This window comes from Grampus griseus (assembly GCF_964374135.1).
Source record: "Grampus griseus genome assembly, chromosome: X".
In the NCBI taxonomy this organism is placed as follows: domain Eukaryota; kingdom Metazoa; phylum Chordata; class Mammalia; order Artiodactyla; family Delphinidae; genus Grampus; species Grampus griseus.
Genome location: NC_138999.1, coordinates 116,539,183 through 116,683,361, shown reverse-complemented (window position 1 = coordinate 116,683,361; position 144,179 = coordinate 116,539,183). Strand labels below are relative to the sequence as shown.

General features: G+C 40.8%; 1 protein-coding gene and 1 pseudogene across 2 annotated transcripts; one reads left to right on the top strand and one right to left on the bottom strand.

The window, feature by feature from the left end:
- Positions 1 to 26,969: 26,969 nt before the first annotated feature.
- On the top strand, positions 26,970 to 28,481 carry GPR101 (G protein-coupled receptor 101; the record flags this gene model as incomplete). The annotated part of the gene is made up of 1 exon (XM_082680987.1): positions 26,970 to 28,481. One exon carries the CDS (start codon positions 26,970 to 26,972, stop codon positions 28,479 to 28,481), a length of 1,512 nt encoding a protein of 503 aa, XP_082537113.1.
- A 9,259-nt stretch (positions 28,482 to 37,740) lies between these two features.
- On the bottom strand, positions 37,741 to 139,543 carry LOC309817634 (transmembrane 9 superfamily member 2-like; annotated as a pseudogene). The gene is made up of 19 exons: positions 139,355 to 139,543; positions 133,995 to 134,062; positions 132,426 to 132,527; positions 129,278 to 129,348; positions 127,730 to 127,737; positions 124,654 to 124,783; positions 110,525 to 110,652; positions 105,771 to 105,882; positions 93,191 to 93,270; positions 89,668 to 89,776; positions 88,580 to 88,711; positions 87,486 to 87,605; positions 87,224 to 87,281; positions 70,099 to 70,213; positions 69,727 to 69,771; positions 68,299 to 68,447; positions 65,673 to 65,784; positions 62,743 to 62,914; positions 37,741 to 37,876 (listed from the first exon to the last, which is right to left on the bottom strand). The product of its transcript is annotated as a transmembrane 9 superfamily member 2-like (transcript).
- Positions 139,544 to 144,179: the final 4,636 nt, after the last annotated feature.

The window sequence follows — 144,179 nt, the reverse complement described above, 5'->3', positions numbered from 1 at the left end:
AAAGAAGGCAGGTGGAAGGAAGGGGGAAAGAAAGAGAGAAAGGAGGGAGGGAGGAAAGAGAAGGGAAGGGAGGAAGGAAGGAAGAAAAGTGCACACACACACACTGATATGTATATATCTGAGGAGAGGGCTGTGGAATAGGTTCTGCGCTAGAAGTGAAAGTTGAGTCAGACGCTAGCATGTCCCGTCTGGCCCCCACTCCTGTTGCCCACAGAACATAACAGAATGTGTTACCTTTCTGGAACTGCCCCTCCTGGATGTGGCTCTAGCAGTTGAGTCTGAGACCCAGAGCATGGCCTGTCAAACAAGAATGAACAAAAGTGATGGGATGGACCCCAGCCTAGCATTGGATGGCAAAGGTTAAAGAACAAGTCAAACTCTTCTCAAGGGCCCACAAACGTAAGAGTGAACCTAAAGAAAGCCAAGGAATCCCCAGCAACCTACAGTGGTCATTAATTCAGCTTGTCCGGCACCTTTTCCCTGGTAACCTACTCTCAAAGTTTTCTCCCAGAAGTCCTTGACCATAAAGATGATACGAGAGGTCTAAGAAGAAAGAAAGAGAGAGAGAGAGAGAGTGAGAAAAGAGAGAGAAAGAGAGAGGGAGGGAGGGAGGGAGGGAGGGAGGAAGGAAGGAAGGAAGGAAGGAAGGAAGGGAGGGAGGGAGGGAGGGAGGGAGGGAAAGAGATAAAGAAAGAAGGAGGGAGGGAGGAAAAAGAAAACTTCTCTGCCTTCTTGTGGTGGGGCAAGTAAGTGATGGTGAGTGGTCTGTTAGCAGCAGGTCACTCCTGGCGCCTCTGAAGTGGTTGATTATAAACATTTCCTTGGCTATTACCCCATGAACGTACCTACAACCACCCACAGAAACGGCATGTTGCCTTCGGCAGGGAAAGTGCTACATTTGAGCAAAGAAAGCTATTCAGCCCCCAAGCCCCATTGGCTTGTCCCACTTGAATACACCACAGGCAAAGTAGGACTCTCCTCCTGCCACAGTTACACTTCAGCTGCCACTCCAGCTCTTTGGCTGGGTCAATGCCAGCGGTAAATTCATGATGCCAAACAGATGCCCAAGACTGACACGATGAATTCCAACTAACTGACCCCTTTTTCCTCTGCCTGTGAGCCCCAAAGGAGCATTTCTCTGATGGTACCCCAGTCTAGCCAAAGCCGTTTCACAAGCTCCACCTCTTAGACAGTTACTGCTCACCATGGTGGGTGTGTAGAGCCAGCACTCAACCCAGCTCAGTCTTCAGAAAGGACATTCTGCTTCAAAATGGACCAAACCCAAGTACATTAAGGACGAATCTGCACGCACTGAAGTGCTCTTTGCCCAACTCCTAATCTCCACTCTCTGGATCCCAGCTTCCCCCTCACATGTCCCCACAGCTCCATTGGCACAGATGAGCAAGCTCTCGCAAAGGAAATCATGTCTCCATCAAGAAAAAAATATCAGGGTGAGAGAGGTTTTCCCTAAGAATGTTCCCTCCTATACCATTTACTTTTCCTTAGGCTGCTGCTTTTTTAGGTCACTGGCTCTCTGAGTCTACTCATTTCATCCATTAGCTCTTCACCCTCATTCAAACCACTGCCTTGCATTGGAACATAACTTCGCTCTCAATTGAGCTTTTAGCTTACTCTCCACTCGTCTGCTTTTTCATGGATTCTGGCTGGTATAATAGGAAGCAATGGATTCTCTTCCCCATTTGCCAGCCACAGAAGCACTTCCCAGTGATTCCACATCCACCAGCAAGCCCCCCATCACAGAAAGCTCCTTGACCTGAGATGCCATGAGAATCTGCCCATTGGCCTTCATTCCTTCTCCTTTTACTGCTAGCAGGGCTTAGCACAACCTCTCAGCTATAGAATTACTATCCAAGGGAAAATGACTCCTTCCAGACACAGTCAAGGCTCTGGATCAATTCTGGTGGTTTGTTGATCACCCACACTGGTCCTAGTCCATGAACTCAGAGCATAACCAAGCCGCAAGGGAGGGCGCTGAGCTCAGTGCTGGCCGGGAGCCACCTTCTAGGGCAGGAGCTAGTAACCAAGGATCCCTGGACTCCAGACTGCATGGACTGCCTTCATAGGTCACGAACCCCCTACAACTGGGTTCCAATTGGTGTGTGTGTGTGTGTGTGTGTGTCCGTGTACATGCATTTTTTGGTGGACAGGGTCCCTAGCTTTCATTAGTTTCTTTCATTAGTTTCAGGGGTCCCTTATTCAGAAACGAAAAAGTTCAGCATCACTGTACTCAAAGAAACACTATGCTTGGTCAACAGTAATCCCCACCCCACCCCTTTAATCGAAAAGATTAAAGAGCCAGAGTACAGGGCTAGGTGTGATGAAACAGAGAATGGAAGTTTGGGACCCTTTTCTCCAGAGCCACATAGCCCAGTCCCAGCCACCAATTCTGATCTAAATCCTGATTCCAGGGTTCAGATACCGGAAGGATCCAGCCATCTTGCCCAAGGCTCACTCGATCTGAATCTAACTCTTTACTCATGGACAGGGGTGCGTGTTGAAAACATAGTAATGGAAATTGAATCATTGGGACCACATTTATACACCCCTGTCCTTCCTATGGGCCAGTCCTCTCATTAAAAGGATGAAACAGCCCAGAGAAGGGAAATGGCCTTCCTACTATCATACAGGAAAACTGTGACTGACACAGGCTAGAAGCCAGGTTCTCTGACACCCCATATTGCCACATAGCACCTATCAGTTTCATCCGTCCTCTCCCTTCACCCTAGGCCACTATGGAAGATGGAGGCCTATCATTAGTAAGAGATACTGATCAGGTCATTTTGAGTAAGGCTTCTAAAATGTTGATCCCGGAATAATCAGGGCCAGCATCCCAGTGGAAGAGGGAAAGCCAAAGAAATCCACCACAGGCTGACTTACTTCATTCTGACCAAATGTGAGCATTCGTTAGGAAAGAATGTGAAAGAGTTAAGCACGGCAATAACCACAAGAGGCATGTAGATAGTTTAGAAAACATCTTATTGAAAATCTAGGGCAATGTGCACCAAGAATCCAAAATATCAGAGACGTTGAAAGAACTATCTTTGGGCAACTAAGGAGCAAAGTAAGAGAGAGCTGAGCAGCATGATTAAATCTCCTTCTTCAAATGGAAAGGTGGCTCAAGCAAAGGGAACCAAGACGCTCCCCAAAAGTGGTGGAGCAGAGGCAAAGTAAAACTCTGGGGGACCAGAGGAACTGAAGAGGAACCACGCAAGATACCTGAAAGCCAAAGTTAAGAGCCTCTTGAGGTCTAATCTAAGAAGAATGCCAGCAAGAAAATCAGTGGGGACAACTGACAGTTGGGATAACAGCCATGCTTGGGAGGCCAAGAAGTGAACAAACACCAAGCAGGGTACCACTGGGATGTCTGCTCCCCAGCTCCCACTTGGAAGTGTCCAAGTCATGAGACCACATAGTAGCAAATGCTGTGGATGTCCAAGGCCTGCAGAATGGCCTAAACGTGCACCCTTCACTAGGACTCAGGGGCAGAGTGTCTCCATGAAACTAGGCCAGAAGGTGCAGTCTGTCCTCACCAATGGCCCCCACAACAAGGCTGCCACGTTGCCAGTACGAGTTCCATTGATAATGGTCCTAAAGAGATCCCGGGTCATGGGCTGGCAACACATAATTTTTTAACAAAGGATGAGCTCAATGACCATTTGGAAAACCGTTTACGCAAGATGAATGCATGCCTGGCCGATCTATCAGAAACGTTTAAGCACTAAAATCATGCACGGATAAAAAAAGAGAATGTGAAAACAGAAGATTTTGACATAGTTCCAAACCACCACGGGAGTCAGGGTACCGTCATATCATGGATAAGCGATGGGCACAGGGACAAGAAACAGAGATAAACCTGATTTTCTCTGAGAAGAGAAGTCTAGACACCATGGCCTCCCCCAAAAAACTGATGGAGAGATCTATCTTAACTGACATAGGCGAAAGTTATGTGGAAGAAAGTCAGGCAAAGGGGAGAGGCTTTGCTTCCCACAGCGCAGCCACAGTGCCAGCCTCCGAGCGCCTGTAGCTCCACGTTCACGCGGGGGCTGGTAGGATCGGAACCCCATGCTAGACAGAAAACACGAGCCTCTAACGCTGAGAGGAGTTTATGTGGCTGTGCAGGAGTGCCGGCGCGGGCGACTCTTCCTGCGGCAGTGTGGGTTTGAGGAGGCGCCTCGCGGGGGTGAGGCGTTTAGGTGCGTGGCCTCCCCACTCTTGTTGGGTAACCCAGACCTTGGAGCCAGATTTGCTGGGTTTGTACCCCAGCCCCAATATTTATGTGCTCTATGGCTTTGGGCAACGCAAGTAGCATGAATCTCCTCAGCACAGAGACAAAGCTTCGGTGAACTCATTGCAGAGCGGTGGGGGAAGCCGGATTCCATGACGACAGAAGCAGGGTTTGTGGCAAGAATCACGGCTTGCAGGCCGCCCCAGGCGGTCTCGTCTTCCTGCAGCTTGTAGACCCTCAGGCTTAGGCGCTGTTTCAAGCACACAGCCTTGAGAGAGTAAGGTGTTCTTGAGACCATCTGTACCGAATCCGGGACTGAACCCAGTGAAGACCTCTATATAAACGCTTAAGATTCTGGCAGCACATGTGGAGACCTACTCTTTTAGCCACCGGCTGCTGGAGACAGTCTCATAGACAAAATGCTCCCAAGTCATCCTGTTCTAGCTGAACAGCTACTGCAGACCCTCATAATCTGACTTCAGAATGGAGACCGCCACATTCACTGCCATGCGGCTGACAGAGTCTTGGTGCTCCGGCCGGGTGTCAGGGCTGTGCCTCTGAGGTGGGAGAGCCAACTTCAGGACACTGGACCACCAGACACCTCCCGGCTCCACGTAATATCAATCAGCAAGAGCTCTCCCAGAGATCCCCGCCTCAATGCTAAGACCCAGCTTCACTCAACAACCAGCAAGCTCCAGTGCTGGACGCCCCATGCCAAACAACTAGCAAGACAGGAACACAACCCCACCCATTAGCAGAGAGGCTGCCTAAAATCATAGTAAGTTCACAGACACCCCAAAACACACCACTGGACTCAGTTCTGCACACCAGAAAGACAAGATCCAGCCTCAGCCACCAGAACGCAGGCACCAGTCCCCTCCACCAGGAAGCTTACACAACCCACTGAAACCAACCTTACCCATTGATGGCAGACACCAAAAACAATGGGAACTACGAACCTGCAGCCTGAAAAAAAGGAGACCCCAAACACAGTAAGATAAGCAAAATGAGAAGACAGAAAAACACACAGGAGATGAAGGAGCAAGATAAAAACCCACCAGACCTAATAAATGAAGAAGAAATAGGCAGCCTACCTGAAAAAGAATTCAGAATAATGATAGTAAAGATGATCCCAAATCTTGGAAATAGAATGGAGAAAATACAAGAAACGTTTAACAGGGAGCTAGAAGAACTAAACAGCAAACAACCAATGATGAACAACACAATAAGTGAAATTAAAAATTCTCTAAAAGGTATCAGTAGCAGAATAACTGAGGCAGAAGAACGGATAAGCGACCTGGAAGATAAACTGGTGGAAATAACTACTGCAGAGCCTAATAAAAAAAAAGAATGAAAAATATGAGGACAGCCTGAGAGACCTCCAGGACAATATTAAACGCACCAACATTCGAATTATAGGGGTCCCAGAAGAGGAAGACAGAAAGAAAGGGCCTAACAGAATATTTGAGGAGATTATAGTTGAAAACCTCCCTAATATGGGAAAGGAAAGAGTTAATCAAGTGCAAGAAGTGCAGAGAGTCCCATACAGGATAAATCCAAGGAGAAACACGCCAAGACACATATTAATCAAACTATCAAAAATTAAATACAAATAAAAAATATTAAAAGCAGCAAGGGAAAAGCAACAGATAACATAAAACGGAATCCCCATAAGGTTAACAGCTGATCTTTCAGCAGAAACTCTGCAAGCCAGAAGGGAGTGGCAGAACATATTTAAAGTGATGAAAGGGAAAAACCTACAACCACTATTGTTCTACACAGCAAGGATCTCATTCAGATTCGACAGAGAAACTAAAACCTTTACAGACAAGCAAAAGCTAAGAGAATTCAGCACCACCAATCCAGCTGTACAACAAATGCTAAAGGAACTTCTCTAGGCAGGAAACACAAGAGAAGGAAAAGACCTACAACAACAAACCCAAAACAATTAAGAAAATGGTAATAGGAATGTACATATCGATAACTACCTTAAATGTAAATGGATTAAATGCTCCCACCAAAAGACATAGACTGGTTGAATGGATACAAAACAAAACCCATATATATGCTGTCTACAAGAGACCGACTTCAGACCTAGGGACACATACAGACTGAAAGTGAGGGGATGGAAAAAGATATTCCATGCAAATGGAAATCAAAAGAAAGCTGGAGTAGCAATTCTCATATCAGACAAAATAGACTTTAAAATAAAGAATATTACAAGAGACAAAGAAGGGCACTACATAATGATCAAGGGATCGATCCAAGAAGAAGATATAACAATTGTAAATATTTATGCACCGAGCATAGGAACACCACAGTAAATAAGGAAAATGCTAACAGCCATAAAAAGGGAAATCGACAGTAACGCATAGTAGGGGACTTTAACACCCCACTTACACCAATGGACAGATCATCCAAAATGAAAATAAATAAGGAAACACAAACTTTAAATGATACATTAAATAAAATGGACTTAATTGATATTTACAAGACATTCCATCCAAAAACAACAGACTACACTTTCTTCTCAAATGCACATGGAACATTCTCCAGGATAAATCATATCTTGGGTCACAAATCAAGCCTCAGCAAATTTAGGAAAAAAGAAATCGTATCAAGTATCTTTTCCGACTCCAACGCTATGAGACTACATATCAATTACAGGAAAAAAACTGTAAAAAAATACAAACACATGGAGGCTAAACAATACGCTACTAAATAACCAAGACATCACTGAAGAAATCAAAGAGGAAATCAAAAACTACCTAGAAGCAAATGACAATGAAAACACGACGACCCAAATCCTATGGGATGCAGCAAAAGCAGTTCTGAGAGGGAAGTTTATAGCAATACAATCCTACCTCAAGAAACAAGAAACATCTCAAATAGACAACCTAATCTTACATCTAAAGCAATTAGAGAAAGAAGAACAAAAAAAATCCCCAAAGTTAGCAGAAGGAAAGAAATAATAAAGATCAGATCAAATAAATGAAAAAAGAAATGAAGGAAACGATAGCAAAGATCAATAAAACTAAAAGCTGTCTCTTTAAGAAGATAAACAAAATTGATAAACCATTAGCCAGACTCATCAAGAAAAGAAGGGAGAAGACTCAGATCAGTAGAATTAGAAATGAAAAAGGAGAACAACTGACACTGCAGAAATACAAAGGATCGTGAGCGATTACTACAAGCAACTATATGCCAATACAATGAACAACCTGGAAGAAATGGACAAATTCTTAGAAAAGCACAACCTTCTGAGACTAAACCAGGAAGAAATAGAAAATATAAACAGACCATCACAAGCACTGAAATTGAAACTGTGATTAAAAGTCTTCCAACAAACAAAAGCCCAGGACCAGATGGATTCACAGGCGAATTCCATCAAATATTTAGAGAAGAGCTAATACCTATCTTTCTCAAACTCTTCCAAAATACAGCAGAGGAAGGAACACTCCCAATCTCTTTCCACAAGGCCACCATCACCCTGATAGCAAAACCAAAGATGTATAGCTTTGCTTTTACCATTTCTCCTAGGGTTCTGACTGTCCGTGTTTTTGTAGGTTTCTTTTTTTGGTTTTATGTTTTAGTACAGTTTTCAGTGCTTGTTATCATTGATGGATTTGTTTTTGGGTTTGGTTGTTCTCTTCTTTCTTTCTTTCTTTTTTTAAATTACTTTAAAAATTTTTAATAATTATTTTCTTTTTATCTTAATAACTATTTTATTTTATTATTTTATCTTATTTTATTTTATCTTTCTTTCTTTCTTTTTTTCTCCCTTTTTATTCTGGTCCGTGTGAATGGCAGGATATTCATGCTCCAGCCAGGCATCAGGGCTGTGCCTCTGAGGTGGGAGAGCCAACTTCAGGACTCTGCTCCACAAGAGACCTCCCAGCTCCACGACATATCAAATGGCGAAAATCTTCCAGAGATCTCCAACTCAATGCCAAGACCCAGCTCCACTCAATGACCAGCAAGCTACAGTGCTAGACACCCTATGCCAAACAACTAGCAAGACAGGAACAGAACCCCACCCATTAGCTGAAAGGCTGCCTAAAATCATAATAAGGTCACAGACACACCAAAACACACCACCAGACGTCGACCTGCCCACCAGAAAGACAAGATCCAGCCTCATCCACCAGAACACAGGCACCAGTCCCCTCCACCAGGAGTCCTACACAACCCACTGAACCAACCTTAGTCACTGGGGGAAGACACCAAAAACAACAGGAACTACGAACCTGCAGCCTGCGGAAAGGAGATCACAAACACAAGAAGTTAAGCAAAATGAGAAGACAAAGAAACACACGGCAGATGAAGGAGCAAGGTAAAAACCCACCAGACCTAACAAGTGAAGAGGAAATGGGCAGTCTACCTAAAAAATAATTCAGAATAATGATAGTAAAGATGATCCAAAATCTTGGAAATAGAATGGAGAAAATACAAGAAACGTTTAACAAGGACCTAGAAGAACCAAAGAGCAAACAAACAATCATGAACAACACAATAAATGAAATTAAAAATTTTCTAGAAGGGATCAATAGCAGAATAACTGAGGCAGAAGAACGGATATGTGACCTGGAAGATAAAATAGTGGAAATAACTACTGCAGGGCAGAATAAAGGAAAAAGAATGAAAAGAATTGAGGACAGTCTCAGAGACCTCTGGGACAATATTAAACGCACCAACATTCGAATTAAAGGGGTCCCAGAAGAAGAAGAGAAAAAGAAAGAGACTGAGAAAATATTTGAAGAGATTATAGTTGAAAACTTCCCTAATATGGGTAAGGAAATAGTCGAGGAAGCACAGAGGGAGGAACACTCCAAACTCATTCTACGAGACCACCATCACCTTGATAACAATACCAGACAAAGATGACACAAAAAAAGAAAACTACAGACCAATATCACTGATGAACATGGATGCAAAAATCCTCAACAAAATACTAGCAAACAGAATCCAGCAGCACATTAAAAGGATCATACACCATGATCAAGAGGGGTTTGTCCCAGGAATGCAAGCATTCTTCAATATACGCAAATCAATCAATGTGATAGACCATATTAACAAACTGAAGGAGGAAAACCATACGATCATCTCAATAGATGCAGAGAAAGCTTTCGAGAAAATTCAACACCCATTTATGATAAAAACCCTCCAGACAGTAGGCATAGAGGGAACTTACCTCAACATAATAAAGGCCATATATGACAAACCCACAGCCAACATCGTCCTCAGTAGTGAAAAACTGAAACCATTTCCACTAAGATCAGGAACAAGACAAAGCTGCCCACTCTCACCACTGTTATTCAACATAGTTTTAGAAGTTTTAGCCACAGCAATCAGAGAAGAAAAAGAAATAAAAGGAATCCAAATTGGAAAAGAAGAATTAAAGTTGTCACTGTTTGCACATGACATCATACTATACATAGAGAATCCTAAATATGCTACGAGAAAAGTACTAGAGCTTTTTTTTTCTTAAATTCCATATATATGTGTTAATCAGTGAATCTGGTAAAGTAGCAGGATACAAAATTAATGCACAGAAATCTATTCCATTCCTATACACTAATGATGAAAAATCTGAAGGAGAAATTAAGGAAACACTCCCATTTAGCACTGCAACAAAAAGAATAAAATACCTAGGAATAAACCTACCTAGGAAGACAAAAGACCTGTATATAGAAAATTATAACACACTGATGAAAGAAATTAAAGATGATACAAATAGATGGAGAGATATACCATGTACTTGGATTGGAAGAATCAATATTGCGAAAATGACTCTACTACACAAAGCAATCTACAGATTCAGTGCAATCCTTATCAAACTACCACTGGCATTTTTCACAGAACTAGAACAAAAATTTCCACAATTTGTATGGAAACACAAAAGACCCCGAATAGCCATAGCATCCTTGAGAAGGAAAAACGGAGCTGGAGGAATCAGGCTCCCTGACTTCAGACTATGCCACAAAGCTACAGTAATCAAGACAGTATGGTACTGGCACAAAATCAGAAATAGAGATCAATGGAACAGGATAGAAAGCCCAGATATAAACCCACGCACATATGGTCACCTTATCTTTGATAAAGGAGGCAAGAATATATAATGGAGAAAAGACAGCCTCTTCAATAAGTGGTGCTGGGAAAACTGTACAGCTACATGTAAAAGAATGAAATTGGAACACTCCCTAACACCATACACAAAAATAAACTCAAAATGGATTAAACACCTAAATGTAAGGCCAGACACTCTCAAACTCTTAGAGGAAAACATAGGCAGAACACTCTATGACATGAATCACAGCAAGATCCTTTTTGACCCACCTCCTAGAGAAATGGAAATCAAAACAAAAATAAACAAATGGGACCTAATGAAACTTCAAAGCTTTTGCACAGCAAAGGAAACCAGAAAGAAGACGAAAAGACAACCCTCAGAATGGGAGAAAATATTTGCAAATGAAGCAACTGACAAAGGATTAATCTCCAAAATACACTAGGAGCTCATGCAGGTCAATATACAGTGGAGAAAAGACAGCCTCTTCAATAAGTGGTGCTGGGAAAACTGGACAGCTACATGTAAAAGAATGACATTAGAACACTCCCTAACGCCATACACAAAAATAAACTCAAAATGGATTAAAGACCTAAATGTAAGGCCAGACACCATCAAACTCTTAGAGGAAAACATAGGCAGAACACCCTGTGACATAAATCACAGCAAGATCCTTTTTGACCCAACTCCTAGAGAAATGGAAATGAAAACAAAAATAAACAAATGGGACCTAATGAAACTTCAAAGCTTTTGCACAGCAAAGGAAACCATAAACAAGACGAAAAAATAACCCTCAGAATGGGAGAAAATATTTCCCAATAAAGCCACTGACAAAGGATTAATCTCCAAAATTTACAAGCAACTCATGCAGCTCAATATCAAAAAAACAAACAACCCAATCCAAAAACGGGGAGAAGGGCTAAACAGACATTTCTCCAAAGAAGATATACAGATTGCCAAAAAACATATGAGAGAATGCTCAACATCATTAATCATTAAAGAAATGCAAATCAAAACTACAATACGATCATCTCACACTGGTCACAATGGCCATCATCAAAAAATCTATAAACAGTAAATGCTGGAGAGGGTGTGGAGAAAAGGGAAACCTCATACACTGTTGGTGGGAATGTAAATTGATACAGCCACTATGGAGAACAGTATGGAGGTTCCTTAGAAAACTAAAAATAGAACTACCATATGACCCAGAAATCCCACTACTGGGCATATACCCTGAGAAAACCATAATTCAAGAAGAGTCAGGTACCACAATGTTCACTGCAGCTCTTTTTACAATACCCAGGACATGGAAGCAACCTAAGTGTCCATCGACAGATGAATGGATAAAGAAGATGTGGCACATACATACAACAGAATATTACTCAGCCATAAAAAGAAACGAAATTGAGTTATTTGTAGTGAGGTGGATGGACCTAGAGTCTGTCATATAGAGTGAAGTAAGTCAGAAAGAGAAAAACAAATACTGTATGCTAACACATATATATGGAATCTAAAAAAAAAAAAAAAAGGTCATGAGGAATCTAGGGGCAAGACGGGAATAAAGATGCAGACCTACTGGAGAATGGACTTGAGGACATGGGGAGGGGGAAGGGTAAGCTGGGACAAAGTGAGAGAGTGGTAGTGTACATAAGGACATATAAACACTACTAAATGTAAAATAGATAGCTAGTGGGAAGCAGTTGCATAGCACAGGGAGATAAGCTCGGTGCTTCGTGACAAGCTAGAAGGGTGGGATAGGCAGGCTGGGAGGGAGGGAGATGCAAGGGGGAAGAGATACGGGGATATGTGTACATGTAAAACTGATTCACTTTGTTATAAAACAGAAACTAGCACACCATTGTAAAGCAATTTTACTCCAAAAAAAACGTTAAAAAAAAAAAAAAAGGATCATGCACCATGATCAGGTGGGGTTTATCCCAGGAATGCAAGGATTCCTCAATATATGCAAATCAATCAATGTGATAAACCTTATTAACAAACTGAAGGATAAAAACCATATGATCATCTCAATAGATGCAGAAAAAGCTTTCGACAAAATTCAACACCCATTTATGATAAAAACCCTCCAGACAGTAGGCATAGAGGGAACTTACCTCAATATAATAAAGGCCATATATGACAAACCCACAGCCAACATCGTTCTCAATGGTAAAAAACTGAAATCATTTCCTCTAAGATCAGGAACAAGACAAGGTTTCCCACTCTCACCACTATTATACAACATAGTTTTGGAAGTTTTAGCCACAGCAATCAGAGAAGAAAAAGAAATGAAAGGAATCCAAGTCGGAAAAGAAGAAGTAAAAATGTCACTGTTTGCAGATGACATGATACTATACATAGAGCATCCTAAAGATGCTACCGGAAAACTACTGAAGCTCATCAATGAATCTGGTAAAGTAGCAGGATACAAAATTAATGCACAGAAATCTCTTGCATTCCTATACACTAATGATGAAAAATCTGAAGGAGAAATTAAGGAAACACGCCCATTTACCACTGCAACAAAAAGAATAAAATACCTAGGAATAAACCTACCTAAGGAGGCAAAAGACCTGTACTCAGAAAACTATAAGACACTGATGAAAGAAATCAAAGATGACACAAACAGATGGAGAGGTACACCATATTCTTGGATTGGAAGAATCAACATTGTGAAAATGACTCTACTACCCAAAGCAATCTACAGGTTCAATACAATCCCTATCTAACTACCAATGGCATTTTTCACAGAACTAGAACAAAAAATTTCACAATTTGTATGGAAACACAAAAGACCCCGAATAGCCAAAGCAGTCTTGAGAAAGAAGAACGGAGCTGGAGGAATCAGGCTCCCTGACTCCAGACTATACTACAAAGCTACAGTAATCAAAACAGTATGGTACTGGCAGAAAATCACAAATAGAGATCAATGGAACAGGATAGAAAGCCCAGAGATAAACCCACGCACATATGGTCACCTTATCTTTGATAAAGGAGGCAAGAATATACAATGGAGAAAAGACAGCCTCTTCAATAAGTGGTGCTGTGAAACTGGACAGCTACATGTAAAAGAATGAAATTAGAACACTCCCTAACACCATACACAAAAATAAACTCAAAATGGATTAAAGACCGAAACGTAAGGCCAGACACTCTCAAACTCTTAGAGGAAAACATAGGCAGAACACTCTATGACATGAATCACAGCAAGATCCTTTCTGACCCACCTCCTAGAGAAATGGAAATCAAAACAAAAATAAACAAATGGGACCTAATGAAACTTCAAAGCTTTTGCACAGCAAAGGAAACCAGAAAGAAGACGAAAAGACAACCCTCAGAATGGGAGAAAATATTTGCAAATGAAGCAACTGACAAAGGATTAATCTCCAAAATACACTAGGAGCTCATGCAGGTCAATATTGAAAAAACAAACAACCCAATCCAAAAATGGGCAGAAGACCTAAATAGACATTTCTCCAAAGAAGATATACACGTTGCCAATAAACACATGGAAGGATGCTCAACATCATTAATCATTAGAGAAATGCAAATCAAAGCTACAATGAGCTATCACCTCACACCAGTCAGCACGGCCATCATCAAGAACTCTACAAACAATAAATGCTGGAGAGGGTGTGCAGAAAAGGGAACCCTCTTTCCCTGTTGGTAGGAATGTACACTGAAACAGCAACTATGGAGAACAGTATGGATGTTCCTTAAAGAACTAAATATAGAACTGCCAGCGATCCCACTACTGGGCATATACCCTAAGAAAACCATAATTCAAAAAGAGTCATGTACCACAATGTTCCTTACAGCTCTATTTACAATAGCCATGACATGGAAGCAACCTAAGTGTCCATCGACAGATGAACGGATAAAGAAGATGTGGCACATATATACAATGGAATATTACTCAGCCATAAAAAGAAATGAAATGGAGTTATTTGTAGTGAGGTGGATGGACCTAGAGTCTGTCATACAGAGTAACCTAAGTGTTCATTGACACTTTAATGGATAAAGAAGATGTGGCACATATATACAATGGAATATTACTGAGCCATATAAAGAAATGAAATTGAAGTATTTGTAGTGAGGTGGATGGACCTAGAGACTGTCATACAGAGTGAAGTAAGTCAGAAAGAGAAAAACAATTACCGTATGCTAACACGTATATATGGAATCTAAAAAAAAAAAAAGTTCTGAAGAACCTAGGGGCAGGACAGGAATAAAGACATAGACTAGAGAATGGACTTGAGGACACCGGGAGGGGGAAGGGTAAGCTGGGACGAAGTGAGAGAGTGGCATGGACATATATATACTACCAAGTGTCAAATAGATAGCTAGTGGGAAGCAGCCGCATAGCACAGGGAGATCAGCTCGGTGCTTTGTGACCACCTAGAGCGGTGGGATAGGGAAGGTGGGAGGGAGACGCAAGAAGGAGGGCATATGGGGATACATGTATACACATAGCTGATTCACTTTGTTATACAGCAGCAAATAACACAACAATGTAAAGCAATTATACTCCAATAAAGATGTTAAAAAAAATAGAAAGTCAGGCTAGTAAAAACTTCACGTTTCCAGGCAACACCCAGCCCTTCTGGGTAGTAATATGTTAAGCTCTTTAGATTAAACTGCAGAAGATGCTGAGAGGCTGGGTGAGTGGGCTGAAAAGAAGCAGGTGAGCGTTGGTGTAGGCAAGTGCAACATAATGCTCCGAGAAAAAGAATCCCATTAACCACTCAAAATAACACACCGAGCAATCAAGCCTCCTTTGTACAAATCCTTGGGACATCTGCATCCAACATGAAAGGGCTAACTCTACTATTAGACAAATGGAGTGACATAGAGGTCATCCAGCTAGAGATGAGGATATGGAGGCCAAGGTACAGAGCTGGGACTAGAACCCAGGCCAGAGGACTTCACCAGGAGCACAGCCACTGATCAAGAGTATTAGCACTGATGTATCAGTGGACAGATCAAGGGTCTTGGAAACAGTGTGGTGTAATGGAGGGAGTACAGGTTTTCGAGCCAGACACATTCACACTTCCCTCCATTTCTAGCTGTGTACAAATTAAGCAAGTTGCTTAATCTTTTTGAGTCTCGGTTACCTCAACTGTAAGATAGGAATCATGACACATACTTTCCAAGGTTGTTATGAGTAGTAGAGATATTTTAAAAGTGCTCTACAAAAGAATATGAATAGACATTTCCCCAAGGAAGATATACAAATGGCAATACACACATGAAAAGATGCTTGACATCACTAGTGTTTATGGAAATGCAAATCAAGACCACAATGAGATTCCACTTCACATCCACCAGGATGGCTATAATTTAAAAAAAGCGGGGGGTGGGGGGGAATAACAAGTGTTGGTGAGGATGTGCAGAAACTGGAATCCCAATACACTACAGGTGGGCGTGTAAAATGGTGCAGCTGTTGTGGAAAACAATTTGGCAGATCCTCAATAAATTAAACAGAATCACCATATGACCTAGCAATTACACTCCTAGGCGTATGCCCAAAAGAATTGGAAACAGATGTTCAAACAGAAACTTGGACATGAATGTTCATAGCAGCGCTATTCACAAAAGCCAAAAGGTAGAAACAGCTCAACTGTCCATCAGCTGATGAAGATATAAGCAAAAGGTGGTATATCCATACAATGAAATATTATTCAGTCATAAAAAGGGATGAAGTACTGACACACATCACAACGTGGATCAGCCTTGAAAACACTATGCTAAGTGAAAGAAGCCAGTCACAAAAGCCAACATATTATATGATTCCATTTATATGAAATGTCCAAAACAGGTAAATCTAATAAATTAGAGACAAAAAATAGATTAGTGATTGCTTAAGGCTAAGGAGTGGGGAATGCGGGATAAGGGGCTGTTAGCTAAAGGGCTTCTTTTTGAGGTGATGAAAATATTCCAAAATTGAGTGTGGTGATGCCTGCACATATGTGTGAATATACTCCAATCAGTTGAGTTGTACACTAGGTGGGTGTGTGGCATGTGGATTATACCTCAATAAAGCTATATAGGTAAAAATAATGTGTTCTACAGACAGTGATGTGTCAGTAAAGGTTTAACATCTGGCTCTCAGAGAAAAATGTCCTAATTTGCAGTGTTTGATGATTTCCGTGGTAAAAGTACTCCCTTGGGCAATTTCAGGTGACCAATATGATGTCAGTCAACGTGGAGTTGTGCAGAGATGTGTGGCATTACAGTATAATAAAGTATTTGCGATATACACATACAATGGACTTAAGATAATCTCAAGATAACAGATAATAGCCAAGGTGATGAAACAATTAGGAAGTGATGTGTTTTGAGTATTTATTACCTTTTTTAATGTAATTCATTTAACTGTATGTTTATGTAATTTAATTTTTAACCATCACTTGCAAAATTCCTGAAAACGGAACAAACCAGTACACCAGCTCTCACAAACCAGTACAGACTGTCTCTAGACTGTCTCTACTACACTGTACCACAGAACACTCTTTTTAAAGAATTTCACATGAGCAACTTCTAGAAAAATGCCACCCTTTGCATTCCTCTGAGCAACAGCTCTAAAATTTATATGGTCATTACTGTTTGGCTTGAAGACGTTGATTTCTCCCCCTCTAATGCTGATATCTGAGCATGGCAGAAATATTTTCCTAAACGTAGAAACATAATCCTATTTTCTGTCAACTCCATTTTAAGGCATTTTGGCCCCATGTCTACAGCCAAAAAGCAACACTAACAGTTCGAGGAAGGCACCTGAGCACACTTGAGGAACTGTCTTTCTCTGGTCAACCCACAGGCTCCGCAGCTCCCTTCTGATTCTTAACTTCCATCAAGCTCATTGCTTTGAATCAAACTTCCAAGTCTTAATTCAATGAAAAACAAAATACAAATTCGCTGTTGAAAACTCCACAGCCCCTAATATTTAATGCAGAGCCATGGGAGGTTTGAAGTGTTTGGTACTTTGAATATTCAATACTAATCAGTGATACATTGGTTCTAGCCACCCAAGCCCTCCACTCAAGGAATACGCGTTGTAGAACGCGGTAGGCCGTTCCAATGCTCCTGGCACCTGACACTGCACCAAAGTTATGCTGTGAAACTCTAGAGCCTTTGGGCAAGTTGACTCAAGAAGAGTTAAGTGTGGTTCCAAAGATGAGAGGGTTTAAGGCTTTCTTGCCCTGAGGGTGACAGTAAGCAAAGCAGCTACAGAGAGTGGGCTCTGAAGTTATCCATATGCTATTGGGGTGACTTGGAGCAAATTATTTAGCTTCTCTAAGCCACAGTGTTCTCATCTATAAAATAAGGAATATTAACAACAGCCACCTCACAGGATTGTTGGAGAATTAGATGAGATAAGGCATATAAAGTTCCTCACATGTCAGTGTTACATTTTAAAGAATTGCTTAGGATAGGGAAGCGAAACAGTGTAGCAGCTAAGCACCCAGGCTGTAAATTCAGAGTCAGTCCTAAATTCAAATTCTAGCCCTGCCTGTTCCAGAGTGACTCTGAGTAAGCCACAGCTCCTTTCCAAACCTTTGGTTCCCCATCTATAAAGTGAGGCAAATGATCGCAGTGCTCATTAAATGATCTGGGAGAGTTCAAGTGCAAGGTATACTGTTAAATCCTCAGTAAATGAGAGCTGCTAGCCTGCCATGAAGGGATGGACACAATTCTGTAAGCATTTGGGAAGAGTTCACATTGTGTTCCCATCACAGAGGGAAGGTGGGGCAAGAACACTGATTACTAAAACACAACGGTACACTGATGAGAGCCAAGACGGGGTGCTGGGAAGCCTGATGGTTCCCTTAGAGAAAGGTGAGTGTTCTAATGCTGGAGGTGGGATCATGGACACACAAACCATTCGCTTTGGGGTTTTTTTCCCTCAGGGACTTATTTTTACATACAGCTTTATTTAGGTATAATACATGTAGATTAAACTGCACGTATCTGAAGAGTACAAGTTGGTGAGTTTTGACATAGGCATACACCACAAACCATCACCACCATCAAGATAATGAACATTTGTGTCATCTCCAAAAGATTCTTCATACCCCGTCCCTCTCTTCCCCCGCTCCAAGGCAACCACTGATCTGCTTTATGTCACTTTAGTTTGCATTTCTGGAATTTTCTGTAACAGAAATCATACAGTATGTACTCTTTTTTGTGTGGTTTCTTTCACAGCATAATTATTGTGAGATTCATCATGTTGTCATCTATATCAACAATTTGTTCTCTTTTGGGCTAAGTATTGGGTTGGCCAAAAGGTTTGTTCGGGTTTTTCCGTAAGATGTGGAAAAATCCAAATGAACTTTTTTGCCAACCCAATCGTATTCCGAGGTGTGAATATACCATTCACCTGTTGATAGACACTGGAGTTGTTTCCAGTTTTTATCTATTACAAATAAGCGTGCTGTAAACATTCATGTACATCTTTGCATGGACAAAGGCTTTCATTTCTTTTAGGAGTGGAAAAGCTAGGTTATATGGTCAGTGTATATTTAATATTTTCTTAACCAGCCAAACTCTTTTTCAATGTGGCTGTCCTATTTTACATTCCAAAAGCAGTGTATGAAAGTTATAGTTTTTCCAAATATCCTCATCAACTATATGGCAAGGATTTATGGAGAAACAGGGAGTATTATGATGTGCCTTCGTATGGTTTTCATGTTTCTTGTGCTTGAGTTTTGTTGAGGTTCTTGGATCTGTGGGCTTATAGTTTTTATTACATTTGGAAAAGTTTCAGCCTTTATCTCTTCAAATCATATTTCTGTCTCCCTAACTTCTTCTGGGACTCCACTTACACATATATTAGGCCACTTGAAATTGTCCCACAGCTCACTGTTTCTCTGCTTACTTTGTTTTCTATCTTTTTTTCTCTGTGTTTCATTTTGGACAGTTTCTATTTCTATGTCTTCAAGTTCACTAAACTTTTCTACTGCAGTGTCTAACATGCTAATAATGTTATCCATTGTATTTCTATCTCAGAAATTATATTGTTTATCTCTAGAACTAAGATTTAAATCTATTTTCTATCTTCTATGTCTCCCCTTGACATGCCTATTGCTTTCCTCTACCTTCTTAAATATATGAAATATATTTTTAAGCCATTTTACTGTCTGTCGTCCAATTCCGCCATCCATGTCTATTTCTTTAATTTCCATTTGTGTGGAATACCTTCTTCCATCCCCATCCATGTCTATTTCTATTAAAGGACTTTTCTTCTCAGTATGGGTCATATTTTCCTATTTTGCACACATTGTAATGTTTTATTGGAATTCAGACTTTGGAAATTTTACCTTGTTGTGTGCTAGAGATTTTTGTACTCCGTTAAATATTTCTGAGCCTTGGTTTGAGTTACAGTAAAGATACTTGGAAACAGCTCAACCCTTTCAAAGCTTGCTTTTAAGCTTTGCTATGTGGGACCAGAACAAACTTTACACTAAGGTTAACTTGGCTCCACTGCTGAGGCAATCCTCTCTGAGTACTCAGTCTGATGCCCTGTACATTATGAAGTTTCTTCTCTCTGGCTATTGAGAAACTGAACTATTCCCAGCCCTGTATGAGCTCTAGAAATCACTCCACCTACCCCTTTTGAGTCATTTTTTCCCCAGCCTTGGGTAGTTTCCTCACATGTAGTCAAAGATTTGAGGGGTACCTTTTACAGTTCTCAAGAGCTCTCTCTCTCTGGGAGGCTCCTCTCTGGTACATTACCTTGCAAATTCTTGCCACTCTTACTTACCTCCCTGAATTCTGACCTCTGTCTCCTCAGTTTAGGCAGATGCCTAGGTTCAGCCTGGGTTCCCAGCTGGTAAACTTTCTCTAGGTAGTAAACTGGGGCAATTGTAGGGCTCACCTCATTTGTTTCCCTTTTCTTGAAGACCACTGTCTTGCATTCCTGTTTTCCAGTGTGTGACAACCATCATTCCATATATTCTGCCCACTTTTTTAGTTGTTTAAGGTGGAAGGATAAATCCAGTCCCTGTTACTCTTTCACAGCCAGAAGCAGAGGTCCAGCTTTCAGTTTTTAAATAGTTGAGTTGGATTAGTTTGGGGATTTTTAATAACACCCAGATATAAAATAGATGGAATCAGTCAAAAACTGACAGGATCCTTCGAAATTACCTAACACCTACCCCACCAGATTTGGTGGATTAACAGAACTGAGATCAGACAGAGGAGCAGATCTTCCCAAAGTCATACACCTAATTCTAGCCACAGAATTAGGACTAGAAATCAGGTCTCCTGCTCTTTATTTTTATTCCATTCAGTTATTTTCTGCTGATTTTCTCTTCCAAACCATTTTATTTGGATAGTTATAGCTTTGAAATCTAGACCTTCTGTCCTGCCCAAGCCCACAAAGTGGGCAATATTAGCTCACACCCAAATGGTACTTAACTTCAAGTGAATTTTGCAAACGCAATCCCTAGGGTTAGACTAAAGTGAATACCAGAGCAGCTCATAACACTGAAAAACTTAAAATACCCCCGTGGGTAGGCACTCCAGAACAAAACCATATATTTTTCCACACTGACTTATTATGAACTCACTATGCAGGAAGGAGTGTGACTTAGAATTTAGATTGGCTACTTTAGTCATTTCACCACCTATGGGAACCATGTATCTTACAAAAAGAAGCCATTATCACTGCAACTGCATTTGTCTTCCCACAATTTTAGCAATTCATCTGGATTCAAAATTTTTGTCTGGGCTGGGTCTCTGGGAGCCTTTCTTTCTGTCTTGCCTCTTGACCCTTCCAAGAAGCAGCCTAGGAAATGCCCCTGCGTTGGAGTCAGAACAAGTTTTACCTCTCAGCTCCAATACTTACTTGCTGTGTGACCTTGGGTAAAGTTACTTAACCCCTCTGTAAGGACAGGGAGGGTACTGGCATACATTGATTCTAAAGCACATTTCTTTTCACATTTTAGCATCTTTAAAATCAAGATGCATATTGCCAGCAGCGGTGTGAAGGTTAAATTTGCAGCTTTTTATTCTTAATGGTATATGATGTCTTGGATTCTAAAAATACTGTATTAATCTCTAACTTGTAGAGTCTCCTCAAGGATTAAATAGGATAAAGCAAGTAGAGGGCTTGGCATGCGGCAGGTGCTCAAGGACTCTTGCACTCCCATTGTTACTGGAACCGATACCTGGCTGGGTCCTGGGCCTCTGACTTCCCTCACCTGGCAGTTGGTACATGCATCGGGGCAGTCTGATGAGGTGAACAAGTCTGGGAAAACCAGGCTGGCACGTTGCTGGCTGGTGTTGCAGCTTGTGATTGTCATCAGGCCCTAGAGCCTTTCTAGTAGCTTCCTGCCCTCCAGCCCTGCCCCATTAATACCATTTGCCTGATCTTACCTCTGCTGCTACAGAACTATGAAGGTAGGGAAATGGACTAGGTGGCTTCTTGAGCCATCATCCCAAACTCTCCCTGTCTCATCCCAAAGAACCTCCCCAGAATCTAACAAAGCTTGTCAGTTGAAGGGCTCTCCCAAGGCCATCAGAATCAGAGCCTGCGGGGCCTGAAGCCAAATCCACATTCCCCAAGGGCCCCCACATACCTCCACTTGGGATGCTGATACTTGCATGCCTTTGAAATTCAAGGACACCAACTCTACTCCTGCCTGGAGGGAAAAAAAGAGGAAACAGACACCTGAGGATTAACAACCCTCAAACAACTCCCTGTACAGAAAAGTGGCTTATATTTCTTCCCCAGGGCTCCCTAGCCTTTCGTACTGTCTCCGGCAGGCAGGCTGGCTTTGGTTGCGGAGGCCTCATCGCATTCAGACTCCTCTGCTCCCCATCATGTCCCGTGGCACTCAGGGGTGCAGCTGCAGATTCCATGAGGCCACCTCTCTGAGGCACCCACCTTTAACATGTACCTAGAGGTTTTCTTCCTGTGCCCTGCTGGATCCCAGCAGTCCAGGGAACTCTTGGGACCACAGTGAAAAAGGAGGAAAGAGCAGGATGGACTGGACTGGCCTTTGTCTCTGGCCGTTTCTCGCACCTTGACAGCCTCCCAAGTGATTCTAAAATATGGAGTCTGAGTGAACTGTCACTTGACAGTGCGTGCCACCCAGGATTCTGCGCCATGGCCAGTGTGAAGCTGGGAATTAATAACTGTGAGCGATTATCATGGAAACTGTCTCCAAGAAAAACGACTAGGTTTATACCATTCAAACTTGGGAAGATAAAATCAGGCTTAGCCAAAAAGACAAAAAAAAAAAAAAAAAGACAAGTGATCTACAGCAAATTGTAGGACTTGAAATCCTAAGAGCATCTGGGGCCTGATTCTACACCTGCCTTGTTCCCTGTCCAAAGGCATGGGGTGCAGGGGGGAGGGGGCGGATCTCCATCAGGCCCATCAACCAACTCAGAATCTTGTGTCATCCTAGACCCTCCCCAACACCTCCTTGCCCTTATCGCTCCCCATTGTCAATTTGGCCTCTCTATGGGTCTCTGCTCGGCCCCCTCCTTGTGACCTGTCCAGACTGTCTTTCTCTCCTGCCACAGCCTCCTTCCTGCTCTTTCTACATTCAACAGCTCGCCCCCCAATCCAGCCCTGCTTCTAGACCCTGGAAGAACAGAAATCTTACCACATTGCCCTGCACAAAAACCACCAATGAAAAATGAAAATCGTTTTTAAAATCATATCTAATCTTATCATACACTAGATGATAACTTTAACATATTGGTTTAAGTGTCTTCATTTTCTGAATTCATGTATAAAAAATATATAGGCCTTTTTAAACAAAAGTATTTAGGGGACTTCCCTGGCGGTCAAGTGGTTAAGACTCCATGCTTCCACTGCAGGGGACACGGGTTCGATCCCTGGTCAGGGAACTAAGATCCCGCAAGCCAGGCAGCACGGCCAAAAAAAGAAAAAGTATATAATTTTATACCCTGATTTTTTTCACTTATTAAACCTCCTTCAAAAAAAATTAAAAAAATCAATGAACAATAATTGCAAAATATTTATCGTTGTTAAGATTGGATGGTGAGAACAACGAGGGGGGGGTTATTTTATTATTCTCATATTTGTGCATGTTGGAAACTGTGCATAATAAAACAAACCCTCAAAGGCCCTCCAGGGATCTCAGGATGAAGTCCAAAGTCCCCAGACCGACATTCAAGGCCCATGAGGAGCTGCCCCTACCCCATTTTTCCATCTCACCTGCTGGCACTCACCATGCTGCAGCCTCTCTTGGCACCCAGCTCTCCCCTGCAGCCCTCTTTGCCCGTGCATCTCCTTCTAGAAGAACAGTTCTCCCCTTCTGTCATGCCTAGAAAAGGTTTCATTATCCCTTGGAAACCAGATGCAAACGACTCCTCATCTGGGCCACCTTCCTGGACACGACCCTCCCTTCTGGGGGCCAGGTGAGCTTACATTGTGGTGTTTGTCCGCCTGGTAAAGAGCAAACCCTTGATGTGTACGTGTTTGGGAGAGTCCAGAAAGTCTTGGTTAATAGAGCAGGTGCAACATTTACTTGAACTTAGGCAAGTAGGGTAATCTCTCTTGGCTTCTGCTTCTGTCTCTGTAAAATGAGGATAATAGCAGTACTTATCTCACAAGGCTGGAGGAAGGGTTCGGCGGTATTCTCTGTGGAAACGGTTTACCACAGTACCTGGCAGAGAGAGAGAGAGAGAGAGAGAGACTGACTGACAGACAGACTTCAATCAAATAATAAAGTGGATAATTAAGCAGCTTGTCTTAGAGGAAATGCTCCCAAGGCCTAGAGGAAAGGAACTGCCGTTTAGCTCTCGCTGGGAGCTAGAGAAAATTGTGGCAAATCGGTGATATCAAAGTCACTTCCTCTCTCGGGCCCAGGGGCGGTTCATACTTGAGGGGGGTGGGTGTGTGTGGGGGTCTTCCAAGGTCAAGGCCCCAGGGCCCGGCCCAGTTTTCTGCTTCTCTTCAGAAGAACTGTGCAGGTCTGGGGCCCGGCCCTGGCCCGAAATCCGGGGGCTACAAAGGCATGGCATTTGCAGGAAAATCAGCCCCGTTGACGATCCCCAGTCTCTGAGGTCTCCAGTGAGCTCGGACCGCCCGGGGCGTTGATGCGGGGTGAGAATAGCTAAGCGGGCCCTGCGCAGTGCCGCCCGCCCCTCCGGGCGCCCGCGGCCTCGTGCGTCAGCTGCGCGGGCGGGGGCCGGGGGGAGGGGGGCGCCGCAAGGTGAGGGCCCCGCGCTGCCTTAAGACGCCGCGCGCCCCCGCCGCCGCTCAGAGCTCGCAGCGCGCCGCGCCGGCCGGACGGGCGGGCACTGGCGCCCCGCTCTCGCTGCTCCAGCCGCCCGGTGCCAGCTCGCGGCCGCCGGCGCCTCGAGAGGCCGCCCGGTCGAGCGCGCCGAGTCCCGAGGGACAGGCACGCAGCTCCCGCGGCGCGACGCCTTCGGCAGCAACAGGTAAGCGGCCCGGCTCCGCTCCCCGCGCCGCGGCCCCTGCGCCCCGCCCGGCCCCGCGCTCCGGCGCCCGGGACGCCCTGTCCGCCGCCACCCGACGGCGCCTGCGCTGCCCCGCACGGAGGCCCCCGGCGCAGCTCCTTCTCGCCTCCCCTCGGCCGGCCCCTCGCCCTCGCGTTTTCCCTCGCACTTTCCCTCGCGCCCACTCCCCCCCCATCTTCTCGATGTTTCCTCGTTCTTTCTCACATTTTCTGCTTCCCATCCTCTCTTTTCTTATCCTCTCTTTGATGATTTTTCTGTCTCCGTCTCTCCCTGTCTCTCATTCTCTTTCTGTCTCTCTGTCTCATTGGCTCATTCATTGACTCTAGGTCTCTTTTCTCTGGCATTTTCTCTGTTTCTCTGTGTGGCTGTCATTCTGTCTCTTATCTCTTTCTGTCTCTCTGTGTCTCCCGTTTTTTTCTCTCATTCTCTTTCTCTCTCTGCCTCTCAATCTCTTGCGCTCTCTCTCCCCACAACCCCTGCCTCCTCCCCCGCTCTCCCCGAGCTCACCCGTCCCTACACCCGCCGCCGCCGATGCCGGGTGGGCTTGGGAATGCAGGGAGGATCCCGAATGGCGCGGGGGGGGGGGGCGGTCGCAGTAGGCATCCTCCCTGCCTCCAGCCGCGGCTGCGCTGCTGAGAAACTGGGAGGTTTATCCGCCACAGCCCGCGGTGGCCAAGGTGGCAGCTGGTTTCCATGGTAAAATAAAGTCGACAGAGAGATAGAGATCAGAGACAGTGATCCAGCCAGAGAAAAACCGAGGTGAGGGATCGTCGGAGAAAAATGGAGAGAGACAGAGATGCACACACACTCAAACACACAAGGGAAGTGTTTAGCGAGAGCCCCCGGGAGAGAGTGAGAGACAGAGAAACCGACTCCCTTTAAGTGCACGCGCTGGAGAGAGTCTGAGCAACGCAGAGACAGAGATAATCAGGAGAGACAAGGAGTAGATTTTCAGAGACCCACTTAGAGACACAGACCGCGATAAAGAGAGAACTTAACGCATGGGGAGACAGAAGCCGCAGGGGGGAGACAGGGAAAGACACAGAGGGGAGAGGATCTGAGAAAGACAGAGCAAGAGCAACCAGAGACGGGAGACACGGAGAGAGAGAATCCGAGGGAGACATGGTAACAGGAGAGTTGGAGAGACATGGAGACGGTCAGAGACACATTCAGCGAGTGATATTGAACAGGTGCACTGGGGACCCACAGAGATTGTCAGGGAAATAGACTGTGAGAGAGAAATGGAGAGACGAGACAGCAACAGGGGAAGACGCAGAAGCGCACGCACTAGCGAGCGACAGAGACAGTGAGAGGCAGGGATACAGAGACGAGAGCGCATCAGAAAGAGACGGAGGGAGAGACAGGGGCAAGACTGGGAGAAAGACGACGAGAGACAGAGACACGCACACACAGCTAAAGAGAAAGTGCGCTGGCGAAAGAGACTCAGAGAGAAACTGAGACGGAGAAGCCGACCGAGAGTGGGAGGGCGAGACGGGATCAACAGAAAGGAAGGTGAGAGGAGAACGACAGACTGGCAGAGACAGACAGGCAGTGCGCACGTGCTAGCGAGGAATTGAGAAATAGGGACAGGCCACAGAGTGAGAGACAGGGGTGAGAGAGTCAGAGAAAACCGGTGAGATACACACACACACACACACACACACACACACAACACACGAGGTACAGGAAAAGTGCGCTAGTGAGAGACACTGGAGAGAAAGAGACAAATCGACACATGTAAACAGGCAGGGACGGAGCGCGCGCGCATGTGCTAGCAGGAGAGCTAGCGGAGAGATCTGCGGAGAGACCTCCAGAGAGACCCAAACTTCGAGACCCCCAGATAGTGTGGGAGACGCGTAGAGAACGCGCGCGCGCGCGCCAGCGGAACACAGGGGTGGGGGTCGGGGGGACTCGGAGACCCCCAGAGGGAGAGGCAGAGAGACCCAGAGTAAGAGAAGGATTCATAGAAACTGCCCGAACGCGGACTGGAGCCGCGCGAGGGCCCCGGGGCCGGGGTCCTGCAGCGCCGCTGCCCGGCGCGGAAGCGCCCCTCTTCCTCCCCGGCAGGGGGACTAACCCAGCCCCGTGTGTTTCTTTCGTCCCCAGCCTAGGCGGTGAGTGTGGTCCGTGCGCCCCTTCGCCGCCCGCCGGTGCCCGCTCCGCGCCTGCACCTGCCTCCCGCCCGCCCCCGCCGCCGCCATGGCGTCCACCTGCACCAACAGCACGCGCGAAAACAACAGCAGCCACACGTGCGTGCCCCTCTCCAAAATGCCCATCAGCCTGGCGCACGGCATCATCCGCTCGAGCGTCCTGCTCATCTTCCTCACCGCCTCCTTCGTGGGCAACATAGTGCTGGCGCTTGTGCTGCAGCGCAAGCCGCAGCTGCTGCAGGTGACCAACCGCTTCATCTTTAACCTCCTCGTCACTGACCTGCTGCAGATTTCACTCGTGGCCCCCTGGGTGGTGGCCACCTCCGTGCCCTTTTTCTGGCCCCTCAACAGCCACTTCTGTACCGCCCTGGTTAGCCTCACTCACCTGTTCGCCTTTGCCAGCGTCAACACCATCGTCGTGGTGTCGGTGGATCGCTACCTGTCCATCATCCACCCTCTCTCCTACCCGGCCAAGATGACCCCGCGCCGGGGTTACATGCTCCTCTACGGCACCTGGATCGTGGCCATCCTGCAGAGCACACCCCCACTCTATGGCTGGGGCCAGGCTGCCTTTGATGAGCGCAATGCCCTCTGCTCCATGATCTGGGGGGCCAGCCCCAGCTACACCATTCTCAGCGTCGTGTCCTTCGTCATCATCCCGCTGATCGTCATGATTGCCTGCTACTCTGTGGTGTTCGGTGCAGCCCGCCGGCAGCACGCTCTGCTCTACAACGTCAAGAGCCACAGCTTGGAGGTGCGAGCCAAGGACCACGTGGAGAATGAGGACGAAGAGGGAGACAAAAAGGTTGAGTTCCAGGGTGAGAGCGAGTTCCACTGCCAGGATGAAGGTGAGGTCAAGGCCAAGGAGGGCAGTGTGGAAGCCAAGGATGGCAGCAGGAAGGCCAAAGAAGGGAGCGTGGAGACCGGTGAGGGGAGCGTGGAGGCCAAGGGCAGCGAGGAGGTCAGAGAAAGCAGCTTGGTGGCCGGCGAAGGCAGCACCAAAATTCAGAGCAGCAAGAAGGCAGACAAGGGCCGCCTAGAGGTCACCCAGTGCAACATTGACTTGGGTGAAGATGACATGGAGTTTGGTGAGGATGACATCCATTTCAGCGAGGATGACATTGAGGCGGTGAACATCACAGAGAGTCTCCCAGTCAGTCATCGAAACAGCACCAGCGACCCCCCTCTGCCCAGGTGCTACCAGTGCAAAGCTGCTAAAGTGATCTTCCTCATCATCTTCTCCTACGTGCTGTCCCTGGGGCCCTACTGCTTTCTCGCGGTTCTGGCCGTGTGGGTGGATGTCCAAACCAAGGTACCCCAGTGGGTGATCACCATAATTATCTGGCTTTTCTTCCTGCAGTGCTGCATCCACCCCTACATCTATGGCTACATGCACAAGACCATCAAGAAGGAGATCCAGGATATGCTGAAGAAGTTCTTCTGCAAGGAGAAGCCCCCCAAAGAAGACAGCCACCCAGACCTGCCCGGAACCGAAGCCGGCACCGAGGGTGGAACTGAAGGCAAGATCATCCCTTCTCATGATTCTGCCACTTCGCCTTGAAGTTGGTTCTAAGGTAAACCTGGAACTGTCCACAGAACACACGAGCAGCTTTCTCTTAAATGGACCGTCCACAATCGCATTAATGCCAACCCATACCATTCCAGGCAAAGGTTCTGCACACACCCTCTCGCAGCAAGGTAGATAAATATATGGAAGAGGTAGGAACTGGGGTCTTCCCTTAAAAATGTGCCCCTGAAAGAATGGACTTGAGGATTCTGACTGAAATTCCCCCCCCAAAAAAGTTATTAGGCTCTAAATTTCTTAAAGCAACAAGGGCTATCCATTTTGGACCCGTGCCTGGTATTCTGTCTGTCTCCCCAGAGCTACCATGTGTCAACTTTTGCTCTGGGGGAAAAGGAAGATGATACTGGTGAACTTAAGGACTTCTGAGTTCATGGGCAAGGGCTACAGCCCATGTTCAAGGGAAAGAAAAGCAATGGAACAAGTCATTCATGGAGCCCAGGAAGCATGACCTGACTGACTGATCAACATATGAGACAAATTCTAGACTGAAGGGCCCCCAGAATCTGGTGCAAAGGCTACTACGGAATCTAAGGGCACTGTGTAGTTAAAAACCAAGAAGGTTTCTAGATCCTCTAAAGGGATCCTGAAAAGTGGAAGAGGATAATAGGGCATGTTTGAAATGGAAAGCTAAGTCCAAGGGAGAAGATAGAGAAATCACACACATCCGTGGGGTTAAACAGTTGACTTTTTTCTATAAAATCCTGGGTTTGTGCATGGATGGGCTGAGACCAAAATTGTCTCATGCGAGTGGAAAATTGTCATGTGACACTATTTTCTGTCTCCTATTTGAATAATAGTGGGACAGAAATCATGCCACCAGTTTCCAATTTTCCCTTTTGTGATCAAATTGAGATGCTCATAAGAATCCTCCAGATCTCCTCTGCCAGTCGCTTGTGTGTTTGCTTTTCCAAATAGGCCTTTTTGGTCTATTTGGAAACAGTATTTCCGGGGAAAGCAGTATTTCCAGGAAAAAAAAAAAAAAGAAATTCAACTAGGCGTGGCCAGAGTCCTACAAAACTCACGCTGCCAATCAAGAGTGATGTGCCCACTAGAAATCTCTTTTTTGTGTCCATGAGATCATAGACAAGACATATGATCTCCTCATGGGGTGAAAGTAAGGCAGGATAAACGTTTTCCTTCCTCCAGGCACACCCATGCATCTTTTCCACCTGTGGCTCTCTCTAAAGCCTTTAAGCTCTCCGCAGATGTGGGAGAGAAGTATAGTCAGAAATGACAGAATGCTTTCTCAATACCTGGCAAGCATCTGACCTATTCCAGACAATCGTAAATCAGAGCGTTCAGGTCAGACTTATCCTAATTATTGCTGTTGAAATATATCACTTTGGGAAAATCTTTACAATATCTAAATTATCCCTAGGGTCAATACAGAGGAAGAGTTTTCAAATCCCGAAATCACTTTGGGTGGGAATATACTTGTTTATTTCTGAGGGCACAGACCATATCGATATCGCCAAATGACACGGAACCAAAAAATGGTCAAAACGGTATTTTTGATCCACCTGAAGATCAAATTAAAGCAACTCTATGGTCAGTCATGTGTTCGAGCAGAAATCCAATGTTAATATGGGTGGAGGGAGAGGAAGGAGTATTTGATTGAAAAAAACGGTTAATCCGGTGGTTGTATACAAAGATGGCCATATTCAGAGTTTAGTCTCATTCTTCTGGGATGACCATGTCTGTATTAGAACTCAAATTTCGTTCATTTAAAAGCCAAGCTCACTTATATTTTATCTCTTCCTCCTGACAGATTCCAACATGAGCATCTCAAGGGGGAGAGGTAAACAGCAGTGTATTGGGGCTGTGAATAAGTCTGCATGGGAATTTGGCATTGCCATGTTCAGAAGTTAGGAAAGGAGCAGGGTAGACCCAAATAACATTGAGCTGACCCATCAGTTCGCTATATCCACGAAAATCCTATTGATTTCAACCCCGTTAATTTGGAACTTGTGGTTCAGACAAGACATGGGGGCTGAAGGTTACCTTTGCAAATCATTTATTTTTCTACCAAAGCATATAAAGTGAATTAATAGTCATAAATTTATGATACCAGTTTATTGCCAAACTCTTGTATCGACCTGTCCTCAAAGGATATCTGGGTGAAGAAATGGCCCGTGTGACCAGTCCTTCTATGCGGGGAGGGGTATTGCCTTGAAGATCTTTCATGGTCAAAGGAGTTCGAGGTTGCTGTAGCCTGTCCTCTGAGTAGAAATGCTTACCTGGGTAGGAAACAGGATTTCAGACGTAAGTGTCTCCAAATATTTTGTTGAAACTGAACTTCTTGTTTTATTTTTAAAGCTCAGCCCCTTCAAAGTGTATCAGAAAATTGTTTGCCAAAATCCCAAATCAAAGTGGAAGCAGAACCTGTCCGAGTGTGGTAAGTTCGTGTAATGGCACACACGACGTCCTCCAGGGCACCAAGGCTCACCGATTTCCTTTTGCAAGTTCCTCTTTGCCCTATTTTAGTCATCGTTCATTCTCATAGCAAATTGGCTTTTTCAAAGGTGAAAACCTTTTGAAAATAGGGAACTGGAAAAGAGGACCTTTGAATTCAGAGCATTCCGCTTTGCTGACATGTCCTTCTTAATGAACAATAGGGCCTCTAGTTAGCTTGGAGATAGCAACTGCCTCAGGTTTTATGCTGTTTTGAATACAACACTATCAACTTAATGAGGTTTTACTGCACATACTGTTTTGTCATTTGGAAATCTGAAAGCACACACGAAAGTCATCATTAGCCTCACAGATCCTCATGTGCAATAGCTTTCCCTAAATGTTTTTTTTTTTTCCCCTAAATGTTTTTAAAGGAGGTATTCTTTTGCCAAGGCCACTTCATATGCGCAGTAAAAATCCCATTAAAGTCCAGGAGCCAGACGAACCAGACTTTGAAATGATGTGGTTTCCAATTTAATGATTTCCTTAGTTAAGAATAATAGAGCCTCCAGTTTGCCAGGGAGTCGCAGGTGCTTTGACTCACACACCAATTTCAGCGAGCTTGGGGAGGCAGTAATAAGGAGCAAGCCCCTGGCTTCTGTGACTGTGAGGGCCCATCTTCTTACGGCACCACAAATACCAGCTGCCCGGAAGTCCTCTACACTTCCGCCCCACCCCCCACCCCACCCCCCGCCTACCTCCCACCATCATGCCCACTGCCTTCACCTGCCTCACTCCCCCTGCCCCCGCTGTGCTGGCCCTTCAGGAACATCCCATGCTTGAAGCTCTGTGTGCTCACTCACCCCTGTTCATCCCTGCCCACCCAGAGCTGACAGGTTCACAGGGACCCAGGGGCCCGTGGCAGCAGGGAAGGACCGAAGTGAGCAATAGGATTAAAGGTATTTTTCTGTCTCCTCCCCAACTCCAATCCAATTTAGAGATGAGGGGATACCTACTTCAAATTCAACAGGTAAGGAAAAGTGCCATTTTATAATAGGAGGAGGTAGGCACCTCATACCAAAAAACACACACTACAACACATCTTTGGGAGCACATTCAACCCTGTAGATACTGTCCAATTATTTCAGCAAAAAAAAGAAAAACACTAAAAAAATGTACCTATAAAATTGTAAGTTGCCTGATATTGCCTTATTTTCTATGTAATTAACCAATTAAGCTAGGTAAAGTTACTTCAAAAGATTTTTTTCATACTACCTGAAGAGTAATATACAAGATTAAACTGGCTTTCTTTCTTAGACTTTGCCAAAATGCTCTTTAAAATGTCTGAAATACACCATTTGGAAGAGAAAAATTATGCCATCATCTGGTAATTTGAATGCTCCAAGATAAAACCCACAGAGGTTGTTGGGATAAAAACAGAGAGTACCAATTTCAACTAGTGGACTGTATTTTTTTCTCATAACTGCCTTCCCCCATATTTTGAGGAAAAAAATCAAAAGAAGTGTTTTCCCCTCATAATGTCTTTTTTATCGTATTCCTCTTTAAGACAAACCCTCGGGCTGTCAGGAGAGGCTTCTCTAAGCAAAATGTCTTTTCCCCCTAGAGCAGACAAAAGATTAAAGGAACAGTTGGCCGTGAGCCAGTTACCAAGATGATAAGAGAAAATCTGGTCCATCATGGCTTTTAACCCTCTCAGTCCTTATCTGTGTCTCTCTCATTTTCTGTGGGCCAGACAGGTGCTCCTGGCCCCCTCAAAGCCCCTCCAAGCTTAGGCATGAGGAGACAGAAGCAGTGAACCACAAAGAACAGATCATAGCCTAAAAGTCAAAAAGAAGAGAGGCTCTTGTCATAAGTTCTTTCCAGTTACTTACAGTCTCTTCCTCTACGGCAAAGGCCCAGCTTGCTTACAGCAGTCCTCTGCTAAAAGCAGCAAGACTGGCTGAAGGAAGAACTAGGGGGCTAAAATCCATAGCTAAAGTTCACTGCCCTTTGGTAAGTAGAATAAGAATCCTCAAGGTAAATGAAGGTCACCAATGGGTGTCAAATGTTCCCATCACTGCCTCTCAAAGCTTGCGTATCTCAAAGTATACACACCAAGGGGAAAACACAGTAACTTGTACACTCACAAGAGGTTTGCTATGGCCAAGGATTCGTTACTGGATATCTCTTGTTCTAAAATACAGGCAAAAACAAGATTGGTTTTAGTTTGGTGCTTCAAAGTTGAGTGGATTCCCCCCTCCCTTCATCTGTGCTACAACTTTAATGTTAAAAATTCGGTATTTTTGTCTGTTTCAGTGGTGTATTCCTTTCTGTAGTAATTCTTCTAAATGTAAGCTATTACTGTATATAAAATATGTGTTCTTGGAGATAAGGTGCTAGATATTAGATTTATGTGTCCGTAGATAGTGTCACCCTCAAAATTGGGTAGTACGTACATGTAAAGTTAGTTAATAAAATGCATGCAGAATTCTATTTGTGACCCACACCTTGGTCAGTTTCTGAAGTAGAACATAGTATATTTGTGTGTAAAGTTTTCTTTTTAAAGTGTATACTGCAGGATGTATAAGAGGCTCCAAGGTGGGGTGGCAGGAAGTGGTGCCTTTCATTCCTTAAATCCCTGGTATAATATACGACAGGTGAGAACTTATTCTGGTACAGTTGGTCATTACTGTGACTTAATCGTCTTGGCCAAAGTCCTCGCTGGCAGTTCTCCACAACATGCTTGGCACTGGTACGCCTGTTTTCCATTCATTGTATAGAATGCAGAATCAAAAAAGACAATCCTTTCATCCTTAAAGAGCAAAGGCCCCAGGACAGGCTATTGGAGTCCTGTTAGCAGGATGGAAAGAATGATGTAGTCTCAAGATCCAACCAGTGCCCGACTGTGAACTGGCAGGGTTTGCATCGAGCAGATCTATATTGCCACCATCCCTGCCCTCCCAGAGCAGTACCAAAAACCAGAAAAAGGCTGCTCTGTTTAGTTTTTTTTTTTTCTTTGATCGGTTGCCTGAGAGATAAGAGAGCATAGATGGGTAAATACATAAAGAAGTAGTGGGACTCCTCCGGGGGTCACAGCTAAGATGTTTGAGAATTACAATCGTATAGCAATGGCATTTGCATCAGACAAGAAAAGAGAACTATGAGATGAGTTTATTATATTTTAAGAATAAAAATATTAAAGCTGAAAGCTATATATATTGAATAATTTCTAAAACTGCCTTTAATACCAAATTTTATGTGCTGTTTTTGAGACTGAAAGCAGGAGGAAAATGCATTCAGTCAATAAACAGTTTTCTTTAGTATTTTAAATTTTGAATTTGAATTTTTCCTTTTCCTTATCAAAAAGTATTTGTAATTTAAAAGTGCCTTTTCAAAGGATTGCCAAACGACAATCCTGGGGCCAAGTTCCCACTGGCACAACTTACCTTCAGGTGCACAAAAGGGGTGGACTTAATCCTCCTCCCCCCAGCAAGAAGAGAAACCCCTTCACACCCCAGTCAAATTCACACATCATTACTGTTACACGGGTCAGTAGTCTCAGAGACTCTGCCCAAGGACAAGGTTTCATATATTGGTTGGCTTTAATTGGATCCTTTCTAAAATGGTTACAGTACATGTTCTTGCTGGACAGGAATAACGGACTCCTGCTTGGGGAATACAGAGAGATTGATGTTTGTGGTTTAACTAAATATTATTAAGTAATGTTTGTGTTTCTTAAATAGGTGCTGTTAATCTGTCCTTGGTATATTCTTCTTAAATATGCTGAATAAAGTCTAATTTTAATGCGTGTATCTGGTTATTATGCCAAGCTCCATGGAAAACACATAAGAGAGGGAGACACATAACTAGTTCTCTATCCCTTCTCTTTTGCTGGAACAGAGGAAACGGGGGAAACTAATTGTAGTACGCAGCAGAATGAAACAGGCGGGCTCCAATGCTTCACATCGCACTATTCCAATACAAGGAATATGCAGTGGGAGGGGGGAGTCATCTTGAGGGGCTTGCTGGAAGAGGGGCATCTGCTGCGTCCTCTGTGAATAAAAAGGATTCCAAAGTGAGGGTGGTCAGGCTTGGAAAACAAACTTATGGTTACCAAAGGGGAAAGGTGGGAGGAGGGATAAATTAGGAGTTTGGGATTAATACACACTACTATGTATAAAATAGATAACTAATGGGAACCTACGGTAGAGCACAGGGGACTCTACTCAATATTCTGTAATAACCTATACGGGAAAAGAATCTGAAAAAGAATGGATACATGTATATGTATAACTGATTCACTTTGCTGTACTCCTGAAACTAACACAACATTGTTAATCAACTATGCTCTCATACAAAATAACATTTAAAAAAAAACAACAAAGTGGGGATGGGTGGGCAGAGTGGAAAAATGGGGCCAGGCGGTTTGCGGGGCTCCCAAATGCCAGCCTTAGTCTCAAGGCCATGAGGTTTGGGGGGTTGGGCTGAACAGGCTTTATTTTAGGAAGCAGTACTGCCCAACACCTGGCTCACCCCCACCGGGCTCCTGGCCCTTCCGTCTTGCTACTCATGACCAGGACACCTCCCTCGGCACAATTCAGCCACACCAACACCGTTGTCACCCACCCCCCCACACACACATACACTCTGAGTCCCGACTCACCAGGGTTTACACAACAAGAGGCAGGAGCATGTTCTCTCAAGCCCCAGTTTAAGAAACTGGCGCAGCCTCTAACACCAACCATGACATATGAAAACACCGGGCACAGATGAGATAAGCAAATATGCCTAAAGCTTAAGAGCCCACTAGTTTCTCTCAAGTCGATGTGCTTGACCTACTAGTAGCCCTTCTTCCCATAATCTCATCAGCAGTGGTACAAGGAGCTGCGCCCTCCTGCTTCCACACTCGCTCGCAGGCTCAGGGAGCTATTCATCCCTGTTTCAATCAAAGGAAAGTGCTCTTCTCCAATTTTCACTCCAAAATCTAAATACTGACTTACGCGCTGTTATTTCGAGATGTTCAAAGATGGCTGCCATGAGACCCGCCCGTGGTCGCCTTTAACCTTGGTTTATGAACAACGTCCAGGCGATGACCTTCTCGTGCTGCAGAAATACATTTACCATCTAGAAAACTACTACCACCAGTGCAAGCAAGTGAGCTCGTGAGCTCCAATCAAACTATCGGGCAGCAAACCTGGTGGGAGCAGAGTCCCCCGAAGCTGGAACACTGCTTAGTGCACAGTATTTAGAGAAGGGGCCAGGTTCCAAGGTATCTGTCGCCTCAGAGAAGTTCCTCCTCTCAGGCAGGGTTTAGGGCTCGGCCTTCGATTCCGAGACTGAATGCAAGAGGGTTGAGAGGGGGCTTCCCTGGTGGCACAGTGGTTGAGAATCCGCCTGCCAATGCAGGGGACACGGGTTCGAGCCCCGGTCCAGGAAGATCCCACATGCCGCGGAGCAACTAGGCCCGTGAGCCACAACTACTGAGCCTGCGCGTCTGGAGCCTGTGCTCCGCAACGGGAGAGGCCGCGACAGTGAGAGGCCCGCGTACCGCGATGAAGAGTGGCCCCCGCTCGCCACAACTAGAGAAAGCCCTTGCACAGAAACGAAGACCCAACACAGCAAAAATAAATAAATAAATGAATAAACTCCTACCCCCAACATCTTCTTTTAAAGAACCAAGGGCTGATCCCTAGAGCAGATCAACATTTAAAAAAAAAAAAGAGGGTTGAGAGGATCTGAAAATGCCACTGTCAAGAGACACCTTTGACTTTCTGTAGCCCCTCCCTCCCCCCCCACCCCTTCCAGTCTGCTCCAGGCCCCATCACAACCCTGCTCCTTCCAATGCAGAGGAAGGCCTACTACTGGTTACTGAACTAGTTTCTTCTTCCCTGAGGCAACTAGTCAGCTCTTACTCCGTCTCCCACTCTCTCAGAATGCAGCCCCCTGACCCTGTCCCTCCTCATTCCGGACTCCCCTTCAAGGGCAACACCACCTCTTTGCTCCCTGCACCCACCAACACGCATTCCTCAGCTTGACGGCGGCTTTGAGAACGTTCATGAATTGAAGGGTATGTGTAGATAGTTTTCAAACGTTTACCTCAATAAGACCAATATTTATCAATAAAATTTATCACAGAACAATGTATGATTTTCATGACTGCTCCCCCCAAACTGCAAGCTCAAAGAATGCTTGCAATACAAATTCCCATAATTTGGGAAGTTGTAACTCCACATTATTGTTGAGTAGAAGCAAAGAAATCCAAGAAAATTGACTCCAAAGATTTTGTATCTACACACAACTAAGTCACACTTGCACATTCTCAGCCTCCAAAGGCAGCAAACAAAAAAAGACAACCAACAACCAGAAATGTGCTGATTTAATTGAGGAATAAGACAGCAGTATCTGGTATTCCATAAATTCTATATGCTAAACCAATGCATATTTTTAAGTGGTCACCCAGATACAAAGGTGTAAAATAGTTTGTACAATCAACTTAAATTGGAAAATTTCACATTTTACCTAAGAGTTATTTGACAGTAGTTCTGATGCTCTAAGCAGATAAAGAAGAAAAAAAGGAAAACACTTTTCATCCAAAAATCCAGTCTACTCAACTTTAATTTTTTAAGGAAATGTGCTTCCTTTGTTCTAATTGCTTTAAATCAAACCCTTTTATGGTATTGTTTCAGGAAAATATTACTTAGAATGAACCTACCTTCCAACCTGTTTTTTTTTGTCCATACAATCGTATTTTGTGTCATACAAACTGAGGCCGGACAATGAGGTTTTTAAATTGATAGATATTAAAAACATGCAATTGGAAGCATACATATATATCTCTATAGATGTTCATATAGCTACAGATATATATTCAAAAGCAAGGGTGATGTGCCTGGAAGCCTCTGGGGACATTCTTTAATCCACTTTCACCACACTGTAGATTTTAGTAATAAAACAGAAGCAGGAAAAAAATCCAAGTGTCCCTGAAACAAAATGAAAAATATCTTTGTTAACCAGACATTATAGAACATCAAATTAGCTTTCTCAAAAACGCAAAGCGGGGCTTCCCTGGTGGCGCAGTAGTTGAGAGTCCGTCTGCTGATGCAGGGGACACGGGTTCATGCCCCGGTCTGGGAAGATCCCACGTGCCGCGGAGCGGCTGGGCCTGTGAGCCGTGGCCGCTGAGCCTGCGCGTCCGGAGCCTGTGCTCCGCAACGGGAGAGGCCACAACAGTGAGAGGTCCGCATACCGCAAAAAAAAAAAAAAAAAAAAAAAAAAAAAACCGCAAACATGTCCATTTTGAAGTGGGGCACTCATTCTCTAAATCTCAAGACTCGAACTTTATCAAATAAAAATCACCAGGCTCTCTTGCTGAGCAAAGAGGATGAGCAGCGGGGCTGGAGGCAGTCACCTGGAAAAGGGTGAGAAGCCATTTGACTGAACACTGCAGGTCTCTAACCAAAGCAAAGTAATAAAAATGAGTAACTTAAGTTCTCTATTTCAAAAAGGATCAAAAGAGTGCAAGGCTACTTTCTTTCTTTTTCCTTTTTTTTTTAAATAAATTTATTTACTAATTTTGGCTGCGTTGGGTCTTTGCTGCGCACAGGCTTCCTCTAGTTGCAGCGAGCGGGGGCTACTCTTCGTTGCGGTGCGCGGGCTTCTCATTGCGGTGGCTTCTCTTGTTGTGGAGCACGGGCTCTAGGCGCGCAGGATTCAGCACTTGTGGTTCACTGGCTTCAGCAGTTGTGGCTCGCAAGCTCTAGAGCACAGGCTCAGTAGTTGTGGCACACGGGCTTAGTTGGTCCGCGGCATGTGTGATCTTCCCGGACCACGGATTGAACCCGTGTCTCCAGCATTGGCAGGCGGATTCTTAACCACTGCGCCACCAGGGAAGCCCCCAAGGCTACTTTCTAACACAATAAACTTTGTATAACTTGCTTCAATTTTAGAAAATGTAAATAACCATTATCTACGTAGCAAAAGCAGGAATAATCTATTTACTTACATACTCAGAGAATATATTAGTTTTCTAAATCAAAGTTTTGCATAATTAAGCTTGAGAAATGGCCCATCTCTGGGGACTTACCTTAAAGAAATGATCCCATAGAAGAAAAAAAATTACATGCAAAAGGTGTTCATAATACTGATTTATAACATTGAAAAGTCAAAATGCCCCCAAACAGATGACTACCTAAACGATGAACCAAGAAGAAATAAGATAGGCATCAAAAATGACAAATATAAAGACACATAAAGCAGCATGGGGCAATATTTATAATATGGTGTCAGGTGAAAAAAGCCAGACCTCAAAGAACTCCCAGGCATCACACCTATGAGAACACTGCATAAGCCTAAACCTGTCGACTACAGCAGAGCATGAACAAAAGAAGATACCTTTATATCTTAGGGTGACATGATTATGGACAAATTTTTCTTTAACATAGAATTCCATTGATGTTCATACTATAAAAATAAATCTTCAGATGACATTAAGGTCTAATGACTTAATTGAAGAAAACTCTAATAAGATTTCCAAATCCCATAGTCTAAATGGGGCACCCTAAGACAATTCAGTCATCCAAGAAAACATCTTAATAACAAGATCACAGAAAGCTTTAGGCAGGGTTTGTTACCTTTTTCTATGCCGATTGCTAAATTTATCAATAGAATAACTTTCCATCCTATATACCATCATGCCACTTCCCTCCCATCCTACAAAGCTCCTTGTCAGGAGTCAGTATGGTACAGTGATAAGACCACGGGCTCTGGAGGGACACAAATCTCCTCTGTTGGTTACTTGTTGATCTTGGGCAAGTGACAGTCTTGCCAAGCCTCAGTTTTCTCAGCTGAAAAATGGGGACAATAATACCTATTCCTACTTTTGGCTTCCTTTTTTGAATCCAACAACTTCAAAGGTTCAGGTGCATAGCTAACATATGTCTCTGAATCTAAAACACTCCTGATTTCAATTTGCTGCATATTATTCCCATAAATCATTAAAATGTCTACGAATTCTCAACTTTTTGATGCTCTATTTAAAGTACCAAACTGTCTCCTACCCGAAAAACAAAAATCCATCAACCCTCACATTGTTCTGATAGTTGGCTGAGCTAAAGAATCTGGAGTTAGGCAGACACTTAGCTGTATGATGTAGAGCAAGATACCTATCTCCTCTGTGCCTCATAAGTGAAAAGGAATCATGTCCCTGCCCAGCTAACAGGCTTGACCTGACAAAAAAAGGGTAAAATACATTAGAGGCACCCAAGAAATGATAGCTGTCACTGATGTTCTGATCTGGGGCTTGAAAAATATGTTCACATGGGATTTATTTGACTAGTGTGGAAGTCCTCAACATCACCTGTAGCTTGGAATCACCGGGGGAGATTTAACAAATACTATTGCCTGGGTCAACCCCCCCAGCTATGCTGATTTAATTGATCTGGGATGCAGCCTGAGTGTCAAGAGTTTTTAAATCTCCCCAGGTCCTAACATGCAACCATGGTTCAGAACCTCTGGGCTAGCCTGTCTTCCTCCCTTAAGTATGAAGAGAGGTGTGGAAATTTCTCTCCTAAGGGCCACTGTACCACACAAGTTAAAAGCAACATAAAGGATTTGGAGAAATTAAAATATTTTTTTCTACAGCTCAATTGCTTGTACTACAACTTGAGGGTAGAAAAAAGGAGATGGGACAAAATGGGAGAAAATTATCACTTTGGTGTCTTTGCCTACTTTTCCCTCAGGACAGAGAAAGTACTAAACCAATACTAGAAGTGTCCTCGTTTCTTTCTAAACCTCATAACCTTTTTTCATTAGGTGGGGTGATACATAACAAAAAGACAATCCAACCACATGATCTTGAATGAGGCAGTCCAAGACAAGCAGAGAAACCCATTTTCCCCCTGTCCTTTCTCTAATTGCAATTCTATAATGAAAAAACTTCACAGTCTGATCTAGAACTGGCATCCAATACACATTTCCTCCAGGGCTTTCCCAAAGTAGTCATGTGCACTTGAAAAAGAAGAAACTAGCTAAATAAAACATTTTGAAAGTCTATCACATTCTATGCAATGTGATACAAACAAACCTTTAAAGAGCTTTCCACAGTCCCTTTGGGGACTAAATTCCAATATACATTAATTTGAGAACTGGCAGCTGTGAATAAGACACACGCAGAAAAGATTTTCCTAAAGCTGGAATTAAAGCCATTGCACAGAGGAATAAAGAGAAAGTGTGTTTGGAGGAAAGGGTCTTGGGGACCTTGATTCTCCTCAGCCACATTTGATCCAGTATTCAGTAAGCACTTTCTCTGGGCCCAGCACTTGCCAGGTAATGTAAAGGATAGAAAAGGGGGCTCTGGTGGGGAACAATGTCAGTGGCCGCACAACATATCACTATTTATACAGAGGTCGCAGTCCGAGACTTGGAAAGGACCCCTAACCCCTTGTCTTTCTCGCTTCCATATCTTATCAGTCACCAAGACCTGCCAATTCGAACGTGGAATTTTTTTTGAAGTGAAAATATTTTATTTACATGCTTATTTAAATACTTCTTTTCCTCAACTAAATACTTACTGTGATAACAGAATACAATTGCTTTCCCCCTCTCAGTTGGTAACCTGTGAAATTTTTTGTTTTGGTGTTTACATACATAGGAAAACATCTTTATAACAAGTTTTAGAACTAAAGAGGAGACTGAGATTCAGTAACACTGCCACACCCATTAAAAGTGCCAGCGAATGGATGAAAATATTACCAGAATTCATATTAAACCACATTTTTTCACGTGCACGTTATTGTTAGGATTGGAAGAAAGTGGTGTTATTTACTGCAGAAACTCTTAATAGATACAATTTAATATAATGTATAAACATATGTTATACTCATTCTTGCATAATTGTATAATTTGTTATGAAAATAAAAATCAGAGATGGTAAATGTAGTTTTCACTGATTCCTTGATTGTTTATGTTTACTTTCCGAGCTCGATGCTCTATCATTTATAAATTAATGTTTTCTGTGATCTTTTCTCTAAAAATTTTATTATCACTTCCAGAACATAATTGGCATTGATTTTTTTTTTATGGGAATCTTCTGAATCCATCCCCTCCATCCATCTGTCCATCTCCGTAGCCATTGGGTCTTAAGTCACACTCTCTTCATCTCTCATCTAGAAAACTGTCTCCTAGCTTGTCTTCACTTCCAGTATCCCTCTCAAATCCATTCTCTGTCAGAGTGATTGTGATATTTCCAAAACACAAGTTTGATTGCCAGGTCCCTACTTACAAACCTTTAATAGCTTCCCATAGCAAAAGTACTTAAACCCCGGAGGGTATCAGAAATCTTTTAAGCTGCTAAAAATACAGATCAGCAAGGATTCTGATTCAGGGGCTTTGGGATAGGCCCTGGGCATCAGATTTATTGGTTTTAGGTAGTTTTAAATAATTTCCACAAGTGAATGTAAGGCACACCCAAGTCTGAAAATGACGGCTATATATGATAAAAATTCCAACTCCTTAGTCTCAGCCCACAAGGCCCTCCAGGATCAGACCCTGGCCCGCCACTTTAGGCCTTCTTCCTGCCACTTGATGCCTTAAATTTTAAACTCCCCAACCCCAAATTACCTGAAGATCTCCGTGCTTTCACAAAACTCCAGGTTAACTCTATTAGGCTCCTTACCACGATGCGTGGAAATGATCTGTTTAGAGGTCTTCTCTCTCCAGATGATAGCCTTGAGGCTAGGGTGAAGTCTTACTCAATTTTGTACCCCCAGTGCATAGCATAGTGTTGGGCACATTGTAGGTGGACAACTAATGTCTCTTAAACTGAACTGTTTAAATTAACTGCTTAGCAATGTAAGCTCCATGAGGATAGGGATTTTGATCACTGCTAAAGCCCCAGCCTCTAGGGCAGTGCATGACACACAGTAGGTGTTCACTATATTCTTCTTGAATGAATGAATGAATGATGAATAAATGGCAGGAACTTGGAGAGGGCATCATAGAGAATGTGCTATAAAGCTGGATTCAGAGGCATTTGAGGATGGGAGACAGCTATTCCAGATAGAGGGGAAAGTACCCATAAAGGCCTGAAACAACCCATAAAGGCCTGAAACAACCATAAAGGCCTGAAACAACTAAAACCCCGTCAGTTTTAAGGAACAGTGAGAACCATGGCAGAGGGGTTGGAACATTAAGGGTGAGTGATCAGAAAATTAAGGGAATATTAAAAAGAGCATATAGGAGAAAAGACCACAAAAGTAGGTGGGGGCCAGATAATGAATGATAAGTTAAGAACTTTGGATTTGATACCATAGGCAACTGGGAGCCAGCAAAGATTCATAAACCAGAGAGTGAGATGAACAAATTTGTTCATGACCAAGACAGTGACAATGACGATGATGACAATAATAATGATAATAGCTGATATTTACTAAATATTTATTATATGCCTGGCTCCAAGTTAAGTATTTCACCTGTGCGATCACTCTGAGATACGTGCTATTATTTTCTATAAAGAAATGGAGGCTCAGAGAAGTAAAGCGACTTGCCTTACAACACACAGCCAATAAGCAGTACAGCTGAGACTTAAAGTCAATTCTGCCTTGACTGTTCTAGGGTGGAGATAATCAATATGGGCTGAGATGACCAAGAACTGCTTTGTACAGAAAAATACCTCAAAGAATAAGCAGCAGTTGGACAGGAAATGCTTGAGGATGGGAGTAAGAAATCAACTCAGGTATGAGATGCCAGAGAACATAAAATACACAAAACAAGAATGCAGCTTTTGCTTACCTCTGGGGAAAAGGAATACTTCCCTTCCTTTGAAATTTTTTAGTATGATGCTCAAAACTAGAAGAATACTGGCTACCACAGGGCCCAGGTTTAGAATAGGTCTGTAACTACTTGTACTGGGAAAAATGATAAGACCCTGAGGTTTTCAATATCCTTGAGAATAGAGAACACTCTGTCCTGTTAATTCCTATAGCACCTGGCACTTTGGTCCATAAATATAAGCTGAAATCAAAATCAGCTGGAATTAAAGAAGTAATGGAATTATCCCAGAGATTACACTGGCCTTGACTCCCTCTATCCTAGAATAATGTGGAAAAATTGGAAGGATGTGCCTCTATTTTTTTTAAAGAAGGGCTGGAAGGGTTGAAGGGGCATGGAAAAGACTTGAGATAGTCTCTTTTCATCATCTATTCCTGAGGGCAATACTTCATTGCTTTACATGCACCTGTCTTCATTCTCCCAATTACAGGAAGTCCACCTGATCAAACAGAGGCCCACAGAGCAGATTCCGCAGGCATCCTTTGGTGGCTGGTTTAGCCCCACCTCAAAGAAAGTACCTCTTTCTTAAGGAGGACATAGAGAGTTGTGTTTAAGAGAATGAACTTTAGAGTCAGACCAACCTGGGTTTGAATGAATCACAGCTCCCACACTTACTAGCTGAGTGACCTTGAACAAGTCATTTAATCTCTCTGAGCCTCAGTTTCCTCATACATGCAATGGGAATAACATGACCTACACCTCATAATAATCAGACAATTAGGTGAAAATTAAGTGAGATAAATGTATGTTTCCATATTCCCTATTAGCACATTGCCAAGCCCATAAAAGAAGTAGTTTAGTAAATATTTGTTGGTTGGTTAACAATTAGCACTAATACATCTTTATCCCTTGTTGATCTTTTGGCCTTTAGAATTGAAATTTTTAATAAGACAGAGACAACTTGGTATATAATAAAGCACAAAAGACCCACTACAGCTAACATTTGTGTGTTAAGATAATTGGACTTTTCCTTCAATACAGTGTATTTCATCTTGCACTGTGTGAGAACATTCTTCACTTTAGTGATACAATATTATACGGTAGACACTCTCAAAATACATTGAACTTCACTCGCTTCTTTTAGTGAATAAAAATATATTCAAAGCATAGACAGTGAGAAAGCCAACAGAAAAGCACTCTGCACCCGGCTGATACTTCTTCTGGGTCCTAGAAACTCTTTGCATCACACTGGCTTCAATTACTGCACAGTGATTGGTGGCTCAGAGTCTCAGACTCTAAACATGTTCTCTTGAGATGAACAAAACTATATTTTGAAAATAGCATTAACTCCCAAGTAAAAGTGAGGTCCAAAAACAGTTCACTCTAGACCAGATTTCTTAACAGCAGTACTATTAACATTTTGGGCCAGATAATTCTTTGTTGTTCAGGGCTGGTCTGTGTATCATAAGATGTTTAACAGCATCCCTAGCCTCTACCCACTAGATGTCATTAGCATCCTCCCAGTCATGACAATCAAAAATGTCTCCAGGGCTTCCCTGGTGGCGCAGTGGTTGAGAGTCCGCCTGCCGATGCAGGGGACATGGGTTCGTGCCCTGGTCTGGGAGGATCCCACGTGCCACGGAGCGGCTGGGCCCGTGAGCCATGGCCACTGAGCCTGTGCGTCCGGAGCCTGTGCTCCGCAATGGGAGAGGCCACAACAGTGATAGGCCCACATACCGCAAAAAATGAAAGAAAAAAAAGTCTCCAGATATTGCTAAATGTCCTATATGGGACAAATTTGTCCCTGGTTAAGAACCACTGCTCAGGAATAAAAGACTGTGGCTGAATGCAAACATTTATATAAAATATTTAATTTACTACCCAATGGCAATGCAGCCAGGATTTATATTAAACCATAAACTCCATTATCATGATAGAACATAGCATTTAAACACAAGGAGAAGGAATCTTAAGTGTTAGATTATTGTGATCTTATGTCTGTTACATCAAACTAGAGATACATTATTTCGATTAATTTTCTTAAGACTTTAATGCATTTGTTGATATCGAAAACAAAACTTGATGCAAATAAAAAATCACTAACTATCCTCCAATCAAGATCAAATATCCATACGTGTGCCAACCACGAACATCCATTAGAGATCTGAGTAAAGTGATCAAATTAGAAGAGATCACAGCCTACTTGGTCATGCACAGACTTAGTTTCTTTAATAGCCAGTTTCTTAACAGCTGGTTAAACTAGTTATACTAAAACCAGTTAGGATTTTGGGCAAGTCACCGAACTTTAACTGAGATTTATCTTTGTCTCTACAATACAAGGTTTCCATCCTGGTACCCTCTGGTGACATTATTGGCATATTGTGGCTTATCCTTCTTCTTCCTGTTCTTTGAATCCTATTTCAAAATGTTATTTACACATCTGTTAGTGTGCTATGAACTGAAAATTGGGTAGAGGAACACCAGCCACAATGTACATCACTTCCTTTGCCTCAAAAAATGAGAGGAAGAAAACAATGGGGTGTCATTTTAGACATACTGAGTTAACAAAAAAGAAAACCACTTTTTCAGGGTTTTTTGGTTATTGTTTCTTTAAAAATAATATTCAATGCCAGCCAAGGCTGTAGAGAAACTGATACAATACTGCTGATGGCAAAAAAACATAAGGAGCCATAAAGATATTTACGCTTTTTGACCCTGTCATCCCATTACACGGACTATCCTAAGGAAATAATCCAAAATGGCGGGGATTCAACAGTGAGGAAACAGTTAAGTAATCTGCTCAATAGATTAAACAGCCATAAAAATGGCAAATATAAAGGATATGTAGAAACATACTCAATATTGAAAAGTGACAGCTATGAAGTCTTCTACTTCCATTGTGATGCCATGGATGAATTCAAATACCAAAGAGAAATGTGGTGACCACAAGGAACGGCTTGGGATGAATGCGTGATTATCCTAAATGAGTGTGAAACTCTTCAGCATTTTTTATATGAGTGGATATTGCTAATTTTAAAGTTCTCATTTAAAAAAAATCACTCTCAGAAAGATTTGTCTACAGCAAGAAAGAGTAATCAGCAATTAAGAACTATACTTTTGTGTACATCTACATTCTTTATTTTTTTCATCTATATTCTTAAGACTAATTATTTAATTAAGGATGTCTTCCTCAAAAGTGAAACACCATGAACAGAGGCAATAAGCCTTGCTTCCTGCTGTGAACCTCAAAATGTAATGATGAAATGTAAAGAGATGCCATTTAAGAGTCTTACGCAGAGAGGGCTTCTTAAACAACAGTTCTAGAAAACTGATGTCAAAAGCACACTTCATGATTTTACTAATTTTTTTCCTGATATGAACAATAACCAGGATTTACTTTGGAGGTTTCTCCTACCCATGATTTAATTTAAAAATAGATATGGAGATCTTTTTTTCTCTCTCTCTCCCTCCATATGAAAAATAATTTGCTCTGGTTCATGATGATGACATAGGAAGATCCTGAACTCACTTCCTCTCATAGACACACTAAATCTACAGCAATATATGGAACAAATTCCACTGAAAAAACCTGTCAGAGAGACCTCTTCACATGGGGCAAATGAGAGGGAAACCACATCGAAGAGGATAGGAAAGGCTGAGACACAATCTCACCATAAACCCCAAACCCGGCATGGTGACGCACATTCGGAAGGGAACTCAAGACCTGGAGCTTCTTTCTGAGGAGCAAAGCGTTCATACCCTATATGGAGCGCTCCACCCTTTAAGACTGGCACCTGTAAATAAACCCCCCAAACATTTGGTTTTGAAAAACAACAGGGCTCGCACCCATGAGACCCAAGGGGCTGATACAAACTGAGGTTTGGCTCTTAAGGGCCCACACACAGTCTCCAAAATATACAAACAGCTCATGCAGCTAAATATCAAAAAAAAACAACCCAGTCAAAAAGTGGGCAGAAGATCTAAATAGTCATTTCTCCAAAGAAGACATACAGATGGTTAAAAAGCACATGAAAAGATGCTCAACATCACTAATTATCAGAGAAATGCAAATCAAAACTACAAAGAAGAATCACATCACACCAGTCAGAATGATGATCATCAAAAAGTTTAGGGCTTCCCTGGTGGCACAGTGGTTGAGAGTTCGCCTGCCGATGCGGGGGACGTGGGTTCGTGCCCCGGTCCAGGAGGGTCCCACATGCTGCGGAGAGGCTGGGCCCGTGAGCCATGGCCACTGAGCCTGCGCGTCTGGAGCCTGTGCTCCGCGGCGGGGGAGGCCACAGCAGTGAGAGGCCCGCGTACCGCAAAAAAAAAAGTTTACAAACAAGAAATGCTGGAGAGGGTGTGGAGAAAAGGGAACCCACTTATGCTGCTCGTGGGAATGTAAACTGGTGCAGCCACTATGGAGAACAATATGGAGGTTCCTTAAAAAACTAAAAATAGAGCTACCGTATGATCCAGCAATCCCACTCCTGGGCATATATCCAGAGAAAACCATAATTTGAAAAGATACATATACCCCAATGCTCACTGCAGCACTATTTACGATAGCCAGGACATGGAAACAACCCAAGTGCCCATCAACAGATGAATGGATAAAGAAGATGTGGTACGTACATACAATGGAATATTACTCAGCCATAAAAAGAATGAAATAATACCATTTGCAGCAACATGGAGGGACCTAGAGATTGTCATACTGAGGGAAGTAAGTCAGACACAGAAAGACAAATATGTGATATCGCTTACATGTGAAATCTAAAAAAAAAGTGTACAAATAAACTTATCTACAAAACAGAAATGGAGTCACAGATGCAGAAAATAAACTTATGGTTACCAGGGGTAAGGGTGGGGAGGGATAAATTGGAAGATTGGGATTGACATATATACACTACTATATAAAATAGGTAACTAATAAGGACCTATTTTTTAGCACAGGGAACTCTACTCAATACTCTGTAATGGCCTATATGGGGAATAGAATCTAAAAAAAAAACAGGATATATGTATATGTATAACTGATTCACTTTACTGTACAGCAGAAACTAACACAACATTGTAAATCAACTATACTCCACTAAAAATTTTTTTTAAAAAAAGGGGCCACACGCAGACTCACCGGCTCCAGGGCACAGAACAGAAGCAGCCTTTTGAAAGGCACCCAGACTTGATGTGAAAGACTCCTTTGCTAATTTTAAAGCATTGGTCTGAAGGGATGGGGCCTGCTGGGATATTCTCAGGGACAGAGGCTGGTGGGTACCATCTTCTGCTCTCCTTATGCCTACGTAAGCTAGCTGGTACCATCTTTTCTTCTTTTATTTTTTCTTTTCTTTGCAGCAGGTGTCATCCTTATGCTTCAGCCAGTGGGCACCATCTTCCTCCAAATCCCTCTGCCTTGCTAAAGCCAGCAGGTGCCATCTCCCTCACCTCTTATTTTATTTCCCATTCTCCTTTCTCTTCTTGGTTTCTTTTTCCTTTACTTTCATTTTTTCCCCTTTTTTTTTCTGTGCGCGCCATCTGTGCACTTCCCCTTTGCCTTGCTCCAGTCAGTGGGTGCCCTCTGCGTGCTCTCCCCGGCCATACCCCAGAGTGCTGTATCTCCCAGAGCAGAGCTTCTACACACATCCGGCACCCCAGTTTTTACATATGGTGCCCTGATTTTTGCAGCTGCTGCCAGGGGACACCTCTGCATTGCCCGGCTCTGGCGGGCAGTGGGGCTTATGCTCACACGTCCAACAGGACTGTAACCAATGGAGAAAGAGTTCTTAAACAGCTACCACTCCCCGGGCCCAGCAAGAGGCAACAGACGCAGGGGCTCCTATTACCTTATCATCACAGCTTCAGCCTGAGGGGCAGGCTTCTAATTAAGCCCACATCTTAGGGCTGACTGTAAACCTTCCCTGAGACTTTGGAGGATGGGAACTCTTATATGAGTCTGGTGCCCCAGTTTTTACATTTAGTGCCCTGGTTTTTGCGGCTGCCTCCCAGGGATACCCCTTGATCGCCTGCCTCTGGTGGCCAGGAGGGCTGGTGTTCCTCGGTCCCATGGGCCAGAAACAACTGGAAAGACAGTCCTTGGCAACTACCACCCCCAGGGCACTACACAGACAGCAGACTGAAAGACCTCCACAGGCTTTTTGTGAAGGAGGCCTACTTGCTACTCCTAAATCTTCGGCCTTAGGGACAGGCGTTAGGTTTGGCACACGTCTGGAAGCTATGGAGCTGCTCTCAGGGAATGTACGCTGAGGAACATCACCTTTGCACTCTCCCTCTACCTTGCTACAGCTCACCAGTGCCTCCCAGAAAGGAGCTTATACACTCATCTGGAGCCCTGATTTTTGAGACTGCTGCCCGGCAGACATCTCCAGATCACCTGGTTCAGGGAGCCAGCGGGGTTTACACTTGCAGTTCCACAGAAGATATATGTCTATTCTTTTTTTTTGCGGTACGCGGGCCTCTCACTCTTGTGGCCTCTCCCGTTGTGGAGCACAGGCTCCGGACGCGCAGGCTCCGGAAGCGCAGGCTCAGCGGCCATGGCTCACGGGCGCAGCCGCTTCGCGGCACGTGGTATCTTCCCAGACCGGGGCACGAACCCGTGTCACCTGCATCGGCAGGCTGACTCTCAACCACTGCGCCACCAGGGAAGCCCCTATGTCTATTCTTTAAAAGCTGCTGCCTGAGGGTCTGGCTTTCAATCAGTCTGAATCTCGGTGCTGACTGAGATCCTCCCCTTTGAGACACCGAAAGGTTTTGGCACACCCTCAACTACTAGGAGCTACTAAAAATGAAATAGGCTGATGGACCTAGAGACTGTCATACAGAGTGAAGTAAGTCAGAAAGAGAAAAACAAATATCGTATATTAACGCATATATGTGCAATCTGAAAAAACTGGTAGAGACCAGCAGTTCCCAACCTTTTTGGCACCAGGGACCGGTTTCGTGAAAGACAATTTTTCCACAGACCATGGTGGGGGGGACTGGGATACAGTGGTTCAGGAGGTGATGCGAGCGATGGGGAGCAGCAGAAGCTTTGCTCACTCACCCACCGCTCACCTCCTGCTGTGCAGCCCGGTTCCTAACAGGCCGCAGACCCCTGGTATAGACGATCTTATTTACAAAGCAGAAATAAAAGACACAGACTTAGAGAACAAACGTATGGATATGGTGGGGGGGATGAACTGGGAGATTGGGATTGACATATATACACTATTCATACTATGTATAAAGTAGATAACTAATGAGAACCTACTGTATAGCACAAGGAACTCTACTCAGTGCTCTGTGGTGACCTAAACAGGAAGGAAATCCAAAAAAGAGGGGATACGTGTATATGTATAGCTGATTCACTTTGCTGTACAGTATAAACTAACACAATATTGTAAAGCAACTATACTCCAATAAAAATAAATAAATAAAATAGGCCACTTGGATAATCACAAAGGTTTGAGAGACAATCAAGAGCTAGGGCAGATTTCAACAGTGAGCTTCATCTCCTACACAAGGCCAACCCTTCAAGGCTGGGAGAGGTGGCTATTTCATCTAACGCACAGGAACCAACATAGTCAAGCAAAACAAAGAAACAGAGGAATATGTTCCAAACAAAAGAATAAGAGAAAACCTCAGGAAAAAAAAACATAAGGAAACAAAGTTAAGTAATTTACCTGATAAAGAATTCAAAGTAATGGTCATAAAGATGCTTACAGAACTCGGGAGAAAAATGGATGAATACAGTGAGAATTCCAACAAAGATGTATCAATAGAAAATATAAGAAAGTTTCAAACATAAACCACAGAGCTGAAAAATACAATAACTCAACTGAAAAATACACTATAGAGGTTCAATAGCAGACTAGATGAAACAGAAAAAAGGATCAGTAAACTCAAAGATAGGGCAGAGGAACTCACCTAATCAGAGCAAAAAAGAAAAAGAATGAAAAAAGTGAAGATAGCTTAAGGGACTTATGGGACACCATCAAGTGGACTAACATTTGCATTATAGGAGTTCCAAAAGGAGAAGAGAGAGAGAAAGGGGCAGAAAAATTATTTGAAGAAATAATGGCTGGAAACTTCCCTAACCTGGGGAAAGAAACAGATGTCCAGATCCAGGAAGCCCAGAGTTGCAAATAAAATGAACCCAAAGAGACCCACTGAGACACATTACAATTAAAATGTCAAAAGTTAAAGACAAGGGGAGAATCTTAAAAGCAGCAAGAGAAAAACAACTTGTTATGAACCCCCATAATACTACCTGTAGATTTTTCAGCAGAAACTTTGCAGGCCAGAAGGGAGTGACAATATATTCAAAATGATGAAAGAAAAAAAATCCAAACAAGAATACTTTACTTGGCAAAGTTATCATTCAGAATTGAATGAGAGATAAAATGTTTTCCGGGGTGGGGGTAGATAAACTGGGAGAATAGGATTGACATATATACAGTACTACATAAAATAGATAACTAATGGGGACCTACTGTATAGCACAGGGAACTCTACTCAATACTCTGTAACGGCCTATATGGGAAAAGAATCTAAAAAGGAGTGGATATATGTATATGTATAACCGATTCACTTTTCTATACAGCAGAAACTAATACAACATTGTAAATCAATTATCATCCAATAAAAATTAATTCAAAAACAAAAGGTTTCCAGACAATCAAAAGCTAAAGTAGTTCATCACCACTAAACTGGTCTTCCAAGAAATGTTAAAGGGACTCCTTTATGCTGAAAAGAAAGGGCACAAATTAGTAACAAGACAACTTATGAAAGTATAAATCTCACTGGTAAAGGTAAATATATATTAGTAAAGGTAGTGGATTCATCACTTATAAAGCTAGTAGGAAGGTGAAGGGGCAGGAAAATTTTTTAATTATTAAAAAATTTAAAAACCTAATATAACGGTTAAAGACAAAAGTAGTAAAAATAAGTTAGGTGATACACATAATAAAAAGATGTAAAATGTGACATCAAAGACATAAAATATAGAAGGAGAGTAAAAATGTAGAGCTTTAGAATGCTTTCAAACTTAGGTTCTTATCAACTTAAAATAGACTGTCATAAGTTGTTATTGGGTTGGCCAAAAAGTTCCTTTGGTTTTTAAGTAAAAATAAAAACCACATTTTTCATTTTCACCAAGAACTTTATTGAACAATGTATTCACTGTTTTGTTCCACTACATTCTGCCATTTTTCAGGCAACTTCATAATTCCATCTTCCCAAAACTTTTTATCTTTTTGAGCAAAGAACTGTTCCAGGTGCCTTTTACAGTCTTCCAGGGAATTGAAATTTTTCCATTAAGAGAATTTTGTAAAGACCGAAATAAATGGAAATCCAAAGGTGCAATATCTGGTGAATTCGGTGGATGAATCAGAACTTCCCAGCCAAGATGTAACAGTTTTTGCCTGGTCATCAAAGAAACATGTGGTCTTGATATCCTGATGGAAGATTATGCGTTTTCTGTTGACTAATTCCGGACACTTTTCGTCGAGTGCTGCTTTCAGTTCGTCTAATTGGGAGCAGTACTTGTTGGAATTAATCGTTTGGTTTTCCAGAAGGAGCTCATAATAGAGAACTCCCTTCCAATCCCACCATATACACACCATCACCTTCTTTGGATGAAGACTGGCCTTTGGTGTGGTTGGTGGTGGTTCATTTCGCTTGCCCCATGATCTCTTCCGTTCCACATTAGTGTACAGTACCCACTTTTCATCACCCGTCACAATTTGTTTTAAAAAATGGAACATTTTCATTACTTTTAAGTAGAGAATCGCATGCAGAAATACGGTCAAGAAAGTTTTTTTCACTTAACATGTGTGGAACCCAGACATCAAAGCGATTCACATAACCAAGCTGGTGCAAATGATTTTCAACGCTTGATTTGGATATTTTGAGTATGTCAGCTATCTCCCGCATGGTATAACGCTTATTTTTCTTAATTAATGTGTCAATTTGATCACTATCAACTTCAACTGGTCTACCTGACCGTGGAGCATCATCCAGCGAGAAATCTCCAGCAAGAAACTTCACAAACCACTTTTTTTTTCCACAAACCACTTTTGACACGTCCAATCATTCACAGCACCTTCGCCATACACTGCACAAATCTTTCTTTGTGTTTCAGTTGCGTTTTTAGCTTTCTTGAAATAATAAAGCATAACATGCTGAAAATGTTGCTTTTTTTCTTCCATCTTCCATATTAAAATGGCTACAAAAAAATCAGGTTTTTTTTACTATTTATTTATTTATTTTTGGCGGTGTCAGGTCTTAGTTGCAGCATGCAGGATCTTCGTTGCGGCTCATGGGCTTCTCTCTAGTTGTGTTGCATGGGCTCCAGAGCACGTGGGCTCTGTAGTTGCAGCATGCAGGCTCTCTAGTTGTGGCTCGTGTGCTCAGTAGTTGCAGCATGCGGGCTTAGTTGTCCTGCAGCATGTGGGATCTTAGTTCCCCAACCAGGGATTGAACCTGCGTCCCCTGCATTGGAAGGCGGATTCTAAACCACTGGACGACTAGGGAAGTCCCCCAAAATGCAATTTTGATAAGTTTTTTTTTTAAATGCATGCTGATATGACAGCTGTCCCAATACAATCTAACAAAACTGTTTCGAATGAAGTTAAAGACAGCTAAGCGCTACTAGAGCCATCTTATGGAAAAAACCGAATGAACTTTTTGGCCAATCCAATATATATAGGCCTCATGGTAGCCGCAAAGCAAAAACCTACAGAGATATACAAAAGATAATGAGAAAGGAATCTAAGCATACCACTAAAGAAAGTCATCAAACCACAGAGGAAGAGACAAGAGAAGAAGAAAGGGACAGAGGAACTAAAAAACAGCCAGGAAACAAATAACAAAATGGCAATAAGGACATACCTATCAATAATTAAATGTAAATAGACTAAATTCTCCAATCAAAACACATACAGTGGCTGGAATGGATAAAAAACAAGACCCATCTATATGCCGCCTATAAGAAACTCACTTCAGACATAAGGACACACAGACTGAAAGTGAAGGGAATAAAAAAAAAAGATATTCCATGCAAATGGAAACCAAAAGAAAGCTGGGGTAGCTATATTTACACAAAACAGATTTTAAAAAGAAGACTGTAATAAGCTAATAAGGGCATTACATAATGATAACGGGTACAGAGGATACGTATCTCAACATAATAAAGTCCATGTATGACAAACCCATAGCTAACATCATACTCAAAGGTGAAAAGTGAAAAGCTTTTCCTCTAAGATCAGGAACAAGCCAAGGATGCCCACACTCACCACTTTTATTTAATAGAGTATTGAAAGTCCTAGGCAGAACAATTAGGCAAGAAAAAGAATAAAAGGTATCCAATTTAGAAAGGAGGAAGTAAAACTGTCACTATCTACAGATGACATGATATTATGTATAGAAAACTCTAAAGACTCCACCAAAGAACTATTAGAACTAATAAATGAACTCAGTGAAGTTTCAGGATACAAAATCAACGCACAGAAATCTGTTGCATTTCTATACACTAACAATGAACTATCAGAAAGAGAAATTAAGAAAACAATCCCATTTACAATTGATCAAAAAGAATGAAATACCTAAGAATAAATTTAACCGAGAAACTGAAAGACCTCTACACTTAAAACTGTAAGATGCTAATGAAAGATTGAAGAAAACACAAATAAATGGAAAGATATTCCATGCTCATGGATTGTAAGAATTAATATTGTAAAAATGTCTACACTACCCAAAGGAATCTACAGATTCAATGCAATCCCTATCAAAAGTCCAGTGGTGGATTTCCCTGGTGGTCCAGTGGTTAACACTCTGTGCTTCCAATGCAGGGGGCGCAGGTTTGAACCCTGGTCAGGGAACTAAGATCCCACATGCTGCACAGCATGGTCAAAAAATAATAATAATAAAATAAAAGTCCAGTGGTAATTTCACAGAAATAGAACAATCCTAAAATTTGTATGGAACCACAAAAGATCCCCAATAGCCAAAGCAATCTTGAGAAACAAGAACAAAGCTGGAGGTATCAATCCCTTCATTTCAAACTATATCACAAAGCTATAGTAATCAAAACCGTATGGTATTGGCATAAAAACAAATGCATAGGGCTTCCCTGGTGGCGCAGTGGTTGAGAGTCCACCTGCTGATGCAGGGGACACAGGTTCGTGCCCCAGTCCAGGAGGATCCCACATGCTGTGGAGCAGCTAGGCCTGTGAGCCATGGCCGCTGAGCCTGCACATCTGGAGCCTGTGCTCTGCAACAGGAGAGGCCACAGCAGTGAGAGGCCTGTGTACCGAAAAAAAGAAAAACGTAACTCAATGGAACAAAACAGAAAGCCCAGAAATAAGCCCACACATATATGGTCAACTAATTTATGACAAAGGAGCCAATAATATACAATGGAGAAAGGATAGTCTTTTCATAAATGGTGTTGGGAAAACAGGACAGTCACACGCAAATGAATGAAACTGGACACAAAAATTAACTTAAAGTAGATTAAAGACCTGAATGTAAGACCCGAAACCATAAAGCTCCTAAAAGTAAATATGGGAGGTAAGCTCCTTGACATCAGTCTTGGTGATGATTTTTTTGGACTTCACACCAAAAGCAAAGGCAACAAAAGCAAAAATCAACAAGTGGGACTACATCAAACTAAAAAGTTTCTGTACAGAAAAGGAAACCATCCACAAAAATGAAAAGACAGCCTACTGAATGAGAGAAAATACTTGCATATCATATATCTGATAAGGGGTAATATCCAAAATCTATTTTTAAAAAAACTCATCCAACTCAATAGCAATAAACCCCCCAAAAAAATCCAATTAAAAATGTGTAGAGTGGGACTTCCCTGCCGGTCCAGTGGTTAAGACTTTGCCTACCAATGCAGGGGGTGAGGGTTCAATTCCTGGTCGGGGAGCTAGGATCCCACATGCCTTGCAGCCAACAAACCAAAACATAAAACAAAAGCAATACTGTAACAAATTCAACAAAGACTTTTTTAAAAAATGGTCTACATCACAAAAAAATTATAAAAAAAATTTTTTTAAATGGGCAGAGTATCTGAACAGACATTTTTCCAGAGAAGACAAAACATACAGAAGGCCAACAGGCACATGAAAAGATGTTCAATGTCATTAATCATCAGGGAAATGCAAATCAAAACCACAATGAGATATCACCTCACACATGTCAGAATGGCTATCATCAAAAAGATAACAAATAACAAGTGTTGGTGAGGGTGTGGAGAAAAGGGAACCTTTATACACTGTTGGTGGGAATGTAAATTGGTGCAGCCACTGTAGAAATCAGTATGGAGATTCCTGAAAAAAATGAAAATAGATCCACCACATGATCCAACAATTCCACTCCTGGGTATTTATCCGAAGAAAACAAAAACACTAATTCAAGATATATGAACCCCTATGTTCACTGAAGCATCATTTACAGTAGCCAAGATATGGAAGCAACCTAAGTGCTCATCAATAGATGAATGGATAAATAAGATGTGGTATATGTTTGTGTGTGTGTGTATATATATATATATATATATATATATATGTATATATATGTATATTATATATATAATTCAGCCATAAAAAAAGCATTAAATCTTGTCATTTGGCCATTTGGGACAACATGGATGGATCTAGAGGTATTATGCTAAGTGAAATAAGTCAGACAGAGAAAAACAAATACTGTATGATTTCACTTGTATGTGGAATCTAAAAAATGGAACAATTGAACAAACGTAACAAAATAGAAACACACATAGATACAGAGAACAAACAGGTGGTTGCCGGGGTGGAGGGGTAGGTGGAGGAGTGAAATAGGTGAGGGAGATTAAGAGATACAAAATTCCAGTTACAAAATAAATAAGTCATGGGATTAAATGTACAGTGTGGGGAATATAGTCAATGATTATGCAAATCTTTGTATGGTGACAGATGGTAACTAGACTTATCATGGTGATCATTTTGAAATGGATAGAAATATCAAATCACTATGCTGTGTACCAGGAACTAACACCGTGCTGTAGGTCAATTATACTTCAACAAACAAACAAACAAACTCATAGAAAAAGAGATCAGATTTGTAGTTACCAGATGTGAGGGGTGGGTGAAGAGGAATTGGATGAAGGCAGTCAAAAGGTACAAACTTTCAGTTATCAGATAAATAAGTATTAGTGTTGTAATGTACAATGATAAATATAATTAACACTGCTGTACGTTATATACGAAAGTTGCTGAAAGTAAATTTCAGCAGAAGAAAAAAAATTCTTTCTATTTCTTCAATTTTGTAACTATATGAGATGATGGATAGTCACTAAATTTACTGTGGTCATCATTTCATGACTATGTAAGTCAAATCATTATGCTGTACACTTTAAACTTATACAGTGCTGTATGTCAACTATATCTCAATAAAAATCTCAGAAAAACTGGAAAGGAAAAAAAATGTACACCCTCCAGAAAGATTTTAGGGCTGTTACGATAGATGTAAGCATTTTATTACAAAAAAATGGGCAGAGGTGGGCTTCCCTGGTGGCGCAGTGGTTGGGAGTCCGCCTGCCGATGCAGGGGACATGGGTTCGTGCCCCGGTCTGGGAGGATCCCGCGTGCCGTGGAGCGGCTGGGCCCGTGAGCCATGGCTATGGCCACGGAGCCTGTGCTCCACAGCGGGAGAGGCCATGACAGTGAGAGGCCCGTGTATCACAAAAAAAAAAAAAAAAAAAAAGTAAAAAAAAAATGGGCAGAGGATCTGAACAGACGTTTCTCCAAAGAAGACATACAGAAGGCCAAGAGGTACATGAAAAGATGCTCAACAGCATTAATCATCAGGGAAATGCAAATCGAACCCACAGTGAGATATCACCTCACACCTGTTAGAATGGCTATTATCAAAAACACAAGAAATAAAAAGTGTTGGCGAGGATGTGGAGAAAACGGGACCCTGTGCACTGTTGGTGGGAATGTAAATTGGTGCAGCCACTATAGAAAATGGTATGGAGGTTCCTCAAAAAATTAAAAATAGAACTACTGTAAGATCCAGCAATTCCAGTCTTGGGTATTTATCCAAAGAAAATGAAAACACTAACTCAAAAAGATACATGTACCCCATGTTCACTGCAGCATTATTTACAATAGCCAAGATATGAAAACAACCTAAGGGTCCACTGATGGATAAATGGATAAAGAAAATGTGGTATATGTATACAATGGAATATTATTCAGCCATAAAAAAGAATGTAATCCTGCTTTTTGTGACAACATGATGGGCTTTGAGGGCATTATGCTAAGTGAAATAAGTCAGACAGAGAAAAACAAATACCGCATGCTCTCACTTACATGTGGGATCTTAGTAAAAAATAACAAAACCAACCAAGCTCATAGATACAAAGAACAAATTGATGGTTTCCAGAGGCTGGAGGGTGGGGAGAGGATGTGGGCAAAATGGGTGAAGGGGGTCAAAAGGTACAAACTTCCAGTTATAAATAAGTCATGGGGATGTAATGTACAGCATAGTGACTATAATTAATAATACTGTACTGCATGTTTGAAAGTTGCTAAGAGAATAAACCTTAAAAGTTCTCATCTACTCCAAAAATTTTGTAACTGCGTATGATGACAGATGTTAACTAGACTTACTGTGGTGATCATTTTGCAATATATACAAATATCAAATCATTATGTTGTACACCAAAAACGAATACAATGTTGTATGTCAGTTATACTTCAATCTAAACATTTTTTTAATTTAAAATAAAATAAAATAGATAGGGAAACATTATACCATACTGGTATCTCCTCTATTTCATGCTCTATATAATTCAAGAAGAACCATGTGCTTAGCACTATGAAAGATATAAAATAGGCATACGATGTGGTCCCTGTTCTCAAGGAGATTCCAAGTTAGGTGGGGAGACATGCTAAAAAAGTCAGGAGGAGGGCTTCCCTGGTGGCGCAGTGGTTAAGAATCTGCCTGCCAATGCAGGGGACACGGGTTCAAGCCCTGGTCCGGGAAGATCCCACATGCCGTGGAGCAAATAAGCCCATGTGCCACAACTACTGAGCCTGCGCTCTAGAGCCCGCGAGCCACAACTACTGAAGCCCGTGCACCTAGAGCCTGTGCTCTGCAACAAGAGAAGCCACTGCAATGAGAAGCCCGCGTGCCACAACGAAGAGTAGCCCCCGCTCGCTGCAACTAGGGAAAGCCCGTGCGCAGCAACGAAGACCCAATGCAGCCAAAAATAAATAAATAAATTTTTAAAATATATATTAAAAAAAAAAGTCAGGAGGAGACACGCCTAAACTCAGTAAATGGTTCAGTTTAAGAGGTTTAGAAAATACGCTGAGTAGGCAGAACAGGAGCCCAAACACCAAGGTAAGTTTAGACCTTGATAGAGAAGTATGGCAGTATTAAGGCCTTCAAATAAGAAGAGTGATATTATTACATTAGTTCCCTATTTAAACCCCCTCAACTTCCCATCATTCCTACAATAAAATCTAAATTCCCTAGTACAGTAGAGTTTTTAAGACCCTGGTAAGATCTGCTAGCTCCTTATGTCTCTAATCACTATTGCCACCTAGTGCCACCTTCCTTCTCTTGCCATCTTGAACTTCTCTGTGTTCTTTGAAGATGTCATACTCCTTCTCACTTTAGGACTTTTGAACATGCTGTCACCTCTGTTTGAAACACTTGATTATCCACCTCTTCTTCAATATCATTTCTTTCACAAAGCTCATCAAACCCATAATTCCTTCTTTGTCCCCCATCCATTAAAATATAAGATCCACAAAAGCAGGGGACCTTACCTGTCTTCTTCACCACTACGTCCCCAGCACCTAGTGCAGGGTCTAGTGCAGTGTAAAACAGAATAAGAAGCTTCTGAAGAAGAATAAATAGGGGAGTTGTAATTAATTATAAAGCATGGAAGGGCTATGTTAAGAATTCCTGCAAAATAAGCCAAGGAGATGAGAGATTAGACATGATGGTCAAAGGAAGAGAGAAATTAAGATGAGTCAGTTGGGGGGAAAGGAAGTGCTACATTCACTTTCTGGGGCATGTCGAGTTGGCAGTACCAATGCGACATGCAAATGTTCAGAATATAATTGGAGAGAGGTTATGACTAGAGTTACAGATTTGGGAGCTGTCAGCACTGAGGAGATAAGTGAAGCCCTGGGACTAAATAAGCTCTAAAAGGGAGAGTGTAGAAAGAAAGGACTGAAATGCTGAAAGCTGAACCCTTGATAAACGCTAGAGTTAGGTGACAGGAAGAGGGAGGAAAACAAAAGAATTCACAGCGTGGTACAAGAAGAAGAATGCCAATCATGCTGGGAGAATTTCACAGAATAGGTGTTGAGTAGTGTTTAGCTAAGAAGCCAAGGAGGATGAAGACCAGGGAAAGGCCTTAGATTTGGCAAGAGACCACTGAGAGCCTTGGAGAGTCACATATTAGTGACAGAAGCAATTCAAGTGGTGGAGCCAACCAAAGGGCACAGATTTTTGTCAGCAATGTGACCATTTAGGATGACATCTAACTTCTGAAAGAAGCTGTTGTAATATAAGACTCCCAGAAAAAGGCAGCCTGAGTCAAAGTGTTAGGTAATGAAGAAAAGAAAACATAATCCATCTAACTGCACATTACACAAATAGAAAAGCCAGTAACTCACAAGGGGAGAAACCCAAAACAGAACACGCGAGGGGCAGAGACAACACGTACGCACAGCGATACGGATGAAATTCACAAACAATCTTGAGAAAAAGAAACCAGACCCCAGTGAAGCCAGACTTAAAATAGTAGATCTCGTATGATTCCATTTACCTACAGATCAAAAACAGGCCAAATTAACCGATGCTGTTAAAAGTCAGGATAGTGGTTGCTTTTGGGGAAAGGTGAATGGAAAGAGGCCCGACAGTGGCTTTGGGCGTGCAGATCACGTACTGTTTATTAACGTGGGTGTCAGTTACAGATTGTGCTCACTGCTCTACACTTATGATGTGTGCACTTTTCTGCAGGCATATTTCAGTAAAAAGCTTAAAAACCTCAAAAACAAGCATGAGGAGGCTGGTAGACTAGAATGGTGAGACACTCTCAAGCCTTCGGTTTTAAATAGAACTTTTTTAGTTCCCCAACCAGGGATCAAACCCGGGCCCCGTGCAATGGAAGTGGAAGAGCGGAGTCCCAACAACTGGACCGCCAGGGAGGTCCCTAAATAGAACTTCTGGTGGCTGAGAGATGAGAGAAGGTCTGTCCAGTCTTCTCTTTACTGAGGAGTTGAGAGCAGCAGTATACGAAAAGCACAGAAAGAAGCCACCAACCAAGATGCCCAGTTTCTCAGATAATGTCTACATGTGTCTTAAGGCTTTGATTTCTGACAAACTTCCATTGTTAATTTTTCCATATTTGTTGAGGCTGAGAGTTAAAATCGGAGAAAAATATTTGAAATGTTCCAAACTTATCTACAAAAGTGATATGACTTGAGCTAAAACCAGAACTTAAAAGTGAGGCAGGTAGAGGTGGACCGCTGCTTCCCTTGGGTTAGAAAGGGAGTACAGCTCTCCATCTTCATTATTTCTCCAACTGGATCATCTTAGAAATCATGCCATTGTTTCACCTGCTTCAAGTATTAATTTAAACAAAAGTTTCCATCACAGCGGAACCCAAATAACAATCCCAAATGAGTAATCCTGAGAAGTATACATCTTGTTCCTCACCTATAATTGCTTATATTGACTTAATCTAATTTTACTCATTTAAAAGTTATTCAAGTCGGTTAATTTTTTATGCTTGGGAGCTAGTCAAAGGTGATTACACATAACCCTTACTGTGCTTTGGAACACATCCCTACTGTTTAAAAACATTCACAAGAGACAGTCTTACAGCTAAGTACATAAGGTCCCTCCAGCTCCCCGGGCTTTGCAATCTTTTATCTCCAAAGCATAAAAATGAACATGATGACTTTGATCCCTCTTTCTTCCATTAATTGTTAATTGATGCTTATTATATTATGGCTATCGCCAAGTCTTTTTAGAGAATCTGAAATACACAAAGTAATTCTGTGCTTACCTGTGAAAAGGAAGAAAATCAAGACCATGATCATCGTGTACCCAAAGTACAAAATGGTGTTTGCAATGCCCGTGATTTGAAGTTTGGTAAAGAAGTAATAAACTGCATACAAAAGAAGGTAAACAGCTGTAAAACTGCTGGCAAAAAAGGCTCTCCACCACCAATGATAATCCTGCAAAAAGAGGTAGAAAAAACAAATTTTTAGATGAAATTCTAACTATCCATGGGTTAGCAATTATTGTAATAACAAGAAACATAAAATAGGCTCTGTAGGATTATGGATTAAAAGAAATAAAGGGGGAAGTTTTATAAGAAATTTAATATAATATGTACTGTCTGACTAATGTACATCCTGCTTGGGGAGCCCTAACAATGATAAACTCTTGGTTTCCAGGGGGACAATGTGTGCCCTCGGGGATTGTACTTCTAATGTGTGCATCCTTTCTCTGCAGATGCTGCCTCGGCCCTGGAAGGCTTTCAGGTCAGCTTCAATTTACTGGCCAGAGTTGTGCTGGGCCTGAATTGATGCCTCAGGCCAGGTAAAAAAAGGTGAGTATAGAAATTTAAGATAGACCTTTTTTTACCATTTCAGTTTTATTGGGATTTTTATTGAGATATAACTGACATACAACACTATCTAAGTTTAAGTTATACAGCATAATGATTTGACTTACATACATCATGAAATGATTTTCACAGTAAATTTAGTGAGCACCCATCATCTCATACAGATACAAAATTAAAGAAACAGAAAAAAATGTTTTCCTTGTGATGAGAATTTAGGATTTACTGTCTCAACAACTTTCATATATAACATACAACAGTGTTAATTGTATTTATCATGTTGTACATTACATCCCTAGTACTTATTTATCTGATAACTGCAAGTTTGTACCTTTTGACCACCTTCATCCAATTCTCCCTCCCCCCAACCCCTGGCTCTGGTCAACACAAACCTGATCTCTTTTTCTATAAGTCTGTTTGTTTCTCTAAGACAGACTTTATGGTTAATAGGATTTGTTTTAACTGGCTAAATTCAGGACCCATGGAGGCATGACTGAGGTCAATAATCAGGTTAGTCTCATCCTGTCCCATGGGCCCTTCCTGATAGTAATTTTACCATAAAGGCACTGTGGTCAAGGGCCAAGGGGATAAAGTGTGCAGAAAAGAGTTAACATAGCAGGTCTGAGGTTGCTATCTTTGGAAGGGTCTGCTTACAAGGTTGACTCTTGGCTTATATCTGGGAATTTGGCATTTAATCATTCCCTGACTGATGAGACTGGTTTGCTCTACCTAGAGTGTACCTAGAGTGTACAAACAATGTGATTTATGGTGAACACTTGCTTTCCTTTTCAGAGTCTGGAATTTTGGGAGTTGCTAGGCAGAGGGTGCCTATGTGACTAGCTCCCAATAAAAACCTTGGATGCTGAGTCTCTAATGGGCTTCCCTGGGCAGACATGTTGCACATATATTCCTGCATTTTTTTACTGCTGGAGAAAGGAGCATGCTTGGTGTGTCCTCTCATGAGAGAGAGAAAGCATAGGAAGACTGCACATGGATTTTTTTCCAGGTTCCACCTGTGTCTTTTCCCCTTGCTGATCCTGTTGTGTATCCTTTTGCTGTAACAAACCCTAGCCAAGAAGACATCTACACCCTGAGTCCCATGAGTCCTTCTAGTGAGTCACCAAACATGTGGGTGGTCTTGGGGGCCCCCAAAACATTTTCTAAGGAATAAAAATATACACATTATATGCCTATCAATGTATGTTTCATTAATGACTGTTGCAGATTTTCTATGACAAAATGTACCACAGAATGAATGAGTAGCTAAGTATAATATATACATAATTATATATTTTTTACCTTTATTCTTATAGCTCAAGAAAAAAATGCTCTAAGACATCATGTATATAATAATCATTCCCTAAACTCTCTTGTCACCTTTAGAGCGTCACATTAAACTACCAAAATAAGAGGGATTTAGGGGATTTAAGAAAACATGTTCAGGGACTTCCCTGGTGGCACAGGGGTTAAGAATCCACCTGCCAATGCAGGGGACATGGGTTCGAGTCCTGTTCCAGGAAGATCCCACATGCCACGGAGCAACTAAGCCTGTGCGCCACAACTACTGAGCCTGTGCTCTAGAGCCAGCAAGCCACAACTACTGAGCCTGTGCTCTAGAAACCGTGAACCACAACTACTGAGCCCACGTGCCACAACTACTGAAGCCCGCGTACCTAGGGCCCGTGCTCTGCAACGAGAAGCCACCGCCATGAGAAGCCCGCACATCACAACAAAGAGTAGCCCCCACTCGCCGCAACTAGAGAAAGGCCGTGCACAGCAACGAAGACCCAACACAGCCAAAAATAAATTAATTAATTAATTAACTTAAAAAAAAAAAGAAAACATGTTCACCACCAGCTTAGTTATCCAAAATGACATCAGGAAAAAATTGGGGATGGCATGGGGTAAAAAGAATTATTTATGCCCATGGTAACCAAAAGGCAATGAAATGAAAGAGAAAGGGCCTTTAGCAGCAATCTCAAACCCATAAAATGCAATCCTGGCCTAAGCTGCAAGAAAATTTTAATTGTTAAAAAGAAAACATCATCGAACCAGATCTTTTATATGTCTAAACTATCAAATCAGTTCCCTATATTTTTCTATGTTAACTGAATATTACGCAGCAATTATAGTAACTAGCCAGAGAGAAATTGCTTTCTGTTGAAAATTTTCCATCAAAGTAGCATTAACTTGATAGATGCATTAAAATTAAAATGTGTCATTAGAAAAACACAATATAAAAGTGATCCCAAGTTATAGAAACCATGCAGTTAACATTTATTTCAATTCCTTTCTCAACACAGACCTCTAATTCCAGTAATGCAAGTTTAGAAAGCTTCAGATACATTTGTTTCCTATGTCTTTACCTCAGTACACAAATGAAAATAACACAGCAAAACGGTAGCTTCTGAACAAATAATCAGGAGAATTATAAAGACTAAGAAAAGGAAGCCAAACATGAAGTACATCTGATGAGACCTGAAAAGAAAAATGACAGCTTTAAAATAATCTTTAACTTAACAATACACACAAAAAGATCCGTCCAACTCTATACAGTAAACTGTCACACAATTTTCTCACCTTGGGCTTTTCATTCCAAACCTTCATCTATCCATGCAGTATCATCAAATCCATGTAGTATCCATGTAGTATCGAGTATATATATATATATATATATATATATATATATATATATATATATATATATTCCTTTACCTACACAGCTTCAGAGTTTGGTCATATCCTCTTTCGTCAGAATCAGTGTTGCTACTTACCCATATTTCTCTGATCCTATAATTTAGTTTTCACTTGAGACCCATCAATTTTCTCTATACACATTTAAAAACATGCTTTCTCTTTAGAAATGGAAGGTTGTAAATGCCATAAATACCAGTGACTACATTATACAACAGAAAACCACAGAAACACACGCCATTTTGCTTTTGGAGGTCTGTTGACAGGTAGCTTCCCCAAATAGGTCTTTATAGCATGACACACATAATTCTATTAAATATACTTTCAAACATGCATCTTTAAAAACATCTATGTGTGGATTACATTTAGGTCAAACTTCGAAGGAATGAAGTAATTTCTTTCATTATTATAGAGCGAGCTGACTAAATTGGGATAAGAAATACACATTTTTAAAAGCCTTCTGAAGAGAAGAAGAAACTGGTGAACTGATCAATATCCCATTTTAAAACCTCATGTAAGATGTACACCTGGGAGTGAGGATGAAGGATGGAGGTAGGAGAGAATCACCTCTAGAGTTAATAAATACATACAAAGTTGTACACAACAAGCGTGCTGTTTCTCATTGAAACAAAAATTAATTCATCTATTAGAGAACGAACTTATGGTTACCAGGGGGAAAGGGTGGGGGGAAAGGGATAGTTAGGGAATATGGTATTGGCATGTACACATTGCTGTATTTAAGGTGGATAACCAACAAGGGCCTACTGCATAGCACAGGAAACTCTGCTCAATATTCTGTAACAACCTAAATGGGAGAAGAACTTGAAAAAGAATAGATACATGTATACATATAACTGAATCACTTTGCTGTACACCTGAAACTATCACAACATGGTTAATCAACTATACTCCAATATAAAGTAAAAAGTTAAAAAAACTTTTTTTAATTAATTCATCTAAAGAATCTTTCAGTTTCGCTTTAAAGTTACTTTTCCTTCAAAAACATCTGGAAAATTTGGTTACTGTAATCTATTTCGCAGCATGTTAAATATTTAGTTGCTGACAAGGTAACAGATTTTATTGCTTATCTTTTAAACAATTTTGACACAATGCTGTTTAAAAGGTGAGCAGTTAATGTACGTGATTAAGCCTAATTTCCAAGGACTTCAAAGTTTTGTCCAGAAGATTCCTTTGGGACAAAAGTGTTATAAACACACACAGTTGGCGACTGCATTTTATTTATTTTATTTTATCTTATCTTATTTCATTTTATGGTGCTTTTGCCCCCTCTCCAAAAATCCTTCCACAGTAACACCCCACTTGGCCAACTCCCGAAACCAAAATGCTGTCAAGAATCAGGAAGTAAGAAAAAAAGGGACTTGGAGCAACTGAAATAGCAGTCACAAAGCAGGGGCACTAAAGCTGTGGCACTTTAATCAGAGAGTACCTGTTCCTACTTCACATGCATCTCTAACTATCTTGGCTATTAGACTTCTTAAACTACAACAGATTAAAAGTAGCAGATAAAAAGAGGAATGTTATAAGGAAAAGGCATCTGACATCAGAACTAACAGTTGACAGAAAGGAAGATAGAAAACCATTACTTATAGCTCAGTACAGATGAAGACCCAAAATCAGTGGTCTCCAAATTATTTTTAGCAGAGAAGCTCTAAATGAAATCTTGCATGGAAGACCAGTATGGAAAACAGATACAAATCAGAGCTGCCCCTTCCCATCTTTACGCATCTCCCTCCAAGGGACACCCCCATCCCACCCCTTGCAAAATCTCAAAGAAGTACAGTTTGAGACCAACTTTTCTAAGTCACCTGGAAAGGCTTAAAAAGAAGTTATTAAGGGCTTCCCTGGTGGCGCAGTGATTGAGATTCCGCCTGCCGATGCAGGGGACACGGGTTCGTGCCCCGGTCCGGGAAGATCGCACGTGCCGCGGAGCGGCTGGGCCCGTGAGCCATGGCCGCTGAGCCTGCGCGTCCAGAGCTTATGCTCCACAACGGGAGAGGCCACAACAGTGAGAGGCCCGCGTACCGCAAAGCAAAAAAAAGAGGTTATTCATTTCCAAAAAGGAAATCTTTATAGACATTTCCATCCAAAAGTAGCTTTATAATTTTGTGAATTAAGTCTTAGTTTCCTAGGAAATTCCCTCAGGTCAGATTGCTATTTCCTGGATAAAACAGGGTAGCAAATAAAGTTTTACCACACCAGAATTTAACCTCTTTGACATATAAAAAATTGATTTATTAACATTTAATATTTTTGAGATTATGAAGATACAATACTCACCAAATACTGTTTACAATGCAAAAGAGTTGAATAAAAATACAGCCAAAAGGTAAAATGCCACTGATGATGAGGCCAAAAAGTGGTTTTCTAATGAAAGTCTGTTGAGGAATCTGACGGGGAATCTGGTTTGTGCGAACTGGATACCTAAACTGCTCGAAAATAAATGAAATGAAAATCAGAATGAAACAAAACTGAAGTAAATTTATACAGATACCATCAAAATACACAATCTTGAATCTGAATATTTCCAAGAGCAGTTATGTGGGCAGAGGCTAGACCAATGCTGTGCAACAGAAATACTATGATGCAAGCCACAAATGCAGTATCAAATTTTTTAGTAGCTGCATTTTAAAAAGTAAAAAAAAAAACAACAGGTAAAATTAATTTATTAATATATTTTATCTGATCTAATGATCTAACATGTCCAAATACTATCATTTAAATTTATGATCAATATAAAACTTATTAATCAGATATTTTGCGTTCCTCTTGTTGTTGTTCTAAATGGTTGAAAACCAGTGTGTATTTTACACTTACAGCACATAATTCAGACTAGCCACATTCCAAGTACTCAAAAGCCACAGGTGTCTAGTGGCCAGCATACTAGATAGGACACAGCTAAACAGTAAGGATGTTTATCCTTTCCTACAAATTTCAAGGGAGAGATTGGACAAAACTTACTAGTGACTATTGCAATATGAAATAATATATGATGTCCGAAAGTTCTCCCTTAGAATTTGTCTAATAATTTGCCTCTGAAAATTTGTTAATAGCTTTCAGAAAATTTTCTTTTTCTGCTCTCTGTGGAACTCCACCTCCTGTTTTGTTTTGTCTTATTTCTCCCCTGCTATATCTTTATAATACAACCCTTTTGCAGTGTGGCCTCATTTAGTCTTTTTGGTATACTGTTCCTTTTCCCTATACGTGGAATAGGCTAACTTCAGATCTGTAAACTGGATTAGATGAAAACTATTACGTATAGAATGGATAAACAGCAAGGTCCTACTGTATAGCACAGGGAACTATATTCAATATCCTGGGATAAACCATAATGGAAAAGAAAAAAAATCTGTAAACTGAACAGCCTCATTCCTTGGATTGTGTCTTAGCTTTCTTCCCCCAACTATATAGTCTTATTATTTTTCTGACTTTCTTAAAGTCAGCCTTCCTACAATATATCCTTTTAATTTTGCCCATCAGAGAGAGAGGGAAATATAAACAACCCATAAAATGAGAAATACATTAAAGAATGCCTTTTAAAGTGTTACTGTCTTTCATTTACAATTTGTAGGAGTCTTTTATCCCTAAATGATTATTCTTTGTCATTTTCTCCAATGGTACATCTTCCATTCCATGTATAGTCTACACACATGGAGGTATTATTTCAGACATCACTCAATGGTCAAAAGAAGTATTTTTAAAGTTTACCTTTTTCTTGCTTCCAATGTATGCACCCAAAAATGATAGTGGGGGCTTCCCTGGTGGCGCAGTGGTTGAGAATCTGCCTGCCAATGCAGGGGACACGGGTTCGAGCCCTGGTCTGGGAAGGTCCCACATGCCGCGGAGCAACTAGGCCCGTGAGCCACACTACTGAGCCTGCACGTCTGGAGCCTGTGCTCCACAACAAGAGAGGCCGCGACAGTGAGAGGCCCGCGCACCGTGATGAAGAGTGGCTCCCGCTCGCCGCAACTAGAGAAAGCCCTCGCACAGAAACGAAGACCCAACACAGCCAAAAATAAATAAATAAAATTTAAAAAAAAAAAGAAAAGAAACTTGTTTAAAAAAAAATGTTAGTGGTACTGAAATTCCAAACCACGTTGTGAGGATACCTATCAGGGTACCAAAGGAGACGGCAGCTGATGACCCTTCCACCCAAAGAATTAGATTCATGATGAAGAGGTCAGCAAAGAGGATACTAGAGGAGAAAAGTCATCAGAAAACGTTATGATTTCAGGAAAATGTTATAAACATACTTGATGTGAATGTCAGAACACTCTTTTGGTGGGAAGGATATCACAAATTACTACGCTAAACCCCAGAAGAATATTAAATCACACTGTAAAAACCCAGTCATTGAGCTGGAGCGTAAACTCAATACCATATAATAAGATAGCAGTTTATTACAGGACATAATTTCTACATTCCACTCATCTTTTCAGCTCAAGAGTCTAGCAGAAAATAAATAAGGTGTGGAATAATATACCACTGAAAAACTCAATATGCAATATAGTGAACACAATTAAGAAAATACATATATTAAAAACAGATTTTAGGGGACTTCCCTGGTGGCGCAATGGTTAAGAATCCGCCTGCCAATGCAGGGGACACGGGTTCAAGCCCTGGTCCAGGAAGATCCCACATGCCGCAGAGCAACTAAGCCCGTATGCCACAACTACTGAGCTTGCGCTCTAGAGACTGCGTGCCACAACTACTGAAGCCCGCATGCCTAGAGCCCGTGCTCTGCAACAAGAAAAGCCATTGCAGTGAGAGAAGCCTGCGCACCACAACGAAGAGTAGCCCCCGCTCGCCGCAACTAGAGAAAGCCCGCGCGCAACAACGAAGACTCAACACAGCCAAAAAATAAATAAAAGTAATTAATTAATTAAAAAAAAGATTTTAGAATCCTAGACTGAATGAAATGGACTATTAAAAGCCTCAAGTCAGGGGCTTCCCTGGTGGCGCAGTGGTTGAGAATCTGCCTGCTAATGCAGGGGACACGGGTTCGAGCCCTGGTCTGGGAGGATCCCACATGCCGCAGAGCAACTAGGCCCGTGAGCCACAACTACTGAAGCCTGCGCGTCTGGAGCTTGTGCTCTGCAACAAGAGAGGCCACGACAGTGAGAGGCCCACGCACCGCGATGAAGAGTGGCCCCGCTTGCCACAACTAGAGAAAGCCCTTGCACAGAAACAAAGACCCAACACAGCAAAAATAAATTAATTAATTAAAAACAAAAGTACCAATGACACCGTGGATCTGAGGATTAAATTAGTCAGTGCTTTAAAAAAAAAAGCCTCAAGTCAGACAAGTATTCATTTAAAACAAAGAGTTTTACAAATATTTCCCGTAAGAAATTTCATTAAAATTATCTTACACACATCTTTATTTTTTTCACAGCCTTCCTAATAAAGATTCTGCCGTACAATTTCTATTAATAGCTCTAAGTAATGGGGGAAAATTTTTTACTATCATGCAGATATTTTCAATTTCTTTTTCTTTGCCTTCAGTACAGGAGGTAAAGAAATTTTAAAGGCTGCCTCACATGTAGTGCAGATAGGGCTTGAAGTTATTAAAAGTCCTTTTAAATTCCAGCATAGTGTAGGAGGCATTTTCAGGAATGGTGGCCAGTTTGATTTGCTTTTAAAAAATATATTTGCCGGGCTTCCCTGGTGGTGCAGTGGTTGAGAGTCTGCCTGCTGATGCAGGGGACACAGGTTCGTGCCCCTGTCTGGGAAGATCCCACATGCCGCGGAGTGGCTAGGCCCGTGAGCCATGGCCACTGAGCCTGCGCGTCCGGAGCCTGTGCTCCGCAACGGGAGAGGCCACAACGGTGAGAGGCCGCGTGTGGGAGAGAGTAGGAATGGGAGTTGGAATTAACAGATGCAAACTGGTATCTATAGGATGGATAAACAACAAGGTCCTACTGTACAGCACAGGGAACTATATTCAATATCCTGTGATAAACCATAATGGAAAAGAACAACAAAAAGAGTGTACGTATGTATAACTGAGTCATTTTGCTGTACCGCAGTAATTAACACAACACTGTAATTCAACTATACTTAATAAAAGATAAATAAAAAGTACATTGAGGGCTTCCCTGGTGGCGCAGTGGTTGAGAGTCCGCCTGCCAATGCAGAGGACACGGGTTCGTGCCCTGGTCCGGGAAGATCCCACATGCCGCGGAGCGGCTGGGCCCGTGAGCCATGGCCGCTGAGCCCGCGCGTCCGGAGCCTGTGCTCCGCAATGGGAGAGGCCACAGCAGTTAGAGGCCCACGTACCGCAAGATAAATAAATAAAAATACTATGTAATATTTCACAGCCTAACTAAGTGTAATGAGATCACTATTTTAAGTCTAGGAAATAAAGCATCATATATCTAAAGATGAATAATTTCAAATGAGCTGATAAGGTTTTTGTTATTACTTTTTCATTTGAAATGTTTTATGGACTGGCTTAACTGTTTAAATTTTATTTTTCACTGTTGTGTTTATGGTTTATTTTGTATAACTTTTTATAATAAAATAATTTAAATTTTCCAAAAAAAATAAAACAGAGTTTTAAATTAGTCATTCAAAATCAGCAGGTCAACCCCTAAGTCTACTGGATAACCCCCCAGGCAAGCCCAGCTACTGTGCTTGTATGTGTGCCAGACAAGTTTGATCACAGCTACAAGCTGAGTATGGCTGTGGGTGGGTATGGATGTGAGTGTTTCTGAAAGCCTAAAAGATGAGGTTGAAAAGGTGGGCAGAGGCTAGATTGTGGAAGGCTTTGAAAGTCAGGTTAAGGAATGTAGGCTTTATCCTGTCAGCATCGGGAAGCAACTGAAGGGTTTTTACACTCAAAGCTGTGAGGTACACAGCGCAGTTTTTCCAGGAAGGTGAACCTACAGCATTTCGAAGGACAAATCTAAGGGAGGAGACACTAGAGGCAAGGAGACTAAAATGTTAAGAATCTGTACAATGTGGTGATGGTTAAAATGTAAAGGATGGATATAAAAGACCTGAAGGATACAAAAGACGTGAAGAATTAAAAGACTTTGGGTTAAAGATGGCAGATTGAACTCACACATTTAGCTCTGCTCCCTCCTCAAAACCCTGATAAAATTATAGCAAAGGAATTTTTAAAAGGCATAAATACAAAAGGATGGGGGATACAGGGGAGAAGACATTAACAGCAAATTTTGGAAACCAGATAGCGGACAAATAGTAACCAAGTTAGTAGAAAGTGGGAACCTGTATCCGAAGCCATCAGTAGGGAAAGCTGAGAGGTAACTCAGTTTATACCACAAGGGACTTCCCTCGTGGCCCAGTGGTTAAGAATCTACCTCCCAATGCTGAGGACGTGGGTTCGATCCCTGGTCAGGGAACTAAGATCCCACATGCTGCGGGGCAACTAAGCCCGTGTGCCTCAACAAAAAATCCCGCGTGCCGCAACGAAGACCCGACGCAGCCAAAAATAAATAAATAAAAATTTTTTTAAAGAAATTTTATACCACAGAGCTCCAAAAAGGTTCAGGAATTTGCAGTGCCAGGTACCTCTACAAATAGGGGTGAACGACTGGCTAACACCAGGAGGACTGGTTGAAAGTCAGCCTTAGATGCTAAAGACCTGCAGAGCCAAACAACTCCCCTTGAAGACCTCCACATTAGACGGGAGGGCTAGTCCCTTAGAGAAGATCCCTGAAGCTCAGAAGAAAACTTTACCAAGAAAATATATGATCTTCAGAGAAATTAAAGAAGACTTTGCAGCCATGAGACAAGAAGAGGAAATTTTAAAGGACTTTTGAGAAAATAGAAGAGGTCTTAGGAATTAAAAATATGACAGTAGGTGCTTATATGTGGAATCTAAAAAAAAATACAAAGAACTTATTTACAAAACAGAAAGAGACTCACAGACATAGAAAACAAACTTATGGTTACCAAAGGGGAAAGGGGGTGGGGATAAATCAGGAGTTTGGGATTAACATATACACACTGCTATATATAAAATAGATAACCAACAAGCACCTACTGTATAACACAGGGAACTATACTCAGTATTTTGTAATAACCTATATGGAAAAGAATCTGAAAAAGGATATATACATATATGTATATGTATAACTGAATCACTGTACTGTACACCTGAAATTAACACAACATTGTAAATCAACTATACTTCAATTTTTAAAAAATGACAAGAGGAATTTAAACCTTAATAAAAGGGTTGGAAGATAAAGCTGATGAAATGTCTTAGAAAGCAGTGTTTAAAAAAGAAAGAAATGAAGAACAGGAGAAAAAAAGGAAAATTAATGATCAACCCAGGTATATGAAAAACAGAAGTTATGCGGATAGACAGAGTTCTTTCTGAATGTATTTTAGGGATATTAAGTAATCTGCTGAAGATTGAACAGCTGATAAGAGGTAGAGCTGGGATTCTTAATCAGATGTGTATGACTGTTTTAAGAGCAAGCTTTCTCCATTCCACTGTGCTATAATAAAGTCTCTATGGTAGGAACCAACTGGACCAATCACGTCTATCTTCTCCTACCCCAAACATTTTGTCAAAGATCAGAGCCAGGGAATGTGGTGACAGCCACTTCATGCTGAACCAGCTTAGGCTTTGAGGTCTACTGTTTAGAGAATCTCTGGTTTTGTTCTTCAGTTGTAAATTCTCTCAAGGTCCATTCTAATTTGCGGATTTTAAGGCTGCCTTCACAATTACGATGTATTTTCAATTTCTTACTTAGGATCACTGCCTTGGATGCTTCCCCCTCTCTCATTATAAGTGAGTTGGTCCTTTCTAAACCTTCAGTCATTTGTTCTTTCATTTTACTACTTCTACTCCACCTTTCCCCCTTGTGTTCACGGTCTCTTCTGTCTATCAACACTTTTTTCAGTAAACATATCTATTCATACTTTGCTCCTGTTGAAGATGTAGTTTCCAGTTCTTTCAAACAACAACATATACAACAACAAAAGCTCCACCTTATGTCTCATCAGTTTTTGGCATCTCAATAAGGGAGTCTAGTTTCCCATGACTTAACCATACTTCTTAAAATGTTTTTTAATACCTTTCTGCTGTAATGAATTTGTTTAGCCACGATATTCCTCTGCCACATTTCCTAGCTTTGGAGAGACTCATTTCAGCTGTTATCTTTCTATGGCCAGAAAAATTACTTCTCACTTGACAAATCATAACCTCCCTTCTTATACATAAACTCAATTAACCCGTCTCAACAATTTCCCTTTTCAAAGTACACTCTAGAATGTTGATATGTGTTTAATGATTCTGTAACTGCCCTTCAATTTCAGGTTTTTATATTCTAAGTGTGAATTCCTTTGTCAATCTCTAATTATTTCTAGACCTTTTCATAGAATCTTAAACAGCAAAACTAAAAGGAAACTTAAAAGGTAACCTGGGTCCACCTCCTACTCGAAACATTTATTCACACATTCATTAAACATTTATTGAGTACCTATGTGTTCGGCCCTGGTGTTCCAAGATAAATAAAACAAAAATCCTTGCTCTGATAAAGCTCAGTCTAGTGGGAGACAGAGATAAACAAATAAATTACAACATAGGAAATGCTATAGCAGATGATAGGCATAGAACAGTAGGAACAGAAAAGAAAAGAGTGACTAAAAATGCTTTGTAGCTCACAAAACAATTTCACAATCCATTAGTTCATTTACTTCTCTAAATGACTCTGTGACACAAGCATTACAAGTAAGCAAATGGACAATCAGAAAGGTTATAGGACTTATCCAAAGCCACTCACCTAATACTGAGTACTGGAATTCAAACTTTCTACTTCTAATTTTAAAATTTGAGTACATGCCAATCAACCTCTGCTGACTCTTTCCCTTTGCTACCTACTGCTTTAGGAGTTACATGAAGGAATAGGACATCATTTAATAATTTTAGGGACTTCCCTGGTGGCGCAGTGGTTAAGAATCCACCTGCCAGTGCAGAGGACATGGGTTCGAACCCTGCTCCAGGAAGATCCCACATGCCACAGAGCAACTAAGCCCATACGCCACAACTACTGAGCCTGTGCTCTAGAGCACACGAGCCACAACTACTGAGTCTACATGCCACAACTACTGAAGACTGCATGTCTAGAGCCCATGCTCTGCAACAAGAGAAGCCACCGCAATGAGAAGCCCGTGCACCGCAACAAAGAGTAGTCCCCACTCGCCACAACTAGAGAGAAAGCCCACGTAGAGCAACAAAGACCAAATGCAGCCAAAAATAAATAGATAAATTTATTTTAAAAAACAATCAAATAGGGCTTCCCTGGTGGCACAGTGGTTGAGTCCGCCTGCCGATGCAGGGGACACGAGTTCGTGCCCGGTCCGGAAAGATCCCACATGCCGCGGAGCGGCTGGGCCCGTGAGCCACGGCCGCTGAGCCTGCACGTCCGGAGCCTGTGCTCCGCAACGGGAGAGGCCACATCGGTGAGAGGCCCGCGTACCGCAAAAATAAATAAATAAATAAATAATTTTACTTTCTTCAATTTCTCTTAGGAAGCGTATGTTCATTAGTTTAACTGCTTCTCCATTTAAATTCAAATCCATTTTTTATCATCTTTATTGGAGTATAATTGCTTTACAATGGTGTGTTAGTTTCTGCTTTATAACAAAGTGAATCAGTTATACATATACATATGTCCCCATATCTCTTCCCTCTTGCATCTCCCTCCCTCCCACCCTCCCTATCCCACCCCTCTGGCTATCTATTTTACATTTGGTAGTGTGTATATGTCCATGCCACTCTCTCACTTTGTCACAGCTTACTCTTCCCCCTCCCCATGTCCTCAAGTCCATTCTCTAGTAGGTCTGCATCTTTATTCCCGTCTTGCCCCTAGGCTCTTCTGACCATTTTCTTCTTTTTTTTAGATTCCATATATATGTGTTAGCATACGGTATTTCTTTTTCTCTTTCTGACTTACTTCACTCTGTATGACAGTCTCTAGGTCCATCCACCTCACTACAAATAACTCAGTTTCGTTCCTTTTTATGGCTGAGTAATATTCTATTGTATATATGTGCCACATCTTCTTTATCCATTCATCTGTTGATGGACACTTAGGTTGCTTCCATGTCGTGGCTATTGTAAGTAGAGCTGCAATGAACATTTTGGTACATGACTCTTTTTGAATTACGGTTTTCTCAGGGTATACGCCCAGTAGTGGGATTGCTGGGTCACATGGTAGTTTTATTTTTAGTTTTTTAAGGAACCTCCATACTGTTCTCCATAGTGGCTGTATCAGTTTACATTCCCACCAATAGTGCAAGAGGGTTCCCTTTTCTCCACACCCTCTCCAGCATGTATTGTTTGTAGATTTTTTGATGATGGCCATTCTGACCGGTGTGAGATGATATCTCATTGTAGTTTTGATTTGCATTTCTCTGATGATTAATGATGTTGAGCATTCTTCCATGTGTTTGTTGGCAATCTGTATATCTTCTTTGGAGAAATGTCTATTTAGGTCTTCTACCCATTTTTGGATTGGGTTCAGGAACAAGACAAGGTTGCCCACTCTCACCACTATTATTCAACATAGTTTTGGAAGTTTTAGCCACAGCAATCAGAGAAGAAAAAGAAATAAAAGGAATCCAAATGGAAAAGAATAAGTAAAGCTGTCACTGTTTGCAGATGACATGATACTATACATAGAAAATCCTAAAGATGCTGCCAGAAAACTACTAGAGCTAATCAGTGAATTTGGTAAAGTAGCAGGATACAAAATTAATGCACAGAAATCTATTCCATTCCTATACACTAATGATGAAAAATCTGAAAGTGAAATTAAGAAAACACTCCCATTTACCACTGCAACAAAAGGAATAAAATATCTAGGAATAAACCTACCTAAGGAGACAAAAGACCTGTATGCAGAAAATTATAAGACACTGATGAAAGAAATTAAAGATGATACAAATAGATGGAGAGATATATCATGTTCTTGGATTGGAAGAATCAACATTGTGAAAATGACTCTACTACCCAAAGTAATCTACAGATTCAGTACAATCCCTATCAAACTACCACTGGCATTTTTCACAGAACTAGAACAAAAAATTTCACAATTTGTATGGAAACACAAAAGACCCCGAATAGCCAAAGCAATCTTGAGAAAGAAAAATGGAGCTGGAGGAATCAGGCTCCCTGACTTCAGACTATACTACAAAGCTACAGTAATCAAGACAGTATGGTACTGGCACAAAAACAGAAATATAGATCAATGGAACAGGATAGAAAGCCCAGAGATAAACCCACGCACATATGGTCACCTTATCTTTGATAAAGGAGGCAAGAATATACAGTGGAGAAAAGATAGCCTCTTCAATAAGTGGTGCTGGGAAAACTGGACAGCTATGTGTAAAAGAATGAAATTAGAACACTCCCTAACACCATACACAAAAATAAACTCAAAATGGATTAAAGACCTAAATGTAAGGGCAGACACCATCAAACTCTTAGAGGAAACTTAGGCAGAACACTCTATGACATAAATCACAGCAAGATCCTTTTTGACCCACCTCCTAAAGAAATGGAAATAAACACAAAAATAAACAAATGGGACCTAATGAAACTTCAAAGCTTTTGCACAGCAAAGGAAACCATAAACAAGATGAAAAGACAACCCTCAGAATGGGAGAAAATATTTGCAAATGAAGCAAATGACAAAGGATTAATCTTCAAAACATACAAGCAACTCATGCAGCTCAATATCAAATCCATTTTTTTACTGTCCATGTATATGCCATGAGGCACTGAAATTCTCTGGTAACCTATCACATTCTAAGAACTAAGAATCCCAGTACCTTATGATTCTCTCTCTCATGTACCTAAGAGAGCCCCTAAACCTCTTGCGGGAAAAATGTTCTTTGTATCATGCCTGGTTTATTGCTTTTAAACTGCATTCAGTTATATTAACAGAACTAGGAAACTGAATATGTCTTGCATTTTAAATTATTTATGATTCAGTCATTTACTGAGCACTTACTCTCTATAAGCACTCATACTTCATACAAGGCACTGGGCTACACACTGTGAAAGATACAGAAATGAGTAAGACATAGTACTGACCCTCATGAGTCTTTGAATGTAAAATGAGAGATAAGACATATCACAAATAACTCCAATCTAAGAAATACTGTTGTAAGTGTTGTAATAATGGTAATAGACATTGTACAATTTCAAAACATGAAAGTGGTAGTATTTGAGCTAGAAATTAAAGAATGAACAGAAATTTGTCATTGGAAAATTGGAACGAAGGGATTACAAATAGATGGAATAGCTTGAGCAAAGGCATGATAATAGAAGAAAACAGTAGCTAATAACCACAGCTACCATTTATTAAGCACTTATTATGTGCTAGGCACTGTTCCAAATGTTTTAATACATTATCCCATTTAATCTTCATAACAACCATATGAAGTAGATAATACTATTATTTCCATACTGCAGATGAAGAAGCCTAAGATTAGAAAGGTAATAATATTAGTAAATGATATTAGTAAATATTATTTAAAACTCCTTTTTTGGCTATCAAATTTAAGACAGCTGCATAATGCAGTAATTATAAATCTGTGTTGATGAGCATACAAAGCATTAAGATGTAATTTGTAGGACAATAACAGCACAAAGGAGGGAGGAGGGAAAGGAGCTATATACGAGCATATAATATTTTTAATAATATTGAAATTAAGTTGGTACTAATCTGAACTAGATTGTTATAAATTGAGACATTAATTGTAATCTATAACATAACCACTAAAAAGAAGCTCAAAATAATAGTAAAAGAAAGGACAAGGGAATAAAAATAGTACACTAAAAATATCTATTTAACACAATAGAGGGCAGTAATGAAGGGACAAAAAAGACCTAAAATTTATAGAAAGAAAATAGCAATATATCAGATGTAAATCCTACCTTATCAATAATTTCATTAAATGTACATGGATGAAATATTCCAATTAAAAGGCACAGGTTGGCAAAAGGAACCCCCCAAAAATGATCCAAATAAATATATGATGTCTACAAGAGACACAATTTTGATTCAGAGACACAAACAGATTGAAAGTAAAAGGATTTTACATACGGATGACACTTGAACAAAATGGGTTTGAACTGCACGGGTCCGCTCATACATGGATTTTTTTCCAATAAATACATACTACAGTGCTATACAATCTGCTATTGGTTGAATCCGTGGATGCAGAATCGTGGATAGAGAGGGCTGACTCTAAAGTTATACACAGATTTTTGACTGTGCAGGTGGTCACGGCCCCTAGTCCCCATGTTGTTCTAGGGTCAACTGTATATAGATATATCATGCAAACAGTAACCAAAAGAGAGCTAGAGTGGCTATACTTCTAACAGACAAAATATATTTGACTTTAAGACAAAAAGCATTATGAGAGGTAAAGAAGGACTTTTATAACAATAAAAGTATCAATCTATCAAGAATATATAACAATTGAAAACATATATGTACCTAACAGCAGAGCCCCAAAAATATATGAAGCAAAAACTGACAGAACTGAAGGAAGAAACAGACAATCCAACAATGATAGCTGGAGACTTGAATAAACACTTTCAATAATGGATAGAACAACTAGACAGAAGATCAACAAGAAAATGAAAGACTTTAACAACACTGTAAACCTCCTAGACATAACAGACATCTATAGAACACTCCACCCATTGACAGCAGAATACATATTCTTCTCTAGTGTACATGGAACGTTCTCCAGGATAGACCATATGTTAGTCCATAACACAAGTCTCAATAAATTTAACAGTTCTGAAATCACCCAAAGTATAATGTAATTGAAAGGAATTAAAGAAGACCAAATAAATGAAAAGACATCCTGTATTCATGAATTGGAAGACTTAATATTGTTAAGATGGCAATATCCCCCAAATTGATCTACAGATTCCATGCAGTCTTATCAAAATCCCAGTCAGCTTTTTGAAGAAACTGAAAAGCCCTTCCTAAAACTCACATGGAAATGCAAAGTTCCAGAACAGCCAAAATAATCTTGAAAAAGAACAAAGCTGGAGGACTCCCACTTCCTAATTTCAAAATGTATTAAAAGCTACAGACTAAAATCAAGACTATGGGTGGGATTCCCTGGTGGTCCAGTGGTTAAGAATCCACCTTCCAATGCAGGGGACGCGGGTTCGATCGCTGGTTGGGGGACTAAGATCCCACATGCCGTGGGATCTATGCCCATGCGCCGCAAAAACTGAGCCTGTGTGCCACAAGTAGAGAGCCCACATGCCACAACTACAGAGCCCACGTGCTCTGGAGCCCATGTGCTACAACTAGAGAGAAGCCCATGTGCCACAGTGAAGAGCCTGCACACCACAACAAAAGACCCCACATGCCACAACTAAGACCCAACACAGCCAAAAATAAATAAATAAATAAATAGATTAGAGATAATCTCAGAGATTACAAATACACAAAAAGGAGCAACAAACTTTTAAAAAAAGGAAAAAAGGGGCTTCCCTGGTGGCGCAGTGGTTGGGAGTCCGCCTGCCGATGCAGGGGACGTGGGTTCATGCACCAGTCCGGGAGGATCCCACGTGCCGCGGAGCAGCTGGGCCCGTGAGCCACGGCCGCTGAGCCTGCACGTCCAGAGCCTGTGCTTCGCGGCGGGAGAGGCCATGGTGGTGAGAGGCCCGCGTACCAGAAAAAAAAAAAAAAAAGAAAAAAGACTACGGGTACTGGTCTAAGGATAGACATATAGACTAATGGAATAGGAGTGAAAGTTCAGAAATAAACCCACAGATTTATGGACACTTCATTTTCAATAAGGGAATCAAGACAAATCAATTGGAGCAGAAGAGTCTTTTCAACAAATAATGTCAGGACAACTGGATATCCATGTACAAAAGAATGAAGTTAGATCCCTACCTCACACATATACAAAAATTAACTCAAAATGGATCAAAGACCTATATTTAAGATGTAAAACTAGAAGACTTTTATATGAAAACATAAGCATAAATTTTATTTTTCTTTTTTTGGGCCTCTCACTGTTGTGGCCTCTCCCGTTGCGGAGCACAGGCTCCGGACGCGCAGGCTCAGCAGCCATGGCTCACAGGCCCAGCTGCTCCGCGGCATGTGGGATCTTCCCAGACCGGGGCACGAACCCGTGTCCCCTGCATCAGCAGGTGGACTCTCAACCACTGCACCACCATGTAAGCCCAAGCATAAATTTTAATGACCTTGGATTAGGCTTCTTAAATATGACACCTAAAGCACAAGCAACCAAAGAAAAAGTAAATAAAGTGAATGTCATCAAAATTTTAAAGTTTTGCACTTCAAAGAACACTATCAAGAAATTGAGATGACAATTCACAGAATGGAAGAAAATATTTACAAATCATATACCTGATAATCAACTAGTAACCAAAATATATACAGAACTCTTACAATTCAACAATAAAAAGAAAAATAATCCAATTTAAAAACGGACAAAGGATTTGAATAGACATATTTCTAAAGAAGATATGCAAATGACCAATAAGCACATGAAAAGATGCTCAATATCATTAGTCATCAAAAAGTGTAAATTAAAACTACAATGAAAGATCACTTCGTAATAATTAGGATGGCTATAAGCAAAAACAGTAACAAGTGTTGACAAGGGTGTAGAGAAATTGGAACCCTCATACATTGCGGGTGGGAATGTAAAATGGTACAACAACTTTTGAAAATAGTCTGGCGGTCTCTCAAAATAGTAAGCATAGTGACCATATGACCCAGTAATTCTACTCCCAAGTATATACCCAGTATCTACCCAGTAGAACTGGAAGCATATTTTCACTCAAAACATCACATACAAATGTTCATAGCAACACTATTCATATTATCCAAAAGGTGAAAACAGCCCAAATGACCATCAACTTATGAATGGGTAAACAAAAAGTGGTATATTGATACAATGGAATACTGTTCAATCATAAAAGGAATGAAGTAGTGATACATGCTATAACATGGATGAACTCTGAAAACATTATGCTAAGTGAAAGAAGTCAGACACAAGAGGCCACACTTTTTATGATTCCATTTATATGACATGTCCAGAAGAGGCAAGTCCATAGAGACAGAAATTAGATTAGTAGATTGCCAGCTGAAAAATTCCAATGGCATTTTTCACAGAGATAGAAAGAGCAACCGTAAAATTTGTATAGAACTGCAAAAGACCCCGAATCGCCAAAGCAATCTTGAGAGAGAAGAATAAAACTGGAGGCATCACATTTCCTGATTTCAAACTATACTACAAAGCTATGGTAATCAAAATAGTATGGTACTGATATAAAAATAGACACATAGACTAATAGAACAGGATTAAGAGCCCAGAAATAAATCCCTGCATATACTGTCAACTAGTATTTGACAAGGGAGCCAAGAAATTGATAAGTGCTGTTGAGAAACTGAATAACCACATTCAGAAGAATAAAATTGGATCCCTATCTAATACCACTCACAAAAATTAACTCAAAATGGATTAAAGACTTAAACATAAGACCTGAAACCATAAACTCCGAGAAGAAAACATAGGGTCAAAACTCCTTGACATTGGTCTTCACACAATTTTTTGGATATGACACCAAAAGCACAAGCAACAAAAGCAAAACTTAAGAAGCAGAACTACATCTAACTAAAAACCTTCTGTACAGCAAAAGAAACAATCAATAAAATGGAAAGACAACTTACAGAATGTGAGAAAATATTTGCAAATCATATATGTGATAAGGAGTTAACATCCAAATTATATAAAGAACTCACACAACTCAATAGCAAAAAAACAATCTGGTTGACAAATAGGCAGAGGACCTGAATGCACACTTTTCCAAAGAAGACATACAGATGGCCAACAGACACATGAAAAGACGCTCAACATCACTAATCATCAGGGAAATGCAAATCAAAACCACAGTGAGATATCACCTCACACCTGTCAGAATGGCTATCACCAAAAACAAGAGATAAGAAGTGTTGGCGAGGATGTGGAAAAAAAGGAACCCTCGTGCACTCTTGATGGGAATCTAAATTGGTACAGGCACTAAGGAAAACAGTATGGAGGTTCACCAAAATTTTTTAAATAGAATTACCATATGATCCAGCCATCCCACTTCTGGGTATATATATAAAGGAAATGAAAACAGGATCTCAAAAGGATAGCTGCACTCTCATGTTCATTGCAGCATTATTCACAACCTACTCAAGGCCTCATTAATTAGAAAGGGGCAGAATTGGGAAATGGACCCCTATGTGTACAGAGCATAGGGTGTGTGTGTGTGTGTGTGTCTGACTCTAAAGCCTATGCCGGTAGCCTCTAATGCTACCTCTCCACTTCAAAATATGGTTATGAGTTGTTGTTATTGTTGTCTATAATTAAATTATTTAAAAATAGGTAATGCATGCATATGGTACACAATGTGAAAAGTAAAAAGAAACAGAGAAACAGTGAAAAATAAGTATAAAATAGTCTCCTTCTCACTCTTGTCCCCCAGCCACCCAGGAGACAACCACTGTTAACAGTTGCTTTTCAAATTAAAAAAAAACTTTTATTTTCACAAAAGTGGTTTGCCCCTGCATCATTTCATAGCCCATGTAACCCTGAGCCATGTTATTATGGATTCCTACTCTAATTTTTAAATTTTTCTGTGTAAAACATTCTTCAAAATTGATCCCATAGAAAACACGATAAAAACAGCTCATAGTGCATTGCAAATGCTAATGCTTTTCAGACATTAATTGTTCAGTTTAGCTAATCAAGCTTAGTGACACAGCATATTCTAATTCTTTTATATTTTCTATTTCAATGACGTAACTTCTTTTTACAATAAGATGGAACATCTGTCTGATGAAAAATGGGCCATTATTATTCATCTGAAGCCACGAAGGCAGTTTCAGGGGAGATTTACATTTATTTCCTCTACAGTGCCTAGCATAATGCATTAAATATAGTAAAAAACAAAAACAAGACAAAATTTTTTAAAAACACAATAAATATGTTGAATGAGTAACTAAATAATGAAGAGAATAGTACATGGTTTGTTGACTAGTTCTTGCTTGCAATATCCCTTGCATGACAATCCAGTATAATGACTTTAGCACAATGGCACTTTGTTGCCAAAGTTATTCAATTTCAGATTCATCTGAGTCTTGAACTTGAAGCAACAAATATCTGAAATATTGTCAAGGACATTGCTTTCTTACATAAATATATTAAAGCATTCACCTCAGGAAAGACCACCCATTCTAGTTCCCTTGAAAAGAGTTATAGAAAAAGCAGATGGCTGTATTCAAGGTGGTAAGGGGGAGGGGAGTGCATTGTCCTTATTTTAAATAAGTCAAAAACTGCGGTACATGTATTTGATGTGTAAACGTATAATGTTCAGTCTTTTCAATGATATTACCTTTTTCCCTGGAGTTTAGGAAAAAACAAGCCACATGTAGATAAAAGATTATGAGCCTACTGAATATATCATCTATCACTGCATTGAATTGTTTATGGCATTATACTCAGTCACAGAGCATTTGTTCTCATTTTGTCACTAATTAGTATATAATATAACTGAATTTACTATGTATAAGTTTCATTATAGGACTTCCACTATTGTGACACACTCTAGCATCAAGGACATGGGAATTTTACAACAAAAGAAAATTAAAGTACCACATAACAGTTAAGATATAATCCACTACTTTTTCCTTAAAAAAAAACAAACTTGTCCTTCAGAACATGTCAAGGAAAGAATTTTTTTTAATGGAACTTGCTATGGACTGAATTGTATCCCCCAAAATTCATATGTTGAAACCCTAATCCCTAATGTGACAGTATTTGGAAATGGGGCCTTTAGGGAGTGATAAGGTTTACATGAGGTCATGAGGGTGCGGTCTTCATGATGGCATCAGTGCCCTTATAAGGAGAGACACCAAAGAGTTCTCTCTCTCTCTCTCTCTTTTCCCTTGCCATGTGAGGACACAGCAAGAAGGCAGCTAGCAGCAACCAGGAAGAGAGTGCTCACCAGGACCCGACCCTGTTGATGCCCTGATCTTGGGCTTCCCAGTCTCCAGAACCGTGAGAAAATAAATGTCTGTTGTTTAAGCCACTCAGTCTATGGTATTTTGTTATGGCAGCCCAAGCTGACTAAGAAAAAACATATTAAAGAATTTGGAGATAAAACCTGAAGCAAGTCAGCACCTTATCAGTGAGGTATTATGGGAAGAGCACTGGATGGGATGTAAGGGGTGCGTTCAGTTATATACAGCCTGGGCTTCATGACTGACTTCTTGTGTGACCTTGAACATGCTGGTTCCACATCTCTATAATTAGGGGACTGGATGAGCTCCCATTATGGCCACTGTGCAGCACCACCCCGACTCCCACTCTGACCATGACTGTGCCTGGGGACTGTAGTCACTAATGACACTGCAGTAACTAGGTGAGACATGAAGAAATAATCACTGAAGGCAAGGACGAAGAGAATAACACAATGTAGTGTATAAATTGCCACTCTAACATGATATATAAGGCAAGATGCATAACGGAGATGAGCATTTATGAAACCTGCTTCAAAAACAAAGATCAAAATGGAATACCGCAGCACCATCGCCATCTCTTTGTACTAGGGTTTAAGATGTACAGAAAGATGAAAAGAATGCAGATACACCAGAAAAAGAATGCTGAAGCCACAGAAAAAACAGTGGTCATTCAACTCCTTTCCACTCTTCATTATCGTGTAAAATGATTTTTCCAAGATAAAGTATAAGAAAGGGGCTTCCCTGGTGGCACAGTGGTTAAGAATCTGCCTGCCAATGCAGGGGACACGGATTCGAGCCCTGGTCCAGGAAGATCCCACATGCTGTGGAGCAACTAAGTCCGTGCGCCACAACTATGGAGCCTGTGCTCTAGAGCTCACGAGCCACAACTGCTGAAGCCCATGTGCCACAACTACTGAAGCCCACATGCATAGAGCCCACGCTCTGCAACAAGAGAAGCCACCGCAATGAGAAGCCCATGCACCGCAACAAAGAGTAGCTCTCACTCACCACAACTAGAGAAAGCCTGTGTGCAGCAACGAAGACCCAACTCAGCCAAAAATAAATAAATAAATAAAGTTATTTAAAAAAAAGTATAAGAAAGAGTATAATTGCGTAGAGAAAAGAGAATGTGAGATACCAACCCAGGACACAGTAGTGCCGTCAGCAAAAAATTTGTCTTCCACTTAATACCTCTAAATGCTGAGGAAGTAAAGGACAGAAGAGTTACTGGAGCAACTGGATTTAGTCCACTTTACAAATACTTTATAGTAACTAACACACAACTACATTTTGCTAGGTCAGCTAAAATTCCCCATGCAATTTCTGAATTTTTAATTTTACAGCTTTTTAATTTCTACATTTAACACACCAACTTACTGGAATAATAACAGTTGCAATGCTTACTCATATACATCTTAGCAGATACGTATCCAGCAGAGGTTCCCAGAAGGACCCATAACAGAATAGCACTGGTCATTAAAGCACCTCGATTGGCAGGGGAAAGGAAACCAAGACAGGCCAGAACTAAAGGCACAAAAGAGAAATATCAAACCAGTGACAATAATGGCCTCAAAAGCACATAGGACTTTATAATAAAGACAACCTTATGAAGATATTTTTATGAAACAGCATACAAGGAAATTCTCTGATGTTATTCTCTTAGCTAATTTTTTTGACAATTTTTTCTTAATGAAAAAGTCTGATTTTCCATACAAGGCAAATGATATGTTTTCAATTTAGCCTTTAATCTCACTGTTTAAATCAAAATTAAACAAAAGATCTTCCCCTTCTCTACTCCAGTAGTCACTGCATAAACAGCAAATCATTTTTCACACAAAAATTTCCTTCTGTTTCCTTTTATTCAAGGTAAGGGGGAAAAAATCAAAGGGAGACTTGGTCTCAGGAAAATATAACCTTAAGAGCTAAATCTTGAAATTATCACTGACATCTGAAACAGCTAATAAGCCATTTATTTACAGCAGCTTTGTTTGTGAAAATCAGCACTCTGGTTATCAAAAACTGACAAACTCCATTTTTAGTTGCTAAATGAAGACAGCCAGAGTTCCTCAGCCACTGTCAGCCTACTAACGATGCCATTGCGCTTATACATTTAAAGACCAGCACTCAGGCTTGCCATAGCATTTCAAAATGCTAGTCTTTGAATTATAACTCCCTGAGTTCATTTAAAATATGATTCTACCCACATGCTGATTTTCAAGAACGCATCTACCTTGCAAAGCAAGGAACAAGTGTATTGGACATTACAATAAATTACTCAAAACTGAAGAAGCTATGAAAGTTCCTTGATATAGGAACATATTCAGACTCATATCCTTAATTTGAGAAGAAAGAAATATAAGTACTATAAAACACACATTTCCTTAAACTTTAGGGTAGAATTCTCAAAGTTCTTTTGTACACATGAATCAAAGTTTAACATATGTTAGCAGCTCACTAAGAATGTTGAAGAAGACACATATTGATCTGAGATTACTCACATAAAGTAATAAATGTCATAATCAAAACTTGTGTTCTTGACCCAGGAAAACTGACAGCAACATTCCACTCCTTTTAGGTCTGAATACATCCCCATGAACCAGCTTCCAACCAAATTCCTTCTGGGCATCTTCCTGCATATGAGAAAGTCTTTAATAAACACGGGAGTTACTAGGACAGAAAGTTACAAGAGCTCTGAAAGTTAGAGAAAAATGAATTTTCCTCTAGAGACAGACTAGCTGGAAACCAATGGCTCATTTTGGATACAGTAGGTCTCTGGCAGGTATGTGACTCTGCCATACAAATGAGCTATTCCCTTACCTTAAGTTTTGCATTGGAGGGAGTGTGTTAATTATATAAAGGACACAACTAGCTTGATTTTCATGAAGAAAGCAACACGATTTAACATACATAAAAGATTCAACCAAGGGACTTCCTGGTGGCACAGTGGTTAAGAATCCGCCTGTCAATGCAGGGGACAAGGGTTCAATGCCTGGTCTGGGAAGATCCCACATGCTGCGGAGCAACTAAGCCCGTGTACCACAACTACTGAAGCCTGCGTGCCTAGAGCCCGTGCTTCACAACAAGAGAAGCCACCACAGTGAGAAGCCTGCGCACTGCAACAAAGACCAACGCAGCCAAAAATAAATAAATAAATTTTTAAAAAAAGATTCAACCAATTCTATAGAAATCAAACGTTCATCAATACACAAATGATTACAAGAGTCAAAACAGTATAAATCGATAAAACTAAATTTACCCTAAATTGTAGTATTTTGCAGTGTTTCGTATACTTATCTCATGCTGCAAATTAATGAAAATCTTAAATAATGATATTTTGAAAGGTCAGAAACATGAAAAGGAATATAACCAAAGAGTTGATAGCAAATAACTCTCTAATAAACTTACCTTACTTTTTAAGAATCAACACAACACTCTGTACTTTGATTCAGCATAATATGCAAAATTACTAGACATCAAAATGCATTGTATCCAAGGTGTTATACTCTAAGTAGAAATATAACATTGAGAACTGGGCGAAGCAGGCACTCAAATATTTGCTGAATCAAATATGTGCATTTTTACTTACGGGAAAACTCATCTAATTATATCTGATAATATCTTTATGGAGAGTCCTTAATATGATCATAGTCACCATTCCAGATAAGAAGACAGCAATAACAATGGAATTCATAATACTAGAAAACATAAAGAAGGAAAAAGAGAAGTTAAATCTCAAGTTTCTTATTTGAATACTAAAAAGAAAATGTGTGCACACGTAAAAGAAAGACATTCAAATTATCATTATGTCGATCAGTTTTCTAAGGTTAAATGTGGATCAAAGGCTGAATACATCAATATATTAAATGAACTTAAAGCTCTATCATAAGGGGCTTCCCTGGTAGCGCAGTGGTTAAGAATCCGCCTGCCAATGCAGGAGACACGGGTTCGAGCCCTGGTCCGGGAAGATTCCCACATGCCACGGAGCAACTAAGCCCATGCACCACAACTACTGAGCCTGTGCTCTAGAGCCCGTGAGTCACAACTACTGACGCCCGTGTGCCTAGAGCCCGTGCTCCGCAACAAGAGAAGCCACCGCAATGAGAAGCCTGCGCACCGCAACAAAGAGTAGCCCCTGCTCGCCGCAACTAGAGAAAGCCCGCGAACAGCAACGAAGAGCCAACGCAGCCAAAAACAAATAAATAATTTTTTTTTTTAAACAAAACTCTATCAGGGCTTCCCTGGTGGCGCAGTGGTTGAGAGTCCACCTGCCGATGCAGGGGACGCAGGTTCGTGCCCTGGTCCGGGAAGATACCACATGCCACGGAGCGGCTGGGCCCGTGAGCCATGGCCGCTGAGCCTGCGCGTCCGGAGCCTGTGCTCCGCAGCGGGAGAGGCCACAACAGTGAGAGGCCTGCATACCGAAAAAAACAAACAAACAAACAAACAAAAAAAAACAGCTCTATCACAAATGTGCATTACAAATAAATCAGTAGAAGCAACACTATTCTTAAGGTTATTTTAGAACTTTGTAAGAGTACATTCCCAAAAAGAAACAAGGGGAAATGAATAAGATCAGGAACACAGACGTAGTTCCATAACATGAAACTGAGAATGGAAGTTCAGGAATCAATGTTGAATTGATGACTGACTGACTGACTTCTTAGCTGATGGACTAAGGCTTTTAACTCTATCAAGTCTTTATCAAGCTTCGGGGTAAAGACCCCATGGACCACTTACCTACCATCTCTTACATACTGTTTCCAAAACCGAATCTTAAAATCTATGCCCAAATCAAAATCAAGACCTTCTGCCATCCCACTGCCCAGACAAATCCAGACACATCAAAAAAGTTTCACCAGAATCTATGAAAAGGCCAGCACTGTTTTAGAAAAATGCCATTAAGATAATGTCTAAAATATCTGTTAAATGTCATAAGTAAATTAGCTTGAGACAGAAACTAAAGTACATTTATTGTTACATTATAAATATTAATACTACTAGAGATTAGCCCCACAATCTATCTGGATGCCCTTCGCTTTCACAACCCCTTTAAAGAAAGCATTTAAATAAATTTTATCCAGGGACTTCCCTGGTGGTCCAGCAGTAAAGAATCCGCCTTACAATGCAGGGGATGTGGGTTCCATCCCTGGTCAGGGAACTAAGATCCCACATGTCGTGGAGCAACTAAGCCCACGTACCACAACTACTGAGCTCGTGCGCCTCAACTAGAGAGCCTGTGTGCCGCAAACTACAGAGCCTACGCACTCTGGAGTCCATGCACCACAACTAAAGAAGAGAAAACCCGCACGCCGCAACTAGACAGAAGACCACAACAAAAGATCCTGCATGCCTCAATGAAGATCCCATGTGCCACAACCAAGACACAATGCAGCCAATAATAAATAAAATAAATGATAAGTAAATCTTTAAAGAAATAATAAGTAAATAAAGTTTATCTAAAGTTATCTGAAGAGAGTTCTGGGTGGTGTGACAAAATGGGACCTGGACTATTGCCCAAACAGAAGATTTTCTAGAAAAGCTACAATATGATAATAATAATGAGGAGGAGAAGGAGGTAGAGGAGAAGGAAGAATAAGGATAGAAACAGGAGGAGAAGGGGGTGCTATTCTCACTTTAAAGGCAATAGCACTGTAAATCAACTATACTTCAATAAAATAAAATTTTTTTAAAATAAAGGCAATGGCATATAAGGAAAATCGTCACCTCAGAAGACCATACTCATAGAATCACACCTTTCCTTACTTTCATCTTTATCTTTATAGTCTTCTTCCATCCAAAACTGGTTTATTATAGGATATGAGGATAACGGGGAAAAAATACTACATACACAGGTTCACCTATTTCTCGTCGGCTTCTCTGATCAGTCTCCTAAGTTACTAACTGAAGATCCTACTCTTGTCAGCGCTTTATGACAGCCCCAATCATCACGTTCTCAGTTGGTCCATCCTTCGATTTCATGTTGAAACTACTCCTTCCACAGTCATGAAGGACTCCTAACTCTGTGGTCTGTCCTGTTGATTCCTGAGGAATCAAGTCCCTTCACTCTGAATCCACTAGAATACAAGCTTCCTGCGAGCAGAAGCCTGTTGGCCTTATGCACCGCCATGTCTGAGAGCCTCTCCTAGTGCTTGGCACCCTAATAGGGATGAAAAAGAATATGTGGAGAATGAATCCACCTTCACTCACAGACATTATCTCAACACAGTCCTCTCGTCTATATGACCTGCCTTGACCACTTGCAATGTTTTGGTTTCTCAATCTTTTCATCTTTCTCTGCTCTCTTCCCAGTCTTTCATGACATCCTGACTTTCCTCCACCCCAGCTGGTTACTCCTTTCTCTTACACTCTAGTTTGCTCAGACTTTGACCCCACAAATGAAAGCGTCTCTCCTGTTTTCATTCCATCTTTTGCACAGTGTCCACTGCCACAGCCCTATCCTGCCTACTTGGACTACTCTTTACGTGCAGACATCTTATCTCTAGGACATCTCAGCCTTCTCCTTCCCCTCAGCATAAACATTAGTATATTTAAAACAGATTTTCCTTTTTTCTTTCTCTTTGCATATGTGGAGATGTGGGGGAGAGGAAGGAGAAGGGAAATTAGCCACAGAGAAGAAAAAATGTCACTCAAGATCATCTTGGATGGGGGTGGGGGGAGGGGGAACTGGATGAAGGTGGTCAAAAGGTACAAACTTGCAGTTATAAGATGAAGTACTAGGGATATAATGTACAACATGGTTAATATAATTAACACTGCTGTACGTTATGTATGAAAGTTGTTAAACAGTAAATCCTAAGAGTTTTCATCACGAGGAAAAAATCTTTTTCTATTTCTTTAATTTTGTATCTATAGGAGATGATAGATGTTCACTAAACTTACTGTGGTCATCAATGTAAGTCAAATCATACAGTACTTTAAACTCATACAGTACCGTATGTCAATTATATCTCAATAAAACTAAAAGGAAAAAAAGATCATCTCTGGTGACAAAATAATTTTTAAGATACATATATGTATGTATGTGTGTGTGTGTTTGTATACATTTCCTACCGGGAAGCTACTTATTCTTTATTTCATAAAGTGCTTACCTAAACCACTGAATGCTGGTATGAGACATGGACTCCAAAATATAATCCCATCTAGAACCCCACTTGATATGTTTGTTTTCCTAAAAACAAAAATACAAAATCACATGACCAAACTTTAACTGACTTTTTACTGGTTATAATCCTAAAACAGACAGAAAGTTATTGTGCCTGTACTTTCTCTATTTCTTTACTGCTAACTTCATGGAATCATGCAACCTAGCCTGATATTTTTATCATTTTTTTATTTACTGATATTTCTACCTCATTTCAGAAAGGGACTAGGAAAAAAATAATTTTAGCTTACTGCTGTTCACCAGAAATAGCACCTTTTCGCTACTATTTTTCTGTAACCCTAAATCCACCCCATACTTCATTTCCTTTTGTCCAGACCACATTTTCATCTTAATTGCAACTTCATACCATGCTTACAAAGGTATACGTAATGTCACTGTACTTTTGTTTGTAAATTTAAAAACGTAGAAACAACCAAAAATTCCCATCAGAATGGGAATAAATAAACTGTGGTAATCCATGCTAAGGAATACTACGTAACCATTAAAAGGTATGATGTGCATCTATAGGTGACAATATGTCTATGAAATAGCATTAAGCGAAAAAAGAAAGGTGAAAAGTATATGGTAAGACAAGTTATGTACAGCAAGATTCCATTCCCCCCACAAAATTATATTCATATTTTGTAGATGCAGACATTTTTCTGGAAGAAAAAATAATGGTTATACTTTTGGAGCGAGAGACTAGAAATTGGGGGGAGGGTACTAAAGGAAGGGAGAATTTTACTTATACATTTTCTATATGGTTTGCAGTCTTCACCACATACAAGTATTATCAACATTATTATTTAAATTGAACTCAACATTTGAACTAAAAGACAACTTGCATCACTGCAACACACAAAATCCACCTCCTGCAAAAAGGTTTATTATTAGGGTATTTTGTTTAATTAGAAAACAGTATTCAATTTCAGTCATTATTTCTTATAGAATATTTTAATATTTTACATTTTTGTGTGTTAAGCATTTTGAAATATTTTAGCAATGAATTTATAAAAGTTGTTTTAATACTGTAGTGCTCAGTACAGAACAAAACACAAGAAAATATAATCACCAGCTGTTTCTGCTGGTGTGCAGTCAAACTCAACCTTTCAATAGCTTTCTTATAAAATATCCCCAATAAATGATCTTAAATGATAATCCCCAGTAAACATTTAAACCATTAATGCAGTATTATTACCCCTTAGATTAATGGCATGCTCTTAGAAAAAGGAAAACACTGGTACAAGTTTACCAAGTTATGTTTGAAATGACTTATTATTTAAAATTAGGTATCTTTAAGTGTTTTTTCTGAAGTTTGGGGGTGGGTATGAAGCAAGCCAATATACACTGCTTTAAAAAAAACTGAAATGATGGGTTTTAATTGAACAATGGATTTTAGCTGACACCTGATGACCTGGTGATCATGGTTAACATTATCCATGAAAAGTCAGGTTGACATTATGTGTCTACTGATGTGAGCTATCACTTTTGTGGTCTTCCTGTCGAGAATACATGGCCTGAGCCTGGTCATGAAGAACCATCAGACAGACCCAGGTTGATGGTCATCCTACAGACTATAAGGTCTGTACTCTTCAAAAATTTTAAGAGGGACTTCCCTGGTGGCGCAGTGGTTAAGAATCTGCCTGCCAATGCAGGGGACACGAGTTCGAGCCCTGGTCCGGGAAGATCCCACATGCCGTGGAGCAACTAAGCCCGTGCACCACGCTACTGAGCCTACGCTCTAGAGCCCGTGAGCCACAACTACTGACTCCACGTGCCACAGCTACTGAAGCCTGTGCTCTAGAGCCCTTGAGCCACAACTACTGAGCCTTCGTGCCACAACTACTGAAGCCTGTGCGCCTAGAGCCTGTGCTCCGCAACAAGAGAAGCCACCACAATGAGAAGCCCGCACACCGCAACGATGAGTAGCCTCCTTTCGCCACAACTAGAGAAAGCCCACACACAGCAATGAAGATCCAACACAGCCAAAAATAAATAAATAAACAATAAATAATTTTTTTTTTAAATTTCAAGAATATGAAACACAAGGAAAGACTAAAGAACTGGCCCAGTTTGGAGGAGATCAAAAACTAAACATAACATGTAATCCTGGATAGGATAGTGAACCAGAAAGGAGAAAAGTGACATTGTTGGCCAGCTGGTGAAATCTGAATGGATGAATGTGAATCAGATGGTAATGTAATGCCAATATTGATTCCTGGTTTGCACGGTTGTATGCTAGTTATATAGGAGGGTGACCTTGTTTTAGGGAAAGATACTCTGGAGGGTATAGGGGTAATGAGACAACATCTAGCTCTCAAAAGATTCACAGAAAGACTAATGATAATGGACACACACAAAGAAGAGTGAACAATGGAGCAAATGAAGTAAAGTGTTAACAATTGGGATGTCTGGTTAACAGAACTACGGGAGTTCTTTGTGTTATTCTAGCAATTTTTCTGTAGTATGAAATTGTTTTGAAATAAACTATTTTTTTAAAACCTATAAGAAACTCTGAATTTATAGAACTGACAAATCCAGGGATAAATACTCATTGTATGAAAGGATTCACCTTAGCCATTTTATTAAAATATTGTTCCTATACTAAAATATGACTTAATTTTTCAAAATTTGAATTGCATGCATCTCTTCACCAGACTGTCCATCACCTTAAGCAAGTAAACTCATATTAAGCCTTTTAAAAAGGAGTGAAGGGGCTTCCCTGGTGGCACAGTAGTTAACAATCCGCCTGCCAATTCAGGGGACACGGTTCGAGTCCTGGTCCGGGAAGATCCCACACGCTGCGAAGCAACTAAGCCCATGCACCACAACTACTGAGCCTGCATTCTAGAGCCCAGAAGCCACAACTACTGAGCCCATGCACCACAACTAATGAAGCTCGCGCGCCTAGAGCCTGTGCTCCACAACAAGAGAAGCCACCGCAATAAGAAGCCTGCACACCACAACGAAGAGTAGCCCCCACTCACCGCCAACCAGAGAAAGCCCACACGGAGCAACGAAGACCCAACACAGCCAAATAAATAAATAAATAAATAAATAAAATTTTTAAAATATATATGTGTTTAATAAAATTTAAAAATTAAAAGAAAAAGAATCCACCTGCCAATGCAGGGGACATGGGTTCGAGTCCTGGTCCGGGAAGATCCCACAGGCCATGGAGCAGCTGAGCCCATGTACCGCAAGTACTGAGCCCACGTGCCACAACTACTGAAGCCCACGCACCTAGAGCCCATGCTCCGCAACAAGAGAAGAAGCCACCGCAATGAGAAGCCCGAGCACCACAATAAAGAGTAGCCCCCACTCGCCGCAACTAGAGAAAGCCCGCACACAGCAACGAAGACCCAATGCAGCCAAAAAATAAAATAAATAAAAAGGAGTGAAATAAGTGAGGGAAATTAAGAGGCACAAACTTCCAGTTGCAAAATAAATGAATCACGAGTATGAAATGTACAGGGTGAGTAACATAGTCAATGATTATGTAATACCTTTGTATGGTGACAGATGGTAACTAGACTTATCATGGTGATCATTTTAAAATGGATAGAAATATTGGATCACTATGTTGTGTAACAGGAACTAACATAGTGTTGTAGATCAATTATACTTCAAAAACAAACAAATAAACCCATAGAAAAAGAGATCAGATTTGTGGTTACCAGAGGCGGAGAATGGGGAGAGGGAGAATTACGTGAAGGCAGTCAAAAGGTACAAACTTGCAGTTATAAGATAAATAAGTACCAGGGATGTAATGTCCAACATGATCAATAGAATCGACACTGCTGTATGTTATATATGAAAGCTTTTAAAGAGAGTAAATCCCAAGAGTTCTCATCACAAGGAAAAAGCATTGTTTTTTTATTTCTTTAATTTTGCGTCTATATGAGATGATGGATGTTCACTAAACTTACTGTGGTCATCATTTCATGACATAAGTCAAATCATTACGCTGTACACCTTAAACTCATACAGTGCTGTGTATCTATTATATCTCAATAAAACTGGAAGAAAAATAAAATGTAAAAAAAAGGAGAGAAACTTTCAAATATGCACTATGAAGTTTGGCTTTTAAATACAAAGAGAGCCTAGAAAATCCGCAGTTGTTAAATCAAGTAGTTTTTGCACCAAACATTGCCACCTGCTGGAAATAACAGTCCACAACACATACTGCTCCTCCATAAGAAAATCAATCGTTTCAAAATCCTAAGGTACATTTGAGACAAAATGACAAATGCAAAAAGATAACTAAATGGTGGAACCCATTTTTTTAATACATTTAAAATTAATGAATTATTCTACATCCCAGAGTTTCAAAATCTTTTATAAGACATAGCAATTGTCATAAATGCATACAAGGTAAGCAGGTCTTTAATGCTATTTATAATGAAGTCACAAGAAGTAAATGTAGAAATATAGACGAGAATTCTTGATTCAGGACACAGCACATGATGGGTTTCACTCGGTAAAAATACAGGCAGGGAATCAAAGAATCAAGCTGGCGGGTAACTACAGCTTCTTTTAGTCTAGCTGTTTTCAATAGGGGAAGCAGCACCCTCTAGGGGGCATAATGAAAAGGTGTGAGGATGCTACTGGTATTTAGCAGCATAGTATTGAATAGAAGGCCAGACGTCCTGCCTGGCACCAGGAGACCCACACAAAGAATTAAGAAGAACTTCTAAAAGCCCCATCCAACATTCATGTGAGTGAAAAACTGCTTATGATTATCTGCGCCTAGATTCTAACTTCATTTTACAGATAAAGTATTTTTACATAGCTTTAATATACATTGATTTTTCCCTCAGCAATGCAACTACCACGTAAATTGAGGGAAAATGGTACTATGTTTGGCTTGAAACTTCACCAAAATTGATCAACATTTGAGAAAATCATGGCATCCTTTAGAAAAATGTGATATTTGAGCCATCAATGTACAATATTCTCATAGCCATATGCATTCGTAGATGTCATGTTTACAATGATTATACACATAGGTGCATGCATCTGACAATGACTGAAATATATACTGAAACATACATTATTTTATTAAAAACTAATTTATCTTTATTTCTCCTTTATATTATAGTTAGGGTGCTATATTGATGCCTATTGAAACTATGTGTAAGTGAGGTTTAATTATCTAGTATCTATTAATATAATTTTACAATAGTAAAGGGAGAATGATAAAACATTTGTTATTAAAAGAGGACATCGGTCTGATAGGGTTGAGAACTACTGATCCAGCTCCATTCCCTCATTTCACTATGCAGAAACTGAAGTCCAGAAAGGAAAATGAACTTGCTCAAGGTCACAGTATGAGTTTGAAGCAAACCAGCACCAAAATTCTCTGATTCTCAATTCAGTTATTGGTCTATGGTGCCTGAAAATCAGGAATGCATTTTGCAAAAAAAAAAAAACCACAACTATATATGTGGCTAGGGTCCCAAGCTAGCCCACAACTAAAGCTTATATAACTCACATACGTAGATACATAGCTAAAATTAATGTGATTAGAGTTAAACCAAAAAATCTTTGGTTGGTGGTATAAAAACAGTTAAGTTTCTAAAGTAAAATACGGTGACTAGAAATACTTTAGCCATTCAAAATCTGGCCCAAACCTATCTTTCTAACCTTTCTACCAATACTATATAAACAATTAAAGTCTGGGGTACTAGACTGAATCTTTTTGGCCTTTATATACCCCAGGGCTTAACACCTGGCACGTGGAGTGCATTTACTGCCTGTTGCTGAATGAACAAACAAATGAAAAAAGTTTTGTTTCAATCAGACAAGTCTATTCACTGTTCCCCACATACACCATGTACATTCTTACCTGAAAAGCCCTTCCTCTAGCTCCTCTCCAGGTTCCTAAATGCCAGGTCTTTTAACTCAGTTTATAGGCCTTCCCAGAATGCCTTGCACACTTCTACCCCTTCTATCCAAATTATCCTCAGCATCCTTCAAGGACTAGCTAAAGGCCTCTCTCTTATAAAGTCTTCTTGGTCAATTCACCCACCATAACTCCTTCCCATTCTAAACTCACACGATGTATTAAAGAGACTGTGTTAGAAGCCTGGATTCTGTAGTCAAGCTAATCTAGACTTATAATCCTTTACATTTGTGACCTTGGGCAAGTAACTTTATCTCTATGAGTCTCAGTTCTATAGTCTATAAAATGGAGATTTAAAATAGTACCTGCCTTCAGAGGACTATTGTGAATAATAGTTAAACTAGGTACTTTATAAAAATTCCCATGCTAGGCACATAATAGGCCCTCAATAAATATTTGTTATATAAATGGATGAATAAAAGGTCCTCACTCAAATGTTAATCTTTATGGTCCCATCCTTCAATAACTTCTGAACAAAATTGTTATATAAACACCAAACTTTGTACCCACTTGGGAACATGTATTATTTTCTGAAAACATAAAGTACATAAGATGTTCAATTAAAAAGCAAAAAGACAAAACTTTTATAACTAAAAATTGCTATATTTGCCTCTGAACCTTTCTGTGGCCAGTAGCTGCCTGACCAGGGGCTCAGGCCAACAACTCGGCCGATGACCACAAGCTCTGCATCCTAACAGCAGTTTGCAGGTGGCTGCACTAAGGTGGGAGAGGCGGCGCAGGAGGATGGAGATCGCAACCCAGGTGGCTCAGGCGCCATTGCTGCTGTATGGCACTGACATCTGTAAGTCGTTTGACGTGTTCAGCTTCTCCAGCCAGGCCCCCCAGCCCCGCCCCATCCCTGTGTCAGGATCACACCTACCCCTCCCCTAGCCCGAGACTGTCTTTGTGGAAGGCTTCTGCAGTCTGCAGGAGGGTGAGAGACTGTAGTTCACCCAGCCAGGTGCCTGGGATCAATCCATGTCACAGGACCTGGTGGGATTTTCTGTATTGAGAGTGAGAAGCAACAGAAGGTGAAAAACAAGTAGAAGCACAGACCAAAGGGGATAGTCCCTGAAAATGTGGAGGTCTAGATCTTTGCCAAGATGGCAGCAGCTAGTCACACATGGCTATTCAGCACTTGAAACGTGGTCGGTCCTAAGTGAGATCAGCTCTAAGTGTAAAACACACACCAGATTTCAAAGACTTAGTTCAAGAAAGAAGAATGTAAGATATTTCTTTATCAAAAAAATGCTATACAGACACTATATACGGGCTTCCCTGGTGGCACAGTGGTTAAGAATCCGCTTGCCAGTGCAGGGGATATGGGTTCGAACTCTGCTCGGGGAAGATCCCACATGCAGTGGAGCAACTAAGCCCGTGTGCCACAACTACTGAGCCTGCGTTCTAGAGCCCGTGAGCCACAACGACTGAGCCCACGTGCCACAACTACTGAAGCCCGTGCACCTAGAGCCTGTGCTCCGCAACAAGAGAAGCCACCGCAGTGAGAAGCCCGCACACTGCAAAGAAGAGTAGCCCCCGCTTGCCGCAACTAGAGGAAAAAAACCCGCACCCAGCTGTCTGATTTCGAATTATCACTCTTAATTACATACACAAAAATTTTCATGGTAGTTCTCAGCACGTGGTAGTATTCTAAATGACTTTTATTCACATTTTGTGATTTTTCTATATTTTCTACAATGAACATGAATAACTACTATAATTTTTTTTTTACTTAAAACAACAGAAGTTTATTCTCTCACAGTTCTAGAAGCTAGAAGTCCAAAATCCAGGAGTTGGCAAGGGATGGTTCCTTCTTAAGGTTATTTTTTTTTTTCTTTTTAATAGATAACTGACAAGGACCTACTGTATAGCACAGGGAACTATACTCACCATCATGCAGTAAGGGAAAAGAATCTATAAGGGAAAAGAATCTAAAAAAGAATATATATATATATATATATATATATATACATATGTATAACTGAATCACTGTGCTGTACACCTGAAACTTACACGATATTGTAAATCAACTATACTTCAATAAAAATTTTTCTAATTAAAAAAAATTAAAAATAAAAATTTCTAGTTCAATAGGATTTTGTAAGCTACTATAAGACAAAACAACCATGTACACCTAGGGTACACAATGTGGAATCTGCAGCGGGATATAAATGTTACTCCAGAATAGTACTCCATAGTCAAAGACGATTATAAAATGCTGAGCTAGACTCAGTCAAAGGTTTCTTTATTAGGAGACTTTTAAACATTAATGTGCTTTGTGAAGCTAAGAAAGGAGACAGTAGAAAGTAGCATTTTCCAAACTTATTTGACTAGTATTCTTGGGAATGCACTTTGAGAAATGTTGACGTGTACGATTATCACTGGGTAAAAAAAAAAAAAAAAAAAATTCAACCTAAACTCAAGACAGAAAATAAAGAAACAGCACCATCAGAGATATCCATCACCACTCTTCCTGGAGCCCTCCCCACAACTATAACAGCAACTTTCTGGTGTTCAGGTAAAGAATATTGTGGTTAAAAGAAATTAAAGAGAAAAAAAAACAATATTGTGGCTTGGTGCGTTCTCACTGTGTAAGTGCACTCTGCATACATGAGCTACTCTTGTATAAAACATTAGTAAATCAGGTGCTCCTGTATCTGAGAGAAGGGATAGGAAACATTGTGTGTCTACTACGGGCTAGCTAAATATTTTATATGTTAGCTCACTTATCTCTGACAGCAGTCACGTGAGGTAACTATTTTAGCCCAATTTTACAGATCAGGAAATATAGGCTCAGTGTAACCTACCGAAGTTCACACAGCTAGGAAATGTCAAAACCAGGATTCAAACCTTGGGTGTGTCTGGTTCTTTCCACTGTACCACGTCTGGAAGCCAAGAGCCTTCTAAGCACCCTAAATGAGTTTCAATGGGAAAGGAAAAGCTCCTCTTCTGGAATACCTCCCAGGATTAAGGAAACTTAAAGAAAAAGGAGTTGAGACCTAACCTCAAATAAGGCAATTCCCCAAAACCCCCATTTGGTATAGCTGCATCTGAACTTGCACTTCAGCTCTTTTGACTGCCACAGTTACTTCCTGACAGGCAGGTAGACCACTAACACCATACCATGCAGGCTCCTGGCATGAATCTAAACTTCAATTTAGATGTGCCTTCCCTTGGCTTTTACTGTAAACATAAGCGTTCCTACACTTAAATTTTTTTATTTTGTTATTTTTTCTTCCAGTTTAATTGAGATATAATTGACATACATCACTGTGTAAGTTTAAGGTGTACAGCATAATGATTTGACTTACATACATCATGAAATGACGACCACAATAGGTTTAGTGAATATCCATCATCTCATATACTATAGATACAAAATTAAAGAAAAAAAAATATATGTTTTCCTTGTGATCAGAACTCTTAGGATCTACTCCCAACAACTTTCATATATAACGTACAGTGTTAATTATATTTATCATGGTGTACATTACATCCCTAGTACCTTTTGACCATCGTCATGTGATTCCCCCCTCCCCCCATCCCCTGCCTCTGGTCACCACAAATCTGATCTCTTTTTCTATGAGTTTGTTTGTTTGTTTGTTTTTGAAGTATAATTGACCTACAACTCTATGTTAGTTCTTGTTACACAACATAGTGATTCAATATTTCTATACATTTCAAAATGATCACCACCATAAGTCTAGTTACCATCTTATACTTAAAATTTTAATAGCCAACTGATAAGTGATAAAAATGTATAAGGGTTTCAGCTCTTCAATCAACTTCTGATAATAGCTTAGACTTAGAATACTCTTCTCAATCACTGGGGAAAGGTTATTTTAATTTCTTCAGGGTGTATTTCATTCCTTTCCCCAGATTACACTTCTGTGTTTCATCCAGAGATTAGAAGACTGGACTATACTTATTGGACTAGTAAATTGCCTGTTTTCACCAATTGTACTTTGGGTAAACTGCAGGATGTAGGATCAAGTAAGCCTGACCTCTAGCTGGATGATTCAAAGTACACACACACACATTTCTAACATAAACGTTTCTCATTTTCTTTACAGCAACTCTGTAGGCAGAAAATATAATAGACCTTTAATATAGAAAGCCAGAATGGAATAGTGGAAAAACTATGAGTTTGGGGCCAAACAGACCTGAGTTTGAATATCACTTCCACCTCCTGCTAGCTACGATCCAGAGAAAATTACTTCAGCTCACTGGGCTTCAGGATCCTCATTTATAAAATGGAGATAACATTTTATAGGTGATACATAGGGACAAAAGCAAGGCATCCCCAAACTGGAATTGCTTTCAGAATGAGATTAGGAAGAATCGTGTTATAATGGCTGTCAGACCATCTATAGAAATGACACGGACCAAGCACAATTTGTAAGTGTTCAAAGAGATTTGAGACCTAATCCCAAATAAGGTGATTAGAGTTTTGTCTCAGGAAATCAAATCTAAAGCCATAAGAAATAAGCCTTATATAAAATCAAGTATAATGAAAGCTGAATCAAAAATATGATGCATAACCTTTAAAAACTATGAAGAGAAATACATATATCTACATAGTCATAAAAAGGTTTCCCTATGAAAGGAAAGCTCCAAAGTTCATCTTCTGGAGAAGCACCTCTAATACTGTCCAAGGCTAAGAGTACCTGACCCATGAATATGAACCAGGTATCTGGTCCATGGGCAAGCATAGCACTAGTGCACCTGAATATCATCTTCTAATACTCTCTTATTTTTGCTCTGGGGTCCTATACTCACCAAGAAACTTTCTATTTATTCTATTCTATTTATATTTGCTTTCTCATATATCTTTATTATAAGCAGATGGGCTAACCAGCTGACATGAATGGTGTGGTCCACTAGACATTTATATTCCTTCGCATAAATTACAAAATTGGTGTTCTGGTTTATATATTGGATCCTTAGGAGTGTGCCTAGTATGAATCTACCTCCCTTTGTTATACTCACAGAATTAAAATTCTGAAGCAAGATTTTTAAAACTGACAAAAACCTAGTATTGCTGAGTGTGTGAGGAAACAGCAGATCTTCAGGCCTAGCAACTTTTCTGCAAAAGAATTTGGTAAGGTATTATCAAAATGTGCACACCCTGTTACCTAAATAATCCTACTTCTAGGAATTTTAGTCTAGGAGATAGTCAGATAAATAAAAAAGTAAGGATGGGCTTCCCTGGTGGCGCAGTGGTTGAGAGTCCACCTGCCGATGCAGGCAACAGGGGTTCATGCCCCGGTCTGGGAGGATCCCATGTGCCGCGGAGTGGCTGGGCCCGTGAGCCATGGCCGCTGGGCCTGCGCGTCCGGAGCCTGTGCTCCACGGCGGGAGGGGCCGCAGCGGTGAGAGGCCCGCGTACCGCAAAAAAAAAAACAAAAACAAAAACAAAACAAAACAAAAAAAAGTAAGGATGCTCATTAAAGCATTGTTTATAATAATTAAAAATTAGACATTTGGGTTGTTTTTATCAATATGGCACTAAATAAGTCAATTACAGCCTGTATGTTAAATATACTATGTAGTCAATAAAAAGAAGGCTGTGACTCTGTATTTATTGACCTGGAAAGATGTCCATGACATACACATTAAGTGGAAATAGCACATGTAATATCCCATTTGTACAAACATGTACACATTTTAGCACCACATGCAGTGTTTTCCTTATATATTCTACAGAAAATTATATCCCCATGAGTTCTTGCCATGGTCTATGAAATACTGCATATTACAATCATCTTTTGAAACTTCACAATGCTTTTTAACATACTGGATACTCATAAAGCCATTGTTTTAACGTTGTTTAACCTAGCATTATCCAAAGTAACCTCATCATAGATCCCTTTTGCACATAACACCTTTTAAAATACCAAGCTAAAATAAATAAAATATGGAAGAACTAGTTTACAGAAAACTCTTCGAAGAGCTGATACATTGTTCACCAGAATGTTAACAGTCAATCTGTCTATCTACCTATCTATCTATTTACCAAAAATACATACCATCTTTATAAAAATAGCTATTTAAAAAAGGAAAAATTCCAGATGTACAAATAATAATGAATGTTATATGTTGAGGACCTACTCTGTGTCATGCTAAGGGCTTTATATATTCTGAAAATGAGGATGAAATGACATGAGAAGAACTCAAGCCTCAGAGATCACATGACTTGCCTATGCTCATGCAGCTTAGTAAGTGGCCAAGCCCCAATTTGAACTGTAGGTCAGTCCAAATGTCCAATATGTCGTCCCTTTTCACTACAATAGATTGTGTCTCTTCCACAAGATATTCTTCCTTGCAGGTCTCACTGCACCCCTCTGGTTACCCATGTACCTCATTCAAACCTCAGTATGAAGTATGAGAAAGTAAAGTACTGGGCAAGGTACCTGAAATGTAGTAGATTGAATACAGCAATTCCTGTAATTATTGTCTTTTGAATAGTTTTAACATAAAGAACTTACCTACTTTCTTGGGCTCCTAAGCTGTGTTACACAACTTTAAATTGACGCAAATTAAGGTTTTAATACTAATGAAATATATGATATTTATATACTTGATTTGGGAAACAAATAAGATGATGGCATGGAATACTTACTTCAAATTTCACAGAGTAAGTGTAGGTTACATTCAACTTATCTGTATATTCTCCAGGAATTTCCATAGGGGGTCCATCACAAGTTAGGTGGTTTTCATCTGAATGTTTATAGCTAATAAAAGAGAGGGGAAAAAGGAAGGGAAAGGAATTTTTATACCAAACTGACATTGTAAATTTCTGATTCATGGCTCTTCAGGCACGTTAACAATAGAAGGCTGAAAAAAATAGGCCTTTCATTATATTCTGCATTTAAAACTCTTTACGATTTAAAATATTTTTGTTTCTAAATGTCCCTAACACACAAATAAGACTCAGTATACTGCCCAAAACACAATACTTAAGAACCTTCTCTTTGCCTGTGGATAGATTTTTTTTAAATCCTTCTATTAGCAAATGGCTTTATTTTTCATCTTTTATTGCGTCCCCCTTTCCATATACTAAAACAGAAAACTATCTTGTAACCTTAGCTATCGAGTTAGAAAATCAAATAGATGATGCAGAAATCATATTTATAAGCACCCAGAGATTTGAGGGCCTACTGTGTGTAAAATGCCATGCTTAATGATGAAAGGTACTGAGTATATAATCTGTGTGAACCTTTTGTGTTTGAAAAAGAGAATGATTACTAAAACCAGAAGATGGAAAACAAAAACTAGAGAAGTTTGAAACTAGACAGGACTGGTGAAGCCAGCAAATGCCTGGTCAGAAATAGAGACTCTTCTGTCACTTGAAAAGTAAAAGAGGAATAAAGCGTGATAGAAAATCACAAGGAGAAACCATGATGCTTCCATTTTGAATTATTTACTCAACATACAGTTTACCCCTTGGCTTCTGTCTAAAGAATAATATGTAACCCTTATGGGATTGTTATCTGTACGTGTATATGCACAATAAAACCACTCGCTCACGATTGCAAAGGTTATTGCTGTGTGTCTCTTTTTATTCATTCCTGTAACCCTACTGTCTGGTACATAATGTGCCCTTATATTATACGTGTTTGTAGGATGAATGCATTCTACTTAAAGCGAAAATACAATTTAAAACAGCTATGAATTAGAGAAATAATAATTGTTAATGCTACAGATCAAAACTTAACATTAAAGAGAAAAATTAAATTACTGCATGATAATGCGTATCAAGGTTCACTGTTTAAGTATGGGTCCTGAACCCAGTACAGGAAAGTTCTGCATTTCATATGAGAGATTATGCAGCAAAAATTGTGCTAAGATCTCTAATCAAGGTAGAAGCCCTATTTTTAACCACTGGCCTTATATATCGGTTGTATAAGGTCTTACAAGCCATTTTCAGAACTTTGACTTTTACTCTAAGACGGGAAGTCACTGGAAGGCTCTGAGCAGAGGATTCACACGAGTTGAAATTTAAAAAGGAATGCTCTGAATGCTGTACTGGGAACAGACTGTGAGAAGACAAGTCTGGCAGCAAGGAGACCAACTAGGTTTTTGCAACAATCCATGTGAGATATAACCATGTCTTGGACCAGCTGATAGTGGTGAAGGTGATGAGAAGTGGTGGATTCTGAAAATATTTTAAAAATAGAGCCACATGGGGAATTCACTGGCTGTCCAGTGGTTAAGACACAGGGCTTTCACTGCTGTGGACTCGGGTTCGATCCCTGGTCAGGGAACTAGGATCCTGCAAGCCGCGTGATGCAGCCAAAAAAAAAATTCAAGCCCATGATCTGCCAAAGGGTTGGACTAGACATAGGGTATAAGTGAAGAATGATAAAGAGGAATCAAGGGCGATGCCTGAGCAACTAGAAGGATGTAGTTGCCATTTACTAAGATGCAGAAGACAATAGGAGAAGCAGATTTGAAGGGAAGATTAGAAGTTCTTTTGGAAACATGTTAAGTTGGAAATGCCTACTAGACATCCAAGTGGACGGGTCAAGTAAACAGCCAGATATACAAGTCTAGAGACCTAAGCGTCATTGAGGTATCTGATGTGATGAGACAGGGTAAGATCGCCAAGGTGTGAGTATAAATAAAGAAGAGGCAAAGCTCAAAGACTGAGTCCTGGGGCCCTCCGACATTAAGAGGTTGGAGAAATGAGGGAATTCCCTGGCTGTCCAGCGGTTAGGACTCCATGCCCTCACTGCCAAGGGCCCAGGTTCAGTCGGGGAACTAAAATCCCACAAGCTGTGTGGTGAGGCCAAAAATGAAAAAAAAATAGGTTGGAGAAATGAAAAGACTGATGAGCAACCAGTAAAACAGGAGAAAACCATGAAAGTGGTTACCCAAGAGCCAAATGCGGCGGGTGTTTTAAGGAAAAAGAGATGATCAGTTATAGCAACCATCAGGGAAATTAACAAAGTACAGAACCTGAAAGAAAACACAAGACTCTAGACCCAGAAAACCATTAGGCCTAACTCACGTCTATGACCACGTCTATTGCCTAATTCTGAAAAAGATGAATTTTAACACAGTCATTCTCAGGGGGCTCAAATAAATGAGCTTTACTGTGATTAAACTTTTATTGCATGCATACATAAGCTATTACTATGGGCAGTATAGAATAAATGCAGCTCTGGAAAGTGATTTTCTTGGCTTTTTTACTCTATCCGAGCCTGAGAATATGAGATGTGATTATAAGCATTAAATGTGATTTTCATATAGCTGATGAGATTAGCTTCCTGTATCATACTTTGTATGTTTACTACCTTTCTACCCAAATGACTTTCAACATGAGTAGCCATCCTGAGTCAGACCTCACAGCCCATCAACCTAAAATTCTGTTCCCAGATATCAGAAGTGACAGACACAAAGAAACATGGGCGGTTGCTCTTGGTTAGTATTCCCTGGCCTCTCTTAGTAGCTCTATTTACCCCGTTATTCATAAATATGTCCTGATCCTTTTAATCCTTCTTTTATTTCCTGTCTGCAACACCTTATGAAATAAATCTTCAAAAATTTTTAACGTAGCCACTAATTTAAAAAGAATATCTTTTTACTAAGATAAATCAGAGTTGGAAAGTACCAGTGTTCTTCATCTTTTGGGGTCTGTTTATCTAATGAAATGTACGGACGCCTTTGCCCAAAAACATACACATCAATAAAAACTGGGAACAGATACAGATAGTTTATAAACATGTAAAACAATGCTAAATATCACTCATAATAAACAAATAAAAATTAAAAATATTAAAAAAATAAAATAAAATAAAAATTGGGTTTGATGCATCCGTATCTATATTAAAAACTCCTAATTCAGCCTCTCCTATTGCAGATGAGGAAATTTAAACCTATGAGAGATCAAGTTAACCTACCCATGGTCAAAAGCTTGGCACAGTACATTCTCTAACTATTCTTTCCCTTTGGCCATCAGCTGTGACAGATGGAACAACCTTGGCTAAAGTAAAATAGGCCAGTAGGCTTAAAAACAATGAAGTCTGATTCATCTCGATGAACTTAGGGTTGACTTCCAAAATGGAACCAGCAGAGATGAGACAAAAAACCAAATTTCCAAATTCCTTGTTCTGTGTTCAGAAAACCATACCACACTTACCTCCTTTAATATACTTCACATAAGTTTCAAAGGATCACTTTTCCCATCCTAATATTTCAGGTTTTATAATATTTTGCCCATATGGGTCATGATTTGATACACTGTATGATATATTCCCCCTCTATCTCTTTTAATTGAAGAGTACTATTCTTATCCTACAGTTTCAAAGAATCTTAAAGTTGGAACATTAAAGGTCACCTGTCCAGTCTCTTACCCAATACAGAATTGCCCTTTACAATTCATTAAGCACTCACTTACTAGGGACCAGACACTCACTTACTAGGGACCAGACATTAAGCACTCACTTACTAGGGACCAGACACTATGTTGGCTGCCTAATTATGAAATCTCAAAGAGCTGGGTCATCTAGGCTCTTCCTACAAACGTGTAGGGATTAACTACTCACTAATTCTTGAGGTTGCTTATTCAAATGTTAGAGAGCTCTAATTGCTAGCAGATTCTTCCTTATACCCAGCTGATACCTGCCTAATAGACTCCACTGGTACTAGAATTGTCCTCTGAAGAAACACAAATCTTAATCTAATCTCTTTGTCATATGGCAGCAACTAAAGAAGAGAGTTAAGATACCCTCAATAAGTCAATTCTCTTCCAGATCTGTCAGTTCTTCCTCACATTACATGTTATTCAGATGCTTACTATAGGTTAAATGGAATAAAATTGCCTATTTGATTTTTCTTTTTTTAATTTTTGGCTGCGTTGGGTCTCCATTGCTGCGTGCAGGCTTTCTTTAGTTGTGGCGAGCGGGGGCTACTCTTGTTGCAGAGCATGGGCTTCTCACTGCAGTGGTTTCTCTCGTTGTGGAGCACAGGCTCTAGGTGCACGGGCTTCAGTAGTTGCAGCATACGGGCTCAGTAGTTGTGGCACGCGGGCCCTAGAGTGCGCAGGCTTCAGTAGTTGTGGCACATGGGCTCAGTAGTTGTGGCTCGTGGGCTCTAGAGCACAGGCTCAGTAGTTGTGGCGCACGGGCTTAATTGCTCCACAGCATGTGGGATCTTCCCGGAGCAGGGATGGAACCTGTGTCCCCTGCATTGGTAAGTGGATTCTTAACCACTGCACCACTAGGGAAGTCCCTGCCTATTTGATTTTTCAAACTTTATGTCTAAGGTTATATCACACATGTATCCTAAAAATAAAAATTCTGGTGAGATCTTCTACATTTTGAATTAATTTTTAAATTAATGGAACTAATTAGAAAGAGATTCTATAATTACCTTTTGGGATCAAGTCTAGCAATAACCAATCTTACAATACCCCAATTTGTTTCACTTTCCCCATGATATGTAATGGTAATATCGACATGGCTGAAGAGGTAGAAAGTATTACTTCTGTTGAATTCGGACTGCAGAAAGATAAAGAAATTTGAAAGAAGTTTGAACTTTTCCTACAAACTAAAAAATATAAAATCTAATCACGGAATGAAAATGGGATATGTTACTTCTAAAAAATCAAGCTATAAATTAAGCATACTGAAGTGTAAATGTGTTTTTATAAGATAAAAACTGCAGCCCTGAGCATCTGGCCTAAAATTAAGATGTTAGTTAATTCTACAGTTTTAAATAGTTGTTACAAAGGAATAATAGTGCAAATGTAAAATTCACAAATGCATGCATCGCTGGATTTTTAACCACACAAAACTATGAAGTAATACAAATAAACTAATAAAGTGTTATCAGTACTTAAAGTTTAAGCCTATCAAGAGTTTGGGCTTGGGCTTCCCTGGTGGCGCAGTGGTTGAGGGTCTGCCTGCCGATGCAGGGGACACGGGTTCGTGCCCTGGTCCGGGAGGATCCCACATGCCGCGGAGCGGCTGGGCCCGTGAGCCATGACCGCTGGGCCTGCGCGTCCGGAGCCTGTGCTCCGCAACGGGAGAGGCCACAACAGTGAGAGGCCCGCGTACCGCAAAATGAGTTTGGGCTTTATTTATGGTAAAAGTAATGAAGCAAGAAAAAAGAGAAGGAAGATGTGTTTCAGAATGTTAACTGTGGAGCCTCTGAGTAGTGAGATTATAGGCAATAATTTTTCCTCTACTTCTTTAGATTTTTCTGTACTTAACGAAATTTTGTATAATGAGGATATATCTACATTTATAATCAGAAGCATCAAACAGATAAAAACGGAGTGAAACTCTCTCTACCAGCCAAGTATTCATTAGTTCACTCCCTAGTAGCCACAACTATATCTGAAGATAATTACCTTAGTCAATTCTTCTTAAACTTGAAAGTTTATACAAATTGCCCAGGGATCTTGTTAAAATGCAGATTCTGACTTGCTGGGCCTAGGGTGAAGCCTGAGATTCTGTATGTCTAACGAGCTGATGCTCCTGGTCCTGGAACACACTTTGAGAACCAGTGGTTAAGGGAGAGTGAGGGACTATTTTTCCATAAGGATTTGGGGGGCAGTTTTTGTATAAGAGTTGTGATGGGTTGGACTGTGTCCCCCCCCCCAAAAGACAGGCTTAAGTCCTAACCCACTGTACCTGTGAATGTGACCTTATTTGGAAATAGGGTCTCTGTAAGACAAAAATCAATTTAAGATGAATGAGGCCATTCGGGTGGGCTCTAATCCAATATAACCAGAGTCTTCATAAAAAGAGGAAAAGGCCATGTAGAGAGAGAAACACACAGGCAGAAGGCCATGTAAAGACAGAGGAGGAGAATGGAGGGATGCAGCCACAAGCCAAGGACTGCTGGCCATCACTAGAATCTAGGAGAGAGGCATGGAACAGATTCTCCCTCAGAGCCCTCAGAAGGAACAAGCACTTCTGCTGCCACCTTCATCTCGGACTTCTAGTCTCCAAAACTCTGAGACAATAAATTTTTGTTGTTTTAAGACACCTATTTTGTGGTACTTTGTTACAGCAGCCCTAGCAAACTAAGATAAGGGTTAACAATATGAACTTTGCAATCAGACAGCCATTTACTATATGATCACAGACAAGTCATTTAACCTCTTTGAGTCTCAGTTTCCCCTTTTTAAAATTGGGGACAATAATAGGATTGTCCATAAGATTTTTGAGAGGATTAAACAGAATAATGTATGTAAAGTACTTGGTGCAGTGCTTGGCATAGAAAGCCTAAATACTAGCTATTATGTCACCCAGGCCTTTAATCTTCAGAGAATGAGTACAAATGAGCCTTGTCAATTACCATGTTGAGTAATCTACAACATGCAGGACTCCTAGATTACGAGGAATCTCAGAATTGAGAGTGATAGACCTGAAGGAAATTTAGAGATCATTTAGTACAGTGATGATAAAGAAGACGGTACGAGTGATCCTGAGGCGGTGTATCAGAATCAGCTTGGGATGGAAAGTAAGTACTGCTCACCACAATACTGTCCATAATTGCAAAAACATAGAAACAACCAAAAATGTCTATCAGTACAGTTAAATGAAAGATGGTATATAAACATACAGAGAAATAAAATGCAGATAGTAGAGCATGTACTGGTACAGAGGTATGTGCGTGATACATACTAATAGAAGCAGCACAGCATAGGGGTTAAAGACTCCACAGTCAAACTGGCTAGGTTCAAAGCTCAGGAATGACATGTGCTGGCCTGTGTGACCTTGGCCGAGTTGCTTAACCTCTCAGTGTCTTGGTTTCCGAACCTATACTGTAGAAATCATAACAGAGTGCTGTGAGGGTTAAATCTGCCCATGGAAAGCATTTCAACCACCGTCACGCATACTCAATCTGACAGATAAAGTGGTAACAAGGCCCTTCAGGATCTGAATCCCGCTTGTCTCTCCAGACTCATCTGCTGCCATAGCCTCTACTTATAATCTGAAAAGTTACTAAAGAGAATTCTTTATTCTGTGCTCTCATAGCACTCAGCTCACATCTCTGCCACTTACCACATCAAATTGTACTCAGTGTATTTACATGTTTGCATCCCCTAGTAAATTGTGTTCCCCAGTAGATCACAAGCCTATGAACTTTGTCTGGATCATTCATTCATTCAACAAATATTTTTGAACATCCACTATGTGTCAGGCACTTCTCAAAAATATCCTCAGAGCTAATATCCAGTAGATGCTCAAAAACTATGAGGCAGTTTGGTATGGTACAAAGAGATCAAAATTTGGATCAAGAAACATTGGGATAGAATTCAGATTTTGCCACATACTATCTTTTGTACATGAGTCTTTCTGGGCCTTAGTTTTCTTAGCTGTAAAATGGGGCTATCATCACTTAATCCATAAAATTGTTGAGGATTAAGTGAGAAATTATACAGAAAGACCTAGCACAGCACCTGGCACAGAGTAAGGAAGTCATTAAATGTTAGTTTCCTTCCTACTAGATATTAAAATTATGCTTTAAAACTTTAACTAGATTTCCAATTCCAATCTTATTTGGGCCAAATCTCCTGCTAAAAACTACAAATGATAAATATAACAAATATCTCCTTAAAAGAAACATGAGCATGGAATGTACAACACCAATAGTTAACCCTAATGTAAAGTATGGACTTTGGATGATTACGATGTGATGGACCAATGTAGGTTCATCAGTTTTAACAAATGTCCAATTTTGGTGGAGGATGCTGAGAATGGGGGAGACTGTGCATGGGTGGGGCAAGGGGTAGATGGGAAATCTCTGTACCTTCCTCTCAATTTTGCTGTGAACCTAAACCTGCTCTAAAAAGGTAAAGTCTTTAAAATTTAAAAAAGAAAAAAAGCAACATGAGGTGACAAGAAAGTAAGGAACTACCATGCCAAATTCTAAGGGAAAGTAGGAAGCCAGAGAGGTCAGCTGGGTAAGGGAGCACTGATGCTACTATTGCCCTGAGGTCACCTGCTGAGCTGGGCAAACTTGAACTTGGGTTTGGGTAGCTTCATGGGATGAGGAGGCGGGAACTCAGGGAAGGCCCTCCCAGGCGAAAAGGCTAATATGAGACCCTCTGCACATTAAGCTGAGACCACCCACCCCCTCCAAAAGTAACATCCTCAGGGTAAAGGTGAGCCAGAAGTGAACCTGCTCCTATAGTCCCAATGGACTATTGGGAAGATGGCCTTGAAGCTAAACAGAACAAGGCAGAGGTGGGGGGAGAGAAATAAAACTGTCCTTAAAAAGTTGTGACCACAGACCAGCCCTGATATAGATTTGCAGGCTGGATTCACATCATCATGGTGGCCCCAGAAAGTTCAAGTTATGAATTTGCTTTAAGGTGGTCCCAGACTGGTATTTCCCAAAGACTCCTTGTGGAAGTAAAGGAAAATCCTCTCTGGAGGAAAGTACTTCGACCCTAGGACTCAAAGAAACTCCACAAACAATCTTCAAGAACAATAAATATGTAGTCCAAAAAATGGAAAAAAGGAGCAAGAATCAGCAGAGACCAACTTGTAAAGAGTTCAGCTCCAGAAATGATCGCAAGCAGATTTAAAATTAACCAAATTTAATATATTTTAAAGACATCACATACAAGTGTGAAAGCATGTGCATGAAACAGAAAAGTACAAAATAATGACCTAGCAGATCTGAAGAACAAAACTTGTAGAAATGAGAAGATGATTACTGAAATTCTCTTCTCTTAAGAAAAGGAACAAGTGAAAAGAGAATTTATAGACTAGAAGATAGACCAGAAGAACACAGCACAGGAAAAAAGTGGAAAATACAGAAGGGAAGTTAACAGACATGGAGGAGGGGCTTTCCTGGTGGCACAGTGGTTAGGAATCTGCCTGCCAATGCAGGGGACATGGGTTCGAGCCTCGGTCCAGGAAGACCCCACATGCCACGTAGCAACTAAGCCCGTGTGCCACAATTACTGAGGCTGCGCTCTAGAGCCCACAAGCCACAACTACTGAAGCCTGCAGGCCTAGAGCCTGTGCTCCGCAACAAGAGAAGCCACTGCAGTGAGAAGCCCACACACCGCAAGGAAGAGCAGCCCCCTCTCAACGCAACTAGAGAAAGCCCACGCACAGCAACGAAGACCCAACACAGCCAAAAATAATAAATAAAATAAATTTATTTTTAAAAAAAGCAAAAGAGAGACATGGAGGAGAAAATAACATTTAACATAGCTTTAATTGGAGTCTGAAAAGGAAAGAAAATATCTCACCATGGCTGAGAATTACAGAACTGATAAAAGGCACCAATCCAGGAAACTTAAGGAATTACAAACAGGATTAAAAACAAAGCAAAACAGGGACTTCCCTGGTGGCGCAGTGGTTAAGAATCCACCTGCCAATGCAGGGGACGCAGGTTTGAGCCCTGGTCCAGGAAGATCCCACATGCCACAGAGCAACTAAGCCCGTGTGCCACAACTACTGAGACTGCGCTCTAGATACCACAAGCCACAACTACTGAGCCCACGTGCCACAACTACTGAAGCCCATGCACCTAGAGTCCGTGCTCCACAACAAGAGAAGCCACTACAATGAGAAGCCCGCGCACCGCAACGAAGAGTAGCCCCCGCTCACCACAACTAGAGAAAAGCCCGCACGCAGCAATGAAGACCCAATGCAGCCAAAAAATAATTAAATAATTAATTTTTTTTTTTAAAAAGCAAAACAAAAATCCATGACCAGACACAGAATCATGAAACTGCATAACACCCTCTAAAGAAAGAAGTGACTGGGAGTTCCCTGGTGGCCTACTGGTTAGGATTCTGGGCTTTCACTGCCTCGGCCAGAGTTCAACCCCTGGTCGGGGAACTGAGATCCCACAAGCTGTGTGGCACAGCCAAAAAAAAAAAAAAAAACTGTGACTAATAAGTAGGTATAAATGAAAGGACTATAACAGAAATACAAACCCTAAATATTAGAAGAATTACAACAATAAAAATGAAGACCACATAAAGACTGTTCAAATAAATATTATATTTCATGGAATCTAAAATGCCATCACTTATAAAACATCGTTACAGACTTCCCTGGTGGCACAGTGGTTAGGAATCTGCCTGCCAGTGCAGGGGACACGGGTTCCAGCCCTGGTCCGGGAAGATCCCACATGCCACAGAGCAACTAAGCCCGTGTGCCACAACTACTGAGCCTGCGCTCTAGAGCCCGCGAGCCACAACTACTGAGCCCACATGCCACAACTACCAAAGCCCGCACGCCTAGAGCCCGTGCTCCGCAACAAGAGAAGCCACTGCAATGAGAAGCCCATGCACTGCAATGAAGAGTAGCCCCCGCTCACCACAACTAGAGAAAGCCTGCACACAGCAAGGAAGACCCAATGTAGCCAAAAATAAATTAATTAAGTAAATAATTTTTAAAAATTTTTTTAAAAAATCATTATTTTATGTACTGCTAAAAAGAAACACTGTCAATTAACCTTTAACATGCCATCAACTGGAAGACACATCTTGATTTCATAAATGTTAAAATATGGGGAAACATGAGTCTTAGAATCAATAAAATGTGAAATATCAAAATAGTAAAGAAAATGTAATAAAACAGAACTGAAAGCAAATGTCATATCAATACATGTAAATGGGCTTAACTCACCTATTAAGAGGAAAAGATTTTTCAGAAGATACCACAAAGCAAAACTCAACATGTTGTATAAAAGAGACACATCTAAAAGAGATTCTGAAAAGTTAAAAATGAAAGGATAGGCAAAGTTACACGAAGCAAACGTATGCAAAAAGAAAGCAAGAGAGCTGGACTTCCTCCTCCAGACATGATTGAATAACACGAGACTAGATTTACTCTTTCACCTTAAACAACTTTTTCAAATGGGTAAAATATACGAAACAACAGTTTTCAGACCTTGGACAACAAAGAACATTAAAAGAGTGATCACCCAGAGAAGGGGAAGCCTCACGCTTCCTTCCCAGAGAGGATTTCCAGGTTGTGGTGCAGGGAAAGGGTACTCAAGCAGAGCCCTGCAATCTCTCCCAGTTGAGAAGACAAAGTTCAAAGTCCAGAGAGGCCAAGGGGGCTAGATTTTGTGGGGCAGATTACCAGAGAGAGGAGAGCCGCACAGAGATTTCTGGAGACAGGCAAGGGGTCTCTTTCATCAGAGTATTGTAGTACAGGCATGTAAGGCGTGCCAGTTATTGATTTATTGCCTCTCATCCCCAAATTCATGCTCTTTGACCTCTGTGAAAATTATCTGGGCCCTTTCAATATTTTAAATAATTCTCCTTCGCAACCTGCCACTGAATGAAGCTTTATCAGTAGAGGGCGCTGGATAGACACTGCAAGAGAAAAGGGTTTTGTTTCCTGGTCGATGAATGCTCACTCCGCAGCTCCTGTTTCTTCAGCCTCAGCAACCTCTAAGGAATTAATGGATCCACTTATCATAGTAAAAGAGAGAAACAAAAGACATCACGTGGAGGGGGGTGAATAGGCAGAGTACAGAAGATTTTTAGGGCAGTGAAACTACTCTGTATGATATTATAACAATGAATACGTCATTATACATTTGTCCAAACCCATAAAACGTACAATACTAAGAGTGAACTCTAATGTAAACTATGGACTTTGGGTGATAATGGTGTATCAATGAAGATTCATCAATTGTAACAAATGTGCCACATTCTGGTGATATCACGTGCCTCCTGATGAAAGAACACATCACTACTTTATCTTGCCAAAGAGATCAAACCTGAATCTAATCAAGCCGCTGGATCCATCTACCAATTTGAAGGAATCAGGGACAGAGGAAAATGCACCATTGTTTGGATGAATAATAAAGGAATGGACAAATGGATAGAAAGGTGACAAATCAAACACAGAAAATGCTAATTATAGAATCTAGGTGCTGGGTTTATAAGTGTCCACTATATAATTCATTCAACTGTTTGTGCATTTGAAAATGCTCACAAAAAACACTGAAAAAAGATACATAAGATGATCAAGTCTAAACTATAGCATCTAGGGATGTAGACTTGGGTGACAAAACCATAAAAGAAACTCAAGGAAGTGATTAGGGTAAAACTTAGGATAGTGGTTATTTTAGGGGAAGGAAGTGTGTTGTAACTGGGTAGGGACACATGGATACCTTCTGGGGTGGCTGGCCAAATTCTATTTCTTTTTTTTTTTGGCGGTACGTGGGCCTCTCACTGCTATGGCCTCTTCCGTTGCGGAGCACAGGCTCCGGACGCGCAAGCTCAGTGGCCATGGCTCACAGGCCCAGCCGCTCCACAGCATGTGGGATCTTCCCGGACTGGGGCACGAACCCGTGTCCCCTGCAATGGCAGGCGGACTCTCAACCACTGCGCCACCAGGGAAGCCCCAAATTCTATTTCTTGATCTGGCTGGGGTTTACAAAGGTGTTCCCCTTATAACAATTCATTACACTTTATATTTGTTCTGTATGGTTTTCTGTATCTGTATTTTACAACAAAAAGTTTTTTTTTAAAGTCCATATCCTTTGACCCAGCAATTACACTTATATGAATTTATCCTAAGGTCATAATTAGAAAAGAGTACACAGAGGTTCGCACAATAATAACTATCATTTACTGAGTGCCTACTATGTGTCAGACACTGCTCCAAGAACTTTACAAGTCTTATCCTATTTATCCTCACAACAATCCTATGTGATATATACTATCCTTATTCCCATTTTACAGATGAGACTCAGAGAGGTAAAAGAATGTTCACTGCAGCATCATTAATAACAAAAATTGAAAACAGCTAATCATGATGGAATGGATAAAAAATTACGATCCATCCATACAATGGAATATTATGAAACTATTAAAAAGTATAATCATTTTCTCGTTCTTGTATTGCCTCTCTCCGTATATATGTGTGTGTATATATACATAATATACAAAATGAACATGGAAGGAAGTCCATTATAAACTTCTAAGTAAAGACAAAGAAGCAGATTACAAAAATATATATATTACAAACTCACTTAGATTAAGAAATTACATATACATAAAAAGAATCTATTAAAATTGAGGAGGATTATATGAAGACTGCACTTCATACTCTTTATACCTCTGTGTTGTATGAGGGTTTTACAAACATGTATTACTTTTTTTCCCCTTTTTTTTGGCCACAATGCACGGCATGCAGGGATCCTAGTTCCCCAACCAGGGATGGAAACTGGGCCCCCTGCAGTGGAAGCTCAGAGCCCCAACCAGTGGACAACCAGGGAAGTCCCCAAACAGGTATTACTTTCGTAATCATCGTGGTGGTGTCCGTACAATGCTAGTGTACTTAATGAATTTAAAACTTTTTATTGATAAGACAACCATATTTGCCATTTTGATTCTAAATACCTAATTCAGCAGTTCTCAAACTTTTTTAGTCTCAGGACTCCTACTCTTAAAAATTATGAAAAACCCTAAAGAGTTTTTGTTTATGAGGGTTATATCTACCCATAGTGATCAAATTAGAAATTAAAATGCGAAAATTTTAAAACACAAGTGTACAGAAGCACACATTCCATTAGCCTTTAGAGTGATGACATCATCACACTTCACATAGCTTCTGGAAAATTCCACTGTACACTCATGAATGAGTGAGAGTAAAGAAGGCAAAAAACATCTTAATATTATTATGGAAATAGTTTTCACCTGGCAGACTCCCTGAAAAGTTCTCAGAGAGTCCCAGACCTCACTTTGAGAATAGCTGATATAATTAGTCCTGCAAAAAAGATGAATTACACTATAACACTATAAACAACTTTTCTGAAACTTCCCTACAGCTTTAAGTTTGCAATGGAAGGAAGTCTGCCTGTAAAGGGGGGAAGGAGAAGGACATCAACATCTATCCAAAATAAATATCCTTAGGGACTTCCCTGGTGGTCCAGTGGTTAGGACTCCATGCTTCCACCGCAGTGGGCATGGGTCCAGTCCCTGGTTGGGGAACTGACATCCCACATGTGGTGCAGTGTGGCCAAAAAAAAAAAATCCTTAAAATAAAAATGAATGAGAAAATTCTCAAGAAAGTGTTCCTCTATATATAAAAGGGATGACAAAAGACAACTGCTGGTTTCACTTAACCTTGGTAATCTTAGGGTGGCAACCCACAAATGTTGATAAAAGTTACTGCTACTCTGGCCAACTGGGGCTCTTTCATCCTATTGGTCCATTTATTCTTCCCAGATCTTCAAAGATGTGGTCTTTAAATGGTTCCAAAGAACCATTCCAGGGAATTCCTTGGCAGTCCAGTGGTTAGGACTCTGTTCTTTCACTGCCGAGGGCCCGGGTTCAATCCCTGGTCAGGGAACTAAGATCCCGCAAGCAGGGAAGTGCAGCCAAAAAAAAACATTTCCATATAGACTTCCATATAGAGTATCAAACACAGACTATATTAATGCAAATTTCTCCTACTCATTAACTCCTGCCTTCTGCCACTTTTCCCTTACTTTAAAAGAATTATCAATTAAGCAGTTGTTTGCTGCTTTTCCTCCCACATTCCCTATGTGAATGTTTCCCATTGTGAGAAATACGTATCACTGGGGATATAAGAAATAATTTTAGGTAGTAGGTGAAATAACAATCTGTACTCTACTTTTTAATCTAGTTACTTGAAAATAGATGAATAAAATATATAAGTAGTACACTAAGCCTGTCATTTCTGTAATTTCCTGCTAAATAAATTTAAGTTAAATTATGAATAAATAGGGAGTTCCCTGGTGGCCTAGTGGTTACGATTCTGGGCTTTCCCTGCCAGGGCCCAGTTTCAATCCCTGGTCAGGGAACTGAGATCCCACAAGCCGTGCGGCGCAGCCAAAAAAAAAAACGACGGATAAATAATAATACAGGTGCCTCAGATGTGGCAAAAATCAACAAGGTGGTGCATGAATGACTGAAATTCAAGAAGCACTGCCCTTTTCTCTGGAAAGAAACAATTAAGGGCACCACCAATTAGACACCAAAACAGAGACCTGGCAGGCATCCTCTGCTCCTCTCTCTCCCTTCCCCTTCATCCCCACTGCTGATCCACATCGAGTCTCCCCCTTCATCCCCATTGCTGAACCACGTCAAGTCTCCACATGTAACACAGATTATAAGCAATGCTGCCCTGGTTGAGCCCTTCCATGCCGATTCAGCCTCCATGGCAGCCCCAAGACACTTCTATTACCCTAGGGCCCAGTAGAAAACAGTTTGAAAACCACAAGACAGATTTCAAAAACAGTGTGATTGAGACTTCCAAGATAAAAAGATCTGAGTTACCATCGCAACAAAAAGAATAAAATACCTAGGAACAAACCTACCTAAGGAGACAAAAGACCTGTATGCAGAAAACTATGAGATACTAATGAAAGAAATCAAAGACAACACAAACAGATGGGGAGATATACCTTTCCTGGACTGGAAGAATCAATATTGTGAAAATGACTATAATACCCAAAGCAATCTACAGATTCAATGCAATCCCTATCAAACTACCAATGGCAATTTTCAGAGAATTAGAACAAAAACTATAAGATACTAATGAAAGAAATCAAAGAGAACACAAACAGATGGGGAGATATACCATTCTTGGATTGGAAGAATCAATATTGTGAAAATGACTATACTACCCAAAGCAATCTACAGATTCAATGCAATCCCTATCAAACTACCAATGGCAATTTTCACAGAATTAGAACAAAAAATTTTATAATTTGTATGGAAACACAAAAGACCCCAAACAGCCAAAGTAATCTTGAGAAAGAAAAATGGAGCTGGAAGAATCAGGCTCCTGGACTTCAGACTATACTACAAAGCTACAGTAATCAAGACAGTATGGTACTGGCACAAAAACAGAAATATAGATCAATGGAACAGGATAGAAAGCCCAGAGATAAACCCACACACCTATGGTCACCTAATCTATGACAAAGAAGGCAAGAATATACAATGGAGAAAAGATAGTCTCTTCAATAAGTAGCACTGGGAAAACTGGACAGGTACATGTAAACGAATAACATTAGAACACTCCCTAACACCATACACGAAAACAAACTCAAAATGGATTAAAAGCCTAAATGTAGGGACTCCCCTGGTGGTCCAGTGGTAAAGAATCTGCCTCACAATGCAGGGGACATGGGTTCGATCCCTGGTCGGGGAACTAAGATCCCACATGCCGCAGGGAAACTAAGCCCTCGGGCCACAACTACTGAGTTCATGCACCTCAACTAGAGAGCCCGCGTGCCACAAACTACAGAGCCCATGTGCCCTGGAGCCCGTGCACCACAGCTAGAGAAGAGAAAACCCACATGCCACAACTAGAAAGAAGCCTGCACACCACAATGAAAGATCCCACATGCCCACAATGAAGAGCCCGCATGCCACAACTAACACACGGCACAGCCAAAAAATAAAATTAATTAATTAATTAAATGTTAAAAAAAAAAAGACCTAAATGTAAGACCGGACACTATAAAACTCTTAGAGGAAAACATAGGAAGAACACTCTGACATAAATCACAGCAAGATCTTTTCTGACCCACCTCCTATAGTAATGAGAATAAAAACAAAAATAAACAAATGGGACCTTAAAAGCTTTTGCATAGCAAAGGAAACCATAAACAACACGAAAAGACAACCCTCAGAATGGGAGAAAATATTTGCAAATGAAGCAACTGACAAAGGGTTAATCTCCAAAATATATAAACAGCTCATGCAGCTCAATATCAAAAAAACAAACAACTCAATCCACAAATGGGCAGAAGACCTAAATAGACATTTCTCCAAAGAAGACATACAGATGGCCAAGATGCACATTAAAAGATGCTCAGCATCACTAATTATCAGAGAGATGCAAATCAAAACTACAATGAGGTATCACCTCACACTGGTGAGAATGGCCACCATCAAAAAAATCTACAAACAATAAATGCTGGAGAGGGTGTGGAGAAAAGGGAACCCTCTTGCACTGTTGGTAGGAATGTAAATTGATACAGCCACTATACTATGGAAAACAGTATAGAGGTTCCTTAAAGAACTAAAAATAGAACTACCATATGACCCAGCAATCCCACTACTGGGTGTATTCAAAAAGACACGTGCACCCCAATGTTCACTGCAGCACTATTTACAATAGACAGGACATGGAAGCAACCTAAATGTCCACTGACAGATAAATGGATAAAGAAAATGTGGTACATACATACAATGGAATATTACTCGGCCATAAAAAAGAAATGAAATTGAGTTATTTCTAGCAAGGTGGATGGACCTAGAGAGTGTCATACAGAGTGAAGTAAGTCAGAAAGAGAAAAACAAATATCGTATATTAACGCATATATGTGGAATCGAGAAAAATGGTACAGATGAACCTATTTGTAAAGCAGAAATAAAGACACAGACATAGAGAACAAACAAACGTATGGATACCAAGGGGGAAAGGGGGCAGTGGAATGAATTGGGAGACGGGGATTGACATATATACACTATTGATACTGTGTATAAAATAGATATCTAATGAGAACCTACTGTATAGCATAAGGAACTCTACTCAGTGCTCTGTGGTAACCTAAATGGGAAGGAAATCCAAAAAAAGGGATACATGTATACATATAGCTGATTCACTTCGCTGTACAGCAGAAACTAACACAACATTGTAAAGCAACTATATCCCAATAAAAATAAATATATAAAATAAAAAAGGTCTGAGTTGGAGTCCTATGTCTGCCACTTACTAGCGGTATGCCCCTAGTCATGTCCCTTACCGTCTCTGAGATTGAATTTCATCATCTGTAAAACAGCAGTAGTAGATTCTAGCAACAGGGCTATTCTAAGGGTTGAATTAGTCACTGTATATAGAGTGATATAACATTGCTCCTGGCTCATAACAGGCATTCAATGCTATTTTCCTTACCATTGCATACAGGACCTCCTGCCATGATCTGGCTTCTGCCTATCCGCCCCCCGCTTTTTTTCTGGCCCTGTGGCTCAACATGCAGGATCGTAGTTCCCCAACCAGGAATTGAACCCGGGCCCCCTGCAGTGGAACCATGGAGTACTAATCACTGGAACGCCAGGGAATTCCCCCAACCCCCTTCTGCGCTTCCTCTCTACCTGCACCCCCCAAACCACAAATCTTATGTCACAAACACACTCGATTATTCACAGTCCCCCAATCACAGTATGCTGTTTCAGACTTCCAAACTTTGGACCACACTGATTTCCCTACTAGAAATGCTCACCCACCCATTCATCTGACAAATACTTTTTCATTCCCTCCATTATATCCTCACTGCCCCTTAGTCTCCTAGCACATAACATTTTATCACAGCGATTTGCTTACAAGTCTATCTCCCTACATAGGACTGTGAACTTCTAGAGGGCAGGGACCACTTGTCTTTGTATCCCCAACACGTAGCCCAAAACCGAGAAGATGGTAGGTGTCCCATTCATGTTTGTTAAGTGACTATAATAGAAAGCAAATTGTAAATGAAGCCACATTCTTATATTTCTGTAGTAAGTTCTCAATACTTACATGGATAATGCAAGCATCTTTCGATATGCCATGTTGGGCAATAAAACATCCTATTGGAAATCCTGGTGTGCAGTACTTCTTTCCATCTTCCATATCATGACACCATATCACTGGCATATTATCAATAATCCTAAATATAAATATTTTTTAAGGAAAAGATTTAAAAAGCATTTCAAATCAAGCAATACTAACATCATCTTACATACATTTAAGTTCAGATTTTTAATCAAACTCAAGTCACAAAAAATAGTATACAATTTCAGTAGATATTAAATAGTTATTAAAACTACTTCTGAAAGGAAGTGAAAAATTAAGTCATGTGATTTCAGATGCCAAACACAACACTGATGTTGATAATTCAGTTATATTCCTCTCTTCAAGAAATCGAGTTTTTGGGCTTCCCTGGCGGTGCAGTGGTTAACAACCCACCTGCCAATCCAGGGGACACAGGTTCAAGCCCTGGTCTGGGAAGATCCCACATGCTGCGGAGCAACTAAGCCCTTGAGCCACACCTACTAAGCCTGCGCTCTACAGCCCTTGAGCCACAACTACTTTAGCCCGCACGCCTAGAGGCTATGCTCCACAACAAGAGAAGCCACAGCAATGAAAACCCTGCACACTGCAACGAACAGTAGCCCCTCGTCGCAACTAGAGAAAGCCCGCGCACAGCAACAAAGACCCAACGCAGTCAAAAATAAATAAATAATTTTTTAAAAAAGAAATCCACCTTTTTCTTTTGTTTTTTTTTAAACACGTTTATTGGAGTATAATTGCTTTAAAATGGTGAGTTAGTTTCTGCTTTATAACAAAGTGAATCAGCTATACATATACATATATCCCCGTATCTCTTCCCTCTTGCGTCTCCCTCCCTCCCATCCTCCCTATCCCACCCCTCTTGGTGGTCACTAAGCACCGGCCTTATCTCCCTGTGCTATGCGGCTGCTTCCCACTAGCTATCGGTTATACATTTGGTAAGGTATATATGTCCATGCCACTCTCTCTTTGTCAAGCTTACCCTTCCCCCTCCCCATGACCTCAAGTCCATTCTCTAGTAGGTCTGCATCTTTATTCCCGTCCTGCCACTAGGTTTCTCATGATCATTTTTTTTTTTTAGATTCCATATATACGTGTTAACATATGGTATTTGTGTTTCTCTTTCTAACTTACTTCACTCTGTATGACAGACTCTGGGTCCATCCACCTCACTATAAATGACTCAGTTTCATTTCTTTTTATGGCTAAGTAATATTCCATTATATATATGGGCCACATCTTCTTTATCCATTCATCTGTCAATGGATACTTAGGTTACTTCCATGTCCTGGCTATTGTAAATAGAGCTGCAATGAACATTGTGGTCCCTGACTCTTTTCTTTTTTCTTTTTCTTTTTTTTTTTTTTTTTTTGTGGTATGCGGACCTCTCACTGTTGTGGTCTCTCCCGTTGCAGGGCACAGGCTCCGGACGCACAGTTTCAGCAGCCATGGCTCACGGGCTCAGCCACTCCACGGCATGTGGGATCTTCCCAGGGCACGAACCCACGTCCCCTGCATCAGCAGGCGGACTCTCAACCACTGCACCACCAGGGAAGCCCCATGACTCTTTTTGAATTATGGTTTTCTCAGGGTATATGTGCAGGAGTGAGACTGCTGGGTCGTACGGTAGTTCTATTTTTAGTTTTTTAAGGAACCTCCATACTGTTCTCCATAGTGGCTGTATAAATTTACATTCCCACCAACAGTGCAGGAGGGTTCCCTTTTCTCCACACCCTCTCCAGCATTTATTGTTTATAGATTTTTAGATGATGGACATTCTGACTGGTGTGAGGTGATACCTCATTGTACTTTTGATTTGCATTTCTCTAATGATTAATGATGTTGAGCATTCTTTCATGTATTTGTTGGCAGTCTGTATATCTTCTTTGGAGAAATGTCTGTTTAGGTCTTCTGCCCATTTTTGGATTGGGTTGTTTGGTTTTTTGATATTGAGCTGCATGAGCTGCTTGTAAATTTTGGAGATTAATCCTTTGTCAGTTGCTTCATTTGCAAATATTTTCTCCCATTTCAAGAGTTGTGTTTTCATCTTCTTTATGGTTTCCTTTGCTGTGCAAAAGCTTTTAAGTGTCATTAGGTCTCATTTGTTTATTTTTGTTTTTATTTCCGTTTCTCTAAGAAGTGGGTAAAAAAGGATCTTGCTGTGATTTATGTCATAGAGTGTTCTGCCTATGTTTTCCTCTAAGAGTTTGATAGTGTCTGGACTTACATTTAGGTCTTTAATCCATTTGGAGTTTATTTTTGTGCATGGTGTTAGAGAGTGTTCTAATTTCATTCTTTTACATGTAGCTGTCCAATTTTCCCAGCACCACTTATTGAAGAGGCTGTCTTTTCTCCATTGTACATTCTTGCCTCCTTTATCAAAGATAAGGTGACCATATGTGCATGTGTTTATCTCTGGGCTTTCTATCCTGTTCCATTGATCTATATTTCTGGTCCTGTGCCAGTACCATACTTCTTGATTACTGTAGCTTTGTAGTATAGTCTGAAGCCAGGGAGCCTGAATCCTCCAGCTCCATTTTTCTTTCTCAAGATTGCTTTGGCTATTCGGGGTCTTTTGTGTTTCCATACAAATTGTGCAATTTTTTGTTCTAGTTCTGTGAAAAATGCCAGTGGTAGTTTGATAAGGATTTCATTGAATCTGTAGACTGCTTTGGGTAATAGAGTCATTTTCACAATGTTGATTCTTCCAATCCAAGAAAGGTATATCTCTCCATCTATTTGTATCATCTGTGTCTGTGTGTCAGGCATTCACTTTTCGATGATTAAAGTGAATCATCCTCCCAGCTCCACTCAAAAACCAGCTACAGTGCTGGACACCCTATGCCAAACAACTAGCAAGACAGGAACACAACCCCACCCATTAGCAGAGAGGCTGCCTAAAATCATACTAAGTTCACAGACACCCCAAAACACACCACCGGACACGGTCCTGCCCACCAGAAAGACAATATCCAGCCTCATCCTCCAGAACACAGGCACTAGTCCCCTCCACCAGGAAGCCTACACTACCCACCTAACCAACCTTAGCCACTGGGGACAGACACCAAAAACAACAGGAACTACGAATCTGCAGCCTGCGAAAAGGAGACCCCAAACACAGTAAGTTAAGAAAAATGAGAAGACAGAGAAACACACAGCAGATGAACAAGTAAGGTAAAAACCCACGAGACCAAACAAATGAAGAGGAAATAGGCAGACGACCTGAAAAAGAATTCAGAGTAATGATAGTAAAGATGATCCAAAATCTTGGAAATAGAATGGAGAAAATGCAGGAAACGTTTAACAAGGACCTAGAAGAACTAAAGAGCAAACAAACAATGATGAACAACACAATAAATGAAATTAAAAATTCTCTAGAAGGAATCAATAGCAGAAGAACTGAGGCAGAAGAATGGATAAGTGACCTGGAAGATAAAATAGTGTAAATAACTACTGCAGAGCAGAATAAAGAAAAAAGAATGAAAAAATTGAGGACAGTCTCAGAGACCTCTGGGACAACATTAAATGTACCAACATTCGAATTATAAGGGTTCCAGAAGAAGAAGAGAAAAAGAAAGGGACTGAGAAGATATTTGAAGAGATTGTAGTTGAAAACTTCCCTAATATGGGAAAGGAAATAGTTAATCAAGTCCAGGAAGCACAGAGAGTCCCATACAGGATAAATCCAAGGAGAAACATGCCAAGACACATATTAATCAAACTGTCAAAAATTAAATACAAAGAAAAAATATTAAAAGCAGCAAGGGAAAAACAACAAATAATATACGAGGGAATCCCCATAAGGTTAACAGCTGATATTTCAGCAGAAACTCTGTAAGCCAGAAGGGAGTGGCAGGACATATTTAAAGTGATGAAGGGGAAGAACCTACAACCAAGATTACTCTATCTAGCAAAGATCTCATTCAGATTCGACAGAGAAATTAAAACCTTTATAGACAAGCAAAAGCTAAGAGAATTCAGCACCACCAAACCAGCTTTACAACAAATGCTAAAGGAACTTCTCTAGGCAGGAAACACAAGAGAAGGAAAAGACTTACAATAACAAACCCAAAACAATTAAGAAGATGGTAATAGGAACATACACATCGATAATTACCTTAAATGTAAATGGATTAAATGCTCCAACCAAAAGACACAGATTGGCTGAATGGATACAAAAACAAGACCCGTATATATGCTGTCTACAAGAGACCCACTTCAGACCTAGGAACACATACAGACTGAAAATGAGGGGATGGAAAAAGTCATTCCATGCAAATGGAAATCAAAAGAAAGCTGGAGTAGCGATTCTCATATCAGACAAAATAGACTTTAGGGCTTCCCTGGTGGCACAATTGTTGAGAGTCCGCCTGCCGATGCAGGGGACACGGGTTCGTGCCCCGGTCCAGGAAGATCCCACATGCCGCGGAGTGGCTAGGCCCATGAGCCATGGCCACTGAGCCTGCGCGTCCGGAGCCTGTGCTCCACAACGGGAGAGGCCATGACAGTGAGAGGCCCACGTACCGCAGAAAAAAAGAGAAAGAAAGACTTTAAAATAAAGACTATTACAAGAGACAAAGATGGACAGCTTTTTCTTTTGATTTTCATTTGCAGTATCATAAGATTTTACACAAACTTTTACACGTTTCTGTCTTGTTAAAACTATTAAGAAAGAAAATTAAAAATATTAAGAGATTTGACTAAATTGTATAAATCAACTGTCACAAAACAAGCACTTTATCTTACAAATAAAACTTTTCTTCAGAGACTTCAGTATGCCATCATTCTCAGCACTATCTCCTCTACATTTCAGTTCATACCTAAAATGATTACAGTAGACACACACACACACACAGACACACACACACACACTGCTTTCACCACTAAACAGAAGAATTTGCCTTCTTCAGTGTTATAAAAGGTGGGGTATAAAGTCCATTGTAGCAGGAATTCCCTGGCAGTCCAGTGGTTAGTACTTCATGCTTCCACTGCAGGGGATGCAGGTTCCATCCCTGGTTGGGGAACTAAGATCCCGCAAGCCTCACAGTGCAGCCAATAAATAAATAAATAAAATCCACTGTAGCTTTCTAAAAACTACCCTGATCTACAACCCTTCACTTAAAACTGATAATAAAATTGGTTATAGTGCTGGTTACACAACTCCATGAGTATACTAAAAAGCATTGAATGGACACTTATGAGTGGGTGAATTATTTGGTATGTGAATGATCTCCAATAAAGCTGTTACCAAAAAAAGTGATAATAAAATATCTGATACTTTTAATATGAAACCTCTTGTTTACAAAGTCTAGCTACAGGAGATTATCAAGATGAAGTGCCAATGTGGTTCATCAGAAAACAATAAGCAAGAATAAACAATGAAAATTTAACACTTCATATCCTGAAATCATACAAATATTAACCCTAAAATTTCTTATTGGCAACTGAACTAAACTGTCATGTTTCTTCCGTCCAAAGGATAGCATTTCTTGAAAAGGCGCACTTTTCTCTTAGGATAATGGTACTCCACAGGAGAATTGTGTGCAACTTTAATCATCGAAAAGCGAATGCCTAGCACACAGACCAATGGAACACATCAATAGAGAACCCAGAAACAGACCTACACAACTAGGCCCAAGTGATTTTTTCACAAAGATTTAAAAGCAAGTAAGTGGAGGAAGAACTGAAATTGCTGAAAAGGTCTTTCCAGCAAATGGTACTGAAGCAATTGCACATCTACAGGCAAAAAAAAAGAGAATTTCAACCCAGACCTCACACCTTATACAAAAAATAACTCGAAATGGATCAGACTTAAATATATGAAGTCAAATTATAAAACTTTTAGAAGAAAGTCTTCAGGACCTAAGGCTATGCAAAGTCTTCTCAGACTTGACACCAGAAGCATGATGCATAAAAGGAAAACTTGATTACTGGACCGCATAAAATTTAAAACATTTGCTTTGTGAAAGACCCTATAGAGAACACGAAAACACAAGCCACAGACTGGGAGAAACTATTTGCAAACAACTGTTGCAATAAAGGAATCATAACTATTGATAGAATATACAAAGAATTTTGAAAACTAAATAGAAAAAGAACAGAAAATGGGCAGCATGAGGGAGCCTTGTGCTGATGGAACTATGCTGTGTATTGACTGTGCTGGTGTGTACACAAATCTGCATCACACACACACACACACACACACACACACACACAAGAGTGCATGTAAAACTAGTGAAATCTGAGAAAGGTCTATGCATTGTCCAACGTCAATTCCCTGGTTTTGCTATTGTACTATAGTCATGCAAGATGTTACCATTGGGCAAACCTGGGTAAAGGGTACACAAGACCTACCTGTTCATTTTTTTGTAGCTTCCTGTGAATCTGTAATTATTTCAAAATAAAAAGTTGTAAAACAAGCTAACGTCTGATGGTTTCACATATATTAAAATTGATCAAATTATACACTTTCAATACGTGTAGTTTATTGTACTTCAGTTATACTTCAATGAAGTTGAGAAAAAAGAAGAAAAAAGTTAGTGCCTTCATAACCATGACTGCTCTTGAAAACATCCTTACTCTATCCCCATATCTATTAAGATATCAAGGTCAATATCAATAGACACTGAGAGTCCAATTACATCTACTCATATCACCCTACCCAAAATATGCAAGAACAAAAAATTAAACTTTTTTTATGAAGCAAAAATAAAACTTGAAAGGTAAAACCTTTGTGTGGAACCACCAACTACTGCAGATAGCTTAAAGAGCATATAGTGTCATCCCTCAGTATCAGTGGAGGATTGGTTCTAGAACTCCCAAGGATATCAAAATCCACAGATACCAAAATCCACCATTGCTCAAGTCCCTCATATAAAATGGTGGAGTATATTATGCATATAACCTACACACATCCTCCCCTATACAGTTGACCCTTGAACAATGCAGAGGTTAGGGGGCCAACCCTCCCTGATGTTGAAAATCTACCTGTAACTTATAGTTGGCCCTCTACATAGATGGTTCCTCTGAATCAGGTTCCACATGCAGGGATTCAGCCAACCACAGGTCATATACTGAAAAAAATCGGGGTATAAGTAGACCCACGCAGTTCAAACCTGTGTTGTTCAAGGGTCAGCTGTACTTCATACCATCTCTACATTACTTATAATACTTAATACACAATGTAAGTGCTATGTAAATTCTAGTTTTGCTTTTGGGAACTTTCTGGAATTTATTTCCCCGAATATTTTCGATTCCAGGTTGGTTGAATCTTCAGATGCGGAACCCTTGGATTTGGAGGGCCAACTGTATTAATGTATTCTTCTGGCAACGCCGGATTCTACCTCCTTTCCTCTTTCTTTACCTCCTTTTAAAGCAAAGACTCTGGTGCAATTATGGTTGACCCTTGGACAACACAAGTTTGAACTACCCGGGTTCAGATACATGCACATTTTTTCAATAAATATACAGTGGGCACTCTGATTCCATGGGTTCCACACCCGCAGATTCAACCAACCGTGGATGGCAAATGTAAACTTTAATACACGATCCGTGGTTGGTTGAATCTGCAGATGTGGAACCTGCCTATGTGGAGGGCTGACTATGGGCTTGAGCACATGTGGATTTTGGTATCTGCAGTGAGTCCTGGAACCAATCCCCCATGGATACCGAGGGATGGCTGTATATGTAGTCGGTTTTGAGAAGATTCATTTTAAAATAAGATTTAAAATAAGATCAACTGAATAACCTCATAAGGAGATGATGTTATTCGTTCTCCAAATAGTACTTGTCCAGGATTTTCAGAAGGACTTTTCTTTCCGGAGTCTTGACAGAAGTCAAAAAAAAAAAAAAAGAGGTTCAAGTAAGGTAAAAAAAAAATCAGCAAAGAAATCAGTCCTTATAATTTATCTAGCCTCTCCACTTTTTTTTTTTTTTTTTTTTGCGGTACGCAAGCATGTGGGATCTTCCTGGACCGGGGCACGAACCCGTGTCCCTGCATCGGCAGGCGGACTCTCAATCACTGCGCCACCAGAGAAGCCCTAGCCTCTCCACTTTTAATGTAGATTCTTCTAAAAATATGACCCAGAATCTTTCTATTTATGATTTATAGACCTCATTATATGTTCCTCTTTAAACTGTTTAACCTCTGATAATTATGAATTCATTATTTTAAATGCTCATGGTACTGCTCTTGACTTTCGTAATGCAGGTAATCACAATCAAAAAGAAAACAACACTTTTTAGGATTAAACTTCAAATTACATATAAGCACAAATAAGGAAACAATGGCTTAAAGTCTGTACTGATTCTAACCTGGGACATTTAGAAACTGTAATTATCAATTCTGATCAAAGGGGAATTAAAAAACAAACACCCCCAAACACATTCCCACATACTCACAAATCAAATAGTTACTAGGTGAAAAGAACTACAATTACCTTTAAGTAAATTTGAATGTAAAATGGCTTAGGTCGAAGATAAAATAAATGGTAGGCCTCTGTAATGTTTTAAATTCTCATACTAACACCCTACATTTACACCTGGTATTTTAATAAAAATCAGACCTGATTTTATTTCTGCTTAATTAGTAGAAATAAAGTAATACCAAAGGGAACTACAATCATTTTTTCTAAGAAGTACATCATTTGTTGTTATTCTCAAATGAATGATCATACTGAATCTTATAATAACTACTCACTACTAAACTAAGCACCTTCATCCATTAAAAACCTTAGTATAAACCTACCTTAGTATTTGATATTTTAGAAATAAGATACAACTCTGCAAAGATATTTTTTCAAGTTCAAAGTGTAGTAAATTTATAATTTTCCTTTCTTAGAAAGAAAAATCAAGTATGGCAACTTCCTAGTTTTTTAAGCACTTGTCTCACCTTGAAAGCTCTCTATTCTAATCATTTTTTCTGTTACGTTTATTATAAAATTACCACTACATTTCTTAATATATTCAGGTTTTTCGTTCACTAACTTTAAAAACTTAAGGCGGGCTTCCCTGGTGGCGCAGTGGTTGAGAGTCCGCCTGCCGATGCAGGGGACACGGGTTCGTGCCCCGGTCCGGGAAGATCCCACATGCCGCGGAGCGGCTGCACCCGTGAGCCATGGCCGCTGAGCCTGCGCGTCCAGAACCTGTGCTCCGCAACGGGAGAGGCCGCAACAGTGAGAGGCCCGCGTACCACAGAAAAAACAAAAAAACTTAAGGCACATTTTAACACAATTATATCATAATTATGATATAAATTAATCACAATTATATCAATTATATTGGATATAATTATAATACTTACAACTTACGTATTATACTCATAAGGTAGCACAGATTCCACTGAGTCCAATCTATTTACAAATAGTGCTACTGATGACTACAAGAAGGGAAAAAAAAAATCATTACTAATACAAAGTAATATAAGGTAGCACTTGCAAAATACATAATGAAGTAAGTGAAAGGTAATTGGGTCTATTGCTCCCATCAATTTATAACTGTATAGTTGTAAATTTATAACTTAGCACAATGTTATAAATTTATAACACAGTACAGTTATAAATTTTTAAAACAGTATAGCTATAAATTCATAACATTTCATTTATCTGGCATCATCGGGGTCTTTGAATACATAAATTTTTCAGATACCTCAGCCAGGTTAAGGTTACCTCTTAACCTTTTCTAATTATAGAATCCTTTGAGAATAGGATGAAAGCTATGGCTCCTCACCCCAGAAAAGCACACATATTCACCAAATTCCCTGTTCAGCTTTAAGAGGCTTCATAGGGCCCCTAGAGTCCATGGAACTCAAGTTAAGAACTTGAAATAATTAAAGCTACCTGCATAAGTGCTTTTTTTTGCATTATTGTAACCATTTTTATAAGATTATTCTAAAATACACTTCACTCTTTCCTATCTTAAACAAAACATTACGATCACAATTTAACCTTCCTTGATGATTCAGGGTCATTTTGAGCATCAATCATTGCACCTGCTTTGACTCTGTGACATCTCCAGTATCAAATGAGATGAGAACAGCTATTTGCCCCAAAACTGAATGGCAAGAGATAACTATTTACACCCCTGCTACCCACACCCCTCCACCCCTACCAAAGAACATAAACTTGTTTGTAAAGAGTTTCCTTTCTTTTTGTAAAGAGTTTCTCTTTCATCTTGGCTGTCAGCTGTCATTATGCCTTTTCTCCCTTCTTTTTTTCCCCCTAATCTGCTATAGGGTAAGCCCTCAATGTGTGCAATAAATGATCAGATCTGTTAAAACTACGTGAAAAAGGACATTAAAAAGAATGAAATTTTGCCATTTGCAACACCATGGATGGACCTGAAGGGTATTACGCTTCGTAAAATAAGTTAGACAGAAAAAGACAAATACTGTATGATATCGCTTATATGTAGAATCTAAAAAATAAGATGGTGCTTCCCTGGTGGCGCAGTGGTTGAGAGTCTGCCTGCCGATACAGGGGACACGGGTTCGTGCCCCGTGCCGGGAAGATCCCACATGCCGCGGAGCGGCTGCACCCGTGAGCCATGGCCACTGAGCCTGCGCGTCCGGAGCCTGTGCTCTGCAACGGGAGAGGCCACAACAGTGAAAGGCCCGCGTACCACTAAGAAAAAAAATAAATTAATTAAAAAATAAAAAATAAGATGAATGAATATAACAAAACAGAAACAGACTCACAGATATAGAGAACAAACTAGTGGTTACCACTGGGGAGAGGAATGTGGGGAAGGGCAAGATAGGGGTAGGGAATTAACAGATACAAACTACTGTGTATAAAAGAAATAAGCTGCAAGGATATATCATACAGCACAGGGAATATAACCAATATTTTATAACTTTAAAAAATTTATTTATTTATTTATGTTTTATTTTTGGCTGCGTTGGGTCTTCGTTGCTGCGCGTGGGCTTTCTCTAGTTGCAGCGAGCGGGGGCTGCTCTTCATTGCGGTGCGCAGGCTTCTCATTGCAGTGACTTCTCTTGCTGCAAAGCACGGGCTCTAGGCGTGCGGGCTTCAGTAGTTGTGGCACGTTGGCTCAGAAGTTGTGGCTCGTGGGCTCTAGAGCACAGGCTCAGTAGGTGTGGCGCACGGGCTTAGTTGCTCCACGGCCTGTGGGATCTTCCCGGACCAGGGGTCGAACCCATATCCCCTGCATTGGCAGGAGGATTCTTAACCACTGCGACACCAGGGAAGTCCTATAATAACTTTAAATGGAGGGAATTCCCTGGCGGTCCAGTGGTTAGGACTCAGTGCTCTCACTGCTGGAGCCCTCGGTTTCATCCCTGGTCAGAGAACTAAGGTCCCATATGCCGCACAGCAAGGCCAAAAAAAAAAAGCCTATGTCAAAAAGACTGTCTGAGAGCATGAAGTTAGTTCGTGAACATTATAACATCTCTTCTGGCTCTTCACAGGACGCTTTTGCTTACTTCCCTGGATCTCAGCTGTGCTCTTGATAATTTACCAGACAGGAATTTTTAAATCACTAAAACAGCAGAACTTGGGTAATTCTTTTTCAAAATTTCATATGCTGCTTTTTAAAAGATTGAACATCTGCTATCATCTATACCATGTGGTTAGATTTTTCTTTTTTAAAGACAAGGACATGGAAAGTTATCACACTTGGGAACACATGTAAATAACCTTACTATAACTCTGTAAACAAGAGAATTGTATCTACACTTAGCGAAATCTAATCAGAAATTTAGCAATAGCAACATATATGAGTTATAGTTTTATAAAGGTGAATAGGCAAAGGTTTCTAAAGGACAGCAGATAATTAAAGATAATAGTTCTCATCTAGAGTCCCCAAACTGACAAAGTACATAAGATTTCAATTATATTTTAAAATGCAGGACTTCCCTGGTGGCACAGTGGTTAAGAATCTGCCTGCCACTGCAGGAGACATGGGTTCAAGCCCTGGTCCGGGAAGATCCCACGTGCCACGGAGCAACTAAGCCCGTGCGCCACAACTACTGAAGCCCGCGTGCCTAGAGCCCATGCTCTAAAACAAGAGAAGCCACTGCAATGAGAAGTCCGTGCACCACAACAAAGAGTAGCCCCTGCTCGCCACAACTAGAGAAAGCCCACGCACAGCAACAAAGACCCAATGCAGCCAAAAATAAATATAAATAAATAAATAAAAATTTAAAAATAAATAAATAAAATACATATTTGGAGCTTACTATATTTATAAGAACCTTCATAGTTTCTCAACTCAAGAGGAAAAAAGATAGATTAATCAATAAATGGTGTTAAGACAACTGGTCACCAATCTGAAAAAAAAATTAAGAGGGCTCCTCTCATATATTACAGCAGAAAATGTTAATCTTATTTAAATGTTAAAACTAAAACCATAGAAGTAATATAAGAAACCATAGGAGGGCTTCCCTGGTGCTGCAGTGGTTGAGAGTCCGCCTGCCGATGCAGGGGACATGGGTTCGTGCCCCGGTCTGGGAAGATCCCACATGCTGCGGAGCGGCTGGGCCCGTGAGCCATGGCCGCTGAGCCTGCGCGTCTGGAGCCTGTGCTCCGCAACCGGAGAGGCCGCAACAGTGAGAGGCCCACGTACCGCAAAAAAAAAAAAAAAAAAAACCATAGGAGAATTATTTTATAACCTTGGCTGGTATGGTAAAGATCTCTCAAATAGGGCACAAAACTCAGAAGTCATAAAAATTTGACAAATAGAATAAAAGCCAATTTTTCTAAACGACAAAAGAAAAAAAAAACAATAAGCAAAACCAAAGACAACTGACAAACTTCGAAAAGGATGCCACAAACAAGGAACTAGTTTCCTTATTTAAGAGTTTCCACAAATCAATTTTTTAAATGTTCAACTTGGGACTTCCCTGGTGGCACAGTGGTTAAGAATCCGCCTGCCAATGCAGGGGACACAGGTTCGAGCCCTGGCCTCGGAAGATCCCACATGCTGTGGAGGAACTAAGCCCGTGTGCCACAACTACTGAGCCTGTGCTCTAGAGCCCACGAGCCACAACTACTGAGCCCATGTGCCACAACTACTGAGCCCACGCACCTAGAGCCCATGCTCCGTAACAAAGAGAAGCCACCACAATGAGAAGCTCGCACACTGCAAGGAAGAGTAGACCCCGCTCACTGCAACTAGAGAAAGTTAGCGTGCAGCAACAAAGACCCAACGAAGGAAGGAAGAAAGAAAGAAAAGAAAGAAATTCGTTAAAGATTATATTTCTTTGCTAGGAAGCCTGCTGAAATAAAGAGCCAGCACTAGGTATTACCAGTCAGAGAAAAGGCAGGTGTAAAGTAATTTTTAAATGCTATTTCTTAGTTACACGTGTTTCACAAGATCATGGCTCAAAACACCACCATCAATACTTCTCACAGGAAAAGGCAAGCTCCAGGATTAAGAGCAAGTTTGCTGCACCTAGAACTGGCCTCTAAAAACCCCAACTTTCAACTTGGCTAAGTCTACAGTCAAACCACACCTCGCACTGTTCTCAACTCTGTAATGCCTGTGTGGTTCCTTCTAAGAGAACATTACCCCACACACTCGACTGGGCAAACTGAGGTCAGAAAATAAGTCTTACTATTCATTAATACTTTTTGAATTGATTACTTGCCAAAAAAAATTTTTAAAGTGAGTTTACAGTTACAAAAACAAGACTGCCAAGGAAGGGAGTCAAAAAATTATTGGGGTTTGGTGGACACGCAGAAGAGGAATTGTGCCAGAAATCTCTGGCTAGAGAAAACTCATAATGATAATGGTTACCATTTATTTAAGGCTTACCAGGTGCCAGGTGTTTTTGTCAGTGCTTTTCATACGTTGTCTCATTTTATTCTCACAAGTCTGAGAGGTAAACAATATTATCTTGCTGTTTGCGGAGAGGGCCCAGGAGAAACCAACGTGAATTAACAAGAATTAAGGAGGTAAAAGTGTGTGACCACAGGAGTGAGGGGTGACAGAAACATGGTGGGACTATATCTAAGGAAGACCTAGTGAGTGTGTGAATCTTGAAAGGCAGATTATATTCAGTATAAGGGGGACAGTAGGGAGAGGAAGTGGGAGAGAGGGAGAAGACACAGAGTAGGAGAGGAAAGAACCTTCGAGCGGGAGGGGGAGGGGAGGAGTTATGATGAAGGAGGAGTTGAGAGGTGGAGGAGCAGCCAATTGGAAGGGGCAGAGGTAGGAACCAAGGGGAGGGGGAGTGGCTGAGAGGGAGTAGGCGGGACAGAGCAGGAGCAGGAACTAACTAAAGGAACCAAGATAAGGGAAGAGGCCGGGGCTGAGAGGGAGGGCGGAGCCTAGAGGGAAGAGGGGAAGGGAGGGGGTGGAGTCGAGAGGGAGTGGAAAGGAAGAAGCCCGAGACCGCGGACTAGGAGCGGAGAGAACAGCGTAAAAGGAGGAGCTGTGAGGTGGGCGGAGGAGAAGCTGAGAGGGAGTTAGAGGAAAAGAGACGAAGGGGGAGGAGCCAAGAGGGAGGGAAAGAGCATCAGGGAAAAAGAGAGGTCCGGATCCGCCAAGTGCGAGGCTCAGCGATTAAGACCCTGAAACACACCCACAGAGGGGGCTTTGGCATTCTGGGTCAGAGTCTGAGAGCTCCCAGCACTGGTCGACCCCGGTGTGCCCCATACTGCAACCCGAAGCCTCCCCTCACATCTCACTTCCCCCCTCTAGTCCTCACCTTGCAGGTAGCAGTCTCTCAGTCTGCCTCGAAGAAGTTGACCTGAGCCAACGCGGGAAGATAAAAAGCCGCGCAGCGGGCGGCCTTAAGCCCCGGGAGCAGCCCCAGCCCCAGCAGCCACCTGAGCCCGGGGAGGGTGGGCCACAGGCGACAGAGGTTGGTTCCCAGGCAGAAACCACGAGTACACATTCTAGGAGCCGGTTCAGCGCTTGAGGACACACACCATGCACGAGATCGGAACCAGTGGAGGGGAGAAGCGGGAATGATAAGGAAGAACCGTGGACGGACAGGGAGGAGCCGAGACCGGCTGGTGGGACTAGAACTCCAGGAAAGGCCACTTGTTCGGGCGAGACATTGGCTCGGAGCCCGGTTGCTAGACGGCCTGGCTGGCTTTGTGAGCGCGCGGAGCACGCATGCGTGCGGGTCCCCGCCGCGCCTTCCACCGCCCCTCACCCCTCCTCCCTTCCCCCCACCTCCCTCTCCGTCCTCCCAGCATCCCCAGCCCAGCACTTTCCCGCGGTTCTGGCGGTTCCGCGCGCGCGCGCAGCCTTCAGAGCTGCCTCGCGGTGTCCGGGGGGCGGGGGAGGAGGGAAGCAGCCTGAGAGGTTTCAACTTCCCAGCATCAGAGTCTCGCGTCCTCCTGATTTTGCCTCTCTTAGTACCAATAGCAGGGTTACCGCCCCGCCATCTTCAGTTCTTGCTGCCAGGGTGGGCGGAGGGGAATTCCTGGGCCTTGCTGCCCAGTGTGGTGGTTATTCGGCGCTTGAAATGCAGCAAGTACGAAACTGATGTCTGTAAGTGTACATTGTACACTAGGTTTCAAAGAATTTGCACGGTAAAAAGAATGCAAAACCTCTCCAACTTCATATTGATTACATGTTGAAATGATAATATTTGGAGTCTCTTGCATTAAATAAAACATTAAAATTAATTCCACCTGTTTCTTTTTTGTGGCTTAAGTTTTTTAATTGAAGTATAGTTGATTTACAATGTTGTGTTAGTTTCAAGTGTACAAGACAGTGATTCAGTTATACATATGTGTATATAGCTATTCTTTGTCAGATTCTTTTCCATTATAGGTTATTATAAGATTGGATATAGTTCCCTGTGCTATACAGTAGGTCCTTGTTATCTATTTTATAATAAGTGTGCATCTTTTAATCCCAAATTCCTAATTTATCCCTCCCTCTATTTTCTGTGTGTGGCTACTAGAACATTTAAAATTACGTATGTGGCTCTAGTTATATTTCTGTTGGACGGAGCAGGTCTGGGGAAGGGGGAAGAAAGGGAAAAAAAACTGGAGAGGGGAAGAAAGGGGGTTGCTCTTAAGATTCTTAAAGTTTTCTTTCTCTAAGCGGCAGGGATCTTATTTTGCGACCTCTGTAAGAATCCTTGTCGCCCTTACCTTCTGCTCCTTGTGCTGTCTTATAATGCAAAGTGCCTGTACTTGGACCTAGAAAGTATTGTAGGTATCATAGGACAAAGATAGTAGAAGAGCGTATTATTTTTCCTCCTTGTGTCTCAAGAGCTTTGGAGAACAAGAGGTCATTTGTTTATGCTGAGACGTGTGCGCCTCCCCAAGGGCCTTTCTGTGCAAGTTCCCTGGCTCCAAAAGGTCTGCATCTTCTGCTGATTGGCAGGGGGCAATTCAAGACAGAACAAAGGCAGCTAACTGGCCAATAGCAGAGGTAGGTCGAAATTTAGAGAGTTAACTCCTGGATTAGAGGGGTGGAAAAAGTTGTAGGACAAAGGAATGGAGAAAATGTACCAACGATCAGAATTAGGGGAGTTGTTAGTAATAACATTGAACGTGGAGGCTTCCCTGGTGGCGCAGTGGTTAAGAATCCGCCTGCTGATGCAAGGGACACGGGTTCAAGCCCTGGTCCTGGAAGATCCCACATGCCGCGGAGCAACGAAGCCCGTGAGCCACAACTACTGAGCCTGCATGCCACAGCTACTGAAGCCCGCGCACCTAGGGCCAGTGTTCACAACAAGAGAAGCCACTGGAATAAGAAGCCTGCGCACGGCAAGGAAGAGTAGCCCCCGCTTGTGGCAACTAGAGAAAGCCCGCGTGCAGCAACGAAGACCCAACGCAGCCAAAAATAAATAAATAAATTTATTTTAAAAAAAGATTGAACTTGACCAAAAGAGCTGGAGACATCCCTGTAAAGATTTGGAAAACAGGATAACACGATCAGAAGGGGCACCATTTTTGAGAAGAGGACAGGAAGAAGGGAGCTAGTAAGAGAGAGAATGGTCATGGTTGGAAGTAACCAGAGCTTGAGTAAAAGTTTTGTGTTTCACCACTGCGTGACCACCTCTCTCCGGCCTGCCTTTGGATGAAAAAGAGTATAAATGAAAATAAACTGGATGCTCCTCCAGTCTCTCAGGCCTGGGCCCGAACATCTAGAAGACGTGCTAGGACCCAGCAGGCGTAAACTGCTTCGGGACTGGGCAGACTGCCAAGCGCCTGCAGGATCCTGCTAAGCGAGGGGGCAGGTTCTGGGCACTCCCTGGAGGAGGAGTGCCACCCACATCACCAGCAGGACGCCTGGCCCCGCCCCTCCCCGCACTCTCCAGAGATTTTGAGAAGCAGGAAAGAGCAGTGGTCAGCGTATCACCATCCTCATCCTCTACAACTCCAGTAGTGCCATTGAAGTCTTCCATTAAAACTCCCTGCAGGGCTGTTTTCTGTTAACCTCAAGAAGTAAAGCATCACCGAAGGCTACGTCCCCATTGTCAGCAACAAGATACAGCCCTCCTGATGTCATCAGTGTGTGATTATCACCCGCTCTGGCCCACCGCTGGTCCCAGAGATACAGCATATTCTCTATGCTACAGGGGCTCTAAGAGTTTGTTTCTGCTTCCCCACAACCCTAGAAGATGCAGAAGCCCCAGAGCAGCCTTGTGGGAGTAATCCTCTAGGCAGGCCTGGTTTTCCCCAACACCAAAGCCCCCCTCCCACCATAAGCCAATTTGACCACGTCTTACAGAAGAGTAAGGCCTGCCTGCCATCTCCAGCCAGCCCTGTACACCTTCTCATCTTGTATGCAAACAGGGACCTTTCAATTTCTATTGGCCAGGATTTCCAATACAATGTTGAATAGAAGTGATGAGAATGGACATCCTTGCCTTGCTCTCCATCTTAGGGGGAAAGCATTCAGTCTTTCACCATTAAGCATGATATTAACTATAGGCTTTTTGTAGCTGCCCTTTATCAGGTTAACAAAGTTCCCTTCTCTCCCAGTGTGCTGAAAATTTTTATCATGACTGGTTATTGAATTTTATCCAATTTTTTGGCATCAATTGATGCAATTTTGTGTTTCTTCTTAAGATTATTGACAGATGCATTATATTGATTTTAAAATATTGAGTCAGGCTTGTATTTATCGAATAAACCCCACTTGGCTGGTTGCTGTGTAAAAAAAAGCAATAACAATATAAACAGGACTACACTGTGGTGTAGAATGCAAATTTGTAAGGCTTTTAAAATAGAAAATTCAAAGAAATTAATTTTTTATAATTTTTTTATTGAAATATAGTTGATTTACAATGTTGTATTAGTTTTTGGTGTTCAGCAAAGTGATTCAGATATATATATATCTATAGATAGGTCGACAGATATATAGATAGATATTCTTTTTCGTATTTTTTTCAAGTGTGGTTTACTACAGGATATTGAATATAGCTCCCCGTGCTACACAGTAGGACCTTGTTGTTTATAAAGTCATTCTATATGTAATAGTTTGCATCTGCTAATCCCAAACTTCCAATACATCCCTCTCCCACCCCCCCTCCCCCTTCACAACCACAACTCTGTTCTGTATGTCTGTGAGTCTGTTTCCGTTTCATAAATAATTTCATTTGTGTCATATTTTAGATTCCACATATAAGTGATATCATACGGTATTTGTCTTTCTTTCTGACTCACTTCACTTAGTATGATAATCTCTAGGCCCACCCATCCATGTTGTTGCAAATGGAATTATTTTGTTCTTTTTTATTGCTGAGTAGTATTCCATTGTGTGTGTATATATATGTATATATATATGTGTGTGTGTGTGTATATATATATGCCACATCTTCTTTATCCATTCATCTGTTGATGGACATTTAGGTTGCTTCCATGTCTTGGCTATTATAAATAGTGCATTGGGGTGCATGTATCTTTTCAAATTAGAGTTGCTATATGATCCAGCAACCCCACTCCTGGGCATATATCTGGACAGAACTCTAATTCTAATTTTAGTTTTTTGAGGAACCTCCATATTGTCCTCCATAGTGGCTGTACCAACTTACATTCCCACCAACAGTGTAGGAGGGTTCCCTTTTCTCCACACCCTCTCCAGCACTTGTTATTTGTCAACTTTTTAATGATGGTCATTCTGACCAGTGTGAGGTGTACTCTCATTGTAGTTTTGATTTGAATTGCTCTAATAATTAGTGATGTGGAGCATCTTTTCATATGCCTGTTGGCCATCTGTATGTCTTCTTTGGAGAAATGTCTAATTAGGTCTTCTGCCCATTTTTTGTTTGGATTGTTTGGTTTTTTTGTTATTGAGTTCTATGAGTTGTTTATATATTTTGGAAATTAAGCCCTTGTTGGTTGCATCATTTGCAAATATCTCCTCCCAGTCCGTAGGTTGCCTTTTGGTTTTGTTTATGGTTTTCTTTGCTGTGCAAAAGCTTAAAGTTTGATTAGGTCCTATTTGTTTATTTTTGCTTTTATGTCTATTGCCTTTGGAAACTGACCTAAGAAAGCATTGGTACAATGTATATCAGAGAATGTTTGCCATGGGAGACGGACCTAAGAAAACATTAGTAC